The sequence below is a fragment of the Magallana gigas genome, chromosome 10 (genome assembly GCF_963853765.1).
Source record: "Magallana gigas chromosome 10, xbMagGiga1.1, whole genome shotgun sequence".
Lineage (NCBI taxonomy): Eukaryota > Metazoa > Mollusca > Bivalvia > Ostreida > Ostreidae > Magallana > Magallana gigas.
In genome coordinates, this window is record NC_088862.1 from 1956178 (window position 1) to 2100356 (window position 144179).

Consider the following 144179-nt stretch of genomic DNA (forward strand, 5'->3'; position numbering starts at 1 on the left):
AATTACTGATAAGTAATTTAAGTATGCAGAATATTAAAACCATGTGAAAGAAATTTGCAGACTAGGCATCAAAGCTTCACTGCTTCCTCATATATACAAGTGACAGAATTATTTGCATAGAAAATACGCTACATATAACATTTTTGTCGTTGTATCAACTGTGTTGATACGCGTACTCCAACTTCAATCAACATACTCAAAGTATTTAACGTTTATAAGGGTAAAAAATCGATCTTATATTGAGTATAAATGTACATTGTTTGAATGAATTTTTCAAAAAGAATATATCTAATTTGTTAAATTTTACAGTATTTTACATGTATCTATTCTCATAGAATTTATAGGCATTTTATACGCCTTAATCACCCATCTTTTTTTTATATTTTCAAAATATATTAAGCGCAGGTGTTCAAAAAGTGAGTCTTCGAAATCGTTATGAAGATAATGAACCTAGTTTTATCCAAACGGTCTGAACTCATCAAACAAGCTTTCTAATTGTTACATTTTATTTGTGTCATTCAAAGAATTCAAAACCATCTGTAGCAAAGAATTTCATTGGATTTTCATTCCCATAAATTACATGTTTATGAAATACTTGACATGACATGATGTTGTGTTGTGAATAAAACGTTTTCAAATAGCTGACAGAATTATTACTTAAAGTGCAAATTAATTTCCTATAACATCATGATTATATGATGTTTATTTTAATCATGTTTTTGCCGCGGCTTTGATTTTTCATTAAGTACAGGGTTTGAGTTATGTGTTTTTATCAAAGTTCAAAAAGATTAACAGGCAACTTCCGTTGTTTTTTCCTCTTGTATTAAATTCCAAAACAATTAAAGTACATTGTGATAAATCATCTGTTGTATGTAGGAATGGGGGACAAAATAAATACAGTATAACAAAAACAGAAGTAACATATCCGAAATGAGAATTTATCATAACAGGGAGAATTTACGTTTATTTACAACGACACTTTAAAGACGTTGTTTACTCAGGGTTTGAGTTCTCAAATCCGGATTGTTAAAAAGTTCAAGTTCATGAGTATAATTTGTTTTAAATACAAAAAGTATTTATGAAATGAATTATTATTGACATAACAATCGATATTTCTACTAAATTATGGAATTAGGCTCTGACACAGTTTGACTTTTAGCAAAACGGAGGAAATTCGGACTAAATTTTTCAGATTTCGTTTTCCACTGAATTTTTTTTGGTAGTACTATAATATTTAAAGTTAAGATTTTATTTGTTAGTCAACATAATTTTGCATATTTTCTGTTGGTTTTATCTAGCTTTTTCATATAGATACCCGTATAGCTCACACCATGCGCGGATCCAGAAAATTTTTCCAGGGGGGGTCCGAAGGATAATTGTGTTTGCCAGGGGGGGTCCGAGGCATATTTTCGCGATAATTTTACTATGTAAATTTAATAAATTTTCATTTTCCAGGGGGGTCGGGACCCCCCCCCCCCGACCCCCCCTCTAGATCCGCGCATGGCTCACACAACAAAAATATTGAAAAATGCTTAAAAATGATGAAAGACACCATATCTCAAAATTTTGATCATTGACTTCATATAAATTTTATGCCAGCAGAGAGAAGTCAATATACTTAGTTTAATACTATAAATGTTTTAGCATTATAATCATTCAGTTTTTTGATATATTGAATCAAAAATGGGTAGTAATTTGAAAACTGATAGAGGAAATTCGGACTATAAAAAGTGTGAATGAAAACGTATTGCTTTGAATCCATTTAATGTCACTACCATTCATAAACTGTATTTCATTTGCTAAAGAGTTAAGCAATTTGTATTATTTTCACAATTAAGAAAATCTTACTCATAGTGTAAAATTTTTATGCATTTTTCTTAAATTTTCAAAAAATATTCAATGGCCATTAACTGAAAAAGTAGGTCATTGACCTACTTTTTTGAAAATGAAGAATAACACTACCATGTAAGGTCTATAACACACAATAGTTGGTTTTTCATCATCATCAGTGGAATTTTTTTATAATCTGAGTAAACGTCATCCTTAAGTGTTGCTGATACTTATAGTACATAAGATCAATTCTATATAAAAAATCTAAATTGCATATAGAGGTTCAAAACCTTTAGAATATTACCATGGAAAACAAAATTTATTTATTTTTCATATTTTTAAAATATCATTAAAGTTTTTCATTGAAACAAACAGTTGTTGCCTTGCTATGGCAACAAGGTTTAAAAATGAGAAGACCATAATGATTCTGTCAGGCAAAAATGCTTGCTTAAAATACAATTAAGAACCACATTTTCTTGCTATTCGAGGAAACATGCATATGCCAAATATTTATATCATATGTATTGAAGCATTTTTCAGCATATTAAAACCGCCGGTTGGACCAAAGAAAATCTGTAGAAATTCCTAGTTGTACAAAACGTCATAGCAACGGCCATTCCTTCAACTGATATTGCATTAAAGTTAAGGACATATGCAGCCTTTTCAATGAATTTATCTAAAAAAAAATCATGATCCAGGTATGAGTAAAATGTCTTCAAAAGACCCTCAAAATATGCAGATTTTTGTGATTTTTAGTTTTCAATTTTCAGTTAAATAATCTTTGTCGCCAAAGTAAAACAACAGGTTTTTTTTTCATTTGAAACTATTAACAAACTGTAAGAATGTTCGAATAAAACAACAAAAATATTATTTTTGAAGTGCTGTTTAGTTACCATGGTAGCATTATAAAATTATTAATTATTTATATACATGTGTATTGCCCATTAAATTTTGATTAAAAATCTAAAAAAAAAAATCTCAATATTTAGTATGCAATTATTTTATTCGGTAAGCTGTTCAAAAGAGCTTAAAATGGCCATTTTGCTTTTGCTTTTGTTGGCAACCATCTTCTAGCAACCAGTCCCCATAGCAACCCTTTAAGGTGGTCCTTCATCTTTTTTCACCAAAGGGTATCAAATTACGAAATATGAAGAAAATCAATGACTATGCGAGGCCACAGAATTTCGATATTAACAGAGAATTCATCTTTATGTCTTTTTGATGCTTTAATTTAGCATTTTACAACGTCTAATAAATGGTCTTCTTATTCAGTAAATCATTCTAAGAATGGGTCTCATTGATACTTAACGATTTATGAATATACATATACACATATATCTATATATGTTACGTTTTGTAATGTTTCTTCAAAATAGACGCACACATAAACAGCTCCACGAGAAACAGTTTAACATAACTCTGAGTATACATCTCATAGACTGGATAGTTAACTTTGTGTAACTATGTAAGGATAATATATGAAGGATACACCCTTACAAATATATATAATAGTTGATTTTAGAATTATGTGAAAAATTCCGAATGGTATTCAAATTCCCTTTTAAGTATTTAACATGGAAAAAAAATCAAGATAAAAAAATAACCCCGCAACGTTATTATATTTTCAAAGAATATACCATTTACTAGAATTACTTTTAAAATAGTTATCCTCGTGAACTTTCATGTTATCTATAATAAGTTTGCAATGGCAATTTCCAATAAGGTGTTCTATACTCAACCTTCCCCCGCCCATTAAATATAATTATGATCTATGGGCGCGTTTTAACGGTGGAGAATTATCAAATCAGCATATTACACAGATTGGAGCAATGACCTGAATGCTTTTTTTTTTTTATGTATGACCTACTTTGGAATGAAAATATCACAGTTCTATTTCTATACACTTCTGATTGCCCTAAAATGGCTTTCTCATGACAGAAACAGTTATCCTATTAAAGAAAGGCTGTAGAAAATATGCATGAAATTTCCATTAATACTGCACTGATTGCTATAATATAATTATATTTAAAAAAACGTCAATTATAATATGTAACATCTACATGTACTTAATTTATCTCAATGGCACTTTTCATATACGTTTGCTTTACAAGAACAATTTTACATGTATAAATCCTCCATTATCTTGAGTCATAAATAAATCGATTTCACACAATATATATGATCAATCATGCCAACAACGGGCATTATAAAGCCCTAATTTTATTTAATTGTAGTATTTTCTATTTAACACTGAGTACGTTGTACAAATACATTCTTTGGTGTGCTTGAATAGTATTTAATTTTTAGATATTTTTTATGAATTCATCCAGTTGTAAGTATATCTTCACGTATAAAACTACAAGCGCGTTTCATTTGCTTTAGCATAAAAAAGATGCATGCATGTATGCATTTTATACTCCTTATCTGATTTTTAATTAAGGCCAGCAACTGTAGTCATCATGGTATGCTTGAATTTGACTGGAATCATGGTTGCATGTTAAGTATATTCATACACATACTAACTGATCTTTTATAAAATTAATGTAAATAAAACGAAAATACAAAATCTTATTTACAAGCGCAGTTTTTGCACCTATCTGTCGGTTACAATTTATCGGTTCACTTTCAGGGTTTTTATGAGGTATATCTCAATCTGATTAATATTAGTTAAATAAATTTCTGTAAGAAATCAAGGAAAGTCCGCATTTTTAATTTTTTTCCACACCGGAATATAGACTCGGATATATAATTATGGATATACAATGCTTATCATGGGCTTTTTTAAACCTTCAGAAACAGAAAATACTGCACCCTTTTTTGTAACCTGCAGAATTCAAACAAGGGAATCGATGCAGTTAGTATAAGATATATTCTTTATCACGAAAAAAGTTCAGTCTTGCATTCCGCCCTTTTTCAAGCTAATGTCAACGCATTGTATATCCTACAATTATACTTCAATCATTGCTTCCAAACTCTTCAGTTACAAACAAACTATACAAGGCCTCAAAACCAAACATCTGTAAGTCACAGTATATTAATTACATTGCAAAACAACTTGGTTTCAATACTTCATGTGGTAATCTTAATAACACTCCAAGCAGGAAATACTTAAACATCATAAAACGGTTTTGGATATCTTTAATATCCTCAATTAAAAATGAATGTGATTCACCGTATTTATATACAGGATTCCAAAGATTCACAAACGATTCACAAAAATCGTTACAAACAAATAGATATAGCAGGTTCCGGTAAATGTTCTAGCAAATATCTCTCTTTACTCTTTATTAACACTCTCACAGTATTGAAGAAGAAACTTAAAGAGTACTGTACAACAATATACTCCAGAAGTGGGGTGAATCAGATGTTGATATTTTAAAACTTTAAAGAATTATTAGAAATTTTGAAGTCACAAAATCTTACCAAAATCAATAACATCAAACCATACGATTCCTGAACGCTCTAAACAACGAATCCCTGTAACAAATCAAAATCTAGGCTTTTTTATATCATTGACAGTTGTTTTTTCAATAGAAATGTTACTCGTAAATTTTCTTATACCTTGCAATTAGATATCACAAAATTAATTTGCTAAAAACCATTTTGATTGGATTGCACACAAAGTACTCTGAAGTTGATATCAAAAAGGTGCTTGAATTTATGATAGACAACATCTTTGTAGTTTTTTAGACCATATCTTCTAACAATCTATCGGAATTCCCCAGGGCACAAATAGTGCTCCTCTCTTGGCTGACTTATTTTCATATTCATATGAAGCAACTCAAAGCTAATTGTGCAAGAAAAAATAAAACACTTGCTGTGATCTTCAATTGGACATTTAGGTACATTGGTAATGTTTTTTCTAGGAATGTCAAATCGGTCAATTTTTAGTACTCGGTTACTCGGACGTTTTTCCGATCGAGTACCCGGTTATTCGGTAAAAGTGTAAATAAATATGAACAAGTACATTGATAACTGTAAAACCATGGTCACTTTTTTAGAAATAAAACCACATGATGAAATGGGAGGTTTCCCCGTAAGTGTGTTTATGTTGTAAGAATTATGTGCACTTCGTATTTCCAGACCTTTGAAGTGGGTGGCAGCATTTTAGGTCTGTTCAATTTCTCTACTGTGTGGTATCTAATTTATATAATAGACTAAACGAAGATGTTCAGTGAAAACAAATCATTAAAGTAAGCCAAAATTAAGTGTAGAAGACAGCCAAAGCGAGAAAAGTTAGGTACCAGGTGTTTGGTCACGATAATTACTATATATAAACACTGCCACGGGCGATAACGGTCATTTAGCATATTTAGAGGCGTAAGAAATCCTAATTACTGTATGTACAAGTGCAATGGACATTTTAAGTTTTAAAACCGATGTTTTATTGCATTATTAAATAAACTTAGAAATATTTAAAAATATACATCCGAGTAACCGAGTACCAATTTTAGTATTCGATACTCGGACGTTCGATCGAGTACCCGGTTAACCGGGTACTCGTTGACATCCCTAGTTTTTTTCCATTAACAACAGTTACTTCCACTCTTATGTTAACTCAGTATATCCCAGTGAGATTGAAATAAAGGATACCACAGATTCTTAAACATCTGTTACATAGTTGGATGTTATACTAGAACACTGAGGTAAATGGTAACCCAACAATAAAAATATATAATAAACGGGATGATTTTAATTTTTTCCATCGTCACCAACTTATGTAGCAATATACCATCATCACCTGCTTATGGGGTCTTATGTCTTTCCGCTTGTTCGTCCTGCAAGAGCATGCTTTGCATACAAACAATAATTTCATAAACGATACAAACTATTAAAAACCAAGTTGTTGAATCAAATGTATACTAAGAACCTTGATTAAAATCATCTTTACGCAAGTTCTATAGTCGATACAATGACCTCGTAAGCAAGTATAATGTCTCATTGAGACTTGTTAGACCATTACTTATACACCGGACTGAATACGTATCTTTTGGTTTTGATGGTCATGACAATAAGCACACGGCGGGTCCGACCGGTCATCAGGGGGTGCTTATTCCTACACATGTACCTCTATCTTTTAAGAGGTCCACGTTGCTCTGATTTTAATTTTAATTTAACTATATGGACTTTTGAGATGGCTGCTTCCGAAACTATCATTATGATAGTAACTAATAGCATTTTTCTTCTTCGCATTATTCTCATTTTTAGGCGGAAGCGCCTATTGCAATTGCTTTCATGACCTTCTACGTCATAGGTCAAATTCTTGCCCTTTTTCATGGTAAACTATCGGAAGTTATTTAAACTAAGGGCACACAACTCTATAACACCCCCCCCCCCCCACTGTTCGACCCCCGTTTAAACATGCATCGTTTCTGATAATAGAACTGAGGTATGTCTCTAAATTTTTACTTCATCGTTTTTAATTATCCATTGAAAATGCCTATAGCAAAGATAGCAAGTGGTAGATTAACGTTTTTTGATAGTACAGGAACGAACGATAACTCTTGCGATGGTATGCGACATAAACAAGGGATAAGCACGGAGTCTGATGCCTGTAGATGAAATTCCGAGGGAAAAAATAGTTCAATTTGAAATTGCGTGTTTATGAGTACAGAAGAAAAAATTGATAGGGTAACAGGTAATGAATGCTTTAAAAAAAAAAAACAAGGGTGTGTATAAATCTCTTTAAAAAAGATTATTAGAATGATACAATGCCTATAAATTATTTGTAAACATACCAACGTTTCGCGTAGTAATCTCAGACAATACTGCATAACGTTATGCAGTGTAAAATTTTTGTCAACAAACCCACGTTGAGAACAACTGGTGACTGTCCATCTTCGACATACGTAAGGTAAGTTTGGTAATTAATGTGTTATTTCTCATTGTATAAACGTTTGCCTCATCATTTTAGATTTTCATGTTACAATAATCTTGATCGAGGAGCTGGTACATTCTTAATCCGAAATTCCTCTGACTCTAATCCCCGCTTGTATATTGTGACGTGCGGCTTAGACAAACCTTTAATATTTTGTGACATCTTTGCAGATCTATATGTTCACATGGTGATTTTATAATATGTTACGAACTGCACTGTATGATATAGGGTTCATTCATTTTGCTTACAAAAAATTACAATATTCAGCTTGGTTTAAAAATGACTCATGAATAATGCAAATGAATTTTCTCAAAAAAATATCTCAAATATAGCTTTTAAGTATCATAAAGGTTGATATAACAAATATTCCAGATAGGCTATTGCAAAGATATTAAATTGAACATTTAAAAAAAATTAATATGATTTATCCTTTTACCTACTGTATTTACTTGTATCTCAGAATTACCTTATCATGATTCTATAATGAAAGTGACTAGTAAAATTTCCTATGGAAATTTCTCTACATCTTAATTTATATGATAATTTTTATGACTGCATTTTTTGTTTTTAGATTTTTAATTTTCAATTCATGAGAACTTGGACTATATACCGGTATATCTTTGATCTACCATGTTCATGATTAATTGCAATTCCAAAAAGACTCATTTATATACCTGACAATGATTATAGATAATAGCCTAACATAAATCTATTTGTTCTATATGTATATGTTCTTTCAGATGAATGTCAAGAAACTGATTAACATTAACTGACAAGAGGAGACAATGAGAGCTCAACATTATTCTTCATATCTGGTGAAGGGGAGAGTTGCTAAATTTGGGTGCACAACTAAATTCAAGCAAAACAAAGAAAAAGACAGATGCTATAAAAATGTGGTGTTGGCTTCCCAGTTCAGCACTTTTAAAGAGGGACAAACATTGCACATTTGCAACTTCTAAATGGAAGCAGGGCATCTGAAATATGCTGGAATCCTCATCTTAATGGCCTTAACGCCATTTTCAAGGTTAGTAAATACAACTGAATTTAAATACGATATTCCCCGTGGTTTTCTTGTTTAAGTATGAACTAATTATACCCATGCTCGGAAGGAGAGGGGGTATATTGTTTTACCCTTGTGTGTCTGTTTGTCTATAACACAAATTTTGTCAAAATTATCTCAGCATTAATCGCAGATGCTTGAAATTTTAACTCAGTCTTTGTTAAGGCATGCCATTCAGTAGGATTGATTTTTCAAAATATTTGATGTCAACTTCCCATTACATGTAATGTTAACTATGCTTTTTTGTATACAGGGGTATCACTAGTGAGCATTGACTCACAGATATCTTGTTGTCATATCTTTAATAATATAGTAAATATTCTTGTACTAAATGCAATTCAAAACTGAAGAATTTTGGAGAAAAAAATTAAACTTTCATTTACAGTTCAATCACTATATTTTCCATTATTGTATGTAATATACCAAAATAACCTTACAATTATTGATAATTCATATCGTGTGATATTCTTGTATATCTCATCCTTTATTTGCAAGATACATGTATACTTTTGAAAATAAATTATGTAATGTAAAACACATATAAATTCAAAATATTTTATAGATTAATTTTTTTTTAAATCCATGTTTTCTTTATTGGAGGTCAAGTATATTGTAATGAAATATTGCTTGATAACATATCCATTATTCATTTTTCATCAACACATTTTAGATTATCAAGACAGTGGTCATTGGTATAATGGATGCAAGACAACACTAGTGAATTGAAATTGTTGTTACTACAAATGACACACTCCAGGATTACACGCTTTCCAAAAAAACCATTACGGCATGCAACCATAAAGGAATTCTTTGAAAGTCTATGTTCTGTAATGGTGGAAGTTCTCTTGAAGATTCCATTAGTATTAAAATAAAAACTTAAAAGGTAAAAGTTCAAATGTCTTCAATACTAGAGACCTGTGATTTGACAGTACAACATGGAGCAATTGTAAAGGACACATAATTTGTACATTATTGAATATCAATATATAGTTATCCATAAATTACTGGGCTTTTACATTGTATTGTAATTCTCAACATTTGCATATTTGATCTTTGTAAAATATGTTTGGTATACAGTACAGTAAGAAAATACATTCTTTCTAAGTTTTAAACATTTGTCAACAAAATATATGAACTGCAATCTGAGGATCAATAAGAGGTCTGCAATTCTCCACATATAAAATGACTTTGAAATCATCCTGTTACTGTTAAACTTGAGAATATATTAAGAAAACATCAAAATCTCTTTATCGAATACCTTTTTTACAACACATTGTCCGGATATTTTGTGTATTATTCTATGAAGCTGATTTCTTAATGGCTATTGCTTCTCAGGTAAGCAAAGTGACACACATACTACTTGATTCTGTAAAATACTGTAATCAAGTGATGTACAAATGTCATTTCTGCATTTTTTGTGAAACATTATTGTAAAGAATAAAATACTACAGTTTCAGAAGTTCAGTTTACTAAATTCTAATACTATAATATTCTTTCATCATTTTGATGTCAAAATGAACATTTTTAATAAAAATGGCATAATAAATGAAAATGTATTCCTGTAATTTCAGCTTGCATATAAGTATCAACTGTTATACGAATGTACTTCACAAAATAAATGTTTTGATGTTTAAATTGCTCTTCTCATTTAATCTTTATTTAAGGCATGGCCCAGACTAATCTGGTGCAGTAACAGAGTATTTCCACATTTACTACATGTATATACCTTAATTGACATATTAAAATAGTGTTTTCTGTTATCAAACTAATTCTGATTGACAACTTGCAATCATGCTTCCGCCTATCAGTACTTTCAGTACTTTGATTTTTATACATTTTACCTAATGCCCTCTATAAGAGCGATAACTCTTGCCAAGGTCATTGACTTTTCATTCCTTAAGAAAAGACAATGTCAGTCATATATTGCCTAATATCTTATAATCTAATCTCATGTGCATCTACAGGGCACCCCAAAACATATTCCAAGAGAAAAAACGTCATTTTTTATTACCAATTATTTGACCCCAAGGACTACCAGAGAATTTTTTAGACCTTTCTACAAAACAGCATGACACCCCTAATCAAACTCCAAGAGTTTATGTTGCTAATTTGAAAGATGTAAGAGCAGTTTGAGAAAGTAAAACGTGACAAACGGACGGACGCACGGACGAGCGGATCCCGCGGAGTGAAAAAAGATACCCACCCCTCACCCAGGAGACATGATCTGTGTCTCAGTATATGAAATTGACAACTAAACAAGAAACAGAAGGCTACTTCTAAACATTACCTGGGCGGTATAAAATCAAACACCGTCTGTATACAGTTTTATAAGAGCATATGTCATCTTTTTTTCTGTCACGCACATTTCCTAATATAGCTCTTAATTTATATTTGACGCGCGTGATGCGACTAACGGCTTAATCTTAATCTTTAAAGTCACTTTAGAATTTTGACAAAAATTGCTACCGTTGAATATTTCTAATTTTAATGAATAAAAGATCGATGTTTCTGACTAGAGCCTCCTAACGCTGCTATATTTAGTTGGCAAATTATGCAATTTCTAAGAATCGAAACAAAACCTTTCAGTGGATAAAAATTTCTTTTATTTATTTTAAAAATGTGTTTTAGAGCGCGGGTTTAAATGATTATTGCATGTATAATCATTTTCTCACAATTTTCTCTCTTAAAATTATCATTCCGAAATTGTTTTCATTATAAACGAAAAAGAGTTATTTTTATAAATCATTAAAAAGGCCGTAGTCTATTCTTTAACGGGCAATACGACTTATAACTATATGTAAAGTCTAAGACACATGTCATCCTTAGTACAGGGATACTTTACTACACAATTTGTCTTCATTAGACCATAATCCGGAAATCAGCGCCTTCATATCCGGGAAATTTCATTCCTTTTATGTGTATATCCTGATTATCTGTTACGTAATACGTTGAATTTGCAATAAACTAAAATGGACTTATGTTGACATCTTTGTGTGATTAAGAATAACAACATCCGAATTTGAATTTAGTGTTCTTAATATTGAAACACATTAAAACGCTTGAACAAAGAAAACCTTTTAATTATACCACTAATAAAACTCACTTTATTTACACTTTTGAAAATCACAACAGTCATAGATTGGATCCTGTGGTGACGATTTAGTGATATGAATAAAAACTGCAAATTCAGTTTGTGTTATCAAACGTTAATCCCCATTGCATTTTAGAAACAATGCCCTATTTATGCCATATACATAAATTCGGTTATTTTTTTTGTTATATCAGAGCATATACAGTCATTGTCCATGTAACAAAGAACACCTCGGATTTCTACGTTATCTTCGTTATAATTCCAGGGAGAAGGTTCCCGCCAAATGTAGGGTGACGATATGTAGGGTGAATAAAATCCATCAATCAAGAACTTGCATATGATTTAAAAACAAAAAAAACAAAAAAAAACAAAAACTTATGGGCAATTAATCAGACACGGTACAATTACATCTATTGTCCATGTTATCCAAGCAGGCAGTGTATGGTTTTTTTAACCTACTTAATCTTCAATTTGAGTCTAAAGATACACAGTAGGAACTATAAAACGATCGGGATATCCATCACTGTATATATAGATACATTATTACATTATTTTTTGTTTTAAAAGGGATTGATAACACGCACAAATTAAAAAACGTGTGGATCCATTTGCATTTCAGAACAGAAAATGACGGAGAATGTTACATATAAAAAAAAGATACCGGTATATGAATCTCATTTTAATTTTAAAAAGGCAGCGATTTTTTAATTTCTGAACTGCTTGTTTAATGCCCTCAACGTTTTCAAAGTTATTCATACACCGAAACATAGATCAGAGAAACCTTTAGGCCACCAAAACATCCATATGCATCATCTTATTCTTATCTATAGCATTGTATAATAGATATAAAAATATAAAATGTTTACATTCATGTATGTTGAATAGGAATTAATTGTATTTGGAAACAAAAGCGAGTGAAATCTAGTTTGTGAAGAGAAGAAAGGTGACGGAGTATGTTTACAAAAAGGCGTTTGAATATCATTATGATAAAAGTCAGCGATCTTATAACTAACGACCTGCTTGCATTTGATGGTCTTCTCTTCTGACCTCAACATTTTCAACGGGAACCTGTTTAAAAAACAAATCAAGCATCATAAATGTCAAAACATGCAGCGATATTTCCCTCCGTCCATTCCGTGCGGCATGTGACCGGTGAAATATAATGACATTGTCACCGAGCGAGCAGCGCTGCGATAAATAAGATTTACTGATGTATAATAATGATAATTTCTTTTGCTGCAATTAAAAACACATATATATTGTGCACATTGATGCATATCGCTGTGTTATGTCAACGCCCACTGAAACAATGGCAGTTAAGACATTGAAGATTATTTCAATTCAACGACGGAGTCACAAGCTTGTGTTGATGCAATATTTTAAAATATGAGTTTGTACGCAAGTGCCAAGATTTGTACATGTATAAGGACTGACCGTATATTTTTTCCTATATCTTTGTTTGTATTGTTCCCCATTGTAAGTGCTATAAGATATATGTATTTTGCAATAAAATGTTATTACAATGTTATTAAAATGTTGTTAGAAACAACTTGAATTAATGCGAAAAATTATGTGTAAAAGTAATACTGTTTCTTATCATTCTCATTCATATACATGCATTTATTGTTGACTATCAGATTATGTTCAGTACAACGTACAGGTCAAATGTAGTACTGACTTAACTAGAAAAATATCACAAACAACTTCAGTGCGAATAATCCCGTGTGAAAGTAATACAGGTATTGATTTTCGCTTCATTCTCATCCTTATTCATGCATTTTTGGAATGACCTACACTTTCCGTAATCTGAGTGCGATTATTCCTCTCTCTCTCTCTCTCTCTCTCTCTCTCTCTCTCTCTCTCTCTCTCCACTGAATTGGTAATGTATTCAGTCCTTTATGAACTTTTTGTTGTTTAATAAATATTAAATGTGTCGTAAACATCGTTATTTTTTTTGTGGAAAGGGGGGTGGGGGGAGTCCAGACAAGAAATTTTACATTAATTTCAATTTGATGATTCAAAGAGACAAGATTTATCCTCAAGTAAACATCCTTCTGACCTAGCGGATGAATACATTAAAACTGAACCTCTCACAAAAGCAACGCTTATCACAATACTGCAATTGAACTATCTCTGGGAACTGTTAAAGAATTCAAAGCTATCTATCAAAACAGTAAATCAATGGATTAGATATGCAGATTAGCATGTCTAAAACAAAATTACATCGTGTAAGAGTGCTACATCAGACATCTTGACAGCCTGTCACCTTGACACAAAACCTGATCTGTCGGTCTCTCCAGCTCATTAGCATTCTAATTAACGATGCAGCAATATGAATAGGCATTATGCAAACTTAAAACAAAACATAACAAACGTATATAAAGAAGCCTTCGAGAAAATAATTTCATAAATTTCTAAGTCGTGCAGATTTGCAATGAGAGACTGAGAATTAGATTACAAGCCGATTTATATCTTCAAACAGGTAAGCATTATCTGTTATATGTAAACCTGTCTTGATATCAAAAAAGAAAATAGTTACAATTTTTTAGAGTTAAAATGATTTCTTCTTTCTGTATTTTAATTAACTATATATCTCCAAAACGTCTTCATTGTGGTTCTGTTTCAAATTGCAAATGTAAAGTTGTTTTTCGAGCTTGCTAAACTTTAAAATTTTAAATGGATGATAAAGAAGTCACAATATGTTAAATATGGCAATCTCTATGGTAATAAAATAGATCTCAAATTGTTATACCAATCGTAATGATTTTTTTTACAAAGCTCTCAAAATGCTATAATGAACATGAATATTTTTACAAAGCTCTCAAAATGCTATAATGTTCATATTACAATTTAGTATTGTAGATCTGGCTTAAGAGACGAATACTTTGTTACGTAATGCTCAAATCTGTTTAAATGACACTTGGAATTATCGTATCATTTGTTTAAAAGAGACTTGAATTTTTATTTGATTGTTTTCTGATAGTAATAATTTACTATAAACAATGCAGTTGTTAAATCTATGTTTTGAATCACCTGGATGGGTGTAAATGCAAATTATTTATACCATAAGTCCGAAAACTAAATACTTATTCCAAACCGTTTGAGGGCTTTTTCGAAGCACGTATTTTTTTCAAAGTGCATTGCAACAGATGTTCTTAACATTTAATGGTATAGTAAGCAGAGATACTTTATATCAACTCTTAACCATTTTAGTCATACATGTACATAAAACATATAATCCTATATCTTTTTTTTATTTTCGTTATAGGCAAATAAGGAAGGATGTTGACAGGAAATAAGCTTATCCTTCTTTGGACCATACAGCAACTCTGTCAGATAGAACTGGTACAAGCTGTGTACCAACAAGTACATGTAAACCCTTGGAGTGCATCCATCCCACCCTTTCCTCGAATACACAACAACGTTCTACCTCGACCGAATCCATCGCTTCCTCAATTCCAGGATAAAGCAGAAGCTTCAGACAATTCATTGCCTTTCGAAGTGGATAACTTTGAGAAAGACCTCGAAGATGACAACGACAAACTCTCTGCCAAGGAAGAAGAGGAAGATTACAACGTGGATGGTGATCCGTATCAGGAAGATTTAGCTTCAGATATAGATTTCCAATTTCCAAAACCTTCCAGAAAAGACGGTCTCTTCCATCCTCTTCAAGGTCTGCAAGCTTTACGTGAGTTCAAGAAAGCGAGATACCAGGATTCAATGTCACATCCACGACGGGAAAATCGCCCAGACATTTATATGGACAGAAGATTCAAGACACGATCCGAAGAAGTCGACGATATGCCTAGACCTCACAACATGTTCGAGAACTCAGCTGGATATGGAAAAGAAACTCTCGGTGATAGATACGCAGGTCCACCTTTGGATCGTCCCAGTGCCTTTCCACATCTTGCTTCAAGAAATTCCTTTAAACCAGTCAGTCAACTACCTTTCCTACCGATGAGTCTCCCTCGATATCGCCCTCCAGTAATGTCGCCTCCTTTGCCATTCCCACCAAACTTACCTATGCACCAAATGGGAAACATGGTTTTCCAGGGATATTCGCCGAACGCGCATCTAAGGCGTACACCGTTACCTCTAAACTATTCTCCACTGCGGCCTTTCATACCACTGTCTTTTGTTTTCAACACTCTATTGTCACTATTGCAAAGCGGGAGAATACCGGCTGTCTTCCCAGTACGCCCAATGCCACCAGCACAGAGAATGGAAATGTTACCTTTCCTTCCGAGACCATTACCTCTATATTCATCATCACATCAGTTTATGCGACTACCTGTCTTTGCTCCGACTCCAAATAGATATATTCCTCAAACTGATAATAGATTTATTCCATTGAATCTTCCAGAATTACGTGTTCTGTTTGGGTCTCACTTGGGTACAGCTGTTGGTCCGAATCGACCAGGGTTCCAGGGCTTTAATCGCAATTTCCAAACAATGCAAATGGGTCGTTCATATGGACAATTCCCACAGCCAATGAGAAAAGAATCTACTTTTTACGGAAGGAAAGTTTTCCCAGCGAATCGTCCAATGCCATTCTTTCCTTTGCCAAATCGTAACATTGCGCCACAGCCTCTTCACAATTTCCAAAGACAATTTCATGGTCAAGTCCCTCAAAATCCATTATATTTCAGACCTCGACAACCATTTTTCCCTCCCGCTGGAGTGCCCCATCCTGCACTCAGGAACATGCCTCCTCCTCAGCCAATGCGACCGCCATATTTTAGAGCACCATTCTTGACCCCTAGGTCTCGACCATCGTTTAATTTTCAACAAGTATCAAAAAATCAAATTACTCTCCCACCTCGTATAGTAATGCAATCTAGGACACAGATGCCAGGGCCTGGTGTGAACACACTATTTCCACGAATTTCTTCGCCTTATAACCCCGTTCCTTGGCTTCCAAACAGAAATCGTCCTCCGACAAAAAATATTCCATATCCTTATAGACCGAACAACGCTTTTAGACACCAGCCTAGAATCCCTGTACAATCTTTCAACCCCCTCCTCCCGCCCCAACATGTGCACCTGTAATGAAGGTGATGTAAGGCGCATCCCCAGAGAAGTGTATGAACATCATTGTCCATACCCTCACTCTGTTTATAGTTAGTCTCACAGTAGATAGTGAAATCCACACCTCTGTCATTTGTAAATTGTTCTTGACGATTAATTGTTTCTGTTTATGAATTCTGATGCATATTTTATTATTCTACTTCAAGTATTGAACGTCAGAAGATAGCTGTGCATTTTTTTTTACAAGTTATATCGGCATATATGATATATTATGTTTGTGTTTTAGACTTTGTATCTTTAATTCCATGTAGTTGATTGAACTTTTAAATAAATTTTAGTCAAGTTTGCTTTATTTTTTATTTCCAGCGATTGTCTTTATGCGTACTTAAATATTGTATAATTATGCATGACCTTATAGATTCATACCCGCAGCAAATGCATGGAAATTGATTGGTAAAAGAAAATATTCACCAAAGTATATAATTAGAGCATAACCGTAAGGCATTGAGCATAACCAGTCTGTTATGGAATCCCGTTTTCAAATTGATATCACTTATTCGAATATGTGGTATTATGACAATCATCTATCAAAGTTGAATTTATTCCTCGTAGAATCAATTTAACAAGACCTTCGACTTTCGGTAGGAGGTATAACTATCTATTTCGTTCACCAAACAAGTTGAAAATGACGCTGGTTATTTTCAATGAATTACATGTATACACAGAGTGTGTAGTTTTAACTCAAAAGCTAGAAAAATCTTGCTGATTCAAATAGCTATGGTTGAGTGGCCTCCAATGAAATAGACAGGCCTACGTCACATCGCTGTTTGACACAACTATCCAAAGTCCAAGCTCTTGTTAAAATGGTTCTAATTCAATCTTCAATTTCTTACCAACGTAAAAATTTAAACATTACAGCATGAGGATTGGTACATTTTAGGTCACCTGAGTCAGTTGACATTCGTCGTCGTCCGTCGTCATGCATTGGGTGTCGTTCATTAGCAATTTTACATTTTTAACTTCTTCTTGAAAACTTTAAGGCCAATTTTTACAATTTGTGATTTGTAGAATCTCTCGGGAGAATAAGAGGAATATAAAAAGTAAAATGTATGACCTATCACTTCCAGGGCGTCATGGGTGAGGGCCATATGGGCAATAAAGGTCAAATTTCTTTCAAAAATCTTCTTCTCTACTCCTACACATGTCGGACAGGAAACTAAATGCATGGTTATGATTTCCATGAAGCCATCTACCAAAATTGTGAATTTCATGACCACAGCTGGGTTATGGGCTCAATCCTTAGGGCGGGGTCAATATGGCCATATAGCAAAAATGTTTTTAATCATACGATTTATTTCTCTAATCCGAGACATGTTGGAAAAGCTAAATGCGTGGTTATAATGTACAAGCAATTCTTTACCATAATTGTGAAATTCGTGGTCCCTGAGTCGATCAGGAGTTGAGGTCCTAGGGTGAGACCAATATATCAATATAGTGAAAGTATATTTGATTTAAATCTTAGAAGATCTACTTCTCTACTCACATAATTATATGTGTATATTAACCTCTACCTAATTTTGAAATTCATGAATCCCGAGGAAGGGGTTCATACCCTTGGGAGTGCTAATTTGGGCATATAGTGAAAATTTTAGAAAATCTACTTCTCATCTCATCTCATCTCACGAGTCATCGCGCATTGTTAAATGTATACATAAGGTCCTGTTCTTAACTTGTAAAATTTGCTGCCCGTAGGACATGGCTTGAGGGGTTTATTTGGTAAGGGCGTTGAGGGGGGGGGGGGGTATAAAGCCGTACAGTATTTTTTAAGGTCAATTGATTCACTCGGGTAACTTGTCGCCCGTCAACAATTTTACATTCATCTTGAAAACCAGAAGGTAAATTGTGACTTGGTCATATTATATAAATAAAACGTGTTCTGTTTTAGGACATCTCCTTTTATTTCCTGTGTGTTGTATGCTTGTATAGAGATAAACCGTAAACTTTATGTGCATTATGGATAAAATGACCAATCTTATTTTTAAAAGACTGACCATTAAAGGCGTGCACTTTTAACCAAAAGTTTACAATGTTTGGTTCATGGAGCTAGGGTATAGATAATCCGAGATTTAACTGAATCTGCCCCCCCCCCTACCCTTATGAATAAAAACTTTTTCAAACATCAAATAATAAGTGGTAAGTGTTACCGTCAGAGGGGTTTCGGATAGGGTTTAGACTCCAATGTGAAACTTTAAAAAATGGCAAAAATGAGACCCTCTGACAATTTAATGGCTATGGTACTCATAATCAGATAGCCGTCAATGCATGTAGTCCTCTTGTTTGATAAAAAAGTACTGCTTCAGTAGGTAAAACTAAATGAAGTGAGCTAGCTTTTGAAAGATGATAATAATGAATGGAATAAATTCCATAAAATAAGCTCCAAAGAGTGACATCTCTCTCTCTCTCTCTCTCTCTCTCTCTCTCTCTCTCTCTCTCTCTCTCTCTCTCTCTCTCTCTCTCTGCATTTTCAATTTAACCCACTGTATCTCCGGATCCGCCCCCCCCCCCCTAGATCTGCCACTGCGATAAATTAAATACAAAATCAGATATGACGTGGTTACACTATATTTTCCTTTACCAATTTTCAATCTTAAGTTTAAAATTGTTCGTTAATTTTTCATGAAATGTTTTATCTTAGATTTTGATTAAGAATTAGTAAAGGGCAATATAATCTCAGGGATATCGGTCAGAATAAGTGTACATCATTTGGTTACATTTTACTAAAAGGGGTTGGGGGTATTGAAATGTGAAATTAGAAGCTACATTGAATATTGTAGCTGTGTCCTTTTATTGAATTTTATTTTATCATTTTCAATTAAATTGATTTTATTTTGGTAGAATGATAAAATCCCGTCAACGACAACAAATAATTTAATAATGCAGTTTGGTATGATTTCTGTTGTTTATTTTTTCAAAAGTGTGAAGTTACTAACTCAGAGAAAGCATGCATTTTAAAAAAAAATCTATGCATTCTGATTGAGACTTGTACATTTATATAGAGTTTTCTTGACTTTTTTCTTTAATTTACATTCCATGTATAAGTTTAATTATTTAGTTTGAATTGTTAGGGGCCGCACCCTCCCTACCTGAAGTTATGATTTTTGCACGGTAGGCCTAATATTCTCTCGATATATCTCTTGTTCTTTTTTCATTATTTAGAATACGTTTACAAGTTATTTTTTTTAATTCATTTGAAAATAAATCTACAAAAGTGTCGAATTTATATATACATAAATATTAACATAGCGTCATTGGGACCGGTTTGTATTTTTCCGGATCTATCTCCGGCGTCGTTGTTGGTTTTAGAGGTAAAATTTAAATCGACAGAAAATATGGCGTTGAGGAGTGTGTACGAGACTTTTTGGAGTGAATGGTTTTGGTTGCCGGCAAATGTGACTTGGAAAGACTTAGAAAACAAAGATGATGGTTTATATTATCCACAGACAAAAGATCTATATATTCCACTCGTCCTTGCATTTATAATATTTGCTATCCGTAAATGTTTCGAAAGGTGAGTCAAAGCATGTGATTCGGAGGGTGTGTCCCGAGGGAACTCGAACGGAATGTATCGTACGATATTTTTTTAAACAGAATCCAAATAGTTGTTCTTCGTGTTTTAATTGCACTAAGCAGATTTCAGATGTCTGAAAGATTTAAGAAAGTCTTCACAAAAAGCAAAAAATCATGTCCTGATTACAAGTAACGCAATACTTGATTTATGAGCTTCCAACATGGAATCCGGCCAGCCCGAATGAACTCTGTGTTTTCTCAAATTGTATCATACGATACGATCGGATGCATTTGATGATTTGAATGCCACGAATCATACCTTTGATATTTAACAGTTTAATTATAAAAAAAATTTCATCCTACACTATTTCCTAGCTTTGTAACGTTACAGTTAAGAGGTTTATAGTAATTTAGCAGGTTTGGGTGATTTCAGGGCTGAATCTTTCAGAAATATGTCAGAAGCTTAATCATCCATGTCTTTGCATGCATTCCATGTACTGTAAATCCGTAGAATACTCTTAAAAAGTAGCAACTTTCAGCATACATTTTTTTCTGTAAACCCTGACTGACCCCCCCAGTGCTCTAAAATTTCTTGTGGGTCAATTTTATTAACTTAAATTTCACAGAAAAGTTTGCTCGCTAAGAGGTGTTTAATTTAATGTGAATTACAATGTTTGTAACACAAGAATACTCCTGTTTTTTTTTCATTTATTACACGTACTGTAAATTTATAGTTTATGTGGGATGTAATATTATATCAAATTGATTTTCATAATTCATTTGGTGATTATATGTGCCCCTAACTTTTATAAAACTTACTATAAACTAGCATTAAAACTGAAAGATTGTTTTAAAATATTTATAGTGATAGATTTTTTTGGTTAGACAGTTGAAGAGATAAAATGATAGCATTGATAAACAACAATGCACAGCATTGCTCATTGTTAAAATCCCTATTGATAAAAACAATGAGGTGATTACTGTGTACAAACATTGCATGAAGGGACAAGTTCATAATCTCCATGATACAAACATTAACTTGGACTTTTAATTGGTTATAACTAATATCCCAAGTTCCAAACAATGACCAACCAAGTTCATATCCTGGTTAACTTTTTAACATGGCTGCTCACTACTTATATTTATGTTTGAAAGAAGCAAACCTTACAGAATTATTAAAATTACCATGCTTTAATGTTTGCAATAACCCTAGCATCAAACGATAAGCGCGTGCAGTGATCATTGTGTAATTCGTGATGTCATGAAAAAGTTCACACAGAATTGAATGTGTTTGCTATTCAGTACGTTTATTAAGGAAACATATTTGCAAACATAAATATTTGTTTATTACTAATATATATCCAAAGTTGTAAGCAATGACCAAGGAAAACTTTTTGTTCTCTTTCTCTTTAATTTTGAGCTTTAGAATCATCATACTTTGATCACATTTAACTTGGACTAGAGCGATCTTTGAAAAAATGCTTGATTGGCCTCTCCCAATCGTTTGTCAAATTCAGACCCCTGTAAGAAATCTCTTAGATTGGCACATATAGGTATTTTTAATGATTGTTTTACAATATTTGAGTTGACAGTACAAAACCATTTTTTAAACTTGTTAAAAGTGTTTAATATCCTTGCCAATTAATTGTATTTGAAACATTTTTAAAATGAGTAAAAGTAAGAAGGTAATAAAACAACTTCTATAATTTTTTTAATAGCTGCGTGTATTTAGATTTTTTTTCTTACCTAGATTAAGAAGTTTATATCAGCTTCATAACTATTTTTTAAAAAAATCTCTCATGTTGATTTTTTCTATTTACCAGTATGAAAAAGTCAAATTCTATTAAGAATTATGTCATCTGAGAGGCATGAAGCTCTTTTCATGTAAAGTGCCTACTAGCTAGTTACTATTAATACAGTCCATAGGTCTCACTTGGACATCACATGTTTATACTTGATGTACTGGCTGCATTCTTTTTTATTACTGTCATGAAGATTTCAAGGGTTTTAATATCAATGTTAAGATACATACTGCATTATTTTATGGCTGTCATGAAGAAGATTTTGGGGCTCTTAATATTATGTCAAGGGGGATTAAAGTATAGAACAATGTTTAAACATCAGTAGTAGCTAGAGCATATAAAGTTTACTCCTTCTCTCCGCTGTCAGTCTGAAGTGGAGCGTCTACTATGTGTCCTACTACAGAGTTCTAAGCATTGCCCTATAGATAGATACTGCATCTCAATATATTTAAAGCCATGATAATGCTGTCACAGCTATAAATATCAACATAGGAGACCTTTAACTCTCCTCATTGGCTGTCAGACTGAAGCGTGCCTTGTTAAGAAGGTTCTGGGTTTGTTAATAGATTAATTGTGACCAAACGAAGGGTAATACAGAGATAGTATAGTACTGTTGATGATTTCAATGAAAGACTTAAATTTTTTTTCATTATATTGGGTCTCAGCCCTGTGGTTTTATATTTCGGGAAAAAAAAAAATTATTGACAGTTTTGTTGAATTGCGAAAACCTGTACCTTTACATAAAGCTAGTAGATAAATAGAATGAGCGATGAGGTATAGAAACATTTTCTTTTGATTTATTCTCTCTTTTGTGTTGAAAGGTTACACTTCCTTCTTTGGAAACCTTTAAAATTATGATTGGAAACTTTTTTGCAAAATAGATTAAAGGTTTCATGTGTGTGTGGGCTTTGGAATGGGAAAAAGTAAGTTTAATGAGCAGAAATGGTTAATTTCTGCAGAGGAAAACGGAATTGACTGTTACATTAAACATGTTACATGTAAAAATATCATTGTGTAGCAGCATAGATCAGTTGTTGACATTTGTATTCATACTCAAAATGCTACTTGAACTGTAAATTATGGATTTATTAGAACATGTTGAAGATTCCTGGGGAAGGTCCTTCCACATCAAGATGCACCCATGGCATCAGCCCCCCTCCCCTTCACCCACCTTTCCTAATCACCCAGACAGTTCCTTTAAGGTTACATCAAATCAACATCAGCCCCAATCCTTTGCCACCGTTTTCAGCACCCTCATTTCTCTAGATTCATTTAGCAGTGATATGTATACTGCATACAGTTTACTGTGTATATAGGTATGATGTCTGTACATTGCATGTTTGGAGTGCATTGTAACACTGATTTGAACATACTTGAATCTACACCACCTAAATGCATTGTAAATATATATATTTATTTGTACGTACTACATTTAATACCTGTAGATTTCTTCCTTGTTTGATGTGTTTTAGTTTAATGTTCACTTCAGGATTGTCAATTTGAATTACCTGTAAATACCTGGGAAAATTATTGCTTTATATTGGTAATTGATCAGTACGGAATGAGAGGTGAAACCCTTACCTCCCCATAGATTACTTGAAACTTTAAACGCTAGCTAGCTGGTGAAAAAAAATGGACATATACCAGTATTTAGTTTTATTAGAATTCCTTTACAATTTACTAACTATATCCTGACAAAAAGCTTCAGATATTTTTACCAGATATGAAAGAAAAAAAATGATTCAAAGTACTAGCATATGTAATTGAAGTTCTATAATGATCTAAGGCATAAAATGACTCTGGAATATTTACATGTAATATGATCTTTTTGCAACCCAAATACCTCCCTTGTATGATAAAGTGTAGGGGGTGTGGAGGATGGCCTGGGGATCATAATAATGTGTCCAGCTACTGGGACAGTTCATTCATTGTTTAAAAAACAACCTTGTTCAATTGGGATTTAAAACTTTTGCAAGGAGGCCTTTAAAGTAAGTTTTGGAATTATCTCAGTCATAACAGAGATCAATATTGGATTACACTTTGCTATTGACACCTTGCTTTGGATCCTTGGTCATATACCCTGCAGTGCCCTAATCTTGTTGTTACTTGCTGGCTCTTATTAGAGATTTTACAGACAAGCCCAAAAGGGAAGGAAAGCTAAGGATTTGGGGTTTGGAAGGGGGGGGGGGTGTCAGTTTCAACTTTGTGCTTAAAACGGCCTCTAAATCCCTAGAATGGTTTTAAATTGATTTAGAATGCCATTAATTTATAAAAGAAAAAAGCATAAATTAACTATGGAAACATGATGCCTCAAGTTATCCATGAATTAAAATTTTTAAAATAGGATCCGTATCTAAAGTAATCCAAAGTCATTACACAGGACATATGGTACATGTAGGGCCAAAATGAAATTATTGTTTGTTTAGAATTGCCTCCTACCTCATTTAAATACACCCAAAAATTTATTAACAGAAAAGAAAGAACTTTTTTTTTATAAGGAGATTTTAAATTTGTTTTTACCCATTTTTAATAAGTTAAACTACAAGTTTGAAAAAAAATCCCTTCTTCCTTCCTGAGTCTAGAAGTAGAAACCCCCAGGTGGCATCTCCAAAGAAACATTTTTTTGATGATGGCCTAGGATATCAGTAAATGAATGATTTATTGAATGGTTGTTGCTCTTGTGTCAGGAATGGCTTCTCAGATTGCTCTTTCCCAGGATGCAGCTGTTTTCACCTGGGTGCAGTCTTCTCAAATGAAGAACCTCTACTAAGTGTTTTCATATAGGTAGAGTAATACAGTGCGCTTTTACATATATTTACATAGGAGCCTTGGGAATGAAAATATTGATTTACCTAATCTCAAACAAACTTGTGAGAAGTTGTTTACTTATGTCTTTAAGGTGACATGGAGACACTTTGTGATATATATTTACAGATAAATACATTATGCTTACATGTATATTTAACTTTTGAAAATAATCAAAATTTAAAATATTTGATCAAAAGAAATTTGTGAAAAAGTTCTTTTTTAAAAATTTAAATGTAAAGTAAATTTATTGTAATTAAAGTCTAGACATAACTCGACCTCAATACGACCTACATGCTGATGCTATTACCAAAATTCTTTGCTACAGGGTTCGCACTAGGCTTTTTTTAAACTTGAGTCCCTGGGCTTAATGTTTCTGAGAAGGTTGAGACCCAGCTAACTTTATTAGATGTAGCTCTACATTCTGTCAGCTATTGTTGTAGTATACTTTAAAGACTTCTACAGTCAGGGTATGGTGTAAAGTTATGTACTTGTGTGATGTAGCTATGTATATTGTCCGCCATGCTTATAATACATATACATTTAGTTTAGAATTATGTACCTGTGGTGTAGTTATGTGTATGTTGTCCATCATGGTTATAATACATGTACAGGGGTATGTAGAGTTATATACTTGTGTTGTCTATGGTTATAGGATCCTGTCCCCCACTGATAGTACAGGGGTATGTAGAGTTATATACGTGTGGTGTATAGTTATAGGATCCTGTACCCACTGATAGTACAGGGGTATGTAGAGTTATATACGTGTGGTGTATAGTTATAGGATCCTGTCCCCCACTGATAGTACAGGGGTATGTAGAGTTATATACGTGTGGTGTATAGTTATAGGATCCTGTACCCACTGATAGTACAGGGGTATGTAGAGTTATATACGTGTGGTGTATAGTTATAGGATCCTGTCCCCCACTGAAGTACAGGGGTATGTAGAGTTATATACCAGGGTACTTGTGTTGTATCATTATAGGATCCTGTCCCCACTGATTTATGAGACCTAGCTCCCTGTCCTCTTCTGTCAGTGTACCATGACCTTGGATCAGGATGGAGCTCCCTGTTTTATCTATTGTCAGTATCCTTGAATGGACCGGGGTATTTTATCTGGCTTAAATACCTAATAGTGTGTTATCTGAATACCGCATCCTATCAGTATTATGTATATAATGGACATGTATGATGTAGATCAAGATACAAGTCAGGACCTTCATCTGATGAGGGTTGGATAGGGGTGGTTGGATAAAGTGGGAGACCAAAAAAAATCCTTAGAGTTATAGGAATATATAGGAGTAGCTGTGAAGAAGCTGGCAGCAAAGACAACTGTTACAGAAGCTTTTATTATAAATATGTACCTCCATATGTATCACTGACAGGGCATCAACATAGAATAGAATGCTACATTCATATTTATTGCAATATCAATTTTACATGCATTCGAACATATATTAAAAAGTTTTCTTTTTTAAAACATTTCATTAGTGCACATTGGAGTAAATGTTAAAGTGTTGATTGAATAAGTGTTAATACTAGATGGGATTTTTGTTACACATTAAAAGTCGATTTCAGCATTTTATTTTTTACGGTATGTCACACCCATTGTATAAGTGGCTGTTCTACCTTTAATGTCATGAACGATAAAGTAAATGATAACTTGATAAGTAACTTATCACTCTCATTCATCTGTTTGTCAACTACCTACACATCTTGTGCCTGATATCCCGACAAGGTCCTCCAAAGTTTAAGTGAGGTAGAGGCGTTATCACAAATTGTACCACGTAGAAAGTTTGGCTGACACGTTGATCAGATCTCAAAGTGATACAATGTTACAGTAAATATATCTGGTACCTGCATCCTGGCTTGGAATGTAGTTTTCTTTGGAGATGGTCGAGAATACTTCGTTTTATTCATTCCAAATCATCATAATACTACAATACTTAAACATGTATGTTTGTATTCATGCAAATAAAAGTTGAGACACTTGTATATGCTGCTGGTAAAATTATGACGATGTGTAAGATAAAGAAATCAGAGTTTTTAGACCAATGAATTCTAGAGCAGAAGTTGTACAATGTTTTGATCATAATGGTAATATTATTGAAGAAGAAAAAAGATTTTACATTTATGCGACAGCAGATTCAGGTGTTCTCTACATGTTAATTCACACAGTTATTTCTCCTTGTGGGACCTGTAGGAAGTAGATTTAAGCTTTTAATCCCCATGAAGTGGCCTTCAAAACCCAGGTAAAATGTAATAAACTGAAATTAATCCTATAAGATAGTTACCTATTAAAGTCACAGGCGATTGTAAAGAGTGGAACTTCAATCGTACTTTTAACAGCCATTGCCATGACCCCTGTATACCCTTACTCCTTATAGTGCAATAGACAGATTAAAGGCTTGGAAGGAAATTGATAAACAAAATCCAAATTTCTGAGACATGAACAGTGGTACCTGGAGTACTTTAGATATTACGGTAGTTGTGTGAATTAATGCTCGGCAATCATGATTATCAAGGAACATTTAACAAGACAACTTTTGAATATTAATCTGCTTTTGAAGTAATGGTCTAGACTTGTTGTTAATGCTCCTCAGTAGTCTTAATAGAGAGTCATCTACCGAATGGGTTTGTTTATTCCAACAAAAGCCTTTTTGTCTTTAGTATTAGTCCATTAGGTCATCACACAGACCTTGCACTGTGACTGTCCTATATACCGGTAAATGTACAATGTACAGCAATCATGCAATGGCCCGGTAATCCAGGGCACTGCCCAGTGTAACTCCTACACCACAACAACGAAGGGTTTGTGGAGGAATCATATGTGAAGATGACTCAGCAATCTTATGAATAAATAAATTATAGATATTTAATGAAAGAAGAAATTATTACAATTATCATTTTGGGAAATTTAATAGCTGTTCTAGCACCTTAATAAACATGTTAAATAGAGAGGATTGATGAAATCTGTAGATATGAACCACTTGTACTCTGTGGTTCAGTGATTCTGCTTAGTTGTTTGAGTGGGTTGTTCTGGAGAATTTGTTTTTGTAGTTCTTAGACGGCTTCTTAGACCGGTTTCACAGAAATGTAACAATATACATTATAAATAGAATATGAAATTAACCGACCATGAATGAACACAAAATAATCATAGAAATTGAACAGAAATCTCAGCATTTTCTCACAGGCAATAATATAGGATATTAAATTAACTGATCATCGAATTGATGAACTTGAACAGAAATGGCTACTTAATTTGACCATTGATTTATGCCAGCATTGAACATTGCAAAATAGGAGAGACATGCCTAACTCTGAGATTTTGTGGAGAAGTTAGTTTTACAAGCTAATCCAAAGAATTTGTGCACAACATAAAATACACAACATATATACAGATGGCTCTAATCAAATCTGAAGGTCATGTTTAGTTTATAATAGAGCCAAAGAGTTGAGGACTGGAAGACACATACAACATCAAATAGACAAGTGTGAAAGTGCTCCAGATTTGATTCGTACATTGTACTGAGATTCCTATAATGAAATAAAATATGTGTGAATATTGCATTGCAGTCAATATTTTGGATAAACTTTTTGGCTAATAAACATTGATAAAATGTCAAGAATTCACCAATAGCTCTGCTGGGGTGTAGCGGTGAAACTCAGTGTCACTTTTCAAACAATATAATATCTCTAACAATGATCATAATATGTATCTGTCTATTTTATTTGATATTTTAAATATATGATCAAACAGGAGTTTCCCAGGCCATAAAATCAAAATATGATACAACATACAGGTACTTGTTTTTAGTTTTACAAGATTTGCACGGGGGATAGCTCAGCCTCTATTTTCATATAGTTTAATCAATGCGACACCTGATGCAGTGGTGCTAGATCTGAGAAACAGTTGAAGTTTAATTGTTGTTGTTACCTAACTTGTAATGATTTATACGTTAATATATTGTTTTTTCTTTATTGCAGCTTTATTGCTAAACCAATAGGATTATATTTTGGTATAAAAGATGGGAGACCGAAGACGGTACAACCCATCAGTGCCTTGGAGAATTCATACAGAATCAAGAAGTTCCCTTCAGAGGACACAGTTAAGGTACGTACACAAACATAATAAAAAATGGAGAATTCATAAAGAGTCAAGAAGTTCCCCTCGGAGGACAAAGTTAAGGTGTGTATATATACATACAGGGTGAACAGGCATCTGTAATTATAAAGGTCAGGGTAACAGCTGGATATACCCTTTATCCATTTATTTTAGTGATGATTTTTTTTATGGGATCACGTACTTTGTAAAAAATTATATCTGGTTTGTTATATTTCATGCACTTTTACATTGCATTTCATTGTGTGTTAGTTGCCATCTATATTTCTTGATTGACTCATGAGTTGCCTTCTTCATTACTTGACTGACTCATGAGTTGCCTTCTTCATTACTTGATTGACTCATGAGTTGCCTTCTTTATTACTTGATTGACTCATGAGTTGCCTTCTTCATTACTTGATTGACTCATGAGTTGCCTGCTCTCCTGTAGGGGTTAGAGAAACAGACAGACATGACAGAGCGGGAAATACAGCGATGGTTCAGGATGCGGAGGAACCAGGAGCGACCCAGCCAGATGAAGCGCTTCACAGAGGCCTCGTAAGTCTGTGGCCCTAAACATTATACATGTAGCATTGGGGAGGGGTACTTGCAGAAGCCTTGGAAGTTATGGGCTTTAGCTACATTATACCTATAACATGGGAAGGGGGACTCACAGAAGCCTTTAAAGTGTGGGGCTTTAACTACATCAACCTATAACATTGGTTTGGGGGGGGGGGGGGGGCACAGAGGCTATGTAAGTCAGGGGCCTTAGCTACATCAACCTGTACCATAAGGATGGGGGCTCATAAAGGGCTCATTAGTGTTGCCTTAGCTACATTGTATTTGTAAAACTTTGGGGGGTGGAGGGGGGGGGGACTCATGCTCATAGAGGCAGAGGCTTTTGTGTGTAAGGCTAGACAATAGAATTGTGGTGAGGAGTAGCTACCTGTACTATGGGGGTCAGGATTTGAAGCGAAGGAGTCACAATACTGCTTTGGCTTCTTTTCCTGTAGGTGTACAGATACAGTACAAAATATGATATATTAATCCTACTTTATCAACCATAAACACAAGTATCTATGGCCTTTGACCAACACCTATTCACCTTGGGTTGATATCTAGGTTCACATAAGGTCAGTTTAGGGAAAAAAGGTGTGTTGTTTTATACTCTTGTAGTGGAGTGAATGAGGAATATAGAAACAAGTGATCAATGAATTTGTGCATGTGTGAACAATTTTGTGTGAATCATTTGAAGTTAATAAAAAAAAGCTACCAAGAATGTAACTTGAATAAATGTGTATTTGCATACATATACACATATACTTATATACATATATGTTTTGAACCAATGTTGAAGATACAAAACAGACTTTTGTGATTTAGAATAAAAGTATTAAAAATCATCAAATTTTAATTTACAAAAGATAATATAGATGCTTTGCTGTGTTTATATTAACATAAATTAAGACATTATATCTTTTATTTTTTCAGATGGCGTTTTTTCTTCTATTTTAATATATTTGTGTATGGTGTAGCTGTTTTATGGGATGTAAGTAAACAATATTTTTTATGCATAAATCAACAATTGAAAAATATATCAAAATCAAAAAAAAAAAAAGAAGGTTGTCAGAGAGATGCATCAAGGTTAAAATATGTTAGATAAAGAGTGGTCTATCATTTCACATGGATATGCTCAGGTTTTTACAATATTGATGATTGAGAATATGAAGTTTGACTGTATAAAATTTTACCCTGTTTTATTGTGAAATGGTGGTCCTACATCAATGACCCCCTAGCACTTACATCTGTGCCAACAAAAGATATTAATATAAGTTGTGGAACTTGTTTATCAATTGTTGTAAAATAAATAAAGTTCTTTCATTTATTCATCGCTATAGATCTTCATGCCCTATCTTTTACAGAAATGATTGTGTTATACAGCACTAGATCTTTATGCCCTCTCTATTACAGAAGCCTTGGTTTGCAGAGTCCATCCAGTGTTGGGTAGGATACCCACAACATGTAAGTGGAGCTGTTTTGCTACCATTTTCCCTCTCAGTCCATATTTTTTTTTTCACACTAGTTTTTTCATTCATTAGTTTCCAGATTAGTGTGTTATATATATATTCTCACTGATATTGATTTATGATATTTTGGCTTAATATACTGTGGTTTCATTAATATTCAAGGGTATCAATTTTCGTGGATAAAGTGAAAATCACAGTTTCAAGGATATGTAAATTCGTGGCCAATGACCCTATCAATACAAAATGTTAATAGATATTGCACTTCAATGAACATTAAATTTCGTGGATCAACTTAACAATGAATTCCATGAATATTGGTATTCAACGAATATTGATGAAACCACAGTATATAAGTTTAATTGTGTTGATTTATTGACTTAATTTACTTAAAAGATATTTACAGGAGTTTTACATGCATTTTAAAAGTAATGACTTACAGGATTTATCACCTGGAGTACTCTGGTATAACATGATAGAGATCTCTTACTAATGTGTTATATATTACAGGATTTATCACCTGGAGTATTCTGGTATTACATGATAGAGATCTCCTTCTACTGGTCACTAATGTTCTCACAGTTCATGGACGTCAAAAGAAAGGTCAGACTCCAATCAAGGGAGGGCAATCTTGTCAGGTCTTTACAGGGAAAAATTAAGCTCTTGTTACATATTAAATTTTAATCAACAAGGTTTGGATTAGCATAGGAGAATAACAAGTTTTTCTTATTCAATATTTGGTTTCTAGCTTAAATTTCTTTCATTTATTGAATTTTTTAAAAGTATTTGATATATTACAAGATTTTTGTAATGGTTATACACTGTGTATTTTGATGACTGCTGATTCTGTGATGGTGTGGTGGTTTAATTTTCAGGATTTCTGGGAGATGTTCACTCACCACTGCGCGACGATATGTCTGCTGACCTTTTCTTGGTGCGGCAACTTTGTGAGGGTGGGGACCTTAGTACTGTGTATACATGATGCTGTAGATTATTGGTTAGAGGTAAGAGAAATGGTCACTCAAGTTAACTCACCTAAAAATGCTCCAAATATCAATTAACATATCATCCTTGCTTATTCTGCTGTTTTGTAAGTTTAGATGGAGCAATGCTTACATTTTGCCATTATCAGGTAATCACTCCATCAATAAACAATGGTTCTCATCAAACAACATTATTGACTATTCTTATTGTAGTTCATAGTGCCATGAATGAAAATCTTTGTTTTATCAGGGATGTGATTTTTTTAGTAGAAATACAGATTCTGTTGTATTTGGAGGTCAATCTTGTCATTACTCAGATCAGTGCAAATCCATATTCGATTTGATTCCATCACATTATATTTGCATTTAAAGTTTTTACAAATGAAAATCTAACCACCATACAGTAACATTCAAAAGGTTACAAGTGTGCCTTGTTGTTAGTTATCTACATGGAGGCCAAGCGTTTGTATTGTATTTGTTAAAACCTCAGAAAAGGGCATTAATATTTTATATATGATAAGCCTGATAATTAATAATGTTGTTTCCAGTACTAACTTTTTGTTTGTTTGATTTCTTCCCCCAGGCTGCCAAGATGGCCAAGTATATCAAAGCCCAGCGCCTGTGTGATGTGCTGTTTGCTATATTTGGAATTGTTTGGTTCATCACTAGATTAGTTCTCTACCCCACAAAGTATGTACCCGTTACGGTCTTCTGTATTTCTTGTTTCAATATTTGAAAGCATTATCATGATTATGTTTTTAAAAAAAATGCTTTATGTTTAAAAGATAAAGTTTAAAATATAACTGGTATTAGAGAATTTATGATAAATGTTCATTTTTGATATGATTGAATTTTCATCATTTCTGATCATATGATATATATGCAGCGATACATACGTTCATGATCTAGACGATTAGATAATTACATATTCCATGCACCGGCCAATACATTATGAATGCATCTCACATCTCTGTTATCTCGGCCATCTCGCACCTGTGATATCTCATCTGAATCTTTCAAATTATAAAAAAAATTGGTCTGAGGAAGTTTTTTTTTCCATAATATATTTCATACTTTAAAGCTTATATTTTACTTTGGCACTTGGAAAGGAAGAGTATTCAAAAATTCCTCTAAGGCACACTGTCGCTCCCCTGTCGCTGTGTTCTATGTTTATTTATTTGTTTTTGTGGATCAATTGTCAGGGTAGGCCACATACAGCCCTATCAAATTTTTGACTCATTTAGACCATTGTATTCGGGGTAGGGATATAGGTAGGAAACTGCCTTTGGTAGATTGGCAGTAGGTGTAATTGATTGAAGCACATTGACCCCTCCTACTGTACAAGTGATCCTAGAAATTCTGAAGTTAATTTTTATAGATGTTCTCGAGTTAGGCATTGAAGTCTGCAAATCCATGAACATTAAATACTTGTGAAAAATTCATCAATGAAAGGGGTTCTTCGTATTGTTATACTTTTCTTCATGATTGCTCAGTATTTGTTCAATTGTATCCATAGAGAGTACATATTAACATTATTTGCCAAACAATCCATTAAATGTCACTCAGTCTAGTTCAGGCATTTCTTGTTGTATGAACTCAGAGCTGAAGTGTGGCCTACCTGCATTGTAATATCCCTTGTATCAATAGATTTTGATTATTTTGAGTTTTTAATATATGGTGGTGGCAAACTGTTGAAGATCTGTTTTAAAACAAGACATTATGACTCATCTCACTGACTATGAAATCTAATATCATAGCAAAGTGTTCAAATATTTAGGATAATAAAAAATTGCAGGCAATTAAAACACAGGCCTGTTGACTTGTTTATTACATTTCTTTATTTGGATTTTCATGTTCAATCGGACTCTTTGGTTTACCTTTAGAAGTAAAAGTATTCCTCCTAAGAGATACTGTACATTTTGTATTGAATTTCATTGATGAATACAATAACATGCGCGGATCCAGAAAAATTTTCCAGGGGGGGTCCGAAGGATAATTGTGTTTGCCAGGGGGGGTCCGAGGCATATTTTCGCGATAATTTTACTATGTAAATTTAATAAATTTTCATTTTCCAGGGGGGGTCGGGACCCCCCCGACCCCCCCTCTAGATCCGCGCATGCAATAAGTTTAGAATCAGTAGTAATTTTCTCTTTGATGAAATAGCCCTCAATGTCTATCCCTGAAGATTCTATAATTTTGTGTTTGACATTTGAAAGCTGAATTGCCTTACTTCTCTTCCAAATAGATGCTGTACTGTTTGTATTTCCTATGAATATACTGAGTTAAAAATCAGTTTTAAATTCCTCTTCGATCCTATACCATCAATGGATTCTTTAATTTTGTGTTTGATCGATATTTTAAAGATGAATTGGCTTAAATCAAAAAGTTTCAGGATGGTAAACAGGCCTAATAAGTAACATTAACAGTTGTTTTAGATTATCCACTAAAGCCAAATTTATTTATTTTCTCAGGCAGTGGGTACCTTCAAAGCCAAACCTCACAAAATACAATAACTGACTCATTGTAAAGGGAATAATTTTCTTTTTAAAATTGATTGAGGAAAACCAGGAAGAACAAATTTATGATGAAAATAAAAGCCCTTCTTCCGGTTTTTTTTTGCCTGAGAAACTGAATATTAACTTTTTTGGCACATAATATTGCTTAAATCTCATACACTGGAACCATTAATATCAACCAGTCTTTAAGAAAGTATATTTTACAGAACCACACACAATTTCTTTGTTTGGCCTTTATTAGATATGAGCATATTTTCAACTTTATCTAGATACCAGTAAATGTCTTACTGAAAGAAAATTGAGTATAAAGGCAGCAAAAATTAATTTGTGTTTTGGAGTACATTGCTAGTACTCTTCATTGTCTCTACTTTTATATGTTAACCTTTAGTTATTATTTATTGTACAGAAAAATACCCAGCTATAATTATTCATTTATATGAGCAGTCCACAAAAGTAGAAAATTGTTAGCTGAAATTGTGTGTGTTTTTTAGAAGTTGCGATTTTATATAGATCCCTATAGTATAAGAATTAGCACAACATTTCTGTTACAGTAGTAAGTTGTTGAAATCTGGCACCTAAAACCTGTCTTTGAGAAAGAGAGACAGAGAGAAGAGAGAGACTGTGTATGTGAGAATGAGATATATTTTGTAGCAGAGGATCAAGGGAAAGGGAGAATGGTATTAGTTGTCTATGTTATTTGAAGAATTAAAATGTTGATATCAATTATTAAAAAAAAACCTTCACTAATTACAGACACACTAATTAATAACCTGTATGGTGGACATAGGATAGAACAAATGATGTCATATACAGTAGGTCTATGTTACACAATTGACTGTACCCCTTCTAAAGAACCCAAGTAGTGTCTTCATTCATAGTTGAGTTAATGAATCCCTCCTCCATGATCTTCTGTATCCTTCCCAGCAGGAATCTGAGAGTCTATCAACATGCTGTGTAATATTTATGGACAGTGTCTGATTGAGTAGTGAAGTGTTCACTAACTTTGATAGAGTTTAATTAGCAGATAGGAAGAGGGATTATATTCCAAACTGAATAGAGATAATATGCCTTCATTTGCTATTCCCAGGAAATTATAGAATGTTAGACAAAGCACTAAGCACACAACATGAACAATAGAATGTGCTTTTATAATCTGAATATTGCATGTAAAGTGCCCACTAGAGAAGCCTATTGAAACTCGCCATTGAATACTATCTTCATTATGATTTGTGATTACTTTGTAAATGATTGTCTGTATAGAACCATAGTGTAATGTAAGCTTAAAGATTTATTGTGAAGTTAACATGGTTAAGCCTACATTATTGTGAATATAGAGAAAAATCCGCAATACAGCTTAGCTCAATCACCTGTCACCGTGAGTTCAATCTTTAGGTGGACTGCTAGCCGTTGGGTTCATTGCAGAAACCAGCACTATTATAAGGCTGTTTATTAGATATAGTCCTGTAGATAGCTTTGTCTAGGTAAACTGTGGTAGTGTGGTGTTTGCTATAGGGAAGGGGTTGTATTATAAAGGTGTAGGGAGGGCTGTAGTACACAACTGTAGATTCCTATTTAAGCGAAAAGAATTAATGTCCGCACGAAATCGCAAGAAACAACCCTCACAAATTTTAAAATCTTGTTTTTTTTCTGACAGTTTTGAACTATATGAAATTATCATTAAAAAAATAGATGTCTGCAATTTTTAATCCTTGCCATTTGATACAAATCAGAGGAATTGTAAAATTAAGTACTTCCATAAAATAAGGAATTTACAGTATATAAGGTGGGCCAAGATTGTAGCTTTTTGTCGTTCAGCATGACAGTGTGCCTTGTTTTTGGCTTTGTTATTGTTACTAGGTTTTTTTTTTTATTACCTATCATTTTGTCATCTGAATGTTGCTTTAACTGTATCAGATCAGGTCTCGTTGTCACTAGCTACCTAGGAGCTTATTCCAATGATCAGCTTTTACTGTTGGCTGGGTAACCAGTGCATGTATCAGCTAGTAGACTGAAGTTCTTTATCTTTTCACTTTGCTGTAGAAAATGAGATGGGCTTAAGAAAAATATACCCTCTATTTAAGATTTTGTGAATTCCTGATTTTATATAGCCATTCTTACACTGCAGTATTAAAATGCTTCATTTGTTCTTCTTACGTGAGAAAGGCAGTCCATTGTGAGTAAGAGATGTATACTTAAGTAATTGTAAATTCTTGATTTGGAAACTCTTGATTCTGTCATGTATAATTAATTACCTGATTACTACATACATGAAAGCTGATTCCTTTCACAAAAAGAAACAATTTCTAATCTTTAGATTATTTGATCTTGCTCAGGAGTAGAGAATATGATGAGTTGAATGAAAAGGAGAAAGTAGAATGTTTGAAAATGAGAACTTGTGTAAGATGTGTGACCGAACAGAGGAGACTGCATCTATTTAATATGAGACAAGTGGACTACATGTCTTGATCCTGTTTAAGTTATAGATGCTTACCCAAGATGTGTTATTTTCACATAGCTTTGGAATGGGACCCTATCTATCCAGATCTAATTTGAGCGTTTTGTATCCTCTTTTCAGAATTGTAGTTAGCACACTTTTCTATGCCCACCCAATCGTGGGATGGGGCCCCGCCTACTTTGTCTATAACGGTCTACTGATAAGTCTACAAATTTTGCATCTAATTTGGACATACATGATTGGCCGTATCGTGTGGCTCCAAATCAGTTCGAAGGTAAAACTCACCTAAGTTATCCGCATGCCGACCTCGATAAAGGCTGCCACTAACGTCTTCAGTCCTAGATTTAAGACAAGCACAGGGGGCACTATGAATTGAAAATTTCAACCCTAGCAAGCAATATGATTGACTGTAATATCCAAAGTTTTGGCATTTGTAATATATTGATATAAAAGGTGGTCTGAATAGCTGTTTGTCAAGAGTTACAGGGGTTAGTTTTTATCCTGTGTTTGTTTCAAATCTTGGGCTTGCTGCCTGTGTATATGGTATATTGGGTTTGTATCATTGTAATTGGGGCAGCAATGTGGACGATTTTTTTCCCTCCATTTTTTATTGCCACTTGCTTTCTACATACTCGTATTATATCAATCTTTCCAACACATCTGCAAATCATAAATTTAAACAGTGAAGTCCCAGTATATATGCAATCAAAAGACATAGTGTACAGTTGTCTAATTAGAGAACCCTTGATTATAGCAGACATGCCTTGCACATCAAGCATAACAAGCTCCTGAAGAAAAAACACGCTAGAAACATATTCGCAGTTCACATAGCTTAGAATGATTAAGTATCGCCAAATATTGCAGTTTAAAAGACATATATGTTTAAATATTAGATTTTCTTTTACTTAAATCAATATTGAGTTTAGAGCAGACATTTTTTTTTTCTTCACATAACAAGAAAGCACTCCCGTATATGATATTTATAGAATGAGAATAGCTGGATATTTACAGATATATGTGTATATGTATGCTGCATGATTTGCTTGCGTGGTTAAGGGTGACTACCAGTAGTGGTATAGGCATGACATTAATGGCATGGTGTGTACAGTCCAGGGATAGACTTGACTTAAGAGACTGTACTAGTTAATTAGAGATTGGTTGACAGTTCTGGTATCAGGGAAAAAGGAGCTAGAGGAAGTTCGGGTTTCTGCCATCAATTATTATGATTTATCTTTTGTGGTTTTCAGATTCAGTGTTCTTGAAAAATAAACTGATGTGACAATGGAGTAGTAATTGACATAACTGAAAGTTTCTTTCAGCGAAGGTTTTGTATTATAGATGTATTAGTTTTTTTCATGATGTTTTTGTTCATGATGTCACACTCTGGATTGCAAATTAATTTTTTGCTCAGAGTTTACTCAAGGCAGCACTTGAGTAAGAATTAGTGCAGCTGTGAAATATTTTTCTAATGAATAAGAATGGGTGTAGCTATGAAATATGTGATATATTTTTTCTGCGTTCAGCACTTGAATAAGAATTAGTGTTGCTATGAGATAAATGAGTATTTTTTTACTGTGAGTCTGTTTATTGGAGATATTTTTGCTGTGTGTCTATCACTATAAAATATGTGTACTTCACAGTTTGTCACCTCAGATAGTAAAAACTGATTTTCCTTATCATCAAATTACACTCAAACTTTGATATCTCCAACTTTCAGTGTGTCAAACTTTGATATCTTTAATACCTTGAATACCATGAGTATGTTGAAGTAAATTGGAAGTCCCACCTACTTTTCATTTTGTATTTAAACCATTATATCTTGAATCCTTGAACATCTTAAAGCTTTATATCCTCTTCATCAGAGTTTGCTACAATAAAGATTGACAGTTTTTAGTTGCTGAAAAAATTTGACATGTAAAACTATTTTTGAGGGGAGTGAGGGGTTAACACCTCATATCTATAGTAAAAATATAGATATGTATTAATGTCTGGTTAAAATTTGGTGTATCTGTGTGATTTCCAAAGTAATATGCTCTGTTATATGTGTTGTGTGTTTTTAACTTATTGTTTAAAGCGACATTGTGCCAGACCTTCAAATTTCTATTTCTTAAGAAAAAAATTATTATGACCAAAAATCAAGGAAAACTTATACTTGTCTTCAAAATGGTCATCTAGGAACATTTTATAAAGAAACAGAAATAAAGTAGTTGATATCATTGTCACTATTTCATCATCATCATCATCATCGAGAAAAAAGAAGTATTTTCCATCTTTGAATTAAACACAACAACAGTGTCTTTGCAGAGACAATCATGGGATGTTATCTTAATGTCCTCATGGACAGATAAAATGTATGGCAGTCAAAAAATACAAAAAATTCATAATGAAGATAAGGTTTTCATTCAAATTTGTTTTAAAAAGAAGAAACGTTAGAGGCAAGCCCGTAACACTGTCTTCATGCACCATCCACAATCATCATGTTTCCCGACTTAAAAAACATCCTCTATGTATCAAGACACACAATTGTCCTTCATGTATCCAGACACACCTACATACATCCTTCATGTATCCAGACATACAAACATCCTTCATGTATCCAGACACACCTACATACATCCTTCATGTATCCAGACATAAGCATCTTTTATGTATCACACACCTAAAAACACCCTAAGTGTTTCACATACCTACATACATCCTTCATGTATCCAGACACACAAACATTTTTTATGTATTACACACCTTAAAACATCTTGTTTTACACAACTACATACATGTATCATGTATCCAGACACAAGCATCCTTCATGTATCCAGACACACCTACATACATCCTTTCGTGTATCCAGACACACCTACACACATCCTTCATGTATCAACACACACAAACATCCATTATGTACTACACACCTAAAACATCCTTCATGTTTTACACACCTACAAACATCCTTCATATATCCAGACACACCTACATACATCCTACATGTATCCAGATACCCACAAACATCCTTCATGTATCCAGACACACATACATCCTTCATGTATCCAGACACACCTACATACATCCTACATGTATCCAGACACACAAACATCCTTCATGTATCCAGACACACCTACATACATCCTACATGTATCCAGACACTCATGCATCCTACATGTATCCAGACACACAAACATCCTTCATGTATCCAGACACACCTACATACATCCTTTCGTGTATCCAGACACACCTACACACATCCTTCATGTATCAACACAACACACACAAACATCCATTATGTACTACACACCTAAAACATCCTTCATGTTTTACACAACTACATACATCCTTCATATATCCAGACACACCTACATACATCCTTCATGTATCCAGATACCCAAAAACATCCTTCATGTATCCAGACATACATACATCCTTCATGTATCCAGACACACTTGCATACATCCTACATGTATCCAGACACACACACACATTCTTCATGTATCCAGACACACCTACATACATCCTTCATGTATCCAGACACACCTACATACATCCTACATGTATCCAGACACACAAACATCCTTCATGTATCCAGACACACCTACATACATCCTTCATGTATCCAGACACACATACATCCTTCATGTATCAAGACACACAAACATCCTTCATGTACCAAACACCTCCACAAACATTTTTCACATATCACACATTATTATTACAGACATCCTTCACAAATTACACACATACAATTATTTTTCATGCATCAAACACACACAAACATCCTTCATTTATCACACACTACATACATCCTTTAGGTATCCCGACACAAACAAACATACTTCATTGTATCCAGACACATCTATAAACACCCTTCAGGTATTCAGATGTATCCAGATACCCACAAACGTCCATCTTGTATCCATACACATCCCCACAAACATCCTTCTTGTATCCATACACATCCACACAAACATCCTTCTTGTATCCATACACATCCACACAAACATCCTTCATGTATCCATACACATCCACACAAACATCTTTCGTGGATCCATACACCCAAAAAAATCCTTCATGTATCCATACACATCCACACAAACATCCTTCATGTATCCATACACATCCACACAAACATCCTTCATGTATCCATACACATCCCTACAAACATCCTTCATGTATCCATACACATCCCTACAAACATCCTTCATGTATCCATACACATCCCCACAAACATCCTTTATGTAGTCAGACACCTATAAACATCCTATATGTATCCAGACACACACCGACACCTGACAGATAACACTACAAACATTCATCACCCGTTACCAACCCTCTGTTCAGTTGCGGCTACTATTAACCATGCCATCTGTCCGCACGCTTTCTTCTAGGGTCATGTGGTCTACCTATTTTGAATGCAAGCAGATCGTGGGGCCGTTTCCCAGTTGCTACTTCTTAAATTGCGTACTTGTGGTTCTTTTGATCCTGCATGCCTATTGGTTCTCACTAATCGTCACAGTCGCCTACACGGTGCTGTCAAAGCAAGGGGAGGTAAGTACAACAGAAACTTTTTTATAGATGTGCTTTAGTTATTCCGTTGTGTGAAACTGTGTGTATGTGCTTTTCTTTTAGGTATACAAACCACCATATTCTGTAATCAATAATGTTCATATATCAAATTTCCAATCCAGGGGGCCCCTGGCACCCCAAGTGAGGAATAGTAGAGGGCCTCTGCGGAGGCTTTGTCTCAATTTTTTTTTTGTATGTTATGAAATGAATAAATACAAATTTTAAAAAAAATATTCCGTAATACATTGCTTTAGCCTTTTTTTTTCTTCAAAATTTAATATTGTATCATATGATATGATTAATTCTTTAGAATATATTTGTCTATTACAAAGGCATTAATTTGAAAGGAAATTGTTCCCTCCTCTTCAAACACCCATCAAAATTTTGCTTTGACAATACTTTTCTAGTGTTGTTATGAAACAAGAATACATTGCTATTCATTATTTAATTGAGAGGTTAAATATTATTATGCTAAAATATGAAATCATGGCTAAATTTATTTGTTTGACAAAAGTGACCTGCATTGGAAAGAAACTTTGCCCCCGCGCTCTCCTTATACCCAACAACATTTTGCTTTGACATGGCTTTTTCATTGCTGTTGGTTTTTTTTCAAATCTTCATATTTCTACGCATCCCTATATTATCTTTAAGTTAGTTTACTAGATAAAAAATTTCAAATCCTAAGCAACTTAACATTAATATTTAGGACTTTAAGAACACATCAAAGAAATAAATATACAGTCATATACCTTCATAAAACTTATTCCAGCTCAGCTTTCATCGCTTTCTCTTAGTTCTGCTATTTTTTTGTTTTGTTGAAAAGTTAGATTGAGATCCAAAGTGGGTTCCTATTTGTTTTATGGCCCTAAGCCAGGGCCTTTTAATGTTGTGAATGCCTCCTATTTATCATTGATCCTACAGGCTGTAAGATAATGCAATATGCTACACCTACATTGTTTTGATACTGAAGCTTAATAGCAATATATTATTAACATGCTTGTTTTTAAAAACAAAAAAAGAATTCAATTTTTTTTAATGTAAAAGACCATTATTGAGAAACTTTATTGCACCAGACAATAGTAATTTATTGTATTTAAGATTTAACTCAGTTTTATTTATATATTTCTCAATTTACCTTTATTTTAAAATGAAAGTGATTTGGTTGAAACAACTTAAACTCACTATATCTAGATGTATGTGAAATGTTTCTATTGACAATATTGAAACAATATTATATCACTATTGATCATTATTATCCAGAGTGACCTAGACTATACACAATTATATTAAGCTATTTACTAGTTCATATGTGAAACCTGATTACATGTTTTAACTTCTGTGTATGTGGAGTTGTCTGTTTACCTGCTTTCATCCTTTTTTTATATTTTATGTTGAAGGGGCAGGTATGTAGAGGCTAATACTGCCGAGTTTGACTTAATTCTACCGCTTTCTCTTTCATGGTGTAATCTTTGTGGTAGAAATAGAGCAACTGGCACTCATATTTCAGCCTTTAGTTTTAATTAATTTGAATTTTGTTTATGGGTTTACTTTATTTTATTTCATAACTAATTTTGATTTCCATATTTTTAGAATTAATTTTGTATTTTTAAAAATAATTGTCAACATTAAAACATTATATCCCCCCTAAAAGAAAATGATTTAAAAGTGATGAATTGATAGACAGTTTGTGAGCAGTGTTCAGCAAGTGTACTTGGGGGTAAAAGTTTGATACCATGGTGAGGTTGATAGGCCGATGTTTTATCCGTGAACCAGCACTGTGTACATCATGACTGAGAATTTGGTGTGTACTATTACCTCGGTCCTCGTGACTCTCGCTGTAATAATGTACTATAACTGCACTGCCTCACACTCTCAATCAACTCTCATAGCCCATCATTTCCCATTCATTTCCTCCATTTTAAATTCTATGTTAATGCAAACATCATGGTCACATATTCCATTTAGGAATTCACATATTGCTAAGAGAATATTAAGGAATTATTTTCCTCAATGTTCCTCAAGATTTCTCATGTATAGTTTTCATGTTCATTCTCTTCTATCAAAGAGGCATCTCAAAAATATGATTCCTAGATATAATCAAAGAGGAATTTCAGAGAGAGTGATATTTTCAAATGTAACTTTTTATTGGGTGGGGGAGGTTACTGTGGAATCATAAGACTTAGTGGTGGCTCAATTTTCGTGGTATTCGTCGGTACCTCTCACCCATGAATTTACATCCTCAACTAAAACTAATTATAGAAGATTAAGTTTTCTTACTGAAACTGAAAACAGATTCATCCATGAATATACATCCTCTTGATTCAGCAAAACCCCCAAAATCTACGAAAATTGGCCCCCACAAAACTAAATGATTCCACAGTATGTAAGGAGGCTGGGCGATCAACAAAATTAACTATCAGATGTACATTAAATTGCTTACAATGATTTGTTGAGCTATATAAACTATAAATTATTAAAGAAAAATCCATAAAGAACTATATATGATTTTAGTCAAATTTGGCCCCCAAAATTCGCTATTTTTAAAATGATTCAGGTACATTAATTTGTTGAATTATTTTATAAAAGAGTTGACATGAAATGTGTTTTTCACTCATTTATTTGATTTATATGCACTTACTGGCAGTATTTTATAATTCAATCAAAATCAATAAAAAATTGACATTTTTCTTATCTATTTTCAAATGGGAAATAAAGAGCGACTCTTTGAACAAGAACGAACTTTTTGTCACTTATAAGTATTGGAGAGATACATCTTTGGTGAAAATATTTTGTTTGTTCAGACAGTCGCTCAATGTTTCCTTAAAGAAAAACTGCTTCAAAACCCGCCATTTTATGCTAAAAATGAGAAAATGGCGGGAAAAGGTAAATTAATGATGTCATATTTTTAAATTGTGGGCACTAAAATCAAAATGAATATTATGAAAACACTTCAAATGTATATTGGTACAAATAAAACAAAGAATTACAGTGAAATGACAATGTTCATTTTAGGGGGACATTTTAGGCTCAAATCATATATAGTCCTTTAAATCTTTTTCTCTATTTTTATACAGAGTTCTTCTTCTTAAGGAGATTTATTTTGTCTAAAAATGGCCACCACCATCCAGCCCTCCTAATTCAGTGACTGTGCTGTCATTATGACAGCTGGAGTATAGCTATTTTCTGCTGTCTCTATGACAGCTGGAGTATAGCTATTTTCTGTTCTTTCTATGATAGCTGGAGTATAGCTATTTTCTGCTGTCTCTATGATAGCTGGAGTATAGCTATTTTCTGTTGTCTCTATGATAGCTGGAGTATAGCTATTTTCTGCTGTCTCTATGATAGCTGGAGTATAGCTATTTTCTGCTGTCTCTATGACAGCTGGAGTATAGCTATTTTCTGCTGTCTCTATGACAGCTGGAGTATAGCTATTTTCTGTTCTTTCTATGATAGCTGGAGTATAACTATTTTCTGTTCAGTCTGATAGCTATTGCATACATATTTACTCAGCAGAAACAAACCATTTCAAATCTATACCTTATCGACTTTCTAAAATTCTACTTCATCTAACTAACGCTAAGTGTGCCAACAAAGATAGACTTTTATCGTCTATCCCTTTTTTCTAGATAAATAATGTAGCATGGTGATGAGTACTTCTTTGAATTATTATTTGAAAGGCACTTGTGACAAATTTTGTGTTTTTGAAATTTAATGTGCAATTTTCAGTTGGTATTAATTTAAACAGATCATCTCCAGCTAAAAGATTAAAAAAAGTAAAAAATAATTCAGTGCAATAAAGATGATACTTGTATTTGTATAATTGCACATTTAAGTTATAAATAAGTTACTAAATTTTGTTATATATCTTTATGAGATTGAAAAAAATGTTATTATGTGTGTTTTAGAATAATAATCAAAAAGTGTTTATGCATATACATGTAGTATATATACACTACTAATATGAATAGTTTTTTATATATGCAATATATGAAACAATATTCAGTCATTTCCAATTTCAACTTCAAAATGTAAATTTTTTTATAAAAGTAATCCTTAAGCTTATAGTCCTATTTATGGTTAAGGAAAGTTTATCATGTGAATTTACATGTATCAGTTTTCATTAGCTATTAAGTTTGGGATCATTAATTCTCACCTTGATTGCTTTCAAGATATTTTATGCAAGAATAAGAGAATTCTTGTATGCTATTTACATGTTCATGTTGTCTGCATAAACATTAAGGAGACCTCATACAAAACACTAGGATTTTCTTTGGACATCTAAATATTATTACGTCCATTCAGAGATTAATCATAAACGTTTTCCAAAAAAAAGAAAATATCTGATTAAAGAGTTCCTTCTTTTTTCTCTTTTCTAAATTTTATTGTATATTAAATCAGATGATTTTTTTTCAAACAAATAAACTGAAGGTAAAAATAAATTTGGGAAATAGCCTTGAACATTTTAAATTTTTTCAAAAGTTTCTATACATATGAGTAAATTCTTTCATTTGTTTAAAGAACTCATTGGAATTTCTATATTTAGCTAAATTAAGTAATAGTTTGAAACAGTGATGTTTCTATTTGTAAGCAAGACTTTTCTTGAGTTAATAGTGTACCAGAACAGTTGGTGGTAATAATGAGGACAAAACTGCAAGACTCTCTGACACATAATGTTCTGAAGGCAGCATGTTAGTCTAAGGGTCACAACATTTCAAGTAGTTCCCTCACATCCAGTCCATAACTGTATAGGGCCAGTCATCTTAGGAAAATATAACAAACTATATAGATATAAATCTGTATATAGAAGATACATGTATAACATGACTAGCTATATAAAGCAATGTTTGGAGATCCTGTGTTGCAATGTAGGTGCCTCCATGCAATCAGGTATGTATAGTCACTGTGGAGACAGTGTACCACGTCCTGTATTACTCTCACCGCTCTCTCTGACCGCTCTCTGATCAGACAGTCTGGGTCTCTACAGAGCTTGACACTTTCCTTAACTGATGTCTGCAAATTTACTTTAGAGAATATTTGACGTTAATTGTAAATTTTAAACAAAACTAGTCATTTCTTTTAATCTTCTTAATTTAGCAAGAAAGAAATCAAAACACTAAAATTTGTACAGCATACTGTAGATTTACTTCTAGGATCTACTGTGGAATCATTTATATTCATGGGGGCCAATTTTCATGGATTGTTGGTTTTTTGCTTATTCTTTGGGATATAAATTCACTGATTTGTTGGTTTTTAGTTTTAGTAAGAAAAGTTACTCTTTCAAAACTTGTTTTCGTGGAGGACGTAAATTTGTGGGGGAGGGCTACCCACGAAAACCACGAAAATTGAGCCACCTTGAATTCTAATGATAAATAAATGATAATAAATAGTTTTTCTCAACACAAATAAGAAGTTAATATTCAGTTTTTATGCTCCCCTCTCTCCTCCCTGAGCCTGAACCACACCCGATCTATCTATACATGCACGATTCGGGACATTTGAGGCGTGTATGTGTTAACTCATATAGCGAGTGGTGTGAATATAATGTCAGGAAATTGGCAGTGTTCCTGCACAGAGCTTGGTCTGATGGTAAATGTACCGTTTCCTACTTCTTTACTAGCTACATAATTTTGCACTCAGTGAGAATTTGAACTATGATATATTACTGTTAACAATATTAAACAGTCATGGTCTTAAGCTGGTGTGCATTAACGTTCTCTCCTTTTCAGTGGAATTAATATTTATTTTAACACTGGTGTTGATGTATTGTCTGTTTAGGTTTAATCATCTTTTTCTTTGGTTTTGATTGATTGATAGTTATAGCCATTTAAGTTGAAATCCTCTCAAGACCACAATTGTTGCACATTTTTCCTTCATGCAATAAAAGTACAATGTAGCATTGGATAGAAGATACTGATATTATACACATTATGAAATATATGTCACTGTATCTAAACAGGATTATTCAATATGTACTATGTTTTGCAATTGTATTAATGTGTAAATTTATAAATGTATATAAATTATCAATAAATTGTAAAAAAAAAAAAAAATTATTTGATTGATAAGATTGAAGTTTTATGAAATGTAACAATAATGAGCTCTTTTTTAGAAGAAAGTACAGGCCAGACCCAAAGGTCATATCTAAATTATCATGTATCTGACTATTGTATAGTTTCAGACTATTTGATGATCACAGACTATTGTTTGTTTGCTTACTAGTTAGTAATTTTGGACTTTATGGACATTACCAATAAATCTTTAGTCCTGTTTTATGTTTGGGACTATTTGTTAGTTTGGACTATTGTTTAGTCACTGACTAGTTCATAGTTTTTTACTATTTGTTAGTCTTGGACTATTGTTTAGTCTCTGACTAGTTCATAGTTTTGGACTATTTGTTAGTCACAGACTATTGTTTAGTTTCTGACTAGTTCATAGTTTGTGACTATTTGTTAGTCACAAACTATTGCCAGTCTATGACTAGCTTGTAGTTTTGGACTATTTGTTAGACATAGACTTTTGGTATGTCTTTGACCTATTTGTTAGTCATATACTATTGTTTAGTCTCTGACTAGTTCATAGTTTGTGACTATTTGTTAGTCACAGACTATTGTTTAGTCACTGATTATTCATAGTCACACTAGTCACAGATTTTCTAGTCTCTGATTGGTTCATTGTCGCACTAATCACAGACCATTGTTTAGTCTCTTCTGATTGGTCCTCTTTGTTTCACTTCAGGAAGTTACAGACATCCGTAGTTCAGATGAAGAAGAGGTCAGTGAAGAGGACTCCTCGCGTAACGGTTCCGGAGACAGGAAACACCTCAATCACGTCAATAACTCCAAGTGAACTTAGAACTCTATGTTATTTTTAACCAAATGACATCATCAGGGAAGCTGTCAGAATAGGATGCATTGTGATTGTTCATTATTTGATATGTATAGCTTCCTGACCACCATGTTTCATTCTCATATTGTTGTCATACATTAGATGTGGAGTATTTTATCATTACTAACCAATTCCATTCATTAATCTTGAAGGTTTTTTTTAGCATTGATCATTAGGTAGGGCACAATAAAAGAGTTGAAAATGTGCTGTTGGTAGAAGAGAAACTGCTTTTGATAACTTCCCTGATGATAAGGGATCCAGATGAGATTTAGTTAATACCGTACATGTAGAATATATCAGATGTTTTTGCAGCAAATTCTTCTGTTTAATTCAACAGGCTTTGTTTATTTTTTGTGCTTTGCTGAACATTCAAACAAAGTAATATTTTCTTTGTCAACAGAAGTGTTTCTGTGCATGGGTTCAAAATTCTGTTTTAACATCAACCAATAAAAACAATAAAGTCAAATGTAAAAAGATGATTGAAAAGAATGTATAGGAAGTAAAAAGATAGGAAAGAGACTAAAATCCTTTTATGTAGGGCTCCAGTCAGGGTTAATATGATAACAGGTATCCTTGTCAATGCAAGACAGAAATAAACTAGTGTCATTATTACTTGATACATGCTCAAGGCGACAAAGACCCGCCTCTGTCTGTCAAATAGTTACCTATCACAAAGTCCTGTAGCTTTTATTTGTTTTGACCAAATGTATGTATATAAACAAAAAAATCAGAGTCTAGTTAGAAAATGGTACCCAATGTCACCTACATTTTCAAATCTCAACTCAAATCTTTAAAGGAAAAGTGCAGAAATTTGAGGTAAAACTTGAGGCTTAGTATTCACATGAGGAAAGTTGGTGACAATGGGGCCTTATACAATATCTAATTGCATGCAATCCTAAAGATATTATTTGAAAAAAACGGCATTCACTCCAATTGTTGTGTTTTTTAGATTTTGTTCATTGATTCACAAAAAAAGTTTGAGAATATTTGTATGTATATGAAGTGAGCATGTGCAATTTTAGTGAGTGAATACCTTTATATTTTTGTATAAAGTCCCCACTAGGTTAAAAATACAATGTATTTCTGTGTAATCTTCATAACAAACATAGATTTCACTGCCCTGTTTCTATGTAAAGCAATGTGATGTTCTGAAAGGTATGTACACGATGTTATTCGTTCCTTAATTCGCCAACAGAGGGAGGGCAGCTCAGTAGAAAACCAAAGGCAATGAATCCTTGAACTATTTTTTTTCCCATATATATCCATTATTTTGTGGGGTTGGGGTATGCATTTATAAACATTCTCCAGTATTTATTAATCAAATTTTAAAGTAAGAGTTGATACACTCTTTCAACCGTTCTCTGTTCAGCGATTTATCATGGAGTTGTATAGTATGTACTGATATTATGAACCAAATCGTTAATACTGCATGTTGGAATAGTAGTACATTCACCAATAATTCAAGTACCATCGTTATTAATTGGACAGGTAACATGTCTTTACAAATGCAAGATACTGCTCTGTTTGGAACAAAGTTTTCATTCTGTTGATCACACAGAAACATAGCCTCAGTTTGATTATATGGAATACTGTACACAGGGAAAAATTCGCCCAGGTTTTATTTTTGCCCAATTTGCCCTCCTTGTTAGCGAGTGAATATAAGACTGAGCGAATTTTAATCACTCAAATTATAAATCTTTAAACGCAACTGTGTATAGGCGAAATTAAGACAGGGCGAAGCTGTTTATTAAGTACAGGCGCGTGAAAATTACATTGAGCGAAAATAGCATTGTTCACAGTAGTTATTGGAGAATTAGCATATTTGTTTGGCCATTGCATGGATGGGACCAAAACTGGGTTAACTCACTGAAGAGGTTATTTAAAAAAATGTCAAGTTATTCGTATAACCTCTATAAGATATTTAAGTAAATTTTTGAAAGGTGTCAAGTTCATATATTTATCACAACCTTCCATTAACAATCGTAAAACAAAGGACAAGTTCTGCATGGTTAAACATATTTGTTATCAAGGTATACATGTCAAAGTTATGCCAATTATTTAAGATTAAATGTTCGTTGTATTGATTGAGAATTAATTTGAATACTTTTTCACAGCATCAAAGGCAACTACAAGCTGGAGTTTACCATTGAACAAAGTGGGCTTTTATATTTTTCATTGCAAAGAATTAAAGAATGTTGAGTTTGAATTGCAGCGAAACAATGTTATGTCCACATTTTTTCTTAAGTAAAGGCTTATTTACAGCAGACTGTGATCTTTCGCTCAATATGTTCTAAGACCATAATAAAATTGTTTTAATTTTTTTTCTCTTCATTGATTTTAAATTAAAAAGGTTGACATGATTGTATAGATTTCTGTGACTTGATCCAATTATTTATTTTCTGTAAATATTAAATGTTTTATGATGTATACCTTTTTTCTATTGATGTAGTAGTTCTTGCATTAATATTGCTTGTATGATTCGTGAATAAACAATCAATATGCACAATATTTCAGTTTCAATTCGTAATTATTTTCTAGGCATCTAGATTTAGGCATTGATAAGTAAATCGAATGATCATTTTGTGACCAATACATGGACATAAATTTGGCTTACTACTACATTTTCCTCCAAAATGTAGATGTGTCCTGTTGAATTAAATTTGAGGTCAAGGGCCAATGAACAAACTATTCATGACTCAATCCTTCTTATGGTCAAGATCTACATGTAGTAAATGAAAGATGCCTACAAGTTTATGAAATTCAAGATATAAATCCTGTTAATGATGCTTCATAACAATATCTTTGTTTCATATTGTGTACCGGGGCTTTAGTTTTTGGTAAACACAATGTTTCAAACAACCATTTCCTATGAAATATGAAGGATAAAAGTAACAAATCTTGGAGTGTTGTCTATTTTTGACTAATGAAATATATCTAGAATGCCAACAGTCTCTCTAAAAACGGCATTAAACAACCTCATGACCTCCTCTTTACAATGATATCAAATTGAATATGGGTACCGGGATTACTTTTCCCGTGATTAAATATAGAATGTTTGAATATTGTTTTATTTTCCACATAATTCCTTTAAAGTCGTAAAATACGGGAACATATTTATCAATTAATTATGACGTCATAATGGTTCTAGCACCTAATAGACACTCTGAAATCATTTACTAGATCTTCACAGTGAAAGTGTCGATCAATATTCTTAAAAACCATTCGTCAGGCATTAAATTTGGTACATACTGGCGATCTTGATACAGTTAATGAACCTTATGCATTTCAGAGACTTGAGGTAAAGGGGTCAACGTAATCTGGACATAGGACTAATTGTCCAAAAAAAGCACAGAGACATCAGCTTTGGTACATTGATACACTTATAATTATATTAGAAATACTGATTTTAGGAGTAGATTTGGTCAACAGTCAAAGAACTCTAACTAAAGACAAAGGGTGATTTCCTTCGCACATCGTCTTGTTGATGAATCCTGTAGAGCTCTGAATCAAATGTAAAGGTTCAGTATCATACATACTGTTTAATAGGATCCATTGATAAAAATAAGGTATTTGTTCTTTTACGTTTTATTTTTGTCTTCTAAATCATTGCTTTGTATTACAAAACGTACAGTACCAGGTTGGACGTGCCTGTAACCCCATATCCTTGTATTGTCTGTTGTTTTGAAGGCATGTGTGTTGCCAAAATTCGTGAATTAAATTGATAATAATCATAAGCTAAAGAGGTGGCTTCTGTTGTAATTGGAATGCAACATGTAGGCTCTTAATAGCTTGAGAGACTGAAGTATAATGTAAAACATACGGCTTTCACCATAGGGTTACTACGTAGTAAAATTGCAAGTTTCAGACCAGGGGTGTAATTCTTAGAAAGAAGTTGGATGGGAGATATTAGAGACACAGGTACAGGTTTAGTGTGTGCAAGACTGATAAATGCACATGGTTCGGATTGTCATCTTTATGCAGGGGGTTAGCTGAAGATTTATAGCACTAAGGAAATCATGACAAATCGTTGAACAATGAAAAACTCTTTGAAATTTACACATCTTGTGTAGAAATTTTCTTCCGAAATAGGTGTTTTATGAAGAGTGAATCAGAGGTTGAAGTGCGACATGAAAGTACTGGATTTTATAATAACAGAGTTGTATCAAAAATTGGTTTTACCAAAGTAAAAGAAAAAAAAGTATTGAATGTTACAATAACTAATTTTCCTTCTTGAATGATCCGCAATACACGGAACATTTCTTCATCGTACGCTCTACAAAAAACGACCAGCAAATCACACTGTACTGATGGATGTAATTAGATAAAAGTTAACTAGAATGAAATACATCTTCCTTGATCGTCTTTTTTCAAACAGATATGACTCTGTACGGTTGGGCTTTAAATATGATATGTGTTGGACTTCTTTTGCAGCATTCAAAAGGTAAATAATAAAGAAATCGACCAAATTTAATAATCTGAAATTCTGATGGATCGATTTCTTTAGTAACTGTTAACTGTTTGTGTGGTTTTATTAGTTAATGGGAAAGGATGCTCAACAAAGTCACTATTACATCCTCCTATGATTTTAAGATAATGATTTGTTTAGCTATAAACAAATACTTAGTAAAAAAAATCCATATATTTTACTTTTTAATTTAAGTTTGGGTTTTTTGCTATATTTAACATAGGGCTCAACTTCTATGGAGGTCAATACAGTCTAAAAATGACCACAACTATCGAATCCTTTGAATTTTATTTACAGAGCGTGTGCTCATTCATGTTTCTGAAAGACAGATCCAGTTGAATACCTCATCTATCCTTGTATCTTGCAATGCGAGTCTAGAGAGCTCTGAAATGTCGAATAAAGTGGTTCTTGAATTCCAACCGAACAAAATGAAAGGGTGGGTGCCGATTGTGAAAGTCAACAAGTCTGGTATGTTCCAAATTCACAATCTTGAAGCGAATAAATCAAAAGCATACCGACTGGCAGAAAACGTCTGTGACTTCAACACGCAAGGATGTACGTTTGATGCCCGTGTATACTTGAATTTGAAAAAATGTCCAGATGAACGTAATGGTTTGCCAAGTTTTCGCTGCCAAGCGTCTAATGAATATGAAAATGCAAATTATTCGGAGGAAATAGAATTGCAAATAACAGGTAAATAAAACAACAGGATTAAATTTGCGAATTACTACTAAGAAGATAATAGGTGATCGCCTATCTAGAAGGATAGTTTTTTTGTTTGGTTTTTTTTTTTTTTATAAAAGCCATAATTGCGGATGAAGAATAAAACAGCAAAATGAAAACGCAATGTTAATAAAAGGAAAATACGCTTACCAATACATTTTATAAAATTAAGATATTGAAAAAAACATCTTATCTTTTCAAACAATGTAGGTCAACGAACGTACATTGAACCCCCGTCTATTGTTCATCCTCTGAATCCAAAGGTCTTCACAGTTGGTGATGTATTACAGCTGCAGTGTACAGGCAAAGAGGATTACAGAGCTGAAAGTGAGGTATGTTATTAGATGTATGCTAGTCTACAAATGTCTGTTTTCTACAATTTTTATTTCTCATACAATTGTCCAAAGAAACGACCAATTGCAATTCCTTCTATTGACATGATGTCTATCTCTCTCTTTTTTTTTATCTCCACACAAAAAATGTACGTTTTTCTCTTGTGATATACAGAAGATCAATTGTTGATCTTCTATTGTCAGATGTGATCTTTTCGGGCTAAAGCATAGCCAAGATTGTGCAACACATATTAGGCTTTATTAGCATTAAGATAAATATAATTAAAATATTAAAGGAAAAATTTGTATTAATGTAGACTATCAGATGGTGCAAGTCTGTATCAGGGCAGTATGAGGTCATATCCTTACAAGAGAATCATCAAACTCACAATGTATCCCAAAGTGACGATGGCTGTACCATTGTTAAAATATCGGAGATATTTTATCACATAACGAAGGAAGACAATGACCTTGAAATCATGTGCGAGCTGGGATATAATAAAAGCGATAAGATATGTGGATACGGTAGATTTAATTCAACACTTCCCATCGAAACTCAAGGTACATATAAACAGGTGCTTGTTTGACACAGTGAAAAGCGTCATTACCTGACGATGTTGAACATTGCATGTTTTGAGGATAACTCAAACTTTGTCCGAGTACCAGACCGCTGGCTTAAGTACCTCTATAAACCATCTATGTAAGCACATGTTCATGGCCTTTGACACTACATCATTCCTAACTGTTTTCTAATAAACATCTTCAAACTCACGATCAAAACTTACAAAATAGAAATGATTTACTAAAAATAAACGGGTTTGCGGTGACATATATTCACAACAAAGATTAAAATTATCATAAAAATAAAAAAAGAGAAATTTAAGGACTTCATTGAGGCGTAAGATATTTTTCACGAACTTTTCGAAATTTGTGCATGTAATAAAGAACTGATTTACTGTGCTTGATATGTACATACTGTCCTTCTGTGTAATCAATTTGTATTGCATGAAATGTAAACTCGTTACATTAAATGCGCATTTCAAATACCGTTTAAAATCATTAAGGATGTTAAATAAACCTAATTTACGTTTAAATTCGGTGAATGTTTTGTTCTGTGGTCTATATATTTAGCAGGCAATTGATATTGATGTCAGTTAACTGGTTTGTAACGTATTACAGGAACACGACTGTTTTACTTCCTAGCAAAATCTTAACTAGTCATTTATTTGCAACATCCCATCAAAAAAATTCAAAAATTGAATTAACCAATCTAAATGTTGTTAATTAGAATAACTTTCGCTGTTTGTAACAATAATAATGTATATAACGCACAAACAAAAAATGTGTTTGTCACTTGTTTATATACATTGGTACAACAAAAAAGGGTTGGTCAATTTCATCTGTTATGATTTATGATAAACATGCAAGGCGCAATGTAAATAACATCACTTTAAAAGTAAATGGCAAGACCCGACCGTACAACTTTTAATTGGCTTCATTGACAACGTTACTTACATTCATTATTGTCAGAGTTTATGGCTTTTGACTAAGAAATTAGGTACGGTATCAAGATTTGTCTTTAAGTAAAATAAAAAAAAAATACATGAATACGTTTACTATGCGGCACCATTCTGATAAGCTAGGGGATCCCTCTTACTTATTCTTTTCTTATTCCGTAAAAAAAATGTACTTCTTAAGGAAATTTTGTTTTCTCTCTAAAAAAATACTAGTTCCCGGATCCGGAAGCAGCGACACATGGCCGATAGTGTCAGTGATCGTGTCTGTACTATTGGTCGCCATCTTGTTATCTGAGGCGCTTCTTCTTATACTTGCACACAGGAGAGGCGGACTAGTTCTGTTAGGTAAGATTGTTGAAGACAGTCATTGAAAAGGTAACTTTTATGTAAACACAAGTGTTTGCGATTAAAAATCATTTTTTTTCCACACCATATCGAATAGAATGATGTTATGTTCTATATTTAGATTTCTGATTACAGTGTACATAGAAATGGGATATGAGAATCATTTAGTGTTTGTTGCATTCGTATAGAATTGGGTTGTGCTTCAATAAATCAACAATTATGTTTACATTTCTAGCTATCAAAAGTATTTAAAAACATAAGTATCATGATTACGACGTTTTGCTTCAGAGAAATTTATCTTCTTTTTCCTGGGGAAAATTTGTAAATCTCAGAACGAAGTTTGCTCCTTTCACATTTAAAATCTTTCGGAAGGTATACAATTTTTACAATATTTTATTAAAGACATTTTTTAAAAATATTAAATATATATTATATTTAAATTTCACTAGGTTTTGTATATTTCAATCTATCTATATGTTCTTGGATTTTGTTGTATTCAAGGGATCCTGATAAGATTTGAAAGGTAAGCTAGATACTGGTCATAATCTATGTATATGATTAAAGCAGGTTAGCACAAGATATATCTATGGTACTAAGTAGAATACTCTTCTAGAGCTTTACTTCACCCTTCTTTTCTAGACCTGTAGATCTTACTTCCCTAGCAGAGTGTGCGTAGCGTGCAAACTACCGCTATTGTTATTTTGAAACCTACTTCGTGTGCTTGTTTTTTTTAAAATATCTACATAGGAATCTATCTTTATATACACTTTATCTATCTGCTGAATTTCGTGAAATACATAAATATTTATGAACCATATTTTTTGCATTTTTATAACAGATCGTTCTGTCTTTTGAATGACTTAACTGCTCACTTTTTGATTTTTATTCATGATACTTGCAATTCTGTGAAATGCTTGTTTAAGTAAAACAGCAACCACCATGAAAAAAGGGGAGGGCAACATAAAACCAGGTATCACGTACATATTTATTCAATAATATTATTTAAGGGAAAACGGGGAATCATTTGATTTAAAACACTACAAATTTGAACTGTAAAATATCATGTAATTTAAAGATTATTAGTATACTCATTATTATTTTTATTTTATTAATCATAATTTTCATTATCAAAATTTGTAGATCAAGACAGAGAAATATCATTTAACTCGAGAGCAGGGTAATCTTTCTTTAATTACTGTATATTCTCATCTCCCATTGAAATATTTTTTGTCACATTTAATTGTAAAAAACAAGTGTTGACTTCACAGTGGACAGAGGTATAGCTTATTTTATTCTCTCAACTCTGTGCTACAGTAAAATAAAAAAAAAAATCAGCAATGTAACTTGAATGAAGCCGAACATCAAGGTTAATATATAAATGAAAAAGTTCAGAACTACAATAACAGAATTAATATTATGTAATTTATTCATTATAAGTTGGTATTACAGTTTTCAATTAACGATTGAAAAAAGTGTTATACTTATTCATCCATTCGTCTTTGATTTTGATATGCTATTTTCAGTCCAACGTACGAAGAGTTAAATATGAGTGGAATTCAAGTAGAAAAGTATGAGGCACTGGAACTCAAATGATTATTCCAAACCAGTTTGTGTTTTCATCTGACAGTCTTATAAAGAAACTGTTTGTACATCAAACGTTTTTCTAAGCATGCAAACCGCAAGTTTGTTTTGTTTTTCAGCTCACCTGAGCTGAAACCTCAAGTGAACTATTTTGATCACATTTTGTCCGTCGTCCGTCTGAATACTTTTTTACATTTGGAACTTCTTTTCTAAAACTGCTTGGCCAATTTCAACTAAATTTTGCACAACGCATCCTTATGGAAGCGAGTATAAATTGCAGAAATGAAAGACCGATCTTTATTCAAAGCGGAGAAACCCTCGAAACTGTAAAAAAAGGGGGGATAATTTTTAAAAATCTTCTAAAACTACTGAGTCAAATTCAACGTAATTTAGCATAAATCATCCTTATGGAAAGAAAGTATAAATTGCAAAAATTAAGGGCTAATTCTGTTTTCAATTTGAGTGATTTACGAAAATAATAATAAGACAGGTAGAATGGGGGTCAATCAGTTTAACTTCGGGCTAGATATTTCATATATCGAAAACCAGTTTAGAGGACCAGTCTATGTAAAAAGCCGCCATCTTGAAAGGAGATGAATTAGCTTGTTGTGTTTACGTGCGAATGGAATATTTGAAACATTCAAAATATATTTGTGCCGTTTATGTGAATTAAATTGAGGTTAGATATTTCAATGAGTTGTCGACATTTTCATTTGTGACGGTGGTTTTAGACTGTTTTGATTATCGTTTAGAATGTTTCTTTTTATTTTAACTTGAGATAAACCGTCGTCTTTATTTTGGAATATAAAATTTTTACGTGTAGACCGGTTAATCAGACAGCTGATTGCTTATATGTCCCTGCGCAAAATCTGATGCACGAAAAACATATTATAGAATACTATTCATTATGTTGGTACATGTAATTCGGTACAATCTTTACGTAATGGTTGATGAATGCAACATGTTTTATTAAGATGCTCAGCAATTTCAATCTAAACGGAGTTTATTCTCGCTGCTAGAAATATATGATTTTATATATGATGAAAAATAAATTGTTTTTTCTTTGTTTTAGTGCATTTTTCTCTTGTTTTAATTGTTTACAAATTTCTACTTACTAACCTGAGAGTCAAGCTTCGAGTTATAAGCAAGATACAGAGCTTTGCGCACAGGGCTACTGTATGTTTTACACAAAGCTGAGGTCGTGCTTTAGTTCGTTTATATTTTAAATGCAACTATGCTGAATAGGAAATACCAAGTTTAAAAATCTAAAGTTGAATGTAATAAACTAATGTGAACAAAAACATGACTCAAACCAAGCTATGTATCGTTCTCATGATTCTACGTTTGACGCTGACATATTGGTTAATCAATAGAAATGTCTTGCTAAAAGTATGATATGCTGTAACTACTTTCTGGTGCCCCTTCTTCAACGATGAATTGCATAAAATCTACACAAATTTTTTGATAGTTTTTCGAACACAAGTAAATAAAAACGACGTCTTTTAAACAGTCTCTATAGTCCTGACAAATAATTATTATGAGAATAAAAGCATTATCGGTGTTCTTAAAAAATTATTGCAACGGAAAATCATCTTTGCTTGTAGACATTTGTTGTTGTTTTTTTTTTAATAAAGATGAAAATAATGGATGGGTCTTGGTACGATAGAGCGACATGCCAATATATAGATTTGAATTATAGCTCTTTAACATATGCAATATTTTTCAGTTAAGTTTATTCATCAGTCAAGTGAGTAAGGACATGAAACGTCATACAAAATGAATTCATGCCTGGTAAACGACAATCGTTTGAATGGAGAAGGCCAATTAAATTTTTCAATGTTTTTAATTTGAGGAATTTAGCGCATTCATTCTGGTGCATTGAGGTACACTTTTCTTCTTTCACATGTAGGATTTTTAAAGATAAAATATAATAACTAGTGAGTAGTGAAAGGAGAAACTGTACCTTTATGCTCTCATGTATTTTAATCGTTTTATAAAGTTATGGGGGGGGGGGGGGCTAAAATAAAGGGAACTTGAAGTTAACACCAACTGACAATTAAGTTATTTATATTGCATATGATCTTATTTTCGGTAAAAATAGTATTCCATAAAGGTAAATATGTCAGAGATCAAGTATGTGCAAAAATAAGTGTAAAATTCGGATATTCATTTTTGGTTAATCTACCGAGGGGCCACATGGCACAATATCCTTTGAACGCTCATATAAAGCCAGTGTTGCTCAGGTGGGCGATGTGGGCCTCTTGTTTTTCTGTTTGTTCGTTTGTTTGTTTTTTGGTTTTTTTTGCCTTTTAAATATCTCTTCATATCATGTAACGTGACTGACTTGGGTTTTTGCTTTTCAATAGTTATGAAGATAAAATAAAGCATATTTACGTTTATTTATTTTTTCACACAATCTTTATTCTTTGTTTAAGACGTTGATAGTTAAACTCTTTATGACGAGTTCTTAAACTTTATTAATAAAGAAAAAAGAATGTGAAGTACTTTGGAGATTATTATAATAAAACTCAGTACATCAAGAATTTATTTTAAACTTGATTAACAAATCATCTTCCGTAATACCCCATTATAATTACATTTTTTATTGCTTTTAAGATTTTGAAATGTCTCCTCTGTATACGGAACGGAAAATTTGTCAGGGATGTGCTTAATGAGGTATGAAGTACTGCTAATTACAAAATAAAAACCAACTCAAGCAGGATGTGGTTTGTGGTAAAAAAAAACGTTTATGATTAAGCGACTAGATGTACAAACACATATATACGGTTTTGAGATTCTACTGACGCATCAAAATTACATTGTCATTTGCTCTTAAACAATTCACATTTCTACGTTGTTAAGGAGCTTAGACTTATGCATGTAAAATATATTTAACCAATTCTGCCTAAAATTTAACTGGAAATTCGGGAAAAAAACTCAGTTCATCACAATTGAATACACTTCTGGTCTCAATAATATGTTTCACAAATATGTAATTATACACGTTAATCATATCAACTGAATACAAATACCTATACGAGATGATTTAAAAAAAAAGCAAAAAGGATGGCAGTATTTTCAAAAATAAAATAGTCAGAGATGTTCAGAAAACCAATCGAAAGATGTTATACATATTATTAATTTAATTTAATATTGGCTTGAGGTTAGCAAAGATATAAGGAAGAGAAGAAATGTCAAATATTATGATCGGAAAGGAAATAATACTAAGACGCTTTTATTTAACGGACCCTTGAACTATTTGATGCACAAACGTTACAGTGTTCACAACTTCCTTTATCAACATTTAGCTTGTTTATGTAGATGAAAAAAAATGACTGCTTTAAGTTGTGTCTGGAGTGTGTTTTTCTGTCTGTTTCTTTTTCATCATTCAAAAGGTAAGAAAAAACCTCGGATTTGTTTATCAATAAAAAGATGGTATCGTGTGAAATTATCACATGTTATCTTATCTATGATAATGTCTCAGTTCCGTAAATTATTTTTTTTTTCAGAGCAATATGTAGGAATAGATGTTACTAATACACAAATATCAGTGGGAACCTCGTATATATCCGTCAATTGTGGTCTTTATGGAAAGATCATTTTTAGGGATAAATACTCGAAAATCGAATTGCATCTTCAATGTCGCCAAAACAAAACCAATGACTGGCAGACAATTGTTTTGCTCAATGATTCCGGATCATTCATAACAAACATAAGTAAAGACATTGAAACAAACCTAGAGAAAAATGGAACGTGTGACTACGATGACAACCGATATTGCAAGGGATTCAGGATATATGCCAAGATATCAATACACTTAGAATCCTGTAAAGGATATCTTGATCCTAGCTTTCGATGCCAACTATTTGATATATATGGAAGATTCAAAGGTGATAGATCAAAGGAAGTTCAACTGGAAATTTCAAGTAAGTGAGACAAAACTTGTTAGATATCAGGAAACCTAACGCAAGTTACCCTATTTATGTAAGGTGGAATATCACTCTGATAAGAGAGATAACTTCTGTAGAACAAAATCTCACTTTGTTTCTGTAAACTCACAATAATTAAGGCATGTAGCAATAAGGTAGGCAGTGCTGGGCCCCAATTTATGTTGGAAGGCGACATTTATTTTATATTCAATAATATAAAAAAAGAAAATTTGAACGAAACGCACTGAACCCAAACTTTTGGCAGGGGAAAAAAGGACAGAAAACTTATACCAAAAAAAATAATGCTAGAAGCGAATCATATTGATCAACATTTTATTGAGGCAATAATTACATGTATACTCCCCCCCCCCCCTCAAATGGATTAATAATTTTTTTTTAATAATTAATTTTATGTACTTCTTTAGTACATGAACAGTACATGTTTGATGTTTAAAGCCAGAAAATATTGGATGAAATTTTGCTTGCTCTCTCTCTCTCTCTCTCTCTCTCTCTCTCTCTCTCTCTCTCTCTCTCTCTATTTATAGCTCGTTCACAAAGATGAATGAATTATAATTGAGGAAACAATTGCAAACTCTAACTTAGTTCTTATAACATTTCAATTAATTAAATACTTAAAATTAAATAAGGGTTTTCTTATCTGAAAGAGCAGATATGGGACAACAAAATTAAAAACATTAGGTTACACCTTTAAAAAACCGCGATAAGTTATATTTTATAGATTATATCTTGGAAATATTAAAAAAGGATTAAAGATACCAAATGTAAAATTTAGAATCACGTAAACATTTTATGGTATAAAAAATAAAGACAAATAAGTATTTAGCATACATGTAAGTGCGTGCACGAATACATATTGAATATACAACAATAATTATAACTAGAGCAGAGCTCGTGGCAAAGCCACGAGTAGGTCTTCCGTTGTTGCTGCGGGTTGCAAATATATGTGTCAAACGATCGTAATGACTAAACTTGCAGTTCTGCTTTTGTTATAACAACGTGTTGTGATTGAAAGCCTGTATATAAAACATGTTTTGAAAAAGAAAGGAAGAAAATGTTTTAGAAAAACTATTTGTCGAATACAGTTTGTGTAATCGTTTCAAAAATTCTTTTAAAAATGAGATGTTAAATGGGGAGTTTTTTCACAGGGTAACATTGTTATAAACAGTATGTACTCATGATTCATGTCAGGAATTGTATTTTTTTTAAACAGAACACGCCTACAAAACACGTAACCTTTCTCTGAGATAACTTCTTTATTTAAATCTTTCTAAATTTTTGAAGACTATTTGCAAGTTTAGAATTGTTACGTGCTGACAAAATTTAGTAATTAGTCAAAATTGATGGCATCTCTGAACTTTTCTACAGGGAAATGTGTGTCGTCTGATTTATTTAATGATACAAGTAGACTTGGATATTCAAAATAATATATAATAAGCTAAAAAAAAAAAAAGATCAGCGGGAGAATTTATGCAAAAGCGAGCATCTAAATTTTACACCAGATGGTGCTGTTTCATAGAGACATTGCTATGTATCGTGAATTAAATAACCCTAATATTTACAGAAATGAATATTACCTCTCTCAACGATGTAATAATATGCAAAATCCTTATTATTATGTCAGTGGGTTGATTTATAAAAATGAAAAAAACTTCAATACGCTTTCGTAAATTGGAATTCTGGGAAGGAATTAGACAGTCCCGTGTTAGAGAAATTCGAAGAAGTTATGAAACTGGTCAGTTTCTAGATCAAACTGCGCATTGATGTATTAAAAGACTATCATGTGTATCGTCTGTAGCAACGGTCCGGTATCCGTATGTGCAGTCATACATTGTATGTATATCGATACACCTTTACCTCCTCACCTACAGCTATACAAATGAGAGTGCAACCTTCATATACACATGCATAGTATTATAGTTCTGGAAACTATTTATCTTGTATTTTAATATATTGGGTATTCATTGTTCACCTAAAATTAGTATTCCACTAGCTGGCTGTAGCAAACCTTGTTAGTAAATTAAGTTGCATTACAACCTCATAATACACAACTTCAATTAAAAGGTTGTAACATTTTCTCCTCAACGTGTCAAAGTTTGACTTCCAACTTTCAATTATAATATATTATGAATTATTCTGTTCATAACTATAGAAGTTTAGCGTGGTCAACAGGTTGATTTATTAGCCACATTCTTAGGTAAGGATTTCACATCTTTAATGTGAAGATGATTGACTTCGAATAATAGTCTTATTGTTGATAAAAGCACATTCCAACTGTTTCTCAATTACATATGTTCTGAGTTGTGTGCGCTAAAGCGACACAAGATTTTCGGTCGCACGTGGCGATTGAATTAACACAGACTGACCGAATAAACAAACGGGTGGGAAAGTGAAAGTGAAAGTGAAACACGTTGAGGAGAAAATGTTACACATAAGAAGAAGTCGCCAAAAATGATTTTCGACATACAGTGGAGCCTCAGATATCCGGACGCCAGATATCCGGACGCTTCACTTACCGGTCGATTTTTATTGGGAACGGAATTTTTACACAATAATTTGTCTCGTTTATCCGGAATTCCGCGTTCCGGATCCGGACGGTCAAATTTTACCACATAATACAATTTTCCTTTAAATTTTACCTCATTTAACCGGACGGTCACATTTAAGTGTTCGGGGGGCACAAAAGTTTTTTATGCGCAAGTGCAAATTGGTGTAAAAACATCTGACACTGGTTGTTGGTTTTAAACAATGCCTTCGTCCGGTAATCGGGGTCACCTGGTCACGTTATGTACTCGCCCGAGAATATTACGATAACCATGGATGCGACATGTTTAATTATCGCCATTTAACTTATGAACTGTTATTGTTTGATTAAAATGTCATGAAAATTGTTTAATTTGTGTTTAAAAAAGTCAACTATTGATTGAATTAAAATTCTATTAATCGTAGTGTGATTAGATCGTTCGTACGCCTATTCATTTTAAAACGTAATTGAAATGAAATATTTGATAATTTGAGTTCTGTTTACGATAGTTATTAAGACAGCTTGGGATGTTCAGCTTATCGACATTAATTTTATAGCGTGTGTTCAATTAACAGTGTAATAATAATTTATGCCAAACATGGCGTGGATGATTGTTCACGCTACTTGTAAATATCGCTTTCGTGCAATTAACTCTATAGAAAGATGGATACGTAAAATTAGCTTGGGTAAGTTCTGTCAATGAAAAAATAGCTTGGACAATTATCAATAAGGGAATATATACAGATTTTCACCCATTTTCAATCATCAAGTGTTGAGCAGCTTCAAACATGTCAACACCACCGGCCAAGAGAGCGAGAGTTGCGATCACCGCTAGCTTGAAGAAAAAGATTTGTCAGCGTAAAGTGGAACACCGACTCTCTTCTCTTCGCTTTGTTATGCGAATGTAATAAAAGTATCGGTTTAATACAGTGATTGTTATGTACATGTACATGTGTTGCCTTGAAGAATGTAGTGCTTGGTTTCATGTGGAAAAAACATGTACCTTAAATAATGTTTTTATTATGTTTTATTAATTTAAAAAAAAACTAAACTTTTTTTGTAGTGCTTATGGCTATCAAAATAAAATATTTAATTGTATAATTAATTTATGAGTTATGTTTCCATAAATATTAAAGGTAAATATCACAATTCAGATATCCGGACGCTTCACCTATCCGGACGATTTGGCCTGGGGACAAAAGTGTCCGGATAAGTGAGGCTCCACTGTATCTGGATATCTTTTCGCCAATTTAAAAAAAAATCCAGCGCAAGCACTTGTCAGCGGGAGGAGGGGGGGGGGACGCAGCAATGAGTTCGCTTCCACACTCAAATGAACAACCATGTATTAGAAAAACTACAGAGTGATTAATATGTGATCGATAGAATCTAATCTTAAGGGTGTTGTTTACTCAGGGTTTGAGTTCTCGAATTCGGATTGTTATAAAGTTCAATGTCATGAGTAAAATTTGTTCTAAACACAAAAAGTATCTGTGAAATGAATTATTATTGACATAACATTCGATATTTCTACTAAATTATGGAATTATGCCAAAACAAAAATAGACTTTAAGCCAAACAGAGGAATTTCGGACTAAATTTTGCAGATTTTGTTTTCTGCTAAAACATTTTTGGAAGTACTCTGATATTAAAAGTTAAAATTTTATATTTTAGTCTATATAATTATGCATATTTTCTGGTAGTTTTACTTCATTTATTCATTGTAATAACCGTATGGCATGAATTTAAAGAATATTGAAATATGCTTAAAAACAAGAAAAGACCATATCTCAAAATTTTGATCATTGACCTCATATAAATTATATGCCAACAGAATAAGATCAATATAAGTGGTTTAATACTATAAATGTTTTTGTATTATCATCATTCATTTTTTTGTAAAATTGGATCAAAAATGGGTAGGAATTTGAAAAGTGATAGAGGAAATTCGGACTGGAATATTTATAAAAATTGTGAAGGAAAACTTAATGCTTTGTATGTATTTAGTGTCACTGCCATTCATAAATTGTATTTCATTTTCAAAAGTGTTGAGCAATTTGTATTTTTTTCACAATTAAGAAAATCTCAATCATTGTGTAAAATTTTAAGTGATTTTTCTTTAATTTTCCAAAAATATAGTTACAATGGCCATTAACTCAAAAAGTAGGTCATTGACCTACTTTTTTGAAAATGAAAAATAACACTACAATAAAAGGTATATAACACACAATAGTTGGTTTTTCATTATCATCAGTGGATTTTTTTTTCATCCTGAGTAAATGTCATCCTTAAGTTGTTTAAAACTCAATTGAATATTCTTTCAAATAATTATCAAATGCCTCAATTCAGGACAATTCATGACATTCTTTTATCGTGCTAGCACCTACTGCAAACATGTTACATGGAACTTTGATTATAATTTGAGTTGATTTTTAAACTACCTTGTACTCTATCGTATAATTAAATCAATGCTTAATCAGCTGTACAAGTAAAATAAATGTATTTTTTCATCTTAAACCTAAATAATAGTTAAAACATAATAAATATAGTTCTGTCCGTGCAAAATATGAAACATGAACGCGTGATAAGGTACATGTAGAAGAACACGAGCCGACCGCGGATCACTTGTCCACTTGCGCTATATCTCCTCGGTCATGTGCGAGGGATGATCATCATTTAATATTTCGGGGGGGGGGTTTAAAATTTTTTAGATATACAAACCAACCATTAATTTATTTCTGACGATGTTTCCGAGTTGGAGTAATATCGTTCATTAATTATATTCATTTTCAATCAAATGTTTAATTAAATAAATACAAGATGGACAAACATTTTTATAACATAAAATTAAAACAGTTCTTGTATTTACGACTTTATAAACTCAAACACGTTTATATTCATCTAAGTGTGCGTCGCGGTGTGCGATTCTTGTGTATGAGATAACCGCTTACCGCTAGGTAGTGCAGCCGTGGCTGATCTCCTCGGCCGTGAACGAAGGATAGATTACGTAAAGGTATAACGCACAGACACGCACAGCACGCAACCCAGGACGACTTGTAAAGTTTGCAGTATAATGACCATATTCTATCAAATAAAAGTTCTTTATTTTAAACTTAAAACCCACAATTGATCTATGTCTGATATTGCTTTAGATTGAGAATGACATTGCTTTTATTAATTAGCTGAACAGTTTCTTAATTGACACTGAATCGTTTAGTCCATAAACCTTTATGTGTAATCAAAACTAAAACAATTCTTGAGTTCGCGGCTAAATAAACTCGTATATGAGAGACGCAACTCTCGTGTATTAGATAACCGTTGACCTCTAGGTAACCCAGCCGCGACCATGGTGACCGATTTTCTCGGCCGCGGTGAGGGCGAGTTTCGTTAACCTGGCCAAATTGCCGCGAGTACTGGTCAACACGTATTACTTTTTCCCTCACATTATGCAATACCCGAACACAAAAACAGTTTAATGAGATCAATAAAGTCACAAACAACATTTTTTGCAGCGACGCCCATATCGATAAATTTACCGTTTTAGAGTTATGAAGCAAAGACTTTTAAGGGCTCTAGACCTCTCATTTTTGGGGCTATCCCCTTTTTATGGTATCAAATGAAAGCTCTGCATATTCTGCACAACTTTTGTTCTATATGTGTGTATAAATAATTTACAACTAAAAAGTTATTGAGCAAAGATATAAGCAAAATTTAACATTTTTTGAAACATAAATTTCGATGTAATTTTTTAAGGAGTATACGTGGGTTAATCAAACATTTAAAACTAGGAGGACAACGTTCAAGGTGTCTACATTAAAGATTTGTAAATTAAAACTACTTGCTACGGATCAACTCGGAGCCTTTGCAGGTACACGAGACCCACTAAAACAATATTCAAAGAGGAATAACTCAAAACCGGAAGTAGCGATTTTACAATTTTTTGTGCTATTGTCATTTCCAATAAACCCTGAAAATTTGAATAAAATCTAATGACAAACAAGCGAGATATTACAGTTTAAAGAAACGTCTAGAAGAAAAAGAAGAAGAACTAGAGCAAAGCTCGTTGCAAAGCAACGAGTGGGTCTTCCGTTAATGTCGAGAGTAAAGCTTGATGTTCCTGCAAGAAGCAGAGTTTTTAAATCAATAACAAGAGCAACTTAAACAAAAAGATAAAAAAATGAATAATTCTTGGTACGACTTAACAAAATACGAATGATTCTATGTGGGAATTAACAAAAACCTTTACGATTCCAAGAACGACTTAACAAAAAATTCCGAATGTGGCAAAGTATGACTTAACATAAATCAAATTATTTTTGGTATGAGTTGAATTTTACGCTATTTTTTAAACCAAGAACGCGGAATCAAAATTTCCGAAAAAAATCAATTTTAAACCCCTATATCTATTTAATGCAACTTCTGATTTAAAAACGGATTTTAATTTCGTGTCCGAAGTAAAACGATAGTTCTATCTTCTCTGTTAATGTCATAGCTTTATCTTTTATAAAAAATGAGAAAAGATCCGGATAAAATCACTTTTTAAAACGTGAAAAACGTCAAAATGTGACGAATGTGATGACGTCATCAAATAATTTTTTTCATATCAGAGATCTTTTTAATACCCATAAAATCTGTAAATTTTAAAGCAATCGATGCAAGCGTTTTATAAATATTTGAGTTGGATAAAAAATAATAAGACAAGAATTTAATACATAACTCTGCGATTACCTTAATCTTATGCCTATAAATATGGTTCAAGATCACTGCAAACCCTTTACCCAAAGGCACTCTGTGGATGAGTATGAACCAGATTGAGCCAAAGGGAGAGAATCTATGCTCCGGATAAGTAATCTTGACAGAGATCGGGCAGATAAATATGCCTTTCTATCTAACTATGAAATAGTTTTCGTGCTATCTGCTATCGGTGAATAGTCATCAAAACCGTTCACCAGCAGCATTTATTCAATTTCTCTCATTTTCAAACTCAGAACACCTCTGATGTAATCTGATCGCTGCATTAAATTCTTAGTCCGATAAATCTGAGTTGTTTATCATAGAAAAAATTCTGCATTGCCGACAAATAAAGTTTTTTTTTGGATAATAAAATACATATTTACTATTTGGACACTAGCAAGATTATTATCCCCCTCGACAGCAACTATTTCTCTCGGCTTGGCCTCATGATATAGTTGCTGTCTTGGTGGAAAATAAACTTGCTACATTCTCATAGCCAGTAAAAAGGTATATAATGTCCAATCCACCTACATTCCGAGTTATATAACCTGCAATATCACTGTGCAGTCAACACAACAGTCATAGCCGCAAGTTTCAAAATTTACTCCTGCTTGTCATGCACTTAACATTAGGAGCCTTCATATTGCATACCAATTCTAACAGGAGACACCCCTCTAACTAAAGATAATCATTAAAATTCATTTTATGAATCATTACAACACTCATAAGCCTTCAAGTACAGCAAATCTCAATTTTACAAAATTATTAACAGGCACTTTATTCGAAACTGTCCCTTGCTCCCTTTAACTTAGTACATTATCGTTTAATGAAAAGATGTTTTGTCTTAGACTTAGAAAGCTAATGCAATTCTGAGAAAAAGTATACCAAAAAGTCCCAATTCCATTGAAGTTTAAGAAAAATATGGCCATTGAAGTGAACCCTCCATTTCAACTTTCCTCTATTCAACACAGCCTTATTGGGTTCTCCATTATAAAACATCTTTGCCTAACCTTTTAGAGGTCAATTGTTTATCAACCTCCTTCAATAAGAAACCTTTCTCAATACAACATACATCTACATGATATTATCATGATAAAAGCATCACATCACTTAGAAATGCCCTTACATGTACACTGTATACCCCCCCCCCCCCACTCTAATCCTTTGATTTTCATTAAAAGTCATTGTTTGAAATTTTTTACCTAATTTTATGAAACTTGTGGCAATTTTCACACATATTTGAAAATAATCATCAATGATACTAAATTTTGATCTTTTTTTTTTTTGTTTATTGAATTATCATTATAATTAACAAATAGACATGTATTCCTGCATGTGAATTCTTTTATCCATTAAAAAAAGTAAGCTAACAATCATATTAAGTGAATATTTAATCTATTCTGGTTTCTGGTCTCCTTTCAACTATGCTAAAACAGTAAGACCTACAAGTTCAACATCTGCCTTATATTAAAGTTAAATTCAAACACACCTGGGTAGCTGGAGACAAGGGAGACTTCCATGAAAAATGATCAAATTTTACTACAAGTTTTCCTACATTTGTATGCATGTATACATTATAAGGTAAGAATTTGTTGTTTCTTATTCATTTCAAAAGTAATTATCATGGCAGATGTTATTTGAAGGTCAAATTTACATTCACATATCCTTCATGTAATCTTAATGGTGACAATTGGACCGGAAAGAGTGAGGTGATTTTTAAATTATAAACACATCTAAATATTGATCATTATAAAATTATAAAAAACAAAATAAAGGAAACATAATTGCATACTTTTATTGAAAACAAATTTTCACAGCTAACAATTGTAAATTACTTTAAACACTAATAAACAGCCTTAATTTTGTTTGTTATAATTTCTTATCAAACACAAACCACAACAAGGCATGATGCTTAACTTAGAGTTCCATTACAGTAACTGTTCATGAATTATCCGATTTAATTTGAATTACCGGTATTAAATAGTCTGTAGAACACAAGGAATATGCATGTGGGTAGAGGTGACAGGTTATCATCAAGAGCTGAAAAGAATCAATAGGTAAAAATCCATGTGGCCACCAATTGCTGAAATAAAAAAAAATCAATAAGCTGTGTTAACATGCATGTACTAATAATAGATGTGTTTATATTAACATATTCATAGTATTTCTGAAAAAATACACTGACCATGCAGTGTAATTTGTATGACATATCCCGATACATGACATTATCATTTAGTCACTACAAAAACAAAAAATTGCATATCAAGTCTTGATATACCATTTAAAAATTTTCTTAGGCATAGACATATATCAAATTGAGAGAGAAAGAGAGAGAAAGAGAGAGAGAGAGAGGGAGAGAGAGAGAGAGAGAGAGAGAGAGAGAGAGAGAGAGAGAGAGAGAGTTTTTTTCTCATAGTGCAACTGTTTACAGTCAATTTTTCAATTCGTAAACTACAAAGGAATATTGTAGATTGGCAAATAATCACGATGGTCTAAATTTCACTACGTTTGCGATTTAATATTTTCTTGCGAAATTAAAGGACCCAGCAAGAATAATATCATAAGTTTTAAAAAACGTTTAAATGCTTATATTCTGATCAATTGAATTTTTAAGCACCGTGAAATTAAAACCATCACAATTGGTACTTTAGTAGAAAATTGTGAAATTTTAACACCGAGGAATTAAACGACTTACAGTATTTCATCCGAACATCGTCAAAGTATAATTTTCTGCTATACCATGCATTTCTTATTAAATGAATTCTACTGGGTTTTTGTTGAGGCACATGCAGTAAAAATTATTACATACATTTGTTTTACTGTAAAAATTGTTTAGATGTGTTATGCATGTAAAGTTTACCTAAACTGAATCAATGAAATTCAATATATATAAAAGATACCGGTAAACTAATCTTAAAATCAAAGGCCTGAAGGGCCATAATGGCTTACGGGTTTGATATGACTATATTTACATGGATCGAGTATGATTCCCTCTATTTCTAACAGAAACTTTAGTTTATTTATAGCTCTATAGAAAGTAAATAGCTACATGTAATTCATAGATCTATAAAAACTAACAGGACCAATATCAACATGCCCCATTTGTTGATTGGTTGAACCTTAGTGACCGAAACAGACAGGATTGAAATCTAGAAGCCTCTTTTATCAATTGATTGAAACCACCATTACTTTTAGGAAAATCATAGACTGCATAAAATAATAATGATGATGTCAGACTCAAACTCCAATATGAGACAATTTGTTTCTTTCTTTTATCCAACGACTGAAGTATATTAACTGTAAATTCATTCAACTATATAGGACACAAAAACACTTAAAACCAACATGTTCTCAAATATCAGGGGATATACCTTGTATTCCTACGCACTATGAACTTGCGCGAGAGTTGATGCACGGTGTGACGTAACAGCGCCACAGCCAGCGCGAAATCACTGCGTGTAAAAATAATATAACCAAATGATGAAATGTACTGCATGTTATGTACTATAATTAATGAATTCTCATGAAATCTACACCAACAAGTATTATTCCATTTTATTTGTATTTCATAAATGTATATTTATTCATATTTTTCTGGGTTTTTTTTCAACTTTTTTAAGAGGCTGACCTTCACAAGCTTTTATAAGAAATATAGATTCACAAGGCAGTTCTAACACCTTCGATCTGTTTTATTTTTTTCCCTTTGTACAGAGATATATAAACTCTTTGGGGGGGGGGGGGCAAGAAACAGGCAGAACTATGCAATTACAGCAAACTTGTTTTGACACCAAATTTAATTAAAATTAATTACTGCACTTTAACTTTGCAGTCAGTCTCTCTTCACATGACATGTGTACACAGTCATTTACAGAGGCATATACTATACGATGTCTCTATGCTATAGTAATGTGACATCGCTTCCGTATATGACTTGCAATCAAGCTTAACTGCATATTGTTTTCTTATTTGAGTACATTTGGTCTCAAGTTTCCAATATTTTTACGACAAATAAACAGTTAAATCATAGCACAACCAAGGTAAGTCCATCGAGGGAACATTGTGCTATTTTTAGATCTTGGAAAATCCCCAACATTCGATAATGGCGGAGGTGTCGAAGAAGGCGCATTATATTAAAACAAGTAGTAATTGTCCCTCTATTTATGCATTTATTACCGATTTATAATCCCAGTTTCAATATATCTCAATCACAAGTTCAGTTAAACACTTTCCCCCTTGCTGAGATCGATGTCGATCGAAGTTAGCGACGCTGTCTGCGGGTGCAAACGTTTTTATGAAGATTGAACGAAATAACGACAACTTTACATTAACTTATCACTGTTAGGATCTGAAATAATTTGGAAAAGATTTTTTGCTTATAATACATGTAAGTATGCATAGCGGAAAGCATGGCGGTACTGTGTGATGCATGGCGGGGGCCTATACCTCTATGCAAAAACGGCCTAGGGAAAACACTGCAGCTGATATTCATTCGCGTTAGATTTCGAGTTTGTTTAAATAAAGTCAATTCATATTGGTTACAATAACATAAGTGATAATAACATATGGAAAATATAATCTTGCTTAAAGATATTTATTATGAACAACAAACAGTTAACTTTGCAACATTCGAATAGAACTATTTTTTGTCGCGCATGTTCAGATAACTGAACTCTTTGCCGTAAAGATTATCCGGCAACTAGATGGCCGTAAGCCATAAAAATACAATGCTTCTGTGAAATAATAAAATCTTGAGAAGAATATTTTATAAATATCAGGTAACATTAACCTAAAGTCTGAACTTGAAGTTCTTTTCATCTTGCACTCTGTTTTACATGCTCTTTCACAGACGATAACCACATATGACGGAGAGCCAGACGAAAGGTCTAAGTTTAATTAGATTGAATATCTACAATGTCAAATATATTTATTTAATTAAGCACAAGCCTGTCTGAGTTTTTTAATTCATTAATTAAGTGAAGGCGATATGGAAAAGATCTGGTATATTCAAATATTTAGGGCTTAGTTATCATCATGCAAACATGCACTCTAATTACAGCATTCTAATCTTTTGTACTTTAGGACCCCCACCCCTTTTATATTGCACTGTTTTACAGTGTGTGGAGTGTTGTGCAATACAAAATAAGACATGCATATACATAATAATAAATATAAATTAAAGAGTGGTGTGCAAAACATACACGTGAAAATACACTGGACAGATAATATTCCGAGATTCCTCTGACTCTAACGCCCGCTTTTAAATTGTGCCGCACGTCAAAAGCAGAGGTCAGAGTCATCTCGGATTAGATTGAAAAGTGCAAATACTTTGAAAAGAAAAAGTCAATACGACATATCCTATATTGAAACATACCTTTATAATCTGTCATATGTTAGCTGAGCTGAAATTTCCACTATCGACGTCTTGCAGGCCATGCTTCTTTTAAAAATGTAGACACACCGCTATCAGCTGTTGATCGCAGTCAAAACATGGCGAGTTGACATGGGGGATCGTACGATAATTATTTCGATTAAAACTTATAAGACCAACAAAAACTAACAACTTAATTATCGATCGAAGTAAGGAAATCGTTTCGATAAACACTCTGATTAACATTTTAAAAAAAGGAGTTCGGTTTAATGATATATACGAATTGTTTTCAGCAGGAGTTACTTACAGTGAGAGGTTTGCACTATTTTTTAAACCAATAACGCGGAATCAATATTTCCGGAAAAATCAATATTTAAACCCCGATATCTCTGCAATACATGATACGATTTTAAAACGAATTTCAGTTTTCTATTTAGCGTTGCAAACTCTACCATATGCATATACTTTTATGCTTTCTTATCAAGTTTTATGATCAGTACGAATCGTTTTCAGTAGAAGTTACTTTCAGTGTGAATTTTGCACTATTTTTTAAACCAAGTGCGCGGCATCAAAATTTCCGTAAAACTCAATTTTTAAACCCCAATTTCTCTTTAATTCATCGTCCGATTTAAAACGGGTTTCAGTTTTAAATTAAGCTTAATAAAAGCTTCTTTGCTGCTTTATGATTAATATCAAATTATTGGTCAGAAAAGAGTTATTATGAAAAGACTTAGTAGCCCTTCTGGCCCCTAATTTGAGGGGTCAGCCCCCTTTTTTTTTATATCAAATTAAAGGTCTTGCAAATATAAACATATATTGTTCAACAAGTGTTCACGAATTGTTAACCGTTATAAAGATATCGGAACAACTGTGTTTTAGGGGCCAACCCTTCAACTCCTTACTGGGGCCACCAACAAAAATTTTTTAGGTATCACATTGTAAACAACATTATTTTCAGCAACTTTTGTTATACAATGTTTTTCAAAATATTTCTCCTTTTTAAGATAATATTGATCAAAGTTTTGGACTTCTGGCCCCTTAAAACTCCTAATTATGTAACATATGACTTTAGTATGGTCCAGTATAGATGAACAGCTGTACAATGAACATTTTTGCTTCTATAATTAATAACAAATTATTTTTCAGTAAAGAGTTATTACATACAGACTTTAGAGCGCTCTTGGCCCCTAATTTGAGGGGCCAGCCACTTTTTCTTCATATTAAATAAAAGATCTTATTAATATAAACATATTTTGTTTAATAAGTGTTCAAAAATTGTTGACCGATTTGAAGATATCTGAACAACAGTGTTTTAGGGGCCGACCCTTAAACTCCTTACTGGAGCCACAAACCATAAATTTTAAGGTGCCATTTTCTAAAGAACATATTTTAAGCAACTTTTGTTCAACATTGCCTTTCAAAATATATCTGCTTTTCAAGATATTAATGATTAAAGTTTTGGTCTTCTGGCCCCTTGAAACCCCTAATTACGTAACAAATGTTTAAAATAAGGTACTTTGTAGATAAACAGCTGTACAATAAATATTTTTGCTTCTATAATTAATGACAAATTATTGCTCGGTAAAGAGTTAATATTAAAAGAGTTTAGAGCCCTCCTGGCCCCTAATTAAAGGGGCCAGGCCCTTTTTGTTAAAACAAAACAAAAGCTCGTGTAAATCTTAACAACTTTTGCATTACATGTTTTAACAAATTATCTACAGGTTAAAAGATATTTTGCAAAACGTGTTAAAATTTTGCCAAAAATTTTGGTGCTAATTTTTTACCTCGGGCGAGCTTCGGCGCCGTGCGCATTTTCCACAATGTCAAATACAGAGGATCATCTACAGACATCCATCTACATATCCCTGAAAGTTTCACGTTTCTTTACCATTTAGTTTCGGAGGAGTTACGTGGACAAAATAGTCCTTAAAAATTCACAAAATCTTCAAAATCTCAAACCGGAAGTGACATCATCAGCTCAAAATTTTATATTCGCAAGCACGTTTTATGTTCTATCAGTCCTGTAAATTTGGTGAAAATCGATCAAATAGTTTTTGAGTTATAGCTCTCGAAAAATGTCAGAGGGAAAATATAGAATAACTAGAGCAAAGCTCGTTGCAAAGCAACGAGTGGGTATTCCGGTAATGTCAAAAGTAAAGCTAGAAGTTCCTGTAAGAAGCAGGGTTCTTTAACCAACAAACATAAGAAACTAAGACCAAAAAAATCGAATTATTCTTGGTACGAGTTAACAAAATCCGAATGATACCAAGTACGAATTAACCAACCTTATCAATTTCACGAACGACTTAGCAAATACAAATCCGAATCTGTAAAAGTACGATTTAACAATTATCGAATAAATTTAGGTACGAGTTAATTTAACTCTGAACATAAAACTATTTTCTTAACCAAGAATGTGGAATCAAAATTTCCGGAAAAATCAATTTTTAAACCCCTATATCTCTGTATTGCATCGTCCGATTTTAGAACGGATTTCAGTTTTGAATTATGAATAATAAGCCCTTATTTTCTGCTTTATGATTAATAACTAATTATCGCTTAAAAATAAGTTATTATGAAAAGACTTTGTAGCCCTTTTGGCCCCTTATTACAGGGGCTGGCCCCTTTTTCTTGATATCAAATATAAACATATTTTGTTACACAAGTATTCACGAATTGTTAACCGTTCTAAAGATATCCGAACAACTGTGTTTTAGGGGCCGACCTTTAAACTTCTTACCAGGGCCACCAAAAAAATATTTTTAGATCCCATATCGTTAAGAACATTATTTTGAGCAACTTTTCTTCTACAAGGCTTTTCAAAATATTTCTCCTTTTCTAGATATTAATGACCATATTTTTAGACATCTGGCCCCTTGAAACCCCTAATTACGTATCATATGTCTTAGGTATGGTACCGTATAGATAAACAGATGTACAATGAACATTTTTGGTTCTATAATTGATAACAAATTATTTTTCAGTAAAGAGTTATTATAAAAAGATTTGCGAGCCCTCTTGGCCCCTTATTTGAGGGGCCAGCCCTAATTCCTTGATATCAAATAAAAGGTCTTGTAAATATAAACACATTTTGCTCAACAAGTGTTCAGAAATTGTTGACAGTTCTAAAGATATCTGAACAATTGTGTTTTAGGGGCCGACCCTTAAAATCCTTACTGGGGCCACCAACAAAAATTATTAAGGTAGCATATTGTTAAGAACATTATTCTTAGCATTTTTTGTTCTATAATGCTTATCAAAATATTTCTCCTTTTCTAGATACTAAAGATCAAAGTTTTGAACTTCTGGCCCCTTGAAACCCCTATTTACGTAACATATGACTTAGGCATGGTACTGTATAGATAAACAGATATACAATGAACATTTTTAGTTCTATAATTGATAACAAATTATTTTTCAGTAAAGAGTTATTGCAAAAAGACTTAAGAGACATGTTGGCCCCTTATTTGAGGGGCCAGCCCCTTTTTCTTGAAATCAAACGCAAGTCCTAGTTAATCTGAACAACTTTTGCATTACATGTCTTAACAAAATATTTACACATTAAAAGCTAGGGCCGAAAATGTGCGAAAATTTCGTGAAAGAAATTGGTGTCTATTTTTGAGCTCGGGCGAGCTTCGCCGCCTTGCGCATTTTTCAAAATATCAAATAAATAGGATCATCTACAGACCTTCATCCACTATCCCTGAAAGTTACGTGGGCAAAATGGTCCTTAAAAATTCACTAAATCCTGAAAATCTCGAACCGGAAGTGACGTCATCAGTCAGAAATTTTATAATATCAAGTATAATTGATGGTCAATGTGTCCTGTAAATTTCATGCAAATCGGTCATGTAGTTCACGAGAAATAGCGTTCGAAAAAAGTAACTTAAGTACAAAAAAGATTTTAAAAATCGAATGACATGCCAATAAGCTCTGTTTAGGCAAAATATTAGCCAATTAGGGGCTAAAAGGAGAGTATATATATGCTCTTAAAATATGGATTTTTGAGTGATTTGATATGACCTTGACACTTGATCTACAAATATCATTCGAGGTCATTGCATATCCTTTGATCAAAGGCATCATGTGGGTGAAGTATGAGCCTGTTTGGAGCAAAGGGAGATAAGATGTACTCCAGACAAGGATTTTTTAAATATAATTCTGCTATGACCTTCACAGTTTACCTTGAAAATAGGTTCAAGGTCACTACACACCCTTTACTCAAAAGCTCTGCTTATGTGAAGTCTGAGCCAAATAGGGGTTAGTAGAAAGTATATATGCTCTGAAAAAAGGATTTTTGCATGATCCGATATGATATTTCACCCTTTACCTAGACATTTCATGCAAGGTCACTGCTCATCGATTAACGATAAAGACAGTCTGTGAGTATTAGCCAGATTGGATCAAAGGGAGAGAAGATATGCCCCAGACAAGGATTTAATATATGTAATTCTACTATGACCTTAACCTTATACCTAACAACATGGTTCAAGGTCACTGCACATCCTTAACCCAAAGGAACCCTGTGGATGAGGTATGAGCCAGATTGGGCCAAGGGGAGAGAAGCTATGCTCCGGTCAAGCGATCTCGGATGGACAGACGGAAAACTGATCACTAGAAGGCGCCCACACAAACAAATGCTTTTCTATCTAATTTGAAATAGTATCCATGCTATCTGCCCATGGTGAATAGTCATCAAAACCATTCATCAGCAGAATTTGATTTCCCTCCTTTTTAAACTCGGAACACCTCTGACCTAATCAGATCACCGCATTAAATACAAAGTTTGATAACTCTAATTTGTTTATCATCAAGAAATTCTGCATCGCTGACAAATACAGTTTTATTCGGATTAATAATATACCAATTAACTGACTATTTGGACAATAGCAAGTTTATTGTCCCACCCCACAGCAACTATTTCCCTTGGCTTTGCCTCATGAAATAGTTGCTGTCTTGGGGGACAATAAACTTGCTATTGTCCTCATACCCAGTAGATACTAAATAGGCATATAATATCCCATCCACCTCCATTTCATGTTATATAACCTCCCGTTTGTAACCTTCAATTTCACTGTGTAAAGTCAACACAACAGTTAAAGCCGCAAGTTTCACAATTTATTACTGCTTCTCATGTACTTAAAATTAGGGGCCTTAATATTGCTTAGGCCTAAAAAATAAAGTTGTGTGTTTCGGGTAACCCGACCTAACCTACAAAAATGGCCCGATCCTACCATTTTTAGATGCCTGATTTTATCCGACTGTGAATTTTATCTTATTTCCAATAAAAAATACGTTTTTTAAATATGAAACAAACAAACATTTTTAGGATTCAGGCAAAAAAAATAGATAAAATAAAAAAAAAATCTCCACCTACCTAACCTAATTTTTTCATCAGTGTTACCCTAAACACACTATTTTTTTTTTTTAGGCCTTACCAATTCCAACAAGAGACATCCCATTAACTATTGATAAACATCAAAATTCATTTCATGAATCTACGCAACACTGGTAAATCTTCAAGTACAGTCACTATCAATTTTACAAAAACATTGACGGTTCTTTATCCGAAACTGTTCCTTGTACCTTTAACTTAGTACACAAACATTTTATGAAAAGACGGTTTGTCTTAGAATAAGAAAGCTAATGCAATTCTGAGAAAAAGAATACCACATATTGCAAATTCCATTGAGGTTTAATAAAAATATGGCCATTTCAGTGAAACCCCCATTTCCAATTTCCATTAGTAAACACAGATTTACAGGGTTCTCCATAGTAAAACATCTTTACCTGACCTTTTAGAGGTCAATTGTTGTTCAACCACCTTTAAAAAGAAACCTTATTCAATACAACATGCATCTACATTATATAATCATGAAAAAAGCTTCACATCACTTAGAAATATCCTTACATGTATACCCCCCCCCCATCTTTTGATTTTCATAAAAAGTCATGGTTAAAAATGTTTTACCTAATTTTATGAAACTTATGGCAATTTCCTTGAGTCATTTCTCACACATATTTGAAAACAATCATCAATGATTCTAAAATTTGATCCTAATTATTTGTTTATTTTATGATTTACACCATTTTAATTAACAAATAGACAGCTGTCCTGCTTGTGATTTCTTGTTTTTATGAAAAAAAGTAAGCTAACAATCATATTTAGTGAATATCTAATCTATTTTGATTTCTAGTCTCCTTCTATCCATGCTAAAACAGTAAGATACAACCTACAAGTTAGACATCTGCCTTAAATTAAAATCAAATTCAAACACCCAGGTAGCTGGAGACAGAGTTGATTTCCATGAAAAATGTTCAAAATTTGACATGTTTTTCTCCTTTTTTTATGCATATATACCTTAGAAAGGTAGAAATAGGTTGTTTCTTGTTCATTTCAAAAATAATTATCATAGCAGATGTTATTTCAAAGTCAAATGTACATTTACATATCCTACATGTAATCTTAATGCAGACAATTGGATGGGGGGGGGGGTTCAATTATGTAAACACATTTAAATACCTTTTTAAAATAAAAAATAAAGGAAACATAATTGCATACTTTTATTGAAAAACAAATTTTCACAACAATTATGAATTTCTTTAAATAAGCCTTAATTTTGTTTTTCATAATTTCTTATCAAACACAAACCACAACATGGGATGATGCTTTCTTCAAGTTCCATTATTGTTCATGCATTATCCGATTTAATTTGAATTACCGGTAAAAAGTCTGTAGAACACAAGGAATATGCATGTGGATAGAGGTGACAGGTTAATCTCAAGAGCTGACCCACAAGAATCAACAGGTAAAAGCCATGTGGTGCCATGTCAGAACAAGAGTCCGTTTTTAGCTGAAATAAAAAAAAAATAATTAGCTGTGTTTACATACATGTACTAGTAATAGCTGTGTTTACATTAACATATGCATAGTATTTCTGGAAAAAATACACTGACCATGCAGTGTAATAAGTATTACATATCCAATACATGACATAACATTTAGGCAGTACAAGATCAACAATTTGCATATCAAGTCATAATATAATATTAAAAAAATTTCTTAGGTATAGACACTTATCAGATTGAGAGAGAGTTTGAGAGAGAAAGAGAGCTAGAGTTTATTTCTTGTAGTGCAACAGTCAAAAATTTCAATTCGAAAATTACAAAGGAATATTACCCATCTGAACAGCGTCAACGTACATGTATTTCCTTCTGGTATACCTGCATGTTTTATCAATTCTACCGGGGTTTTTTTTTGGCAAATAAATTTGGCGAGGGTTTTGGTTTCTTTTCTTTTAAATTACATGTTTTGAAAACAATACTATGTGTAATAAGCATAAAACATGTATGAGTAAACTTAATGAAGAATTTTTAATAGATTTTTTTTTCACAGAATGTGTTACATTACATGTATGTCAATCTCTAATATTTGCATTTCCATTGTTCTTTCCCACTGTAAGCCCATACGGAGGAGCTGCAATTATTTCTCTATAATCGCAATTGCTCTGTCAGTATACTATGACGTCATAAAGGTGTAACGTTATATATACTTTTCCATGACGTTATAGATTTAAACCACTATACGATACATCATGTGTTTTTCTCCAACTCCATTAAAATTGACGTATTTACATGTAATATTAAAACATGTTTTTGATAACATTTTAAAGGAATTACTGTTATAACATATCATTGATTCTGTTAACAAATCTATGTGAATTAAAAAGATACATTACAGTCTGAATGTTTACTTTTGATGTAATAGCTAAATGTCAAGGTCTAGGCTAATACAGGGTATTTGCGAGTGGTAAAATGCAAATATAAGTAATAAACAACGATTATTTAGTGAACATGGCGTTATGAATAGCAACTGCTCTGCTGGCATATTTTCCATGATGCGCTAGCGCGCATCATGGAATATGCCAACAGAGCAATTGCTATTCATAACGCCATGTTCACTAAATAACGTTGTTTATTTCTTAAATATTTACATTCCCCATATATTTTGCATGTAAAGCTACTGCAGATATAGCACCATAACACAGACAGGGTACTAAAAGGTAAAAACACGAGTTTTAATTGTGACGTCACAAACGTTGAACGCTGATAAATACAACGTCACAAGCGAAAATCAAAGATCACGCTTGTGGCTGTTACTGTGGCTCTTCCATTAATTTGAACTTACCCATAGGATAATACAGTAATTTGAGGTATAATTCGCATTTGCGTCCAAGGCAAGAAGGTAAAAAAAAATGTAAATATAAGCATTAAATCCTTATTTTTTGAAAGATATAGTCTCATAACTGCAACGGTGTGTGCAAACAAATTTTCATAACGCGCTAACGCGCGTTATTCAATTTGTATGCTCACACCGTTGCAGTTATGAGACTATATCTTTCAAAAAATAAGGATTCAATGCTTAATAAAAGTAGCGTATATTTCGTGCGTCATAAATTGGAAGTTTTAGTAAATATCATTTACTTGCATGGTTGCTATATATATATGTCTAACCCAAATTTTCTTCATAAAGCTACAGCTGTATGTACCACATAATTATATGTTTTGTCACAAGTATACATTTTTTAAAAATATCCAAATTCCAACAGTTGAAAGTAACTCGATGAATTTTTCATTGTCTGATAAGTTCATTGTGTTTTGTGCATGCATATATTATAAGTCTGCTGCAACAGCAGCCAATCAGCGGTATAAGCTTAATCCACTAATAGGAAAGTTTGTGGTTTAGGAGCGGGTAAAATTGTTTATGCATAATGTAGCTGACACTGACTTGAATGCGATGCTGTCAAGAACACCACACCAAATAATATTCACTTTAATGTATTGTGTTGTAAAGTAAAGGTTTTAATACAATTATTGCATCTTGCAAAACATGTGATGACTCTTATAATCATCTGTAATATATCTAATATATGTACAAGATGGGAGAAATAATGACAGAACAGACTAGGATTCGAACCTTGCCCTCTGAATCTCTAGTCAAGTGCTCTACCAACTGAGCTACATGTATCTGGCACCGGTATTCAAACCAGTCTGACCGTCACATTCCCCCCCCCCCCCCCCTTAAATGATCTTCACCCTCAAAGATCACCCCTGGCTCTTCCCCTGGCAGGAGTAAACCTGTCAGTTCCAGGGGTTGGTTACAATATCAATATTGTATAGGGATGGAACGATCCACCGATGCACCACGGTATTTATTTTGACGATATTTGGATCGTTACATTTACCATTAATACATTACGATACCTATGCGAATTTTTTGTTATTTTCCAAAAATATATTGGCTATTATTAGTCTGCGCGCCTAATATGAAAGTACAAAGATGGCCGAAAACCTCGTAAAGTTGTCAAACCTGTTAGGAAGCTAAATCTGGAGTGTGGACAACTTTTGGATTCCTTGTTAATGAAAAAGTAGTGTATATGAGACTTAAGTAATTTGTAAATTGTGCAACGCTCATTTTAAATATATCAAAATAACTTTGGACATGCGGAAATACATCGACAGATTGAATAAATTTTTAACCCTTATTCATGTTTTCATTTAGTTGCAATGTATCGTGATATGTATCGTATCGCATCTCATGTATCGTGATATGTACCGAATCGGCTAAGTACAGAATCGTCCAAGCCTTAATATTGTCACAGGATGGGAGAAATAATGAAGGACCAAACCAGGAATTAAACCTGGGCCCCCTGAATCTCTAGTCAGGTGCTCTACCAACTGAACACTGGTATTTAAACCGGTCTGACCGTCACATATATAAAAAGTTATTTTTAACAATGGTGTTCAATAAAAAATAACACTTGCAACCTTCAGTTTTTGTCTGTAATTAATCAATATTGGCGTGCGATCAGTTATCATTGAGAACCATTTTTCATCAGTGCATTGTTACGTCATTTTATCAACACATAAAATTATATACGAAAATATGATGTAACAGTGCACCAGCGAGAAATGGTCCTCGGCGAGAACTGCTCGCACGCCAGTACTGCCAGTAGTCAGATTAAAAAAAGAGAATAAAAAATTACATTTAAAACATTAACAAGGACAATTTAAGTACACATCATAACTGCTAAACAAGAAAAATTATGTGAACTGGTAGAATGGTAGGCATAGTTCTAACTTGTAACCTACATGTACAAGTACATGTACCGGGTACCCGTTGGTCTGCTAAACCTCTCTAATGATACATTGATCTGCATCATAAAAATATTAAAGACTTTTTAGTCATGTTTTAACTCTGAAGTCTGAAGTATATACAATTTTATTTACTTGATGTTACATGTATGTCTATAGGGTATTTATGTCTACATTTGGAGTCTTCCGCACAAGAATATGATCATATGTTTCTAATTAGACCCTGCTTTGAATTTTGAGTTGAAAATTCACAATCTGATTTTTTTTAAATAGATAAATTCGGTCATCCTTTCAAGTCACCCATGAACCTCGAGCAAGTCTAAACATCCAGTAAACAATGTAAAAATTACACGTTAGTAAACAAACACCCACACCATAACAAAAACATCTAACTCTGTAATTCTTATAAAATTCTTAACCCAGCAGATGTTAAATCATCAAGATATATTTGTAAATTCATACGTGATGCACATAACATAAGAAAATCTATGTATAGTACCAACTACAGTCATTAGACAAAAGTATTCGTCGCTGGCGTCAAAATGCCTTTGATGTAGTAAATTCGTCGCGGCTATTTTTGTATCGTGCTATTTATAGAAAGCACGTCGGGTTCGGAATTTCTTCTCATATATACGTCATAGTTTCTAGATTACGTCAGAGTTCAAAATTTTTGTCGGCTGTCAAAATTTTCTATAAACTTATATAAATTTTCTCGGGAAAATGCCCCCTCGTAAATTAGAGGAAATTCCGGTGGCTGTGAGAATGAAAGTTGTAGAAGCTTATAAGACAGAGAAGAATAAGGCAAAAATTGGGAGGTTGTTTGGAATATCAAGGAGTACTATTGGTAGTATTATTAAAAAATTTGAAGTTCATGGAAGTGTGGAAAACAGGCATCGATCTGGGCGGAAGCCGAAGTTCACCGTGCGCGATGAAGTCCAACTTTCAAGAATCATGAAAAGTTACAGGAGAGGGACACTGGATGACATAACGAGTGAAATAAAAAATGCAAAAGATTCTACTTTTTGTTCAAAGACTGTCAGGAAAAAAATATTTAAAATGGGATATAATAGACGGGGGCAGAAAAAGAAGATGGTCGTCAGAGTATGTAACAGGAAAAAACGCGTTTCTTGGTGCAAAGAAAAGAAAAAAAACTGGACTGTTGATGATCACTGGAAGGACTGGATATTTAGTGATGAATGTCAAGTAGAAATAGGCAATAACAACCGCGTATATATCTGGCGAAAGACCGAAGAAGTTGACAACCCCCATCTCGTGTGCCCGCCATCGAAGAGAAAACTGTCTGTTATGATCTGGGGTTGTATTTGTTACGAAGGTGTTGGAACATTGACCAGTACCTGGTAAACGGTAATATTAACTCTGAAAAATATATTGAAATATTAGAAAACAATTTGTGGCCCGTTATTGTTCGACATTTTCCTCATGGAAATTATGTGTTTCAAGATGACAATGCCCCCGTTCATAGATCGCGATTACTCAATGCCTATATGGAAGAAAATAATGTAAACACTACATAATGGCCAGCCCAGTCTCCCGATATTAATATCATTAAAAATATTTGGTTAAAACTTAAAAGACACCTGCAGTGTACAAGAAACACCATCGATTCTAAAGATCAGCTGATCGCGGAAGTGACACGTTTCTGGCAAAACATATCGGTTGATTATATTCGCCAGCTGTATGACACCATTCGAACCCGTCTACAAGAAGTAATTAAAATGAAGAGCAATCTCACAAAATATTAAGGTAAGACAACGAATATTAAAACCAGGAGAGAAGTTTTTATTAAGTAGTTAATGTAAACAAATCGCCGCCATTTTGACGTCACCGACGAATACTTTTGTCCAATGACTGTACATGTATATTTGTATACTGTATGTATGACTTTCGCCACATGTGGATTTTCTCAATAAATTGAATTGTAATTTACACAAAATTCTGGTAAAAAGGAAAGAAAAAAAAACAAGTGAAAGGTAAAACATTTGGGATTCAATTCTATTAAAAGGATTTATATTGTCTGGACTAGAACAATAACATACATAGTGACAGTGTGCACTTACTTACATGTACATCTATAGACTAAATGTTAACCAGTTAACATGCTGACATTTTAACCACTATAGACAAGAAACTTTAAAAGAAATAAAAATCCTCACCTTCTTCAGTAACATCCACATAGATCACACACTTTAATGTCCATCTTTTCGTAGCTTATCAACGGCTGATCAATGGAAACATAAACATCCGTCGACATGGTCGACAGAAGTGTGGTTGTCAGAATTTCCTCGTAAACGATTCACACGAGAATATATCCCTCCTTATACAAATATGTAGTATTGTTCCCTGTGCATGTTCATATGTTTCACAGTAACTTGAAAATGCATGTGTACACCGAAAGAATACACAACTTCTCATCTGCATTACGGCTCTCTCTTTTCTACAATGTCTATAACAATGCTGTTCGTTACTGTTTACATTCGGCGCGCGCGCGGGGGTTACAAACAGGGGGGCCCCGACAAATAGTTGCACATAAAACGTTTAAATAATGTGTGTTCATTGAATTCATAAATGATATAGATGAAAAAAAATGAAATTGAATCACAACAATTTATCTAACAACGTAATGCAGTATATGCCTGGGCCTTAAAGTGGCATTTGTTCGCTTGTGTGTCTATGTAGACATATTAACTCGTTCATGTACGATTCTCACATATTTTTGTGTTATGAAATTTGAAAAAAATAGGGCACAGAACTTTTAAAATTGATACCAAATGACATTAATTAATATATTAATAATAACTGAATTCATTTTTTTTCATAAAATGATAACGATTTTTGCTATCAGAAAAATACGTGTATGAGCTGCTGACCCCTAATTATAGGGGCCAGCCCTTTTTTCTTAATTTTAAATAAAAGCTCTCGTTATTCTAAACATCTTTTGTTCTATATGTATTAACAAAATATTTTTAGTTTTAAGGTTATTATACAAAAAGCAACAAAATTTCAGACCCCCCAAAACCTTAAACTTTACCGGCAAATAGCTTAAAAACTAAAACAAGTTTTGCCAAAATTTTCATGCCAGCAAAACTATAAAATGTTACCAAAAATTCTGCTAAATTTCATGCAACTATCTTTTGTAGTTCCCGAGATCAACTCTGGACAAAAGACCCCCCAATTCTCAATTAAAGGGCAATAACTCATAACCGGAAGTGAATTTTAAAAATTTGAAAAAAATGTCTAGAGATATTAATATCATCTACATACCCTGAAAGTTTCATAGCAATCATACAAAAAATGTTCGAGAAATCTCGTGCACAAAATTTGCGGGGAAAAAAAAATAATAATAAGAAACAGTAGAATAACAGAAGGGTTTTCCGTTGAAAAACGGAAAACCCTAATAATAAGTAACAGTAGAATAACAGAAGGGTTTTCCGTTGAAAAACGGAAAACCCTAATAAGGAAAAGAAACAATAGAATAACAAGAGGGTCTTCCGTTGGAAACGGAAGACCCTAATAATAAAAAGAAACCGTAGAATAACAAGAGGGTCTTCCGTTGGAAACGGAAGACCCTTAAAATAATAATGAAGAATTTCCAACAGAATCAGTACAAGGTCTTCCGTTGGAAACGGAAGACCTTAATTAAAATATATTTTAAATATATGTATTTGATATGCGTGAACGCATTAAAACATCCACAGTTCACAAATGAAGTAAGAATGTGAAATGCATGCATTTCATGCCTAAAAACGAGTATTTTCTTCTCCTGTTCACATTATATCTAAGATAAAAACTTTTGTGATTAAACGCAAGGTAGAAAAGCAATCTTAATCTTCAATAATTCTTGTGAAGGGAAATAGATATTATGCATAGACATTTATGTAATATAATTCTATATTTGTTTGATAATAAAAAGGTAAACCATCATATACTGATTCCCCAACAATTATTTATCCGTTGACTTCATTATATAAATAGTGCCTGTTTGGGAGGGTAACAGTTGAAATTGACACCCCGAGAAAAACATTGTCAACCGACGCGAAGTGGAGGTTGACAATGGTTTTCGAGGGGTGTCAATTTCAACTGTTATCCTACCAAACAGGCACCATTTATTTTGTTATACTGAATGCTTAATTTTAAAGAAAACTTAACTGCTTTTACATAGGAATAACGTGAATTCTACGGCGAACTATACGCGCATAATTTTCGCGCATGTAACAATTTTGATGTTACCCGTTGCTTAGTGCGTTGCTAACGCTGAGGGTAATAGAACGGATTATGAACAGCGTCTAAACCAATCAGATTTCAGTATTTAACATGAAAGTATAACAAATCTAAGATATAAACCTTTGTGATTAAACACAAGTTAGAAAAGCAATTTTAATCTTCTATTATTCTTGTGAAGGGAAATAAATATTCTGCATAGATATTTTGTAATATAATTCTATATTTTTTAATAATAAAAAGGTAAACCATCATATACTGATTCCCCATCAATTATTTATCCGTTGACTTCAAAAGCTGTCAAACTTGGAGAAGTGCTTCAGATGCAATGTACAGGAGAAGAAGACGTCAATATTCAAACAAAAGTAAGTTATTTTGTAAGTGAAGTATATTTGACTATCACAGTATTATTTCTCCACGCAATAGAAATATATTGTTTTAACTTATTCATTAATGATAAATATTAATATATAAATTTTAACTTTACCCGTTTTGCACTACGATATATTCATTCGGGCTATCTTTCCATCTTTAACATAGCTCCATGTTGACACTAAGACTTTTGTCTCGATCTCTCTGAAAAATTTTAATAGTCTGAATAGTCTGAAGTTATTATCGTCGTCATTTTAGACGATTTACAATGAATATTGACATACATACCTGCCAATTAGGCACACTTAAATTCGATCAAAGGAAAAAAATCAAGATTTCTTCTTTGACACGTCATCTATTTAAACCCAGGGAGACTAACAGGAATGAAAACAGATTTCTTACGGAGATTTATGATGGGAAATGCTGACCTTCTTTCTCCATTTGGAATTACTCGGGACAGCTCGTGCAATTTGAAATCATTTCGGATACTTTGATATCGTTTGCAATGCAAAATCCTTGTACGTTTTTGTTCTTAGTCGACTACAGAAATCTGGCAAGATAGAGGGAATGTTTCAAAGGAAATTTTTTTGATAGATTTTTAAATGCTATTCAATGAACGTTGTTTGAACCTTAAAACATTTCTAGATATCAAGTTATTTCAGAAAATGTGCTGAATAAATATCTTGGGACAGAGTGTCAGTTTAAACGCAACATACCATGTTTTGAGTTTAAATTGTTTGATCACCATTAAACTGTAGGATGTAATTTACTTTATTGTATATCAGGTGTAATCTATGCGCATGATTGTAAAATTTTTAAATATTCCTATAAAAAAACTTTTAATCCCTCAGGACATCAGATGGTGCAAGTACGTTTCAGGAAAGTATGAGGTCATATCCTTACAAGACACTCCTCAAACGCAAATTGTTTCCCAGAGTAAAGATGGCTGTACATTCGTACAAAAATCGGAGATCTTTTATCACATAACGGACGAAGACAATGAGCTAGAGATTATGTGTGAGTTGGGATATAATGAAAACAGTAAAATATGTGACAAAGGAAGATTCAACTCAACACTTCGAATCGCTACCGAGTTAAACGGTATGGTCTTTTTACATTTTTTGCAGATTTTTATGATCCGAGAGTGCTAATTTATTCACTTCTTAAAGTTTTGCTTTTGTGAACATAATTTAAGCAAAGAAATTCAAACGGTAATTAAAAGGCATGCTATATTTCTTACTTTTTCGAGATAGTTGACAGTTTGTTACTGCCATTTCTCATTACTATGAACTATTTGATAGAAAACATTGATTAAATATTTTAATATAATCACTATTTCTTAAGTATACCTTCTCATCCTCAGAGTTGTTTTCAAGTTCTCGAAGATGTTTTAAAATTGCTGAAAATGCTCAGTTTAATTCCAAAATATTGTGATTCACATGTGCGCTTTCAATATGTTTTTTTATTTATTTCTTTTGTTTTATTCCACATATCTTGTATATTTGGAGAGGGAAGGGGATAATCGTTTCTGAGTTAAAACAATAGTTACCGGCTACCATTCTCTGTTTATCGTGCAATGTGATCGCGATGGCGATAAATGCGAAAGTTATAGCATGATAAAAATAACAGGATACATGGTATTATATTGTACAAAATAATTAGTCGTTTTTTGTTAGTAGCACATACATGGAACAACATTACTTATACTAGACATAAAAAAGATTATATATGATTAAAATGTGGTTTCTTGGGAGTTGATATTATTAACTCTCCTATGCAGTAACTCTGACAAAACGGAAGTGGAACAATGTTTTGACCTCAGCACAAATCATAACCATCACATCTGAAAAGAATAAGTTTTTGAAAATAATCAGAATAATAATATCAACTCCCGTCAGTGCTCAGTACTTTGATTTAACTTTATAAATCGATATTTTTGTGCTCAATGTTTTTGCTCGATTACTCATATATTTTATCTGCACAATACGAGGGTTGTCCAAAAAGTTTATTGACACGTGTAATTTTATTCAAAGTAACGGCGCAGTTATCAGGAAAGTATTAAAATGCTTTAATGTTTATGTACAAAAATCAGAGCAATGTACATTTTTGTATTGGATTTATCATTGTATATACATTGCCTATACAGTAGGCATAGCCCAGTCTGACGTTAAGTTATAACGTCGAAGTCCTTGGTTAACCCGAGAGTGATCTGCTGCTTTAACAGTCTGACCGCACACGCTCCATTAAAATCGCTTGTATCACTTGTAGATAAGTAAACTCTTATTATTCGATGTGTTTCCTGTTTCCTCCATCATATATGTGATTTGTTTCTTTTGGTGATTTTTCTCACTCGACACAAATTTTATAATTGCGCGTTGTTCCGTGATGTCAGCTTACGTCGCTTTTTGAGGCGTGTTTAAAGACATGTTCTTGTCGTAATATCTTTTAAAAGTCCACTGCTAGTTTGAAAATGTCTTCAAATGACCATGAAAATGACGTACAACATACATACTACATCACATTAGAAGATTATGACGTTATGAAATGTTTTATAAAAAAACTGTAAATACCTATACTGTATCTAAAAACTCAATCACAAAGTTTGCAAAATTTGTACGCTGGGCTTTGCATACTTTTCAGCAACCCTTTGATGCATTAACATCTTATAAATTTTTATGGAAAAATTTTAAATCACTTTAGCTTGATGTAAAACCTTATGACAAATATTTTGATATACATCATGTACATGTATATATAAACCCTTTTAAAACGACAACCCTCGTATGTCACCATTGTAAAATTTGCAAGTTGTTTTATCGTCTAGACGCAATAGCACGTAATTTTTTTTTCTAAATTCAATGACAGATGACGAATGGGCACTGTCTCCCGTTATAGTTTACAGTGACGATTCGATGCTTAATCCACAAAACCTTACTATAGAAGGAATAGGAAGGACTGTACAACTTCTCTGTGTTGGGTCAAAATCAAGCCAGATCGAATTAATGAAGGTACTTTAAAAACTACAATAGTAAATGCTATTTGATATTAAATCTCTTGAATTGTTTAATATATGTTTTTCGAAATGGCACGTCCTAAACATCATATATATCGTTTTTACTGTAACGTTATTTCCAATTTCAAAAATATTTAACAAGTTGATATGAATAGAATGTAATTGGTTTTTTGTTTGTTTGTTGTTGATGTTATGGTTCTATTCGAATAAAATTTGCTGCACAATCTCAATTTGTAGGAAGAAATTATGTGGTGCGTAAGGAACAAAAATAATACCGAATGGACACCAATTGTTCTTCAAGAAAACAAATTAGAGACAATGATAAACTCTAGCAGAAAAATAACAATTTACAGTAAAGTCACGTATCACTTAATTGGGTTGGATAAATCCATTGATATTATGTGTCAGATTTCCTCTTCACCCAAATGTGCAAGTGGAGTGATATCTTCTAATGTCTCCCTGCAATTAAATCCTAGTGAATCGGAAGGTACTATCTTAAACTTAAATTGAATCGCTTGAAATCACTATCAATAGTCTATTTGCTTTGAATTATAGCGTTTTTTGTACAAAATTATCGTTTAGTGAACAAACAGGTAAAAAAACGTTTTGCATAATATTATTTCTTAAAATACTTGGACAAATTAAAACTGTCATTCAATATTTTTGGAAAAGATCAGTATTATCTGAAACAAAGAGAAAGAAGAGAAGCATGGCTGGCAGTGACATTGATTATCTCGGGGACACTATTGGTAGTCATCCTGGTCTTCGTCACAATTCTTCTAATTCTTGCATACAGGAGAGGAGGACTGTCCCTGTTTGGTAATTAAATGAGATTATACGAGGGTTGTTCGGAAATTATTGAGACAACACGGATATTTCCCTTTCTAAGTGACGAATTAGGGTGAAAATTGGCATGAACATTGAAGAAACCTTAACAAGTATTTAAAGAAAGTCATTTTTAAAAAAAGTTTAATATTTTGTTTACAACGGTAGTTAACAAATCGGTGGTCGGGGTACCCGGCGCAAGCATAAACTCGGAGAGTAAGAAAACTAAAACATCGTCTGTATAAGTGTCAGCAAATTGACAGCTTATACTAAAAGAAATCAGATTATATATGTTCATTTTGCTATTTATTGTGACTAACTTTTGATTAAGTTTCATTGGTGTTTGAGTTGTAATACGGATATGGTACAGATGCAATAGGAATTTGAAAACGACGGTACATGGAAATTTGACGTCAAGGCGGCGCAGCGAATATACATCAAATTGATAGAAATTTCCGAAAAAGACCTTTTAATGCCACCCAATTGCTTTAACAAAAACTATACGATGGTAAGGGATAGAGAACTTCTGTTTATAGTCTTTTTTACTAATTGTTTAGCTAGAATTCAGACAAAGTGACTAAATATCAATTACTTCTTACACACTAACTGATGTCAATAGTTCTAAAATATGTACACAGAATCACTGTAGGAGACATTTCACAGTAATTTGACTTTCGGTTAGAAATGACCCGATTTTTCTCCACAAAAATCAAGAATGGAGGGAATATACGAATGTTGACATCTTGAAATGTAAACAAAAGATGAGAAATGAAGAATTTATTGTAATTTCACTTTGTTTGTTAGGTGTTTAAAGCATTGGATCAATAAGAAGCGTTAAAATGACGTTGCAGTAAGTTTGCTGTTGCGCCGGGTCACTGGGCGATGGCAATTTGGTCAGTTTACCAGGAATGATCTAATCATGCTATGAACAATACATTTTTTTACATTGGTTAACTCTATCCTGGTGTACGTTTTGGTGAAATTCCAAGGGTTTATCTTTTTTTCCAAGGAAATAATAGTAAATGTCTCAATAATTTCCGAACAACCCTCGTACATTTGTACTTTATCTTACTACTTTTCTACAACATACGAGGGTTGTTCGGAAATTATTGAAACAACATGGATATTTCCATTTTTAAGTGACGAATTATGGTGAAAATTGGCATGAACATTGAAGAAACATTAACAAATAATTAAAGAAAGAAATATTTACAAAATGTTTAATATTTTGTTTACAACGGTAGATAAACTAATCGGTGGTCGGGGTACCCGGCGCAAGCATAAACTCGGAGAATAAGAAAACTAAAACATCGTCAATCTAAGTGTCCTCAAACTTACAGCTTATACTAAAAGAAATCAGATTATATATGTTCATTTTGCTATTTATTGTGACTAACTTTTGATCAAGTTCCACGAGTGTTTGAGTTGAAATACGGATATGGTACAGATATATTTACCAAGCAATAGGATTTTGAAAACGACAGTACGTAGAAATTTGACGTCAAGGCGGCGCAGCGAATATACATCAAATTGATAGAAATTTCGGAAAAAGACCTTTTAATACCACCCAATTGCTTTAACAAAAACTATACGATGGCAAGGGATAAAGAACTTCAGTTTATCGCCTTTTTCACTAATTGTTTAGCTAGAATTCAGACAAAGTGACTAAATATCAAGTACTTTTTACACACTAACTGATGTAAACAGTTCTAAAATATATACACAGACTCACTGTAGGAGACATTTCACAGTAATTTGACTTTCAGTTAGAAATGACCCGATTTTTTCCCACAAAAATCAAGAATGGAGGGAATATGCGAATGTTGACATCTTGAAATGTAAGCAAAAGATGAGAAATGAAGAATTAATTCTAATTTCCCTTTGTTTGTTAGGTTTTTAAAACGTAAGATTAATAAGAAGCGTCAAAATGACGTTGCTGTAAGTTTGCGGTTGCGCCGGGTCACTGGGCGATGGCAATTTGGTCAGCTTACAAGGAATGATCTAATCATGCTATGGACACTAAATTTTTTACATTGATCAACTCTATCCTGGTGTACGTTTTGGTGAAATTTCAAGGATATATCTTTTTCCCGAAGGAAATAAGAGTAAAAGTCTCAATAATTTCCGAACAACCCTCGTATTTGATAATTTTGTGTAATTAATTAAAGGTAACTAGCACTAGAAAAAGATAAAAGAATCATTTTAACATTTTTATCGACGTGATCTCTCCTTTCATCCTTGTAATTTTAAATCATGTTCGTCCATTTTTTAGTTGTTGTTTACATTTCCAAATCCCAGAGTTTATGTTATATACCCTGTTAAATAATTGAGATTAATTCTTTGTTTTATTTTCTGAGTCAATATACTACCAACAGAAGGGTATTTAAGGCAATATAGACATATTTGTCTTTAGTGATTCTAATAACACATTAAAAAAAATAAGCTAATCTTAACAGAAATAAAACCATTTTGAAAGAAAATGAACTTTTTATGACCAAAATCTTTGTTTTAACTTAACGAAACACTTTAATATCTGCTATTTGACTATTTGCCTCCGTTGTTTTTTATGATGTCAGATATATTTTTGTATTGTTGTATTTTAGGAATCCTGATTCAATTTGAAAGGTGTGTAAAGCATTCTTTAATTAAAACAAGTTTTGCCATAATGATTTGTATCAACGATTGATTTAAATTTAAACTTTATTTAGTTTTCTGAAAAATATGTCAAATTGAATAAATCTTTAATAGAAATAAAATAACTAAAATAAAAAATATCCTCAATTCGAAGGGTTAAAATTGTTCCTTAATGTATTCTTTGTAGAAACAAGAGAGTTGTTAATATTCAGGGAGAGAGCCGTTTAGATACAGGTGATTGTAATTATTCCCTGACATAAATTAAAAAAAAATTATAATAAGATGATTCATATACTTGCATCATAAATACTTTGTACTTTGTTGAATGTCACCTTTTGTACTGTGAAAACATCGTTTGCAGATGTTGACAGACACGTGTTAGTTGATCAAACAGCAGGGTAATGTATAATGGCCTTATCTCATATATATACATTAATGTTTCTTTTTATTACACGTTTTAAAGTACTAATTTGACAGAAAATAGTGTTTGTCATATTATATTTTTCTAACTATTGCAGAGTTATTTACAACAATCAGCAAATCCACTCAAATGTAACCAATAGACAAAGCTACCAAACAACTGCAATAACACAAATCAACTCAGAACAGTATGTAACGTTTATTATGTCTACAAATTAATGCACATCTAATTGATCTTTATATGACAAAACTAATCTTCAAATTGCTATTACTTACATTGAATGGCACTATATTTTTGTTGTTGATCATTTTTCTCTTGAACAATACAATACATTTTTAAAAACCTTTTTCAAAAAGTTTAACTTGTGTAATTTTAGACCTGCTTACGAAGAGATTAACAGCAGGGAGAGATCAGCACAAGAGTACGAAGCGTTGTCACATTCTACAAAATATTAATTGAAGTTGAAAGGCAAGGATACATTTCTTCTAACCGTTATTACTATTTTCTAAGCCAGTTTTCATTAGCTCTTTTTGTTTGCCATATCATGGATTTAGACAATAAAAAGGTATATAATGTGAAAATATTTGTTTCAACTTAAACATATACGATTTTATATAGAAGGAAAATATACAAAACTACTAACAAATACTTCGATGATTTGATCGATGATGACTTGAAAACTTGTATTTTTATATATCGTATGCAAAATGATAATTGTATCAGTGAAAAAGATAGGTAATAATTACTTGTAGGATCGACAGTGAATACGTTATTGTCAAAATAGATTGCGTTTTAATTTGATTTTTTTACGGGCCGCCAGAAGGCGCTCCGTTATTTGATACTCATTTAGATATTGTTACTGCGTTTCTGCGCGATAGTTTTATTTTTTATAGAATTAATATCATGCTTATATTTATGAATTAAAAGTAAATTTGCATGTAGAAATATGTTTTATGCCTTTAAAAAATATTGCATATTTTTGTCTAACTCGTAAATGTAAAGTAAGTCATAGACCGTGTGTTAGGCGCGTATTAATCGAGACTATAATCTATTCGGAAAATTTCGGAGTTTTTATTCTTTCCGAACAATGTATCAAGATCAGTACACGGGACATACTAAAGACCCGAAACAGTAAAGACCTGAATGGCATGAAATTTTATATAAATGATATATTTGAATTTGTATGTTCTGCGTCAAATAAAATGACTTTATGTGTGTATTTATTATATTTTCATGTGAACTGTGGTCGAAAAATATAATCAAATGACACCCTTATCAATTATTTACAAAAAAAATATGAAAGACCTGAAAATTTGAAATGACCTGCAAATTTTAGCTAACTTGATTTATTTTTTATTCTTTTGAGAACCTCATGCAATTAAATAACCATGAATATTTTCATACACTGAAGTGTAGATATGATTTATAATTCCATTTAGGAAAAAAAATATCCGGCTTATTTTTTACCTTTAAAATTGTGTAGTTTCTACCAGATGAGCATGATCTTACATATACCTTTATATCAATCCATTTCTATTTTATTATGTGATCCCTTGAAATCATATATTTAACTAATGCATTAAGTTTTAATTCAATACAATGCAACAAAAAATAAAAATGGTTTGAAATACATAATCTCCAAGAGAATAACGATGGGCTGAACTGTATTTGAATAATGTACAAATCAATGTGTTCTCCATTACTTCATAATACTAGTATGGCAATGGTCTTACAATTACCGTTAGAAATGCTTACAGTAAAAAACTCGTTTCTTAATAATAACAATAAAATGTTAATCTTCAAAACGTGTTGCTGAAAATATATGAAAAATAACCATCAAAATTAGTACAATTAACCAACTCGTTATTTTCTTTTTTGTGTTGCATGTTTTTTTTTATGTAAACAACCAATGACGATTCATACAGCAATCATACATGTATTTGTGCGGCCCATTTGACGCTTGTGTCAATATGTTTTCTTGTTTCTTAAGGAATGAATTCAATATTTATTTGTTTTATACGATATAAAATGGTTTGGGGCAGTTTACGCTTTATAAACCGCGAAGCCCATTTTCTTGATTTTTTTTAAAAAGGTGTTAAGAATACTAACATTTTTGTTCTTACACCCATCTAACATTTTTCCTCATTTTTGAGAAACAAATGATTGAATATTTTAAGGGTCAGCCCACTAGATCCTTCATGGGGACAGACATTTGTGTTTTGATTGATGGAATCGATTAGAATCATCATTGCAAGCATTTTTTCTTCTATGATGTCTAACAAGATATGTCTACTTCTCTAGATATATTGCGTCAAAGTTTAAGTACTTTGGCCCCTAAAAATCCCTAATTACGTAATAAATGGTTGTGGCAATGATTTTACCTGATATATATTGTTACGATCAACAACTTTGCTTCTTTAATGCATTACAAAATCTTTATCGTTTTGAAGTTTTTTGTAATAGAGTCTACGAGTTTCTTAGCCCCTGTTTGAGGGGGCCAGCCCGTTTTTCTTGATTTTTTTTAAAATGTGTTAAGAATACTAACATTTTTGTTCTTACACCCATCTAACATTTTTCCTCATTTTTGAGAAACAAATGATTGAATATTTTAAGGGTCAGCTCTTTAGATCCTTAATGGGGACAGACATTGGTGTTTTGAATGATGGAATCGATTAGAATCATCAATGCTAATAGTTTTCCTTATATGATGTGTAACAAAATATGTCTTCTTCTCTAGATATATTGCGTCAAAGTTTAAGTACTTTGGCCCCTAAAAATCCCTAATTACGTAATAAATGGGCGTGGCAATGATTTTACTCGATAGATATTTTTACGGTCAACAACTTTGCTTTTATAATGCAATCCAAAATCTTTTCCGTATTTAAGTTATTTGTAATATAGCTACAAGTGACTTGGCCCATAAAAATAGGGGCCAGCCCCTTTTTGTTGAATTCGTTGGAGAGAACTTTTGATTATCTACCACTTTTGTTATATATATGTTAACAAAATATTAACTGATAAAAAGATACAGATCAAAGCCTATGAAAATTTTGATTCAAAATTCGTATCCAATTTTCGAGCCCAGGCGAGCTCCTAAACTTTGCGCCACTGGCATAAAAAAACTGCATTGTGCACAACTTCAATCTATGGTCTACCTATCCTGAAAATTTTATATTCATATCTCTGATAGTCTCTGAGTTTATGTCTGCACAAAATTGGTCGTAAAATTTTTACAAAATCGGCCGTAAATCGGAACCGGAAGTGACGATTTCAAAATTTAAAAAAACTTCTAGAATTATGACCACTGGCAATCATCTGTGAAAAAATGGTCGAAATCGGCCGAATAGTTTTCGAGATATCGCGTGCACAAAATTTGTGGAAAAAAATAATAATAAGAAGAAACAGTACGAAAACTATAAGGTCTTCCGTTGGAAACGGAAGACCTTAATGACGTAAGTTATTCTCCTGAGATTTCATTTATTCACGTTGTTCTTGTTGCTTCCATAGTCACAATCATAATATATACATGACATTGTATACAGGGTGTTTTCTATTTTTTTTTAAATTCTTTATTATATACTTTATGTTATAATGTATGGTATACCTTTTACGATTTCTGTGTTTTCAATGAAAAGTAATTTTATTTTTTTAATTGGACAATGAGACAATATTCGTAACATTTTTTTGGCTTTGTGTAAGCCGTTTTGTATTTTTTAAGCTCTTGTTTTATCTAGTCAATAATGAAAATGTTTAATCTAGTCCACGTGTTCATATTGATATATTCATAGTAACATTGTATTTACTAGAAACAACAAGTATTAAATGAGTTCCCTCTTCTTTGTAACACCTGTTTTTGTGATTTATTGTATAACTTTGAAGATGTCATGATTAAGGCATCTACTAATACAGAGAATCATGTGTCTAAATAGTGACAACGTATTTGAAATAAGCCACGGAAAGAAGGAATGGATTTCAGTAAAAAAAAAAATAAAGTAAAATGAAAGTGCAAATGTACAATAAATTGTTTTTAACATATAATCAACATTTATTCTCAATGTTGATTCAACGTTAAGATTTCAACGTAAATCCTCGCATCAAATATATCTTCAGTTGTCAGCTAATGTCCCAAGATACATTAACAATATACACTCATGTACCAGACGTATGTCAATTTTCTCTTATATAAAATGTAATTCATTCGGAACAAATCTTCGAAATAATACTCACTGGTGTCACTTGTAGTCTTAACCTGAAAAAGTGCAATTTGTTAGAGTTTGCAACTGATATTTAGATACGTTTTCGAATCTCTACACATTTAGAAGATGTTACCCAAAACATATTTTATGTATATTGAATTGTTACTATCACATACCAGAAATGAAAACTGGAGAATTATTTTCATGTTCTGTATTTATCATTCAAAAGACTTATGCTGAATAAAATAATCCAAATGGCAGGCATGAATGGTAAGTCAAAGGATTTCCCCCTTTTTGTACTTTTGACTATACCGTAAAAATCGATTTGTTTTTCGAACAACATTAAAGGCTAGAGGTAAAATAATGTTCCAACCATTTGCTACATGTACAAAAAGATTACGATACTGTAACATTTTGCACCGACCTATGGTGATACAGAAAGAAGTATTTGGGTCTACAACGTGATGCATGTTTTTCTGTTTATACCAAATTCTACTTCTCTGAATGAAATATTATCAGTTCTCACTTGGTTCTTTCGCTCCAAAACTTTCCAATTTTCATGTTTTCCTTACTTCAGATTAAAACAGAATCTTTGAAAAAAAAATTCATGCGTAACTGCTAATTATAGATTCAACATCTTGAAAAGATGTACTTTAGCTAGCTATCTCGAAATTAAAGTTTGTTTTCATGAAGTTTAAACTATTAAGTGTAGTATTTTTAGATAAAAATATTCTAAATCAAAGTACTTAAAGTACTGAAAAGCGCTAACCTAGCTTGGTTCTAAGAAAATTTACTGTGTGCAAGCGTAGGCGGAAATGAGCCTTATTGAAATTTTGGTTTATGTTTAATTAATATCAATTTAAAGTATCGAAGGCCAGATTTCTTTAAATATATGTTACTTTCTGAAGATGATGTGAATTAAAGCTGAACACGACTTGTATATGGATACTTGCCTGAAAAAAGATATTTTAAAATCACAAATTATAACTTTTGAACAGTAATTTATCACAGTTTTGGACCTTTTCTTGCAAAGAATCGATTTTATTTTTCTATATTTTACCTTCTGACTACGCACTATATTTTTTCATCACTGCGTAGCATCCCGTGCTGATTTACGTAAGCCCCGCAAACCAATCGTATCTACTCGGCCATTTCCGTCACCCAGATAACTGGTTCCCTATACCTCTTACTAGTTTAAATGATGTATATTTCTGCTCATAGAGGGCAGTTATTCCTTGCACCGGAAATAGAAGTCTAACGACAATAAAGCGCTGATCTATGCTTAGCGCTTTAAAAATGAAAGCGTAGATAAATTCCCCTACTTCACTTCTTCAACGACACATGCATGCTTTAAAACTCGTTATCGATCGACTTTCAAACTACTTCAAACTACTTTTTAAAAAAATGAGGCTAAAGATAGTTTCATGAATCATAAATACAAGTGCTTCTACGTTGAATTTTACTTCCTTGATGGAAAGTGTTAATACATGGACAATATATATGTGATATGAAAAATGGCCGTACTATGATGTGTTTTTATGTTGATATTTCTTGGATTTATTTTTCAGCACACACATGATATGAGTTAAAATTCAAGTTATATATTTATAAAACTTATTGTATACATATTTGATTTTCTATATTAGAAAAAAAAATGGTTGATTTCTTTTCATTGTAACAGATTCTGTCTTTTTACACCTTCGTTTAAACACCATCCGTTTGTGTCAATCAAGGATTGTCTTGATTTGCGGATCTGATTCATTGGGAGAAATTGCACAAATGGTCTTTGAATTCCGTCAAAACATCTCTGATGAATGGAGGTCATTTCTAAAAGTTAATGAGTCTGGGTCATTTTCAACAAACAATAGGAATGATATTATTAATATATTAGGTAGGGGTTGTTCATTGTCCTCTCAGTTATGCAGGATATATGCATCAATATCACATTATTGCTGTCCGAGTTACTCAGAAGGTTTTCCAAGCTTTCGATGCCAAGTTTTCAATGTTGATATTTCGAATGAAGTAAAGTTCAAATGAAAGGTACATTTTGCATTTTTAAAATTTTTTAAATCGATATCAAATTTTTAAAAAGTGTTAATTTGTACGTATTTGATCATCAACCACAGATAAAAAATAAAATTAAAACGGCAAAGAAATGCACTTTGATAGGAAATACTTTTTACTGTAATAAAATTATCTAAAATAACGAGGAAATTCTCGCGTTTTAGCTTACGACAAGCAAATTATCATTTTGAAGCGGTTATAATGAATATATATGATGCGGAAATACGTAAAAACTTTAAGAGTTTTGTTAAAGGATACTTTTTGTTAACAAAATGTAACTATGTCGACCTTTTACAAAAATTGGTACTCCATCAGTTATTCGTTCTTAGACTGCAAACACCAGTGGTTTTAATACGTACCAAGCCGGCGACGTTTTACATTTGCAGTGAGAGAGATAATGACGTTCAGCCAAATCAAGCTCGTGAACTTTTACATTACGCTACGCATGTTATATAAATTTTGATTTGACCTTTTCATCACATGATACAAACTATTTAGTTTTTTTTCTTTCAAATAATAGTTTCTAGAAATGTATTTTCCAGTTTGCATTAGAATTCTGTAAGCCTTCCGTCTTACGGATCCAATTGAGGGTCAGCTCAAGCTTATAGATGACAAGTCCAGTATTTCTTTCTCAAGCGGTTTTATTAAGCGTGATCGTATAGTTACAATTACATCAGCTAATAGCAGCCCAAATCAGGAGTCTCTGAATTTCTATAAGCGGTATCTATCTCAGCGGAATATCTTAATCTGTTCAACATCATTTTATATGGGTATATATAACATTTTACTTATGATGGACAGTTCTGACTAGTTCAGCCCATTTACGACGATCATGAGTGAACATTTAGTGTTCAAAATTAAGATTAATATTTTATTTCTAAATAAAGTAACAGAACCGCCAAAACTGCCAATCAAAGAGTCTGGATGCAGGATGTGAGTCTCCGAGTGCTGGGTCTCGGAGTCCCCCACCTAGTATGAGGCATCACTTACTCACAATACGTTCATTCATACACGGCATAAAAGGTTACAAAGGTTAATATATCGAATACACAATACATGACTCAATATAGAGTACTAGAGCTATCGTTGCAGACACAGAATCGCCAAATATGTCACATGTTGTTAAACTCTCAATTTGGATATTATTATGCCCGTATTATGCACCTGGTTTCATAACATCATTTAGGAACACTACGCATTGCTACAAGAGTCACAGAGTTCATTCTGTCAATTAATATTAATACCATTCAGTGCGCAGTATTTAGGTACACATAAATATCATAGTGACCATTATGTAATACTAGCAATTCAAGGTCATGGCATGGCTATCTGTTTACATACGTCCCCCAAACAAAAGAAATATCCCGAAGGGAGATTTCTCATGCCTGGCGCCCGGAATAGGAAAGCGTCCTTGATCTACTCTTGATCAGACGAACTTCCTAGTGACATACCAGTCAGAACATCTATGTTAAGAGATAGTATCAAATGACATGTTTCCACCTCCGGCTTGGAACACCATTTATCTATAAAAACAAATCTATAACCAGGATGTATACATGTTCATAAAATCATATAGCTTGATTATATCGCATTACAATCATGAAAACAATAATGAATAAAGTATGATAATAATGACCAAGATGAAATAACCATAGTTGAATATAATCGTAATTCATCATCAAAGTAATACTAAGTATGGTTAAGCTTGATGTCACATATATATACAAAGTCAGTGCATGCTTATAAGTTCACAAAAATATCTCTTCCTTCCTAGGGGCGAGGTTCGCGTCATAAGTTCGGAGTCCATCGGTTTCTTCCTGAATTTCTCCAGAGTGAATCAACAAATACAAGATTTACATTAGCACAAGATAACGCACATTTCTACTTTAACACATTTCACATTTTTTAATTTTCGCTAAATTTCACAATCCTTTCATAAGGAATACACAACTTCTTCGCGGCGGTAGCTTAATTATTCATCCATCATCGGCACCCGTGGATAGAGGGTCGGCGCGGATGGCGAGGCGACTTCTCGCGGAGCGTCTCCTGCGTTCCTCTGTTGCGTAGACATCGCGGCCTTCTCTTCCATGTATTTACGTGCCAGCTCTGGGTCCGGTCGATAGTATTTGGTCCATGGATAGTCTTCATTTTCCTCCTCTCCAAGAAATTGTTGTGCTAGTTTAGTCGAAATTGTCCCCGTGTTACTGGTCAATTTGCGAGTTGCGATTCTTCCGCCTCGTCGGGGTTTCTCTTGGATCCTAGTGTCTTTCGAGATTGGTTCAAGTTCAATAATGTCACTAGAGGTCCATTTCTCTGGATTCACACAACAAAATACAGTGTCTTTGGAAGAACCTTTCCCACCTCCGTCACTACCCCTTTTTTCGACAACCTGTTCAGCAACCACCACAGCATATACCACCCCACTTTTTAATAGTTTTGCGTTTCTTAATACAAAGTCCTATCGTTATTGTTACTGCCAAAGTTAAACACAATTAAAACCAGGGGCTTCCCACCCAAGATGAGAATTTTCATGGGATGCAAATTAGTTACTGGCAATTCCACCATAAGTGAATTCATAGGGAAAACTTTAATATCTTTGGTCTTATGATTGAACCATGAAAACCTGAGCAACCTTGTCCCATACTCAAGATGTCGGTCGCAATTTTTAATTATTTTTACCAATAATCTTAAATCACTTTAACAAATCAGTCTTATAGTTTCTTAATTAGTCGCTGTTTCATGTATTTCGAGAATATGATAAACTCTCTATAACTTGGCATATACATACAAATAACCGAGGTGCTGAGTCCGCGTTTACTAGTCGGCGTATCTCAATACATGTTTAATGTCACAGGGGGTCATCCTGTCATGTCTTGTTAAAAGCGTGCAATATATACAAAGCTAAGCTTATTCAAGATTATTTACATCTACATTATACAATAATATAACTTATTTAGTTTATTAATTTGGTTAGTTCCTTCATAATAGCCAACACATACTTTTGTTTGCTATTTTCTCTACAGGGCTTAGGGATTGATTTACGCGGTTTAGGGATTGGTTTGAAGCCTCGACCTACTTTAGGGACTATTTCATCTATTTCCATATTTTCATCTTAGGGTACATTGGGGTTATCTAAGGGTATTTCATAGTCTTGACCACTATTTTCATCACATTGTTTTGACTCATGGGTCTCATCCGATTCTGAATCTACGGTCTGATCATTCTCGTGTTTATACTGCTGATCATCCATGATTTTCTTAGCTCTTATACGTCTTTGAAGTTCTGCTAGGGGAATATCCTCTTCGTCTGAAGATCCTTCTCTTTCCCATTGTTTGGACTGTATAGCTCTTTCTAATGGTTCTGGTTGCATGTCTTCGTCTTCCGACGATGATTCATCTTCTGGTGGCACCACATAGTTAGTCTTCCTTAGAGTTCTTCCACCAGTGCGAAATGTCTGCCAGTCTTAATTGTCGTGCATGGCATTTGGTGGTTAATCCAGTCAATTGATCTCTCACCACGAAACTAACTGGTCCTTTCTGCTCTATGATTCGATAATATGGTAGCCATTTTTTATCTAACTTATTTTGTCTTCTGTTGTTCTTAAGGTAGACAGGGTCACCTACCTGAAAATTTTCATCTTTGCTTCTCTTATCGGCCTGAGCTTTCTGTTTCTTCTTGGCTTCCTTCATATTACGATGTACTAGCAGGAAAGCTTTATGTTGTTCTTGAAGGGCGATCTTGTGTTGATCTTCTCCCGCATATCTCCTTCGAGGTTTCATTAACGCATCAAGAGGTAATACGACATCTCTGTTGTACATAAGGTAATATGGAGAAAACTTTGACGAATCGTTAGGATGGAAACGAATGGCTGCCAACGTCTGATTAAGATGAATATCCCATGTTTGAGCGTTGTCTGTTGTTTTCTTAGCCATCACGTCATGTAGAGTTCTATGAAATCGTTCTACTTTACCATTACCTTGAGGGCTGTAATAAGATGTTTTGATATGGTTGATATTCAATGCTTTTAAAGTTTCTTCCACTTTTTTATTCACATTTTCTATTCCGTTGTCTGTGAGGATTTGAAGAGGACAGTCATATCTTGGATATATTTCTTCTAAGATAAGATGTACTATGTTGTCAGCTGACTTATCAGGGACGGGAAAAGCTTCTGGCCAACCAGAGTAAATGTCTATAAAAGAAACTATGTACTTGTTTCCCGACAAGGATGTTGGATATGGTCCTGATAGATCAAGTCCTACTTTAGCCATTGGAAAAGGTGGTATATCTGTCTCTTGAAGTGGAGGTTGATTTTTCTTATTGCTCCTCGTCTGGCATACTACACATCCTTCTATATAAGAGTATAACCTTTTGTACAAATTTGGTATGTAGTACTTTTGTCTGATTACATCATATGTTTTGTCCACTCCCATATGTCCAAGTCCGTCATGATACTGCTGCACTACTAAAAGTTCTAACTCACGTGGTACATACAGGCGAAGTTTTGGGCCTTCTGAGTCTCCATCTGAAAGATAGTACATTAAACCATCAATTTCCAGAAACTTCTTTTCTTCGGTTGCCGTTGCTGTTCCTTTATTTAACCGATTCTTCAGTTTCTTGATCTGCTCGTCGTGTTGTTGACTTTCTTTGATGTTGATATCCTCTGGTAGATCAATAAAGGGTTTGACCAATTCGTCGTGTTGATTAACTTCACATCTGGCTAATCTCTTAGGCGAAAAGGCATTGGAGTTAAGTACGTTCACTTCAAAGAAATTGTCCTTAACATCTGGTTCATCATGCTCTGATTGTTCTTCCTCTTCACACTCGAGGTTGACTGTCGGTAATCTGGATAAGAGATCTGCACAGCAGTTAAATCTTCCTTCTATGTACTCTACCTTACAGTTATATCCTGCAATACTTATTGCCCATAGTTGAATTTTCTTATTTTGCATTGGAGATTCTAAGATATACTTGAGCGGCTTATGGTCTGTTCTTATAGTAAACTGAGCACCGTGTAAATAATGGTCTAACTTCTGAAGGGCGTAATGGATTGCAAATGCCTCCTTTTCTATGGTTGACCACTTTTCTTGAGTTTTACTCAGCTTGTGGGATAAGTAATATATTGGCTTATCTTCTCCCTCATCTGTCTTTTGAGTAAGGCACGCTCCAATACAATTGTCGCTGGCATCGGTGTACAGGATGTAAGGCTTATTAGTATCTGGATATGCTAGTAAAGGCACTACCGTTAAACTTTCTTTAATAAAGTCAAACGCTTTTTGGCAACATGGTGTCCATTTGAACCTTGCATATTTTCTGGTTAAGTCAATCAATGGTTCTGCAATCTTAGAGAAGTTCGGTATAAATCTCCTGTAATAACTACACATACCTATAAAGCCACGAACTTCTCGGACTGTAGTGGGCGCTGGTAACTTTCTTATAGCTTCGACTTTCTTTGCATCAGGTGTAACGCCATGTTCATCAATGATGAAACCAAGATATTCTGTCTGTTCCTTGAAGAAACTACATTTCTTTAGCTTCATTTTAAGTCCATGCTTCCTTAGGCGGTTGAAAACGTCTTGAATATGACGAAGATGATCTTCCGGTGTCTCTGAGAATATAAGAATGTCATCCAGGTATGCGATAGCAAACTCCTCTTGTCTTGTCCTTGAAGAACTATGTTCATCAGCTCCTGAAAAACTGCTGGTGCATTACTCAACCCAAATGGCATCCGGTTGAATTGAAATAGTCCTTTGTGACATGCAAAAGCCGTTTTTTCTTTACTTGAATCTTCTAATTTCACTTGCCAATATCCACTCTTTAAGTCTAGTGCAGTGAAATATTTTGCCTTACCTAGTAAACATAGGATATCATCAATCAACGGTAGCGGGAATGATACGGGTTTCACTATCTTATTCAAACTTCTAAAGTCAACGCACATCCGGTCTGATCCGTCCTTTTTCTTCACCACTACTAAGGGAAATGACCAAGGCGATTGTGATCTCTCAATAATCTTTGCGTCCATCATTTCCAGTATGGCCTTGTCAATTATCTGTCTTTTATTTAAGGGTACACGGTAGGGTCTGTTCTTTATTGGGTGGTGATCTCCAGTTTCTATCTTCATTTTAACAGTATCAGTCACTCCAAGGTCACTGTCTTTCTTTGCAAATAAATCATTGTTTTTGCTCACAAGTCTTTTGATTGAGTGTTCAAATCTTTTAGGTACATCAATTTCTTCTTTTGTGTCTTGAGTAGTCTGTATTTCTGAGATTTCCTTCTGTTTTAATGCGGTAATTCGTCCTACTATGTAGCCTTTTGGAATTTTATAATTTTTGTTAGTTTGGTTAACGAAGATCATTGGAACTTTCTTATCTTTCCGAACTATACAAACAGCTCTTTTAAATATAGTCCTGGGTCTTCCATAATGCGGTTAATGTCTATGCTGTTCACTTCAACCAAGTCATTTTTTTCCAGAGGAAAATTGTTATTTATTTTTCCATAGAATACAGTCACCGTGTTTGGTCTCATAATAAGTTTCTTGGGAGATCTTACAATAGTTGAGATGTGTAAATCTTCTTTAAGTTCCGCGTATACTTTGCCATCAATACGCATGAGTCCAAGATCAAAGTATAAACGAACATTGTTTTTCTTGAGCCAATCACGGCCGAGAATCATGTTTCGGTTGAGTCCCTTTGTCACATAAAGTTTGTGGTCTAAAGTTAACCCTGAAATCTTAAAGGAAATATTTACATACCCTATCGCAATTAAAGAATTGCCATTTGCTGCTTGTAGAGAGGGGATGTCATTATTAAACAACTTGGGGCGGGGGAATAGATTATCATACATTTTCTTACTAATTAGAGATACGGCTGCACCTGTATCTACCAAAGCTCTAAATTTATTTTTACCTATTTTTAATAAACAGCTACTGGGGTTGTTAGTAAAATTAATTTCATATGTAGGTCTTTGTTTAAAGTTCTTTCTTCGGGCTTCAACGAAGGAAGAACGTCTTAGTTTTCCTGTTTTTGTTTGTCAAAATAAGAGCGCGATTTGAAATTTTGAGACGATCCCCTATTTACTTGGTCGCTAGATTTATATGTTCGGCCTTGACGATTTGATGGTCTGCCCCGATTTTGCTGCGCTCTTTGATACATATGCGAGCCCCAACAATCTGCACGCACATGACCCACTTTACCACAATTCCAACATTCCACAGGCGAACGGGGTTTCTGCTCTATATTATGGACGGGTTTGTTTTGACTGGGTCGTTTATTTATTTGAGGACTGGACCTGACTTGGGGTTTATTTTGAGTACAAAATCGAGCCCTATGACCCGCCTGTTTGCATTTAAAACACCTACTATTACGCGCATGGTCAATTTCCATTGGTTCTACATGCCTTGTTTCTACTGAGGTAAGATTATCTGCTCTATCCTTTAATAAGGGAAGAGTAGTATCAAAATTTGAAAGAGTTCGTCTGTTGTCATTTCTTTGTACAATTTCTGTCATATTTGACCCTCTTATCGTTAGCCTCTGTCTCAGATTTTGTTCTCGCATTGCTATTTGAATTGCGGATTCTAAATCTTTAGGGTTTTCTCGCAAAATTTTCATTCTGAGATAGTCGAATGTCAACCCGTCACAAAAGATATCTACTAACTGTTGTTGTATCAAAGGATCTTTTAGTCTGTCATTACTGTAGGCGTCTTCCGCGATTTGCAAAAGTCTCTCGGCGAACAACTGAACACTTTCATTTGAATTTTGTCGAGTCTTACGCATTACTGCTAACGCGTGTTGGGGGTCTGTCATTTCTGCAAATCTATTTTTAAGGGATTCCTTAAGATCGTTCCAAGATGGGATTTCTTCAGACGCATCTGTTTCATCTAAATACCTTTTAATATAATCCCCAACTGAACCCTTACTCGTTATGTATGCAAGCATGGGGATCTCATGACCTTGTTTCCCAGACATAACACTGTACTTTTCAACTTCCTTTATCCACTGTTTAAATTTTTGAGCATCTCCCTCAAAAGGAGTTATCACAGAAGATAGGGGCACTGAGAGTGCAGCTGTTATAGCTTTAACTTGGCTAATGAAAAAATCTTTATCCTCATCCTGTTCTGGGACTCGGTGTCGAGGTTCACGAGTTTCATACGGCCTAGCATCATGATATGTTTCAAAAGTATTTTGTTTAATCTGCTCTTTTTCTGAAGAATTTTGACCTGTTTCTTGCCCTTTATTTTCTTTGTTCTGACCCAACCCCGCGAATTGTTTTTCTAATTGCTCCATTTGATTTCTAAGTTCTTTTTTATAAAACCCATCCCCTGTTGCCATATTGGTTGCTTAGACAAAGTTGTTTACTTCGAGATAGCTATAAGAGACATATAGAAATGGTTCTTACCTTACTATGTATTGAACTTCGCTCAGTCCTGGTCACTGGCACCAAGAAAGTTCATGTAAGCCTTCTGTCTCACGGATCCTATTGAGGGTCAGCTCAAGCTTAGTGATGACAAGTCCAGTATTTCTTTCTCAAGCGGTTTTATTAAGCGTGATCGTATAGTTACAATTACATCAGCTAATAGCGGCCAAAATCAGGAGTCTCTGAATTTCTATAAGCGGTATCTATCTCAGCGGAATATTTTAATCTGTTCAACATCATTTTATATGGGTATATATAACATTTTACTTATGATGGACAGTTCTGACTAGTTCAGCCCATTTACGACGATCATGAGTGAACATTTAGTGTTCAAAATTAAGATTAATATTTTATTTCTAAATAAAGTAACAGAACCGCCAAAACTGCCAATCAAAGAGTCTGGATGCAGGATGTGAGTCTCCGAGTGCTGGGTCTCGGAGTCCCCCACCTAGTATGAGGCATCACTTACTCACAATACGTTCATTCATACACGGCATAAAAGGTTACAAAGGTTAATATATCGAATACACAATACATGACTCAATATAGAGTACTAGAGCTATCGTTGCAGACACAGAATCGCCAAATATGTCACATGTTGTTAAACTCTCAATTTGGATATTATTATGCCCGTATTATGCACCTGGTTTCATAACATCATTTAGGAACACTACGCATTGCTACAAGAGTCACAGAGTTCATTGTGTCAATTAATATTAATACCATTCAGTGCGCAGTATTTAGGTACACATAAATATCATAGTGACCATTATGTAATACTAGCAATTCAAGGTCATAGCATGGCTATCTGTTTACAATTCTTTAAATTCCTTTCGTTTAATCACTTTAAGAATGTATGGTTTAAATGCAAATATCAAGTCGGTATCAATATCATATAGAACATTTATTGTGTTTCGAATTTTTTTGTTCGTAATTGTTAGGGTATCAGGTGGTGTAGGTCTGCTTCAGGACAAATTAAGACGATTTCGATGCAAGAGGAGCCCAAGGCACAGATCATTTCCTGAAGTGAAGATAGATGTACCTTTATGCAACAATCAGATATCTTTAATCGCATTACAAACGACGACACCGATCTAGAAATAATGTGTGACGTATATGATAAGTTAAGTACAACATGTAGAAAAAGTGGATCCAATTCATTGCTTCACATTTCAACCGACGTTAAAGGTTTAACGTTTTTGGTATTAACTTTGATTAATTTATCAAAATGCCAAATGTATCTAAATTTGTGATATTTTGAGCACCATCAAGCGAATGTATCTTCTGATATTAGTCGAGAGGGCGGGCCCAAAAGAATGATATCAGCAGGTACGAGAGTTCAATGGTTACTCTAAATATGTTGTATCATTATATCATTAATATATTTGTATCACATGGTCCCACTTTTACCCAATGAGCTTTGTTTCAAAAATCAGGTGCTTTATTCAGACAGGATTGAACTAGGTGAATGTAAGTTCATAATAATCATAATATTTATTGATTTGAAATTATTTTTTATGTAACAATATCGGCTGAAATATTTAGTTGTGGCTTTAAAGCAAACGGGGCACACTTGACCAAAAAAAAAAGCACGAAGACGATGCACGATTGCTATACCCAAGTAGAATGAAGAAACAAATTTAGCTGTTCTAGCTGCAAACTTTTTTCTTCGCACTTAAATTTGTTCACAGACAAGGTTGTATCATTATTATAAATCTAGAAAATTTACCACAGGAGACGAATGGACGATAATTCCTGTTATTATTTAAGATAAAAATTCAATTTTGGATCCACAAAACATCTCACTAGAAGTCATGGGCAAAACCGTGCATATCACCTGCATAGCTTCAGTAGGATCCAGCAACAACACAATGGTAATACGACTAGAACATTGATCTTCATTCTACTTTCTGCCATCCTCTTAAGATGATTTTTTTTATCAGTAATCTTCTGTTTTCAGGAGGAATTGATGTGGTATATAAGGAAGAAAAATATGAATGAATGGGAACATATTATTCTTCAAGAAGACAAGACAGAGACAATGGCAAATCTTGGTTGCAAAATAACAATTCACAGCAAAATAACTTATCACTTAACAGAGTCTGCTAAAACATTTGATATTATTTGTCAGATTTCTTCTTTATTCAAATGCGGAAGTGACTGGTATCTTCTAATGAATCCCTACAAACAAATCCGAGTGCACGTGAATTAGAAGGTTTATCTTAAACTCAAATTAAATCTTCGTCAATATATTTTCTTTCACATTATGACCTATTTTATTACTAAATTCAACATGATTTATTGTACTACAAGCATGGCTTTTCATACATCATCACGTTAACCGTTCCCTGTGAAAGACTTTGACTTTAATTATACATTACTATTTCATAACGATACTGTATATTTGATATGCCCGTATTATCTAAAACAAAGACATACAGTCTGTCAATATTTAAATTCTAAGTAAAAATCACACGTTCACCTTAAATATGCAAGCGATTCATACTCTTCTTCGGTTTCAATCCCATAAAACGATGTTGTCTTAACTAACTTTTACCCAATTCATGTTTTAAAAAAACCCGCATGAATGCTACGGATCTGTTTTATTTGGTTAAAACATAATACGAGTAAAGATTTTTTTATTGGCATCAACGACAGCATGAAAATAAAAAGTTGTGCTCCCTTGAAATTTACCCGGCCTTTGGTAGTGGACCAAAGTATTACCTATTGTCAAGTTTAAGTTGGACTTAAAAACATGAAGTTAGTTTTGCGAAACGAACTCCAGATTTATATGGCAGAGTAAAACGTAAGATTGGTCTTGTTCTTATTAGGGGGAATTTCTTTTGGTCGCAGTTGTGCATTAAGACAGGTATTATTTTTCCGGTTATGACGGAAAAGTCCTCAACCATACGCCAGTAATGGTTTGACGCATACAACGAGTTTGCGCGGTGTGATGTACAGACGTTATTATTATGATGTTATGTTCTTTTACGTTGTGACGTTATCCTTTGTTTTTGAATACATACAATGATCATACAATGTATATCTATAAAAAAAATAAATATTAAAAAATAAAACAATAATGAAAAACATAATCTGAACATATTTATAAATTTTTTTTTATATTAATGTATATTTTTTTAAAATTGCCATAGGCTCAAATAGGCCCCGTGGCACTTAACATAGAAATGCAAATAGGCCCATATATGCCCTGTGGCACAGGAATGGTCAAGTTAGAAGAATAGATTCTATCTAGCAGCGGTTTTGATAAAACTGCGATGATTTTGCTACTTGATATGAATTACTGTCTTGCGAAAACTGCATGGTAGTTTTGTTCTATCTCATTTTATGTTAAGGAATATACGCTAGCTATTTATAATGTAGTTATCACGTAATTATAATGTGGCAGTAATGTACTACCCGATTTGATAACATTGACATCTCTTTCAAAGGATAATACTAAGTTTTTAATCTGATTCAAAACAATTTTTTAATCCCACGATTTTGAAATTAACAGCCTAATTAAGACGCTCAATTGCCCATTTGCTTTCTTAACACCCCCGCGCAATAACATATGAATATTTTATGAAAAAAAAATTCGGCAATTTTAAAGAAACAAAAAAAAAAGAAGAAATAATTGAACTGCTTTGATATTATTATGTAGCTGTAAATAAAAACAAAAACAAAAACAAAAGATTATTAAATGAATAATGTGACAAAATTAAGAGTAAAAGTTGTATCTACATGCCCATAAATTACATTTATCAAGAAACATGCATGACATGTAACATTTTAAAATAACAGTGCCGTGTTTTGATATTACAAAGTTTCATTGCAAATTTAAACAGAGAGTGTTCGCGTGAAGAGACGACGACCGGGTAAGTTTTCGATTATTATCCTCATATCTGTATTTTCTTTGCATATCTCATAAAAACTTTGAGATCATTATTAGTCGTTAATTTCTATTTTTATCATTATAGTAATATTTACCTGAATCAACAATATAGCTCAACTGCCTCTGAAAGTGGGAATGCATATGAGATGCCTTTTGGCCCAAACAAACAATATGTCTTGAGTATACACTCTTATTTAATTTTAGGTTTCTTTTAAAGACAAATTCTTATTTCAGACAAATGGGGAAGAATTTGATTTTATCTGTGTAGATCTTCCTGGTGCATTATCTAATATCTTGCTTTCAAATTTTGTATTTTTAGACCTACTTACGAGGAGATAAATAAGAAAGGGACCAGTAAGGAAGAATACGAAGCTTTGCCCTTTTAGAAAAAAGTTCAATTTGTTTGAATTAAAAAAATGATATTGCGTGCTTACATTTGTAAAATGCAGTTATTTTTTTCAGAAACTGCATGAACATAATTCGTGATAATAATTCTAATTTATCATATGTCTAACAAAATCTTAATTCAGACATCAGTAAGATATTGAATCATTAAGAAATGAATTAAATATTTTCCTTTAATCAACGTATTAAATGAAATAAAGGCCGAAAAATCATTCTTTACTAGTGCTTGACGAATTAGTGGAAAAGGCCAGAAAACTTGTAAATCAATACGCGAAACGCCAAATTTCCCATTCATTCTTTTGTCAACAGAAACATTAATACATTGAAATTACTTCTTATATTTTTATTAAAACATTATCAAATTAACAATCGAATGTGTCATTAATGAAAAGAAATGCACACAATAAAAAACTATAAAATGGGTGCAATATCAGCTGATACTATGTAACTTGCTGAATAATTGGATTGCTTAGGAAATTAATATAATTGGGATATTCTTCACTGTGAAGCAAGATTAATAAAACTGGTGCATGTAAGAACAGTTTTGTGAGTTGGAATTGACCTGTGCAATTTACAACTGGGCATAAATTTAATGCTAGAGAACAGACATATGTCGACAAAACAGTGTTTATATGCAAATTTTGCCAATGTCATTATGAGTTTAGCTAGGGTGGTACTTTTCGATTGCATATTTACTGCTACGAATTACACACTGGAGCTTAAAGAAGGAGAATAGGCCGGTTATTCCCGTGTGCTAATCAAAACGTCCCATTGTTGAGAATCTGAACAGCAGTAATACCGTCGTGCCATGTGTAATGTAATTCCTGGAAAAGCGAGCCAAGCCTCGCCGGAAATGTTGATTAGGGCTTGAAGCAGACAAAATCATGAGATGACCCTTAATTTTCTGATTTGTGAATTAATTATAATAAGTTTTGTTTATTTTTCAAGGTAATTTTCAAGTTTTTACATGAATATTGTTATAACAGGTTTGCTTATAATAAAACGATATAACTTTACATTTCAATAGCTGACAGTGATTATGGAAATTCCTTTCCTATAAAGACAGAAATAGAGTTTCATTTCCTGTAGTAGGGAAAGGTAGATTCAGCTTAATTTATGATGCAGGTATCACAAATTTTTCGATCAATCAGAGGAGTCTATCTAATGAATGTTAACTTATTACTGATTAAAAGAGGATGCTCACCCCTCCATGGCACATGATACTACCTCTTGTTTGGAGAGGTACGTGTTCGCTCTGCTCCCGTCTTGTAATTTCTCTTTGGACTTTTGAATTTGAACACTGCTTGTAATCACCACATGTTATTACTATATCAAAGAAAACGTACAGTCAATAGGTGTCTCAATCTGTGTCATCTTAAAAAGTCTGTTTCCTAGTCTTTATCTTTAGGAAATCGGTTGCGCACATGCAACAATTATTACCAGTTTTGTCAACGCTAAATCATGTATCCGGTCTCATGTTCAGTAGCTGTATAGATAAACGTTTTGCAGTCATATTGCGACTTTATAATAATTCATATTCATATTCGTATTCATCTGGTTTGACAAACAAAATCATTAAAACTGTTTTTGCCTCTGATCGAATGAGTCAACAGTTTTGCTCAGTCATAGCATTTTTTGGTTGGTTTTGTAATAAAGATAAAATAACAAATATTTGATTTTTTGCCTTGAAATAAAAACAGATTTTATAGCTTATCTTAAAAGGCAGTCACATTTTTCTGACATAAATGTTACAGATGAAATCATCAACGATCTTAAGAATTGTTTTTCATATTTGTTTACATCATGTTCAATGTTTAAATATGTTTAAACATGCACAAATACAATATCATACATGTATTTGAAAAAAAAATTAAGCTTATATGAAAAAAATGATACATCAAGATTTCACAAGGAGTATGAAGTGTTGGATCAGTCGTATTTTTAACAGAGAAGGCGCAGGGGCGACCATGCCAACATATGAAGTATAGGCAGGAAATGCTTTTCTGGCGGGCGTCAGGTAAGATGGTTATTTATCTGAACTTGTCTTTGGTAAAACGTCGCTGGTAAAACGTGAAACGCGAATCAAAACCAAGATTTTGATGAGATACAAATATAATTAGATTATATTGCACTTTTTATTTGATCACAAGCACATAGTTGTTCCGATGTTAACTTTGAATAATCTAGAATTGGAATATCTTAAAATTGATTTTAACTCATTTCTGAGAGAAAAAAATGCAGTTTTGTTCAGCAGTGAGCGATAAAAACAATTATATCATTTCTAACTTAAATAATAAAAAAACCAAGAACTCTCATATGATTATTGTGTATTAACAAGTAGTCATTTAAACTAAGCAAGAACCTTACTTTATCAGCACTCTTATGAAAATTGAAAATTTATCAGAGCACATGTCAACAAATATTACAATTAGTCAGTGTCATTGTTATATTGTCTATAAAATTTCTTTTTAAAATAGAAAACATTAGAAAAGAAAAGCGTATTTAGATTCAAACAAAATCAGCAATATAGTACATGTATACATTTGATAACATAGATGTGGTACATGTATCACTAGATAATAACCACAGGTAGTCAATGTAAACAGATAGCCATGCTATGACCTTGAATTGCTAGTATTACATAATGGTCACTATGATATTTAAGTGTACCTAGGTACTGCGCATTGAATAGTGTTAATGATAATTAACAGAATGAACTTTGTGACTCTTTTAGCAATGCGTAGTATTCCTAAATGATGTTATGAAACCAGGTACATAATACGGGCATAATATTATCCAAATTGAGAGTTTAAAAACAAGTGTCATATTCGGCGATTCTGTGTCTGCAACGATAGCTCTAGTACTCTATATTGACTCATGTATTGTGTATTCTATATATTAACCTTTGTAACCTTTTATGCCGTATATGAGTGAACGTATTATGAGTAAGTGATGCCTCATACTAGGTGGGGGACTCCGAGACCAAGGACTCGGAGACTCACATCCTGCATCCAGACTCTTTGATTGGCAGTTTTGACGGTTTTGTTACTTTATTTAGGAATAAAATATTAAACTTAATTTTGAACACTAGATATTCACTCATGATCGTCGTAAATGGGTCGAACTAGTCAGAACTGTCCATCATAAGTAAAATGTAATATATACCCATGTAAAATGAGATTTAGATAGATCCCGCATATAGATAGAGGGATTCCGCTTATAGAGATTCTGAGATTTTTGATTTGGGCTGCTTTAGATTGTTGTAATCTTAACTATACGAACAAGCTTAATAAAACCGCTTCGGAAAGAAATACTGGACTTGTCTTCACTAAGTTTGAACTGACCCTCAATTGGATCTGTAAGACAGAAGGCTTACATGAACTTTCTTGGTGCCGTGACCAGGACTTAGCGAAGTTCAAAACAGAATAAGGTAAGAACCATTTCTATATGTCTCGTATAGCTATTTCGAAGTAAACAACTTTGTCTAAGCAACCAATATGACGACAGGTTATGGGTTTGATAAAAAAGAATTTAAAAATCAAATGGAGCAATTAGAAAAACAATTCGCGGGGTGGGGTCAGAACGAGGAAAATAAAGGGCAAGAAACAGGTCAAAAGTCCCCAGAAAAAGAGCAGATTAAACAAAATACTTTTGAAACATATCATGATGCTAGGCCGTATGAAACTCGTGAACCTCGACACCGAGTCCCAGATCAGGATGATGAAAAAGATTTTTTTTATTGGTCAAGTTAAAGCTATCACAGCCGCACTCTCAGTGCCCCTATCTTCTGTGATAACTCCTTTTGAGGGAGATGCTCAGAAATTTAAACAGTGGATAAAGGAAGTTGAAAAGTACAGTGTTATGTCTGGGAAACAAGGTCATGAGATCCCCATGCTAGCATACATAACGAGTAAGGGTTCAGTTGGGGGATTATATTAAAAGGTATTTAGATGAAACAGATGCGTCTGAAGAAATCCCATCTTGGAACGATCTTAAGGAATCCCTTAAATAGATTTGCAGAAATAACAGACCCCCAACACGCGTTAGCAGTAATGCGTAAGACTCGACAAAATTCAAATGAAAGTGTTAAGTTGTTCGCCGAGAGACTATTGCAAATCGCGGAAGACGCCAGCAGTAATGTAAGACTAAAAGATCCTTTGATACAACAACAGTTAGTAGATATCTTTTGTGACGGGTTGACATTCGACTATCTCAGAATAAAAATTAGAATCCGCAATTCAAAAAGCAATGCGAGAACAAAATCTGAGACAGAGGCTAGCGATAAGAGGGTCAAATATGACAGAAATTGTACAAAGTAATGACAACAGACGAACTCTTTCAAATTTTGATACTACTCTTCCCTTATTAAAGGATAGAGCAGATAATCTTACCTCAGTAGAAACAAGGCATGTAGAACCAATGGAAATTGACCATGCGCGTAATAGTAGGTGTTTTAAATGCAAACAGACGGGTCAAAGGGCTCGATTTTGTACTCAAAATAAACCCCAAGTCAGGTCCCGTCCTCAAATAAATAAACGACCCAGTCAAAACAAACCCGTCCATAATATAGAGCAGAAACCCCGTTCGCCTGTGGAATGTTGGAATTGTGGTACATGGTAAAGTAGGTCATGTGCGTGCAGATTGTTGGAGCTCGCATATGTATCAAAGAGCGCAGCAAAATCGGGGCAGACCATCAAATCGTCAAGGCCGAACATATAAATCTAGCGACCAAGTAAATAGGGGATCGTCTCAAAATTTTAAATCGCGCTCTTATTTTGACAAACAGAAACAGGAAAACTAAGACGTTCTTCCTTCGTTGAAGCCCGAAGAAAGAACTTTAAACAAAGACCTACATATGAAATTAATTTTACTAACAACCCCAGTAGCTGTTTATTAAAAGTAGGTAAAAATAAATTTAGAGCTTTGGTAGATACAGGTGCAGCCGTATCTCTAATTAGTAAGAAAATGTATGATAATCTATTTCCCCGCCCCAAGTTGTTTAATAATGACATCCCCTCTTTACAAGCAGCAAATGGCAATTCTTTAATTGCGATAGGGTATCTAAATATTTCCTTTCAGATTTCAGGGTTAACTTTAGACCACAAACTTTATGTGACAAAGGGACTCAACCGAAACATGATTCTCGGTCGTGATTGGCTCAAGAAAAACAATGTTCGTTTATACTTCGATCTTGGACTCATGCGTATTAATGGCAAAGTATACGCGGAACTTAAAGAAGATTTACACATCTCAACTATTGTAAGAACTCCTAAGAAACTTATTATGAGACCAAACACGGTGACTGTATTCTATGGAAAAATAAATAACAATTTTCCTCTGGAAAAAATGACTTGGTTGAAGTGAACAGCATAGACAATAACTGCATTATGGAAGACCCAGGACTATATTTAAAAGACGCCGTTTGTATAGTTCGGAAAGATAAGAAAGTTCCAATGGTCTTCGTTAACCAAACTAACAAAAATTATAAAATTCCAAGAGGCTACTTAGTAGGACGAATTACCGCATTAAAACAGAAGGAAATCTCAGAAATACAGACTACTCAAGACACAAAAGAAGAAATTGATGTACCTAAAAGATTTGAACACTCAATCAAAAGACTTGTGAGCAAAAACAATGATTTATTTGAAAAGAAAGACAGTGATCTTGGAGTGACTGATACTGTTAAAATGAAGATAGAAACTGGAGATCACCACCCAATAAAGAACAAACCCTACCGTGTACCCTTAATAAAAGACAGATAATTGACAAGGCCATACTGGAAATGATGGACGCAAAGATTATTGAGAGATCACAATCGCCTTGGTCATTTCCCTTAGTAGTGGTGAAGAAAAAGGACGGATCAGACCGGATGTGCGTTGACTTTAGAAGCTTGAATAAGTAGCGAAACCCGTATCATTCCCGCTACCGTTGATTGATGACATCCTATGTTTACTAGGTAAGGCAAAATATTTCACTGCACTAGACTTAAAGAATGGATATTGGCAAGTGAAATAAGAAGATTCAAGTAAAGAAAAAACGGCCTTTGCATGTCACAAAGGACTATTTCAATTCAACCGTATGCCATTTGGGTTGAGTAATGCACCAGCAGTTTTTCAGGAGCTGATGAACATAGTTCTTCAAGGACAAGAAGAGTTTGCTATCGCATACCTAAATGACATTCTTATATTCTCAGAGACACCGGAAGATCATCTTCGTCATATTCAAGACGTTTTCAACCGCCTAAGGAAGCATGGACTTAAAATGAAGCTAAAGAAATGTAGTTTCTTCAAGGAACAGACAGAATATCTTGGTTTCATCATTGATGAACATGGCGTTACTCCTGATCCAAAGAAAGTCGAAGCTATAAGAAAGTTACCAGCGCCCACAACAATCCGAGAAGTTCGTGGCTTTATAGGTATGTGTAGTTTTTACAGGAGATTTATACCAAAATTCTCTAAGATTGCAGAACCATTGATTGACTTAACCAGAAAATATGCAAGGTTCAAATGGACACCATGTTGCCAAAAAGCGTTTGAACTTATTGAAGAAAGTTTAACGGAAGTGCCTTTACTAGCATATCCAGATACTAATAAGCCGAACATCCTGTACACCGATGCCAGCAACAATTGTATTGGAGCGTGCCTTACTCAAAAGACAGATGAGGGAGAAGATAAGCCAATATATTACTTATCCCACAAGCTGAGTAAAACTCAAGAAAAGTGGTCAACCATAGAAAAGGAGGCATTTGCAATCCATTACGCCCTTCAGAAGTTAGACCATTATTTACACGGTGCTCAGTTTACTATAAGAACAGACCATAAGCCGCTCAAGTATATCTTAGAATCTACAATGCAAAATAAGAAAATTCAACTATGGGCATTAAGTATTGCAGGATATAACTGTAAGGTAGAGTACATAAAAGGAAGATTTAACTGCTGTGCAGATCTCTTATCCAGATTACCGACAGTCAACCTGGAGTGTGAAGAGGAAGAACAATCAGAGCATGATGAACCAGATGTTAAGGACAATTTCTTTGAATTGAACGTACTTAACTCCAATGCCTTTACGCCTAAGAGATTGGCCAGATGTGAAGTTAAGCAACACGACGAATTGGTCAAACCCTCTATTGATCTACCAGAGGATATCAACATCAAAGAAAGTCAACAACACGACGAGCAGATCAAGAAACTGAAGAATCGGTTAAGTAAAGGAACAGCAACAGCAACCGAAGAAAAGACGTTTTTGGAAATTGATGGTTTAATGTACTATCTTTCAGATGGAGACTCAGAAGGCCCAAGACTTCGCCTGTATGTACCACGTGAGTTAGAACTGTTAGTAGTGCAGCAGTATCATGACGGACTTGGACATATGGGAGTAGACAAAACATATGACGTAATCAGACAAAAGTACTACATACCAAATTTGTACAAAAGGTTATACTCTTATATAGAAGGATGTGTAGTTTGCCAAACGAGGAGCAATAAGAAAAATCAACCTCCACTTCAAGAGACAGATATACCACCTTTTCCAATCGCTAAAGTAGGACTTGATCTATCAGGACCATATCCAACATCCTTGTCGGGAAACAAGTACATAGTTTCTTTTATTGACATTTACTCTGGTTGGCCAGAAGCTTTTCCCGTTCCTGATAAGTCAGCTGACAACATAGTACATCTTATACTAGAAGAAATATATCCAAGATATGGCTGTCCTCTTCAAATCCTCACAGACAACGGAACAGAAAATGTGAATAAGAAAGTGGAAGAAACTTTAAAAGAATTGAATATCAACCATATCAAAACATCTTATTACAGCCCTCAAGGAAATGGTAAAGTAGAAAGGTTTCATAGAACTCTACATGCCGTGATGGCTAAGAAAACAACAGACAACGCTCAAACATGGGATATTCATCTTAATCAGACGTTGGCAGCCATTCGTTTCCATCCTAACGATTCGTCAAAGTTTTCCCCATATTACCTTATGTACAACAGAGATGTCGTATCACCTCTTGATACGTTGATGAAACCTTGAAGGAGATATGCGGGAGAAGATCAACACAAGATCGCCCTTCAAGAACAACATAAAGCTTTCCTGCTAGTACATCGTAATATGAAAGAAGCCAAGAAGAAACAGAAAGCTCAGGCCGATAAGAAAAGCAAAGACAAAAATTTTCAGGTAGGTGACCCTGTCTATCTTAAGAACAATAAAGACAAAATAAGTTAGATAAAAAGTGGCTACCATATTATCGAATCATAGAGCAGAAAGGACCAGTTAGTTTCGTGGTGAGAGATCAATTGACTGGATTGACCACCAAATGCCATGCACGACAATTAAGTTTGGCAGACATTTCGCACTGGCCCCTGTCATCAACTACTGAAGATGGTGGAAGAACTCTAAGAAAAACTAACTATGTGGTGCCACCAGAAGATGAATCGTCGTCAGAAAATGCAGACATGCAACCAGAACCATTGGAAAGAGCTATACAGTCCAAACAATGGGAAAGAGAAGGATCTTCAGACGAAGAGGATAATCCCCTAGCAGAACTTCAAAGACGTATAAGAACTAAGAAAATCATGGATGATCAGTAGTATAAACACGAGAATGATCAGGCCGTAGATTCAGAATCGGTTGAGACCCATGAGTCAGTACAATGTGATGAAAATAGTGGTCAAAACTATGAAATACCCTTAGATAACCCTAATTTACTCTTAGAAGAAAATAGGGAAATAGATGAAATAGTCCCTAAAGTAGGCCTAGGCTTCAAACCAATCCTTAAACCGCGTAAACTAACCCCTAAACCCCGTAAGAAAAAATGCAAACAAGAGTATGCTGAAGATTGCTTGGCTATTTTGAAGCAATTAACCAAAGTACTGGAATAAATAAGTTGCTTTAATGTAGATGTAAATAATCTTGAATAAGCTTAGCTTTGTATATATTGCACGCTTTTAAAAATGTCTGACAGGATAACCCCCTGTGACAATCAAAACATGTATTGAGATACGCCGACTAGCAAACGTTGACTCAGCACCTCGGTTATTTGAAGGTATATGAAGGTTAAAGAGACTTAACATATACTCGAAATACATAAAGCAGCGAGTAAGTAAGGAAACTATACGACTAATTTGTGTAAGTGATTTAAGAATATTGGTAAAAAACAATCAGATTTTGCGATCGACATCTTGAGTATTGGACAAGGTTGCTCAGGTTTTTATGGTTTAATCTTAAGACCAAAGATATTAAAGTTTTCCTATGAATTCACTTATGGCGGAATTGCCAGTTACTAATTTGTATCCAATGAAAATTCTCATCTTGGGTGGGAAGCCCCTGGTTTTATGTGTGTTTAACTTTGGCAGTAACAATAACGATTGGACTTTGTATTAGGAAACGCAAAACTATTAAAAAGTGGGATGGTATATGCTGTGGTGGTTGCTGGACAGGTTGTCGAAAAAGGGGTAGTGACGGAGATAAGAAAGGTTCTTCCAAAGACACTTTATTTTGTTATGTGAATCCAGAGAAATTGGCCTCTAATGACATTATTGAACTTGAACCAATCCCGGAAGACACTAGGATCCAAGAGAAACCCCGACGGAGCGGAAGACTCGCAACTCGCAAATTGACCAGTAACACGGGGACAATTTCGACTAAACTAGCACAACAATTACTTGGAGAGGAGAAAAATGAAGAATCTCCATGGACCAAATACTACAGACCGGACCAAGAGCTGGCACGTAAATACCTGGAAGAGAAGGCCGCGATGTCTACGCAACAGAGGAACGCAGGAGACGGTCCGCGAGAAGTCGCCTCGCCATCCGCGCCAAACCTCTATCCACGGGTGCCGATGATGGATGAATAATTAAGCTGCAGCCACGGAGAAGTTGTGTATTCCTTATGAAAGAAGTGTGAAATTTAGCAAAAATTAAAAATGTGAATTGTGTGAAATGTGTTAAAGTAGAAATATGCGTTATCTTGTGCTAATATAAATCTTGTATTTGGTGATTCACTCTGGAGAACTTCAGGAAGAAACTGATGGACTCCGAACCTATGACGCTAACCTCACCCCTAAGAAAGAAGAGATATTTTGTGAACTTACAAGCATGCACTTTGTATATATATGTGACATCAAGCTTAACCATACTTAGTATTACTTTGATGATGAATTACGATTATTTTCATCTTGATCATTATTGACATACTTTATTCATTATTGTTTTCATGGTCGTAATGCGATATAATCAAACAACTATATATGATTTTATGTATACATCCTGGTTATAGATTTGTTTTTGTAGATGAATGATGTTCCAAGCCGGAGGTGGAAACATGTCACTTGATACTATCTCTTAACATAGATGTTCTGACTGGTATGTCACTAGGAAGCTCGTCTGATCAAGGGTAGATCAAGGACGCTTTCCTATTCCGGGCGCCAGGCATGATAAATTTCCCTTCGGGAAATTTCTTTTGTTTGGGGGACGTATGTAAACAGATAGCCATGCTATGACCTTGAATTGCTAGTATTACATAATGGTCACTATGATATTTAAGTGTACCTAGGTATAGTGCATTGAAGGGTGTTAATGATAATTAATAGAATGAACTCTGTGACTCTTTTAGTAATGCATAGTATTCCTAAATGATGTTATAAAACCAGGTACATAATACGGGCATAATAATATCCAAATTGAGAGTTTAAAAACAAGTGTCATATTCGGCGATTCTGTGTCTGCAACGATAGCTCTAGTACTCTATATTGACTCATGTATTGTGTATTCTATATATTAACCTTTGTAACCTTTTATGCCGTGTATGAATGAACGTATTATGAGTAAGTGATACCTCATACTAGGTGGGGGACTCCGAGACCCAGGACTCGGAGACTCACATCCTGCATCCAGACTCTTTGATTGGCAGTTTTGACGGTTTTGTTACTTTATTTAGGAATAAAATATTAATCTTAATTTTGAACACTAGATGTTCACTCATGATCGTCGTAAATGGGCCGAACAAGTCAGAACTGTCCATCATAAGTAAAATGTTATATATACCCATGTAAAATGAGATTTAGATAGATCCCGCATATAGATAGATTCCGCTTATAGAGATTCTGAGAGTTTTGATTTGGGCTGCTTTAGATTGTTGTAATCTTAACTATACGATCACGCTTAATAAAACCGCTTCAGAAAGAACTATTGGACTTGTCTTCACTAAGTTTGAACTGACCCTCAATTGGATCCATAAGACAGAAGGCTTACATCAATCTTACTTCACAGTCGTCCATTCGAAGTTTCAAACACATCACAAGTCCGATGACTGGAGATGTCCATCGACCGATGCAGTAGTAAATTGTGTTTCTGCGGAGAGGATGTTATGTGATCGTCAGTGTCAATGTGCACTGAACTAATATCGAATAAGTCCAGATTGTTAACTGCGGGAATTTGCTCTGAAAATTAAAACTGCTCTTTTAAAAAAATATTTTTTAACGACGCTGGGGTAAGTGAGAGTAGGATATCATGGATATCTTAGGAAATGATGCAGTTTTTGGTGCATTCAACCAAAAAGCATATTAATTCACTCATGATCGTCGTAAATGGGTCGAACTAGTCAGAACTGTCCATCATAAGTAAAATGTAATATATACCCATGTAAAATGAGATTTAGATAGATCCCGCATATAGATAGAGGGATTCCGCTTATAGAGATTCTGAGATTTTTGATTTGGGCTGCTTTAGATTGTTGTAATCTTAACTATACGAACAAGCTTAATAAAACCGCTTCGGAAAGAAATACTGGACTTGTCTTCACTAAGTTTGAACTGACCCTCAATTGGATCTGTAAGACAGAAGGCTTACATGAACTTTCTTGGTGCCGTGACCAGGACTTAGCGAAGTTCAAAACAGAATAAGGTAAGAACCATTTCTATATGTCTCGTATAGCTATTTCGAAGTAAACAACTTTGTCTAAGCAACCAATATGACGACAGGTTATGGGTTTGATAAAAAAGAATTTAAAAATCAAATGGAGCAATTAGAAAAACAATTCGCGGGGTGGGGTCAGAACGAGGAAAATAAAGGGCAAGAAACAGGTCAAAAGTCCCCAGAAAAAGAGCAGATTAAACAAAATACTTTTGAAACATATCATGATGCTAGGCCGTATGAAACTCGTGAACCTCGACACCGAGTCCCAGATCAGGATGATGAAAAAGATTTTTTTTATTGGTCAAGTTAAAGCTATCACAGCCGCACTCTCAGTGCCCCTATCTTCTGTGATAACTCCTTTTGAGGGAGATGCTCAGAAATTTAAACAGTGGATAAAGGAAGTTGAAAAGTACAGTGTTATGTCTGGGAAACAAGGTCATGAGATCCCCATGCTAGCATACATAACGAGTAAGGGTTCAGTTGGGGGATTATATTAAAAGGTATTTAGATGAAACAGATGCGTCTGAAGAAATCCCATCTTGGAACGATCTTAAGGAATCCCTTAAATAGATTTGCAGAAATAACAGACCCCCAACACGCGTTAGCAGTAATGCGTAAGACTCGACAAAATTCAAATGAAAGTGTTAAGTTGTTCGCCGAGAGACTATTGCAAATCGCGGAAGACGCCAGCAGTAATGTAAGACTAAAAGATCCTTTGATACAACAACAGTTAGTAGATATCTTTTGTGACGGGTTGACATTCGACTATCTCAGAATAAAAATTAGAATCCGCAATTCAAAAAGCAATGCGAGAACAAAATCTGAGACAGAGGCTAGCGATAAGAGGGTCAAATATGACAGAAATTGTACAAAGTAATGACAACAGACGAACTCTTTCAAATTTTGATACTACTCTTCCCTTATTAAAGGATAGAGCAGATAATCTTACCTCAGTAGAAACAAGGCATGTAGAACCAATGGAAATTGACCATGCGCGTAATAGTAGGTGTTTTAAATGCAAACAGACGGGTCAAAGGGCTCGATTTTGTACTCAAAATAAACCCCAAGTCAGGTCCCGTCCTCAAATAAATAAACGACCCAGTCAAAACAAACCCGTCCATAATATAGAGCAGAAACCCCGTTCGCCTGTGGAATGTTGGAATTGTGGTACATGGTAAAGTAGGTCATGTGCGTGCAGATTGTTGGAGCTCGCATATGTATCAAAGAGCGCAGCAAAATCGGGGCAGACCATCAAATCGTCAAGGCCGAACATATAAATCTAGCGACCAAGTAAATAGGGGATCGTCTCAAAATTTTAAATCGCGCTCTTATTTTGACAAACAGAAACAGGAAAACTAAGACGTTCTTCCTTCGTTGAAGCCCGAAGAAAGAACTTTAAACAAAGACCTACATATGAAATTAATTTTACTAACAACCCCAGTAGCTGTTTATTAAAAGTAGGTAAAAATAAATTTAGAGCTTTGGTAGATACAGGTGCAGCCGTATCTCTAATTAGTAAGAAAATGTATGATAATCTATTTCCCCGCCCCAAGTTGTTTAATAATGACATCCCCTCTTTACAAGCAGCAAATGGCAATTCTTTAATTGCGATAGGGTATCTAAATATTTCCTTTCAGATTTCAGGGTTAACTTTAGACCACAAACTTTATGTGACAAAGGGACTCAACCGAAACATGATTCTCGGTCGTGATTGGCTCAAGAAAAACAATGTTCGTTTATACTTCGATCTTGGACTCATGCGTATTAATGGCAAAGTATACGCGGAACTTAAAGAAGATTTACACATCTCAACTATTGTAAGAACTCCTAAGAAACTTATTATGAGACCAAACACGGTGACTGTATTCTATGGAAAAATAAATAACAATTTTCCTCTGGAAAAAATGACTTGGTTGAAGTGAACAGCATAGACAATAACTGCATTATGGAAGACCCAGGACTATATTTAAAAGACGCCGTTTGTATAGTTCGGAAAGATAAGAAAGTTCCAATGGTCTTCGTTAACCAAACTAACAAAAATTATAAAATTCCAAGAGGCTACTTAGTAGGACGAATTACCGCATTAAAACAGAAGGAAATCTCAGAAATACAGACTACTCAAGACACAAAAGAAGAAATTGATGTACCTAAAAGATTTGAACACTCAATCAAAAGACTTGTGAGCAAAAACAATGATTTATTTGAAAAGAAAGACAGTGATCTTGGAGTGACTGATACTGTTAAAATGAAGATAGAAACTGGAGATCACCACCCAATAAAGAACAAACCCTACCGTGTACCCTTAATAAAAGACAGATAATTGACAAGGCCATACTGGAAATGATGGACGCAAAGATTATTGAGAGATCACAATCGCCTTGGTCATTTCCCTTAGTAGTGGTGAAGAAAAAGGACGGATCAGACCGGATGTGCGTTGACTTTAGAAGCTTGAATAAGTAGCGAAACCCGTATCATTCCCGCTACCGTTGATTGATGACATCCTATGTTTACTAGGTAAGGCAAAATATTTCACTGCACTAGACTTAAAGAATGGATATTGGCAAGTGAAATAAGAAGATTCAAGTAAAGAAAAAACGGCCTTTGCATGTCACAAAGGACTATTTCAATTCAACCGTATGCCATTTGGGTTGAGTAATGCACCAGCAGTTTTTCAGGAGCTGATGAACATAGTTCTTCAAGGACAAGAAGAGTTTGCTATCGCATACCTAAATGACATTCTTATATTCTCAGAGACACCGGAAGATCATCTTCGTCATATTCAAGACGTTTTCAACCGCCTAAGGAAGCATGGACTTAAAATGAAGCTAAAGAAATGTAGTTTCTTCAAGGAACAGACAGAATATCTTGGTTTCATCATTGATGAACATGGCGTTACTCCTGATCCAAAGAAAGTCGAAGCTATAAGAAAGTTACCAGCGCCCACAACAATCCGAGAAGTTCGTGGCTTTATAGGTATGTGTAGTTTTTACAGGAGATTTATACCAAAATTCTCTAAGATTGCAGAACCATTGATTGACTTAACCAGAAAATATGCAAGGTTCAAATGGACACCATGTTGCCAAAAAGCGTTTGAACTTATTGAAGAAAGTTTAACGGAAGTGCCTTTACTAGCATATCCAGATACTAATAAGCCGAACATCCTGTACACCGATGCCAGCAACAATTGTATTGGAGCGTGCCTTACTCAAAAGACAGATGAGGGAGAAGATAAGCCAATATATTACTTATCCCACAAGCTGAGTAAAACTCAAGAAAAGTGGTCAACCATAGAAAAGGAGGCATTTGCAATCCATTACGCCCTTCAGAAGTTAGACCATTATTTACACGGTGCTCAGTTTACTATAAGAACAGACCATAAGCCGCTCAAGTATATCTTAGAATCTACAATGCAAAATAAGAAAATTCAACTATGGGCATTAAGTATTGCAGGATATAACTGTAAGGTAGAGTACATAAAAGGAAGATTTAACTGCTGTGCAGATCTCTTATCCAGATTACCGACAGTCAACCTGGAGTGTGAAGAGGAAGAACAATCAGAGCATGATGAACCAGATGTTAAGGACAATTTCTTTGAATTGAACGTACTTAACTCCAATGCCTTTACGCCTAAGAGATTGGCCAGATGTGAAGTTAAGCAACACGACGAATTGGTCAAACCCTCTATTGATCTACCAGAGGATATCAACATCAAAGAAAGTCAACAACACGACGAGCAGATCAAGAAACTGAAGAATCGGTTAAGTAAAGGAACAGCAACAGCAACCGAAGAAAAGACGTTTTTGGAAATTGATGGTTTAATGTACTATCTTTCAGATGGAGACTCAGAAGGCCCAAGACTTCGCCTGTATGTACCACGTGAGTTAGAACTGTTAGTAGTGCAGCAGTATCATGACGGACTTGGACATATGGGAGTAGACAAAACATATGACGTAATCAGACAAAAGTACTACATACCAAATTTGTACAAAAGGTTATACTCTTATATAGAAGGATGTGTAGTTTGCCAAACGAGGAGCAATAAGAAAAATCAACCTCCACTTCAAGAGACAGATATACCACCTTTTCCAATCGCTAAAGTAGGACTTGATCTATCAGGACCATATCCAACATCCTTGTCGGGAAACAAGTACATAGTTTCTTTTATTGACATTTACTCTGGTTGGCCAGAAGCTTTTCCCGTTCCTGATAAGTCAGCTGACAACATAGTACATCTTATACTAGAAGAAATATATCCAAGATATGGCTGTCCTCTTCAAATCCTCACAGACAACGGAACAGAAAATGTGAATAAGAAAGTGGAAGAAACTTTAAAAGAATTGAATATCAACCATATCAAAACATCTTATTACAGCCCTCAAGGAAATGGTAAAGTAGAAAGGTTTCATAGAACTCTACATGCCGTGATGGCTAAGAAAACAACAGACAACGCTCAAACATGGGATATTCATCTTAATCAGACGTTGGCAGCCATTCGTTTCCATCCTAACGATTCGTCAAAGTTTTCCCCATATTACCTTATGTACAACAGAGATGTCGTATCACCTCTTGATACGTTGATGAAACCTTGAAGGAGATATGCGGGAGAAGATCAACACAAGATCGCCCTTCAAGAACAACATAAAGCTTTCCTGCTAGTACATCGTAATATGAAAGAAGCCAAGAAGAAACAGAAAGCTCAGGCCGATAAGAAAAGCAAAGACAAAAATTTTCAGGTAGGTGACCCTGTCTATCTTAAGAACAATAAAGACAAAATAAGTTAGATAAAAAGTGGCTACCATATTATCGAATCATAGAGCAGAAAGGACCAGTTAGTTTCGTGGTGAGAGATCAATTGACTGGATTGACCACCAAATGCCATGCACGACAATTAAGTTTGGCAGACATTTCGCACTGGCCCCTGTCATCAACTACTGAAGATGGTGGAAGAACTCTAAGAAAAACTAACTATGTGGTGCCACCAGAAGATGAATCGTCGTCAGAAAATGCAGACATGCAACCAGAACCATTGGAAAGAGCTATACAGTCCAAACAATGGGAAAGAGAAGGATCTTCAGACGAAGAGGATAATCCCCTAGCAGAACTTCAAAGACGTATAAGAACTAAGAAAATCATGGATGATCAGTAGTATAAACACGAGAATGATCAGGCCGTAGATTCAGAATCGGTTGAGACCCATGAGTCAGTACAATGTGATGAAAATAGTGGTCAAAACTATGAAATACCCTTAGATAACCCTAATTTACTCTTAGAAGAAAATAGGGAAATAGATGAAATAGTCCCTAAAGTAGGCCTAGGCTTCAAACCAATCCTTAAACCGCGTAAACTAACCCCTAAACCCCGTAAGAAAAAATGCAAACAAGAGTATGCTGAAGATTGCTTGGCTATTTTGAAGCAATTAACCAAAGTACTGGAATAAATAAGTTGCTTTAATGTAGATGTAAATAATCTTGAATAAGCTTAGCTTTGTATATATTGCACGCTTTTAAAAATGTCTGACAGGATAACCCCCTGTGACAATCAAAACATGTATTGAGATACGCCGACTAGCAAACGTTGACTCAGCACCTCGGTTATTTGAAGGTATATGAAGGTTAAAGAGACTTAACATATACTCGAAATACATAAAGCAGCGAGTAAGTAAGGAAACTATACGACTAATTTGTGTAAGTGATTTAAGAATATTGGTAAAAAACAATCAGATTTTGCGATCGACATCTTGAGTATTGGACAAGGTTGCTCAGGTTTTTATGGTTTAATCTTAAGACCAAAGATATTAAAGTTTTCCTATGAATTCACTTATGGCGGAATTGCCAGTTACTAATTTGTATCCAATGAAAATTCTCATCTTGGGTGGGAAGCCCCTGGTTTTATGTGTGTTTAACTTTGGCAGTAACAATAACGATTGGACTTTGTATTAGGAAACGCAAAACTATTAAAAAGTGGGATGGTATATGCTGTGGTGGTTGCTGGACAGGTTGTCGAAAAAGGGGTAGTGACGGAGATAAGAAAGGTTCTTCCAAAGACACTTTATTTTGTTATGTGAATCCAGAGAAATTGGCCTCTAATGACATTATTGAACTTGAACCAATCCCGGAAGACACTAGGATCCAAGAGAAACCCCGACGGAGCGGAAGACTCGCAACTCGCAAATTGACCAGTAACACGGGGACAATTTCGACTAAACTAGCACAACAATTACTTGGAGAGGAGAAAAATGAAGAATCTCCATGGACCAAATACTACAGACCGGACCAAGAGCTGGCACGTAAATACCTGGAAGAGAAGGCCGCGATGTCTACGCAACAGAGGAACGCAGGAGACGGTCCGCGAGAAGTCGCCTCGCCATCCGCGCCAAACCTCTATCCACGGGTGCCGATGATGGATGAATAATTAAGCTGCAGCCACGGAGAAGTTGTGTATTCCTTATGAAAGAAGTGTGAAATTTAGCAAAAATTAAAAATGTGAATTGTGTGAAATGTGTTAAAGTAGAAATATGCGTTATCTTGTGCTAATATAAATCTTGTATTTGGTGATTCACTCTGGAGAACTTCAGGAAGAAACTGATGGACTCCGAACCTATGACGCTAACCTCACCCCTAAGAAAGAAGAGATATTTTGTGAACTTACAAGCATGCACTTTGTATATATATGTGACATCAAGCTTAACCATACTTAGTATTACTTTGATGATGAATTACGATTATTTTCATCTTGATCATTATTGACATACTTTATTCATTATTGTTTTCATGGTCGTAATGCGATATAATCAAACAACTATATATGATTTTATGTATACATCCTGGTTATAGATTTGTTTTTGTAGATGAATGATGTTCCAAGCCGGAGGTGGAAACATGTCACTTGATACTATCTCTTAACATAGATGTTCTGACTGGTATGTCACTAGGAAGCTCGTCTGATCAAGGGTAGATCAAGGACGCTTTCCTATTCCGGGCGCCAGGCATGATAAATTTCCCTTCGGGAAATTTCTTTTGTTTGGGGGACGTATGTAAACAGATAGCCATGCTATGACCTTGAATTGCTAGTATTACATAATGGTCACTATGATATTTAAGTGTACCTAGGTATAGTGCATTGAAGGGTGTTAATGATAATTAATAGAATGAACTCTGTGACTCTTTTAGTAATGCATAGTATTCCTAAATGATGTTATAAAACCAGGTACATAATACGGGCATAATAATATCCAAATTGAGAGTTTAAAAACAAGTGTCATATTCGGCGATTCTGTGTCTGCAACGATAGCTCTAGTACTCTATATTGACTCATGTATTGTGTATTCTATATATTAACCTTTGTAACCTTTTATGCCGTGTATGAATGAACGTATTATGAGTAAGTGATACCTCATACTAGGTGGGGGACTCCGAGACCCAGGACTCGGAGACTCACATCCTGCATCCAGACTCTTTGATTGGCAGTTTTGACGGTTTTGTTACTTTATTTAGGAATAAAATATTAATCTTAATTTTGAACACTAGATGTTCACTCATGATCGTCGTAAATGGGCCGAACAAGTCAGAACTGTCCATCATAAGTAAAATGTTATATATACCCATGTAAAATGAGATTTAGATAGATCCCGCATATAGATAGATTCCGCTTATAGAGATTCTGAGATTTTTGATTTGGGCTGCTTTAGATTGTTGTAATCTTAACTATACGATCACGCTTAATAAAACCGCTTCAGAAAGAACTATTGGACTTGTCTTCACTAAGTTTGAACTGACCCTCAATTGGATCCATAAGACAGAAGGCTTACATCAATCTTACTTCACAGTCGTCCATTCGAAGTTTCAAACACATCACAAGTCCGATGACTGGAGATGTCCATCGACCGATGCAGTAGTAAATTGTGTTTCTGCGGAGAGGATGTTATGTGATCGTCAGTGTCAATGTGCACTGAACTAATATCGAATAAGTCCAGATTGTTAACTGCGGGAATTTGCTCTGAAAATTAAAACTGCTCTTTTAAAAAAATATTTTTTAACGACGCTGGGGTAAGTGAGAGTAGGATATCATGGATATCTTAGGAAATGATGCAGTTTTTGGTGCATTCAACCAAAAAGCATATTAATTCTACACCTATGTTTAGCGTCTTTATCATTTGACTTTTCAATGTGTGATATATAATAAAATATTTTATATATTTATATATTATATATCTATTATACTATATTTCGTTTCTGTTTTGCATTCCAAACTACTGGGTTAAATAATTTACTACATCTCAGTATATACAAATTAATTGAAAATTTGAAATAAAGGAATTATAAGGTAGCAAATTATGAATAGAATATTTGGGAAAAGAGGGAATAAAATATATGCATTAAAAGTTAATAATTTAAAACAATTATTTAAAAAAGAATCCATAAAACAATTCCAGTCTCTGACCGAAAATGAAATTACCCCCGATCTTTATCGTAGTCACATTAGCGTTTGTATTACTTTGACGTTTGCAATGCAGAATCTGCTTCACGGCGAACCGGAAACCCGTGTTATAGGTCATGTAGAGGATTGGGATTACAACACATCTAAAAAAAAAAAGAACTGTTTCGTAAGCTAGAAAATGGTAACGGTATGTCTTATCTAATAAAAGAAGAAACCAATTTAAATAGGTATATGATGTCACTTAATAAGGGTTTTTGTTATTGTTTAACAAACAATTGGGTATTTCAATGATACTGTGTTAGTTAATGATATATATTCGATGCCACTTGAGAATATTTAAAGTTTTGTCTGCAAACAGATTTTTCAATTAAATATGGATATGATGAAGGATTTTGTTATAATCTAACTTTCTGATCTGGTCATATACGTGCTTGATGAAACCAGATGTTACATAAAAACAACAAAATCCAATTCATTAAACCACAATCGTACATTAAAAACTGATTTTGTCGTTCCTTTACACCAATTATCTAGTTTCTTTTATTTCAGCATTTGTATCTAATTTTTTATATTTTATTTATGTGGTACATGTATCAATTGTAAAGTTTTCCTATTCCATGAACTGACTGAAATTTTGTTTTGTTCACTGTAATGAAACACTATAGAAGTCACTGATACTCCAAAAATAGTAAGAGAGCAGGCAAAGGTTATACAAGAGGTCCTTTATCAACGCTCAAACGTCCCATTATCTTGCGTTGGCGATTTAAAGAATAATGAATATATCGTAAAATATACAAATATCCACTTCTTATTATGTTGTTTTCATGATTTCATGTATGATTCAATGGAATTCTTGCAATCATAATATTTAAAAAAAAAACCCTAGTATAGCAAATTAATACTGTGTTTTGAAGTGTAGTCATAAATATTGCGAATTCAGCTTTTCCCTTGTACAATGTTCTACAATGAAATTTGATTAAACATATTTTATGTATATTGAATTGTTACTATCACATATCAAAAATGAAAACTGGTAAATTATTTTCATGCTCTGTATTTATCATTCAAAAGACTTATGCTGAATAAACTGATACAAATGTCAGGCATGAATGGTAAGTCCAAGGATTTTCCCTTTTTGTACTTTTGACTATACCGTAAAAAAATCTATTTGTTTTTCGCACAACACCCAAGGCTAGAGGTAAAATTACAATAATGTTCCAACCATTTGCTACATGTACATAAAGGTTACGATACTGTACCATCTTGCACTGACTTATGGTGATACAGAACAAAGTATTTGGGTCTACAACGGGATGTATGTTTTTCTGTTTACACCAAATTCTACTTCTCTGAATGAAATATTATGAGTTCTTACTTGGTACTTTCGCTCCAAAACTTTCCAATTTTCATGTTTTTCTTACTTTAGATTAAAACAGAATCCTTGAAAAAAAATTCATGCGTAACTGCTTATTATAGATTCAACATTTTGAAAAGATGTACTTTAGCTATCTGGAAATTAAAGTTTGTTTTCATGAAGTTCCAACTATTAAGTGTAGTATTTTTAGATAAAAATATTCTAAAAAATGATAAATCTTAGATTTTAGATTTAGATAAATTCCCCTACTTCACTTCTTCAACGACACATGCATGCTTTAAAACTTTTTATCGATCGACTTTCAAACTACTTTAAAAATATTGAGGCCAAAGATAGTTTCATGAATCATAAATACAAGTGCTTCTACGTTAAATGTTACTTCCTTGATGGAAAGTGTTAATACATCGACAAAATATATATGTGATATGAAAAATGGCCGTACTAGGATGTGTTTTTATGTTGATATTTCTTGGATTTATTTTTCAACATACACATGATATGAGTTAAAGTTCAAATTATATATTTATAAAACTTATTGTTTACATATTTGATTTTCTATATTTGAAAAAAGGTTGATTATTTTTCATTCTAACAGATTCTGTCTTTTTACACCTTCGTTCAAATACCATCCGTTTGGGACAATAATAAGATAATCTAAAATAACAAGGAAATTCTCGCATTTTTAGCTTACGACACTCCAATTATCATTTTGAAGCGGTTTTAATGAAAAAAAATATGACGTGGAAATATGTAAACCTTTGAGAGTTTTCTAAAAGAGATAATTTTTGTTAACAAAATGTAAATAGGTCGACCTTTTACAAAAATTGGTACTCCATCAGTTATTCGTCCTTAGACTGCAAACGCCAGTGGTGTTGATACGTACCAAGCCGGTGTAATGAAGAATAAAGACCCCCGTAGAATAATGACCGGGGGTCATTTTTCTATGTAGAATAATGACCCCCCTAGCTGAAGAATAATTGGATTTTTCTGAAGAAAAAAGACCCAGGGGTTATTTTTCTTCATGTTAAACATGAAGAAAAATGACCCCCATGAAAAATGACCCCCTCCCCGTAAACATGAATAGAAATTGGTTACCCCGTATCCAAGAAATGACTTTGAAATTACTTAATTTTTCACTCTGTTCAACTGATTTTGAAGTTATAAACACCGAACTTGTAAATAAATCGCTGTATATAGTTTTTCATATCCGTAGCAAGCACACACAAAACACTCTGACATTTCCACAAATTGATTGTAAACAGTAAAGTCACTTCTCTCGTCGACATACGGTGGGAAATGACGCAAATAAAGAAAAATTCATACACAATGAGGATATTGTGTGATAATTAACGAACAATAATCATGAAAGAATAATTGTTGTAATGATATAAGCAATATTCATTGGTGAATGAATTGTCAATCGAAGAATGAATGTATATATCTTTATGAAAAAAGACTAAGGGGCAGGTAACGTACGAATATGAATACTTCTTATTTACATTTCTTGGGGAAAGTGATTTTTTAAAAAAATCATTCTGCGTTAGTTTTGTTTTCTTCTACGTAAAACAAGACCATCAATATTCTAAACATTTGTTGTAATGTTGTTTTGTGATCATGAATAAACTTTATTCTTTTGGAGCAAATTTGTGAAGAGTACCTGACTATAGTAAATCTTAATAGATGATAAACACTGATCGATTATAATAAGAAAAGATTGTTTCTAAAAGCGTTGATAAGAGGTTAGGGCCCATGTTAGGGGTTTAATTCCCGCTTGATTTTGATCACACGATCTTTATTGTATCCAAAGTTACCAATGCTTATACAAACTATTGAAGCATTAACTCTCAGTACTTTGACGATTTTCCTTATTGGCCGTCAACCTCTACTGGCATAATGGCTGCTGTCATAGCCTACTAAATTCAGCTTGGTTATAATGCCTAACAGTGGAGTAAACTTTTCATAATTTTGGTTTCCTCATTAATTCTGGGTGATGAACTTGTATACCCAGCAATCCTCAATGCAAGTATAAATAATGAACAATATTAAGATATAGAAGATGCGACGGCGAAGCGCGAAGATGCGAAGACGAAAGTGCTAAGTTGCGAAGGCGAAGAAGCGATACTACTACCGCTTCTTCGTCTTTGCAACTTCGCACTCTCGCCTTCGAATCTTCGCGCTTTCGCCTTTTTAGCTCACCGAGACGAAGTCAATGGGAGCATATGCTATACCCCCGGCGTCGGCGTCCGGAGCTGGTTAAAGTTTTAGTTGCAGCTTCTGTATCTAAGGTATTACTTGTCCTCTCTTCACCAAAATTACATGAATGATGCATCTGGACCTGCTAAATCTGGTTCCTAACTTTCAGATGCTGGAGGAGGTTAAGGTTTTTGGAGCAGGTTAAAGTTATTGTTGCAGGTGCCCTTTAATAGCAATATCTAAGTTACTGCTGGTCCGTACTTCACCAAACTTGTATGGATGGTTTGTTTTATGATACTGATGCACCAGACAGGCTTGAGTGCTGAATCTGAGCTATAGGTTTCGGATCATGGAGGAGGTTAAGGTTTTTGGAGCTGGTTTAAGATTTTGTTGCAGGTGCCCTCTTATGATTATATCTTAGTTACTACTGGTCCTAACTTCATTAAACTTGTATGGATGGTGCGTCTTATGATACTGATGCACCTGACAGGCTTGAATGCTGAATCAGAGCCTTAGGTTTATGATTCTTGATAAGGTTTAGTTTTTTGGAACAGGTCAAGTTTTATAGATGATAGCTTGCATAGTTGATTTAACCATATTATAAATGAAACGCAGAGGTTGCTTTAGATACAGAGCCTGATCTCCATTATGAAGGATGCTAGAGAAATCTCCTACCTCACTCAAACCTGCTTGATAGATAGATGTGGTTGTTCTAAAATGATGTAACAAGATTTCTATGATATAGTATTGTATGATTTGAAACACTATTGTTTAATAGGATACAATATAATACCATATGTCATATTGTAAAACGTTATATGATACGATAAAATATTGTATCAATTTGTTTTATATTTTATGATATGATATTTTATGATATGATATTGTATCGTGATATTGCTATGTATAGTATTGATTTTTATGATACAATATTATACAAATATTGACTGGGGTTGAGGGCAACATTGTTTATATTAGCCCCGAGTGACGAAATATTATATATAATGTAATATAATAAAGAATATTTTCGTCTCAAGTAGGCTAAAATAATCAATGTTGCCCGAAATCACAGTCACCATTTGTTTTGTTATATGAAGAAACAAACCAAAATTTAAGAAAGTAATTGAAAACAAATCGCCGTAATTTTCTCTGCTCACCGAATTCAATTGTGTGCAATGTTCATTTCATATCATACGATATTGTATAATATGATATTGGTTTATATTATATATTATCATATCACATGAAATTGTATTTTATGATATAGTGTCATATCATACGTTACAATATCATTTCTCACAATTTTTTACGGTATTTTATGGTATTATATGATATATATTGTAAGTATGATAGGATGCAATTTTAATTTTATATTATTGTATTGATTAACATATGAACATATGATTATCATACAATTTTTTAACACATGATATACGATATTGTGTCAAAACAGAATCCATGAATATCCAAGATCATAAAGAATGGTTTTCATATAATATGATAAAGGTGGTCTCATAAAGGTGATGCCTCATAAAGGTGATGCCTCGTCTCGGTGAGCTTTGTAATCTGTGATTACCTATGTTTTATAATTGCGGAACTCTCCATTTAAAGGATTCCGAGGCATATTTTCGAATTTTTTTTTTATAAAATTAATAAAATTAAATTATCCAGGGGGATAGGGTCCGGACTCCCTCTCCTGTTTTACTGCGTAAAATTATTAATATTGAATTTTCCGGGGGCGGACCCCCTCTCCCCCTCTAGATCCATGCATGAGCAAGGAGTGTCGCACCATGAAATTAGAATGTTACTGTATTTGGTCCACGGTAAACAGACGGCTGGTAAGTGACAGGAGTCTAGAAGTGCATATGTACACATTATGGCGGACATTAAATTTTGTGTGGAGTAGATAATGATTAGGCAAAGTCAGCACTGGTAAACATATATGTTACATGTACACATTAAAATATTTATAAACATTCATAGTAAGCGCGATGGCCTAGCGCATGCGTACCAATAATAGCATGGATTAATCGGAAAACCTTGGCGAGTACGGTGCCTGTATTAAATTCTATGTAATCGACCGAGACTTGCTGAATGCAATAAAAAAAGGCGAAGGCGAAAGTGCGAAGATGCGACGACAAAGCGTCGTCGCATCTTCGCACTTTTGCTCATTCGCCTTCGCACTATCGCCCTTGCAACTTAGGTCGAAGTGGCCTTATCGGAACACCATAGATATATATGTAAATGTAATTGTTAAGATGACAATCATACCCCGATGCAATACGTCAATATCTTGTTATAACGGAAGGATTTTTATTTTCTAAGATATACCCCTTCTTTCACTTTTAGTTTATTTGAATATGAATTATAATTTCTGTTACTTTCTGTAAACTGCAGCAGTAAAAATTACAATAGTGTAAAGACTATTTCACAAATAATAAAAAAATATACTGAAAAACTTTAATATACAAGGGGGTCATTATTCTACAGGGGTCACTTTTCTTCATGTGGAGTGTGCTTATTTTTATGAAAATGACACTTATTCTTCAGGCAAAGGGGTCATTTTTCTACGTAGAATAATGACCGGGGGGTCATTTTTCTGCGTTGAATAATGACCGGGGGGTCATTATTCTACGTAGAAAAATGACCCCCGGTCATTATTCTACGGGGGTCATTATTCTTCATTACACCGGCAAAGTGAGAGAGACTATGACGTTCCGCCAAGTCAGGCTCGTGAACTTTTACATTACGCTTCGCATGTTATATAAATTTTGATTTGACTTTTTCATCACATGATCGAACTATTTTTTTTTCTTTCAAATAATAGTTTCTAGAAATGAATTTTCTTAAACTCTTTTCTTTTAATCACTTTAAGCATGTATGGTTTAAATGCAAATATCAGATCGGTATCAATATCATTTAGAACATTTATTGTGTTTCGAATTTTTTGTTTGTAAATTTCAGGGTATCAGGTGGTGTAAGTCTGCTTCAGGACAAATTAAGACGATTTCGTTGCAAGAAAAACCCAATACACACATCAAATCCCGAAGGAAAGACAGATGTACCTTTATGCAACAATCAGACATCTTTAATCGCATTACAAACGACGACACCGATCTAGAAATAATGTGTGAATTATATGATAAGTACAGTACAACATGTAGAAAAAGTAGATCCAATTCATTGCTTTACATTTCAACCGACATTAAAGGTTTAACTTTTTGGTAATATGTTTTACGGTGCCACCGTTGTGGCGAGCGCTACAAGAATTAAACATACATGTACATTGCTTCAATGTCAACTAAATGTTATTTAAGTCATCAAGTAACATCAAAGAATTTGAGAGAGAGAGAGAGAGAGAGAGAGAGAGAGAGAGAGAGAATTGTAAGATTTCTAAGTTTTAAAATTCTTACAAAATACATAAACTTGCCTCCACCTAAAACCGTTCTTTACTATTGGGGAGAATTGATCAGTCTGTTAAATTTATTTGTGTTTAATTTGGTCAAAATTGTACACGACAGAGACATAGATAACAAATGTTTTTTATGTCTCTGATGACGATAAATACAGTATTGATAATTATTTTTTTTGTACCTTGTTATCTGAATTTTTTTTCCTGGTTCATATTATTGCGTGGACCCTGAGGTCCACGCAGAAAATATATAAGCGAGGTTAAACCGGATGCTATGGGGAAAATTCAGCCTGCGCATGTGCTAGCCTGGTTCCTGTGCGTAATGGGTAGCTCAGGGAACCAGGCTAGCACAAGTTTATCTGAATCAGGATCGAGATTCTGTGCCATATGCACACACAAGTTCAAAGGCGTTGTAATTGTAAAGTGGTCGGTAAACAGTACAGAAACAAAGTATTCCTTTTAAAGAAATGATTCACATGTGATATGAACTATCAGTATTATGAAATAAGTTAATGTTATGCATCAAATAGCATAATTTGCAATGTTTTGTTGTTTTCCGAATACACATGTAACTTAACTTTATATTTATAGTAGGCGAGGCTAGAGAACTTTAAATTTTTTTAAGCATTTAAGTATGATTGAATAATTATGTCACTATAAAAGTTTAAATCTGAAGAAAAATGCATCAAAATATGAAATTTTTAATTTACACAAAGCTGTAAGAAAGTAGTGCGAATTGTAATGTGTGCGCAAATAGTAGAATTCACCGAATGCCTGATACTATACATGCAAACTTCATTCATAGATAGATCATAATTATTTTAGAAGTATGAATCATTTAAATTCTGAGATAAAAAGTCAGGGCTATACATACATGTATACGTAATACATGTACAACATACAAATTTAGTGGTTGAAAGCAGACGGCTAGAGTCGGTGGAATCTCTGATAATCTTAAGGCTTTAAATCACGTTTTCGTTGGAAACACATGCAAATGGTCCACGTATTTTAGTCCCTTTTGAAGGACAGCAACCTGTTATTATTTTTTTGCAATGCAGAATCTGCTTCACGGCGAACCGGAAGCCCATGTTATAGGTCATGAAGAGGATTGGGATTACAACACATTTATAAAAAAAAAGAATTGTTTCGTAAGCTAGAAAATGGCAATGGTATGTCTTATCTAATAAAAGAAGAAACCAATATAAATATTGGTAAATAAGGTCACTTATTAAGGGTTTTTGTTATTGTTTAACTAACGATTGGGGATTTCGATGATACTGTGTTAAGTAATGATATATATTCGAGGCCACTTGAGAATATTTAAAGTTTTGTTTGCAAACAATATTTGTTATATTAAATATAGATATGACCAAGGATTTTGTTACAATCTAACTTTCTGATTTGGTCATAATTCATACGTGCTTGATGAAGCCAGACGTTACATGATAAAAAAAATCCAATAAACGCAACCGCAATCTTACATTGAAAACTGATTTTGTCGTTCCTTTACACCAGTTATCTCGTTTCTTTTATTTCAGCATTTGTATATAATTTTTGATATTTTATTTATGTGGTATAAATTGTTCAGCTTGTCCATTGCTTAAACTGACTGAAATTTTATTTCGTCCACTGTACTGAAACACTATAGAAAACATATATACTCCCATAATATAAAGAGAGCAGGCGAAGGTTATACAAAAGGACCTATATAAACGTTCCAATCGGCCCATAATCTGGCGTTGGGGATTTAAAGAATAATGAATATCTATATCTATACAACTACTCACTTTTTATTATGTTGTTTTCATGTATGATTCGATGAAAGCATTGCATATCATAATATTTTTTAAAAATTCTAGTATGACAAATGAATAGTGTGTTTTGAGGTGTAGCCATAAATGTTGCGAATTTAGCTTTTCCCTTGTTCAATGTAGTACAATGATTAAAGAGTTATTTCAATTAAAATGTTCCCTTCGAAAGTTTGATATAACTGAATGATTAATTTTCTATGTTAACAAAAAACCGAACTCTATACGAGAATATGAAAAGAATTTGCACTTTGTCATTAAGGATAAATAAAAAGAGCTGCATAGATAAAATGTCG

General features: G+C 33.6%; 4 protein-coding genes across 9 annotated transcripts; all 4 read left to right on the forward strand.

Moving 5' to 3' along the window:
* The first annotated feature begins 14186 nt into the window (after positions 1-14186).
* Positions 14187-17237, forward strand: LOC105334288 (uncharacterized). The gene is made up of 2 exons (XM_011437679.4): positions 14187-14341; positions 15128-17237. The coding sequence occupies exon 2, from the start codon at positions 15142-15144 to the stop codon at positions 16909-16911; it is 1770 nt and encodes a 589-aa protein (XP_011435981.3). The 5' UTR covers positions 14187-14341; positions 15128-15141; the 3' UTR covers positions 16912-17237.
* A 3003-nt stretch (positions 17238-20240) lies between these two features.
* On the forward strand, positions 20241-51094 carry LOC105332957 (ceramide synthase 6). 5 transcript variants are annotated; one of them, XM_066072736.1, is made up of 11 exons: positions 20242-20458; positions 29055-29181; positions 29621-29727; positions 30661-30718; positions 31141-31191; positions 31704-31796; positions 32069-32197; positions 32760-32866; positions 41524-41683; positions 46571-46588; positions 48437-51094. In XM_066072736.1, exons 1-11 carry the CDS (start codon positions 20280-20282, stop codon positions 48545-48547), a joined length of 1140 nt encoding a protein of 379 aa, XP_065928808.1. In that variant the 5' UTR covers positions 20242-20279; the 3' UTR covers positions 48548-51094. The 5 variants fall into 5 exon arrangements, with proteins under 5 accessions (XP_065928810.1, XP_065928808.1, XP_065928811.1 ...); XM_066072738.1 differs by lacking the exons at positions 41524-41683; positions 46571-46588 and adding an exon at positions 37268-37421 and having other exon boundaries at positions 20241-20458; XM_066072739.1 differs by lacking the exons at positions 46571-46588; positions 48437-51094 and adding an exon at positions 43099-45397.
* Positions 51095-53352: 2258 nt separating this feature from the next.
* On the forward strand, positions 53353-59802 carry LOC105334290 (uncharacterized). The gene is made up of 8 exons (XM_066073665.1): positions 53353-53744; positions 53985-54106; positions 54424-54667; positions 55837-55968; positions 56470-56491; positions 56892-56938; positions 57109-57145; positions 57492-59802. The coding sequence occupies exons 1-8, from the start codon at positions 53441-53443 to the stop codon at positions 57559-57561; spliced, it is 978 nt and encodes a 325-aa protein (XP_065929737.1). The 5' UTR covers positions 53353-53440; the 3' UTR covers positions 57562-59802.
* A 1002-nt stretch (positions 59803-60804) lies between these two features.
* On the forward strand, positions 60805-97760 carry LOC105334289 (uncharacterized). Of its 2 annotated transcripts, none has more exons than XM_066072759.1 (12): positions 60805-60944; positions 61059-61475; positions 88757-88890; positions 89737-89986; positions 91751-91893; positions 92136-92385; positions 92571-92717; positions 95327-95348; positions 95545-95591; positions 95719-95755; positions 95876-95965; positions 96155-97760. In XM_066072759.1, the coding sequence occupies exons 1-12, from the start codon at positions 60881-60883 to the stop codon at positions 96231-96233; spliced, it is 1680 nt and encodes a 559-aa protein (XP_065928831.1). In that variant the 5' UTR covers positions 60805-60880; the 3' UTR covers positions 96234-97760. The 2 variants fall into 2 exon arrangements, with proteins under 2 accessions (XP_065928831.1, XP_065928832.1); XM_066072760.1 differs by having other exon boundaries at positions 88757-88878.
* Positions 97761-144179: the final 46419 nt, after the last annotated feature.

What these genes read in the sequence shown, in the direction of transcription:
- LOC105334290 (XM_066073665.1), top strand. Translation starts at nt 53,441, where the DNA reads ATGTCGAATAAAGTGGTTCTTGAATTCCAACCGAACAAAATGAAAGGG. An exon ending in ATTACAGAGCTGAAAGTGAG is followed by an intron (nt 54,107 to 54,423) that starts GTATGTTATTAG and finishes GTATTAATGTAG; the next exon opens with ACTATCAGATGGTGCAAGTC. An exon ending in ATCCTGATAAGATTTGAAAG is followed by an intron (nt 56,492 to 56,891) that starts GTAAGCTAGATA and finishes TGCTTGTTTAAG; the next exon opens with TAAAACAGCAACCACCATGA.
- LOC105334289 (XM_066072759.1), top strand. Translation starts at nt 60,881, where the DNA reads ATGACTGCTTTAAGTTGTGTCTGGAGTGTGTTTTTCTGTCTGTTTCTT. An exon ending in TCTTTTTCATCATTCAAAAG is followed by an intron (nt 60,945 to 61,058) that starts GTAAGAAAAAAC and finishes TTTTTTTTTCAG; the next exon opens with AGCAATATGTAGGAATAGAT. An exon ending in ATCCTGATTCAATTTGAAAG is followed by an intron (nt 95,349 to 95,544) that starts GTGTGTAAAGCA and finishes TATTCTTTGTAG; the next exon opens with AAACAAGAGAGTTGTTAATA.
- LOC105334288 (XM_011437679.4), top strand. Translation starts at nt 15,142, where the DNA reads ATGTTGACAGGAAATAAGCTTATCCTTCTTTGGACCATACAGCAACTC.
- LOC105332957 (XM_066072736.1), top strand. Translation starts at nt 20,280, where the DNA reads ATGGCGTTGAGGAGTGTGTACGAGACTTTTTGGAGTGAATGGTTTTGG. An exon ending in CTTCAGAGGACACAGTTAAG is followed by an intron (nt 29,182 to 29,620) that starts GTACGTACACAA and finishes GCTCTCCTGTAG; the next exon opens with GGGTTAGAGAAACAGACAGA. An exon ending in GGGTAGGATACCCACAACAT is followed by an intron (nt 31,192 to 31,703) that starts GTAAGTGGAGCT and finishes TATATATTACAG; the next exon opens with GATTTATCACCTGGAGTATT.